The 144,179-nt window shown below is 29.6% G+C and overlaps 7 protein-coding genes across 15 annotated transcripts; 2 read left to right on the forward strand and 5 right to left on the reverse strand.

Annotated features, from left to right (window-relative positions):
• Positions 1-3,050: 3,050 nt before the first annotated feature.
• On the forward strand, positions 3,051-75,007 carry LOC111039201 (Down syndrome cell adhesion molecule-like protein Dscam2). The gene is made up of 28 exons (XM_022322572.1): positions 3,051-3,155; positions 31,678-31,737; positions 49,589-49,778; positions 55,574-55,716; positions 57,598-58,033; positions 58,103-58,319; positions 58,386-58,632; positions 58,705-58,881; positions 58,966-59,085; positions 59,150-59,422; positions 59,490-59,771; positions 59,882-60,001; positions 60,067-60,240; positions 60,314-60,580; positions 60,638-60,919; positions 61,017-61,087; positions 62,469-62,700; positions 62,780-62,926; positions 63,433-63,591; positions 63,671-63,798; positions 63,858-64,014; positions 64,114-64,246; positions 64,326-64,735; positions 66,251-66,547; positions 68,002-68,164; positions 70,549-70,883; positions 72,990-73,148; positions 74,967-75,007. Exons 2-28 carry the CDS (start codon positions 31,689-31,691, stop codon positions 74,996-74,998), a joined length of 5,400 nt encoding a protein of 1,799 aa, XP_022178264.1. The 5' UTR covers positions 3,051-3,155; positions 31,678-31,688; the 3' UTR covers positions 74,999-75,007.
• A 342-nt stretch (positions 75,008-75,349) lies between these two features.
• On the reverse strand, positions 75,350-85,764 carry LOC111039240 (SH3 domain-binding protein 5 homolog). Its single transcript, XM_022322643.1, has 9 exons — positions 85,593-85,764; positions 79,492-79,600; positions 79,368-79,430; positions 78,773-78,950; positions 76,857-76,975; positions 76,620-76,703; positions 76,335-76,556; positions 76,030-76,266; positions 75,350-75,971 (listed from the first exon to the last, which is right to left on the reverse strand). Exons 1-9 carry the CDS (start codon positions 85,598-85,600, stop codon positions 75,774-75,776), a joined length of 1,218 nt encoding a protein of 405 aa, XP_022178335.1. The 5' UTR covers positions 85,601-85,764; the 3' UTR covers positions 75,350-75,773.
• On the forward strand, positions 77,886-106,704 carry LOC111039239 (sodium/hydrogen exchanger 9B2-like). Of its 8 annotated transcripts, XM_022322638.1 has the most exons (13): positions 77,886-78,010; positions 80,420-80,470; positions 93,858-93,957; positions 97,080-97,165; positions 97,902-97,959; positions 101,589-101,885; positions 102,411-102,593; positions 102,775-102,950; positions 103,055-103,161; positions 104,776-104,934; positions 105,123-105,266; positions 106,050-106,151; positions 106,380-106,704. In XM_022322638.1, exons 5-13 carry the CDS (start codon positions 97,928-97,930, stop codon positions 106,548-106,550), a joined length of 1,371 nt encoding a protein of 456 aa, XP_022178330.1. In that variant the 5' UTR covers positions 77,886-78,010; positions 80,420-80,470; positions 93,858-93,957; positions 97,080-97,165; positions 97,902-97,927; the 3' UTR covers positions 106,551-106,704. The 8 variants fall into 8 exon arrangements, with proteins under 8 accessions (XP_022178330.1, XP_022178326.1, XP_022178329.1 ...); XM_022322634.1 differs by lacking the exon at positions 97,080-97,165; XM_022322637.1 differs by lacking the exons at positions 93,858-93,957; positions 97,080-97,165.
• LOC111039241 (proline-rich protein PRCC) lies at positions 104,822-110,456 on the reverse strand. Of its 2 annotated transcripts, none has more exons than XM_022322645.1 (6): positions 109,782-110,109; positions 109,655-109,711; positions 108,504-108,908; positions 108,197-108,403; positions 108,005-108,106; positions 104,822-104,909 (listed from the first exon to the last, which is right to left on the reverse strand). In XM_022322645.1, exons 1-5 carry the CDS (start codon positions 110,103-110,105, stop codon positions 108,020-108,022), a joined length of 1,080 nt encoding a protein of 359 aa, XP_022178337.1. In that variant the 5' UTR covers positions 110,106-110,109; the 3' UTR covers positions 104,822-104,909; positions 108,005-108,019. The 2 variants fall into 2 exon arrangements, with proteins under 2 accessions (XP_022178337.1, XP_022178336.1); XM_022322644.1 differs by lacking the exon at positions 104,822-104,909 and adding an exon at positions 110,182-110,456.
• A 1,692-nt stretch (positions 110,457-112,148) lies between these two features.
• On the reverse strand, positions 112,149-121,388 carry LOC111039212. Its single transcript, XM_022322591.1, has 3 exons — positions 121,281-121,388; positions 113,943-114,061; positions 112,149-113,077 (listed from the first exon to the last, which is right to left on the reverse strand). The coding sequence occupies exons 1-3, from the start codon at positions 121,314-121,316 to the stop codon at positions 112,816-112,818; spliced, it is 417 nt and encodes a 138-aa protein (XP_022178283.1). The 5' UTR covers positions 121,317-121,388; the 3' UTR covers positions 112,149-112,815.
• A 336-nt stretch (positions 121,389-121,724) lies between these two features.
• Positions 121,725-125,666, reverse strand: LOC111039211 (extensin-like). Its single transcript, XM_022322590.1, has 3 exons — positions 125,419-125,666; positions 123,508-123,596; positions 121,725-123,187 (listed from the first exon to the last, which is right to left on the reverse strand). Exons 1-3 carry the CDS (start codon positions 125,437-125,439, stop codon positions 121,972-121,974), a joined length of 1,326 nt encoding a protein of 441 aa, XP_022178282.1. The 5' UTR covers positions 125,440-125,666; the 3' UTR covers positions 121,725-121,971.
• Positions 125,667-127,986: 2,320 nt separating this feature from the next.
• On the reverse strand, positions 127,987-133,496 carry LOC111039220 (adhesive plaque matrix protein-like). Its single transcript, XM_022322599.1, has 5 exons — positions 133,368-133,496; positions 129,861-130,087; positions 129,225-129,499; positions 128,879-129,156; positions 127,987-128,547 (listed from the first exon to the last, which is right to left on the reverse strand). The coding sequence occupies exons 1-5, from the start codon at positions 133,374-133,376 to the stop codon at positions 128,248-128,250; spliced, it is 1,089 nt and encodes a 362-aa protein (XP_022178291.1). The 5' UTR covers positions 133,377-133,496; the 3' UTR covers positions 127,987-128,247.
• Between the last annotated feature and the right edge of the window lie 10,683 nt (positions 133,497-144,179).

The following is a 144,179-nucleotide window of genomic DNA, read 5'->3' on the forward strand; positions in this document are numbered from 1 at the left end:
TTACACTTGCAGGTGCGCGTGATTTCCTCCCCTTCAAATGTCACTCAAAATAATTTTACAATTATTTAATGAAAATTACGTAGAACGCATTTGAATTATTTATTGAAGGGATCATAGCTGTTTCAACACCTCCACTCCTTATACCCCTTTCCAAAAAAAAAAAAAGAAGAAGAAAATTCTGCAGCGTGCTCCACTGAATACGATTAAATGTCACCGTTATTTGAATATATATACATAATGCATTATTCATACATTGCCATTATATATCAAAATAATTTAAATTTGAATACATGTAGGTGTAGTATATAAATATAATTCTATGAATTATTATTTTCAAGTCTCAAGTAACAAGATGAAAGATGGAAGTATAGGAAGCGTAGGTACGATATAATGACGATGTTTTATAAACATGATTTACATTTTTCATTTAAGTCTGAAGGAAATTGATTAATTAATATTTTGTTCGTCTCGACGACAACGGCTGTCGGTAATAATATTGCAATTAATATTAATGCATAATAATTGTACGTAGAATTTGTGGTAATTATTTTATACATTATTGTAGAACGCATCGTAATATTTTCAGATTTATTTTATAGTTACCGCGAATACTATATTTGCAAATAACTTTTACCATTACAACAATGAATAGGTATACTAAATACAATTTAAAACGAGTACCTATGTATTTAATAGTTTAGTGACTATAAAATGAGCACTTAATCGTGTATTGTTATAATTTTTTACGATTTCTACGTTATTTAAAATATAACAATATGACATGTGATTATAATATTTTGTAGTCTGCAGTTAATCCATTTCATACCGTTACTGTAAACGAGGCACCGTATTTCAAATTTATTTTCATAAATCGGAATATTATTTTCCCGTTAACATCGAAATATGTTTGTTTAAAAAAATAATTGTACACATCATGTATTCTCTAAACATCTTCTGCTCCACTGGATCCATGCCTGTTCAACGAATAAAACACATTTTTTAATAAATGTACATAATACAATACACGGCTAAATCTTCAGAAGTTTTTTCGAAAACAAATCAAATAAGAGCTTACACCTCAAGTAAAGTACACTTACTTAAAGAAAACCAAATATGATAACGATACATGATACCTACAACTATGTGTTGGTTTCTCATTTTGTTTTACTCTATATATACTCGGGATGGCGTAGTTGTTGTTGTTGCAGTATTAAACTTGGAACTTGGAAGTAATGGTGGCTACATAAAAATGATTTTCACCGGAACTGACACATTTTCAGAAATACTTGAAAGACTATAGTTTTCAGTAGTTTATTCGTATGCTCGGAGAAACTATTGCTAAAGTTTCAAGTTCAATCTTATTAAAGGTGCTAACTTTTTGAGTATTTATTTTATCGGGAAAAGTGTTTATAGAAAAAAAATTTAAAAAATACCTATGTATCGTTGTAAAATCAATATGTATTATATTTCTCACTTCACTCAAATTCTGACGTTTGAAGTTTTATTATGAGCACATTTTTATTTAAATTAATTATAAACACATATTATAATCTGATAATTTGTCATGACAAATTTATTTAAATATCACTTTACTAAAGAACTCTTGCTTAAAGATAACATTTTCTCACATTAAAATCAGATAAAAACCTATTTATAGGTACTATAATATTTAGTACAGTTTAGCACTAAATTAAAATATGTGCCTTACTCATTGTATTACAAATCTATGTATGTAAAATGTCTGTCTGTCCTTTATGCCTGCCTAAACGGCTGGACCGATTTCGATGAATTTGTTGTGTGCGTTTGAGTGGTTCTATGGATGTTTTGTATTCACAATTGGACCAGGTTAGTCCAACCCGGGGAAGTGATCAAACAAGGTTGTGGCTATTTAAAAAGGACATTTTTGTTTATAAACGGTTGCTATTGGCTATAGGAGAAATTAAAATATTTTTAGTAGTAATTATTAGTATTTTTGAAATTTATTTGTTGCCATTGGTTAATCGGGAAGATCCAGTATAATGCAAGCATCAAATTGATTTTTCGTGCATTATCTACCGAGGTGATTGAGTTGCACTTATAGCCGCTCATCGGCTAATATCATCGGCATTATAAAAAATCATATTATTCATATGGAGTACCACAGTGGGATTGCCTGCCTCATAATATACTGCTCACATTATAACAAGCTACTCTCATATTAAGTTGGCCTTTTTAACGGGTAACAAAGTGCACGGGATCGGCTAGAAAATCATAAAATCAACTAACCATGAGTAGTTGCCAATGTTTTTTTTTTTTAGTTCCAATACGAACGAGAAAATAACAATAATATTAATTTTAAATATAATAATATACAATAATTTGACATAATATTTTAACAGTGTTACAATATGATACTGTTGTTGAAACTAAACAGTATTAGTTCTATTTTTTCATATAACATTCTAAATGGATCATAGTCTGCATATTTATTGCAATACATCATTTTTAAATTCTGTCAGTTGGATTGTTTCTAGAGTGGTACCTTCTACCTTCAGATTATTTTATAATACCGAGTGTACATCTTACATTTTTAATTAAGGGTAAATTATATCATATTATTATTGTCACATTTTCTTGACTATTCCTGTGCACAGATAAATATACATTCAACGACAGTGATGTTAATAATATTAGTAGCAATGCGACAGTGGTACGACAAATATATCAATAAAACGCAATTAATTAATTGTTCATAGACGGCTGTGTGTTACACAATATTAAAAATATATTTTACTATTTTGGTTTTATGCAATAAAGAATGGCCATACCCATATAATATAGCGTAAGACATAATGTAAATAAATAATTGAATCATTTATGTCGTATTACATTTTCGGCAGGAGTTTGTAATGTACGAACGTTTGGCGGGTAAGAGATTACACGCCAACAGACCATTTTGGAGGGTTGGCGGCAAGGGGTGGTTGGTCGGAAAACGGGGCAATTTTACTGCAACGGCGGCGTCGTCGTTGGTGGCGCGTACGCAGCCGTTGAAAGCACGTTCGCCGCCACGGCGGGAAGCAGTCGCGAACCGGCTCCCAAACGTGTCAGTACCCCCCCGAACTGCCCGGGGCAGGGCAGTGCGCTGTCGAAAACACGAACGCTGCCTTAATTTTCAAGTAAGTTTCATACTTAAGTATTATATAAAATATAACGATTTTCGATTCCGTTATCGAATGTAATAATATTATGGTTTCCCAAATTCGAACTCCTGTTATTTGAAACACAACACAATAGTGCAATTATATTAAATTACTATTATTAGGTATTTTGTCGTTTTTTATTACACTCTGTAGAGCATAATAATAAGTTGAAGTGATAGAATTATAATGTAACGAGTAGCCAAGTGTGCTACCTATACTCGCTGTAAGTAAAGTATAATAAAGTATACTATTATCTTCGAAAAAGTCGTTGAGGTGATGACCATTTAATCATCAAACACAGAGATGATCACAGGCAGGGTCTCTCTATTTTTTGAATTTATCTCCTGACTCAATTATTCGAATTCAACGGACTTTTAAGTATACTTAAGGACCATATTTTTAAATACAATGTACTTAAATTGTTATGACATTTTGTTCAAATAAAATCACTCTTTTTATTGTAAATTGATAAAGAGATTAGATTTAGAAATGTTTATTTATATAAAGCGAAAATTAAAAATTGATTACATTTTTGGTACAATAATTTGAAAATTGTAGTAACCAATATTCATACCTTTTAATTTATTAAATTATAATAATCTGTTAACATTCCCGGAGTAAGTACAGAAATAATAGACAAAATACTATGTATATTTTAAAAATATATTTTATGTAAAACCATTATGAAGGACTATTATTCTTAGAACATAAGGTTTTATAATTTACAAATAATTCGTTTGAATTTCAATTTGATGCTTAGACATTATCAAAAAAATCATTTTTGTTAACTAGTGTGGTTCTCATTTGAAAAAAAAAGTTTTACCTCCTTATCTTAGTATTTTAAAATGTTCATAGAGTTTAATTAAAAATAAGAATTTGAATAAATGTGTAAGTAAATATATTATGATAAAGGGGGGGGGGAGAGCATTCATAGTGTTTCACCCCGTATTATTAAAAGTATTGTATGTGCATTTGTTTGAATTATAAGTATGTAATATATATTATATAATATATATATAGGTAATAATAATTAATATGTTAAAATCAAAATACATATTGAAAAACAAATTCTATATATTTTCCCTATTAAATACGAAGATAATATAATATAATTATATTCTAATGATAAATTACCAATTTAATAAACTTACTTTGAATCAAACTGTTTGTTTATAATTAACTTTTAATTAATATTGTAATAGGTACCAAATATAATTTGAATCATCATAAATCATAATATTTGATGCATAACTTCAAACTATGGTAGTTTTATTGTAGTTATGTAATTTTTACTAATTCTGTTTAACAATAGAATTTGTTCTTAAATAATTTATTATACTTCATTGCACAGTATTTTTATTCGTAATAATTATTTTTATTTTTGTATTGACATTAAAATGCATCATTCCTATGTTTTTTTTTTGGAATGCAATATGTCATCTATGATTTAATGGTTTTTATCAAAAAGTTCCATCTATAAATATCATAACATACAAATATATTATGCAGGGTTCGACCCATATTTTATATTAATAAAGTATTATAGTGTATATACAAAATAGATTCCAAGTAACGACAAAACTATAAAATGGCAAACAAATAAGATTTTAAAGTATTATTACAGTTTATTTTGTTTGCTTTCATTTGTTGGATTATTTTTTGAACCCGAATTTTTTCGGGTTATAAATTGTTATTTTATGTATATAGATACTCATTTATTATTTAATTATTTAATATCTAAATACTATAATATTAATACAATTATATTTTGTAACTTTATGGATTTAACATAATATTTAGGAGTTTAAGTGTTTCGAGTATACGCCAATGATGAAATGTATTCCATACATTATTTGGAATTATTTGATGACTAATGAGCTGCAGATCAGCTGGTAACCAAATATTTAAATGTATTTAATCCTGGTAGTATAAAAATGTTTTTGATTTTACTCCATAACTAACTAATTTTCTACTGAATGGCAAGATATTATATTATTCAGTTTATTGCCGTGTGTGTGTAAAAAATTTCGAGCATGATATTAGCATTTTATATTTTCGATTTGAAGACATTTTAATGTTATTTTGGGTTAAAATAGTTATTCAAATTTCAATCGTACACAATCAGTAATAAGCTTCATATTATGATATATTAAATATTTTTCTTGATGAAAATAGAAATTGTTTGTTTGCACAAAATTATTACTGTCTACGAGGACATTGAGCCATCGAGCTACTACTTGATGGTTGATAATATCGTTTAAACTGTAAAGGACTTAAATGAAATTATTCCGAATCACCTATTTGCTGAGTTCGCAATACTAGATTCAAGATTGAATATTTTGTTTTATTATATTTAATGCGGAATTTGGTTATACAAGTCCAAAAATGAGAAACGCGATATTACCTATATCCAGCGAGTGCAAATTATAACATTTATTCAAGGGAACATAAAACTACATAGTGTATAATAATATGTTACTTTATGCTAAGGCGGGTGTTTAATACCAATAAATTATACAAAAGTCTTTTACGAGAAAATGTAATACATATAAATGTTTACCATGTACATAAAACCATGTGCGTCGAGCATACATTATTAAATTTTTTTCGAATGGGTCTTACTCTGGACCCATGCAATAGGCATTCAACTAACCTGTACGGAGGACATAGACATTTTCGGTGTCCAAAACCATGCTTCTGGTATTATATTTTTATACGTTTTAAGTTTAAATTTTTACGTAGGTAGTTGTGCGTTTTACTTACTAACATTGTGTACATTTTTATAAACTTAATTTATTACGATGATTTATGTTGATGCATTTTACAGAAATTATTTTGATCTGCCTAGTCGTCATCTGTGGGTAAAATTGAGATCAAATAATATCGCGTACAGCTTACCTCGCGTAAACTCACATAATTCTGTGTATTTGTTAGTGGCTTATTAAATTATATTATTGTTGAGAATATTTTACGAATATTATACAGTATAGCCGTATATTATACTTATATTATTCTATATTAGTAACTCTGAAACTTATAACCGATCAAAGTTTCCCAGTGTTCATGCTTTAACGTTGTTTTAAAAATATTAATATTAATAATAATAATAATAAACATGAATCAGTAAACAACAACATACTGCAGAAAATACTTTCGAAGTTTTGTAACGGTGGTTATTACTTTTGATGTTGATGGTATAACATTTTTGGTAAACTTTTTATATTATTATGAGGTTAAATTGCAGTTTATGTATTTATTTGATCATGATTTATGTTTGATGTAGGTACCTACCATAGTGATTTGAAAGAAAAATTGTTTATGAATCATTTATCATCGTAAAACTAATATTAAGAAAGATAAATACTTAGATGCACTAATTACAGAAATAATTAATAAATAAAACTATTTTATTTCATTTTTAAATTATTTTTTTCAGGGGACAAATACATTTAAGCTAAACTTAAGTCTAAGTCTAATTTAAATAAGAAAACATTTTACTTGTTTAAAGTAGGTCACTAGGTACCTAAAAATCGAATCATAAAATGAGAGGTGCATTTCATTTTATTATTTTAATATCCCGTAGAAAATACTAACTAGTCTTCTATTCAATGAAATAATTTATTTTGTAATTTTGTTTACCTAAATAATATACAACAATATAGTAATTATACTCGTAATAATAATATCAGTTTCTCAACTAACAAAATGTTGTATTATAATTCGCCAAAAATATTGTACGCCGCACAATTTCTGTAAGAATATGAATAAACACTAATAACATCAACATTCGCGTCGGATGAAAATTTTGCTTCCGAGATTTTACGTCACTGCGGAATATTATATGAATACAAGTCGTAAAAAAAGTTTTACGCAGATAAATGAGTTTTAAAAAAAGTACAATCAGATTTCGTGTAAAATCTAAAATAATCCCTCGAAGCCGCCTGGCTAATGGTGTAATAAAATGTTCTGTATGTCGGCTCGTGTATTTATGTGCACGCGTGTGAGTGTTTCGTTATGTGTGTGCTCACCAATCGTTTTTCAAACCATTTATTATTATGTGTATGACACGGAAAAGGTCTGAGCCCACCCCGGTCTTCCTCTCTTTCTCTTTCCCACGCACACACACACACACACACACACACACACACACACACACACACACACACACACGGCTGTAACAGCTTTCGACTCGCTAAGTTGGCCTTCCGGTGGGGATGAAAACACTATAGCTGCACAAAAGTTTGTGCAATACGTACAAATATTAATTTCGAAAATATTTATTCACCTGTATAATAAGACTAATTTTTGTTGCTCATTTCCGTGAGTAGTTTTATATACTTTTATCATAATATTCTATAGTTTTAAACAAAAACTTTTAGTTCGTATCCAAATGTGTTCGTTGATTTTAAATATTGTAAATGGGTGAATTTTTAAACATACTAATTTTAAATCACGGTTATAATGTACAACCATCGGTATGTCTGGCGTAGGTGGCTGAAACTTGAACAAAATATGTTATTATTAATATTATGAATATACCTACATATTTTGGATTCAGCGCTTTCATTATTACCGAGTCAGAAATAATGTTTAAGCGTAAATATTGTAATTGTCAAGTAATATTCTTTATTAAATTATTTAAATTATTTAAAATCATCTGGCTTAAAAATAATTACGGAAAATGATTGTTTAAAAATTAAATCTTCTGAATACTTTTTTAGTTCATCAACTATAATCCTAACCAATGTCCAATTATTTTGCATCCTCTAAAGTTTTCATAATTAAAAATACATGTACTTTATATTAATATCTCTAAGTCTGCAGTGTTTGATACATAGATATCTCCTTAGTATTGTTTCACCTAAATAAATGATTTGCTTAAGACTAAAACTGTATTGATAGTTTAAATAATAATTTTGTATTAATAACCAAGATGTTGTGAGACTTTTAAAATCATATTTTTTTTTTGTCTCTAATTATTTTCATATTACCCACTAAATTAAACTATTAATCTTACTACAACGCGAATGGAATTAAGTCTTTTTTGCCATAGGTACCTACCAAGAGTCGTATTATATATCATTACTATTATTTAAACACACATTTATATCTTAATGAAATCTGTAAATTATCTTGGTATCCAAACAACTAAATTCCTAAGCACGCTCTGCTGTAGCCAACAACAACAATAGTTATACCAGTCATCAAATGAGCGTAACGACTGCCGTGTAGTGCACTTCTTCCATATATTATCTGTATAAATTTAAAGGTACTTAACGTCTTAACCTTGTTAACTCAAGGGGGAGGGAATATGTAAATTGTTCTCCAGAGACAAATTTCGATGTTTCCGTTTTGATGGATGTTAAAAGTAGGTACTTCAGAGCAGATCATATTACATGCGTTCTTGTAACATTGAATATTATACTTCACCCCTCGGCCATCACCCCCGCTCGAACTAACTAAAAAGAAATATAAATATTACCAGTGCAATATTATACGATTTTACGGTTTGTTGTGTTGGGTAATTGGATTTCATTCTTCCTAAAAGTCTCATTTTTTTTTATACATATAATGTTGTACTTACTGCAGAAATTGAAAAAAAAAATATAGCCAATCAGTATATTAGTCACAAGATAAAATTCGATTTAAATAAGATGTACTTACGTAAGATACACGTATAATATTTATACGATTTTTTTTTGTATATATGGCGGTACAAAAAAATGTAGGAGACTTAAAATTGTTCATACTTACATTTGAAATATTTTTACCAAATATAATAAAAATACATTTCATTTTATTCAATTAATTACCATAACCTATCATTTAAATATGTGTTTTATACATTTTAAACAATATATGTGGACGAACGTAGGATATTTGTGTACATGCCTAGAATACAAGAATTCAATGTAATTGAAGAAAATGTTTAATATTTAAAATTAAATTAGAATGATATTTAACATTAAGACAATTAAAACAAGACCGAATTAAAATAATCAATATTGTCGCGTAAAAAAAATTAAACAAATGATAATATTATATTATATACATTACACACGTACATGTATCAATTGCCTATGGTATACTTAATAGGTAGTGTTTTTATTAAAAATAAAATTATATTTCGAATTCATAATTTCATCACAAATTTTATCTTTCAAACAGGATCGTTGTGAATATCCTCTCAATGATTCGATTGAGTATACTTTAGCTGTGTCGGCATATTTTTTCAGTGGAAATACTAGACTTATGATAATCTAAAAAAACAATGTTGGTGTGTATTAAACATATTATACACATAAAATGTTGTTTTAATAACAAAGGATTTAATCATAATAATTATCAAGGTTGCGAGAATTTTTTTTGTGAAGAGTACTAATGGGTTGATGAAAATAATCAATATATTATTATTAAAGTTCAATGTCCATTATTTATAACTTTTGTATACAATTTTTGATTAACATATTGATTAAAAGTTTAATTTGTCTGCATATTAATATGATATTTATCTATTAAAATATAGTAAATAATTAAATTGTTTATCATGTTAATTGTTTACCAACATACGAGTACATTTACGTAATTTCACAACTCACAATTAATAATTGTATTTTGTTGTTTCATTATTGTTTGTTACTTTTAAAAGTCGCATTGAATTTATTTTCCATCAAAATAATTAAAACCAAATAAATTGTAGGAATTGACATAAATGCAGATATACGATTTACACTTTCTTGGAACAATTACTCCCGAAATTCTACACCATGTTTACAGCTAATTAGGAACCGCCGCATCGAAATCAAAAGCTCAGAGGTTGTTGATATTCATAATAATTTATTAAAAAATATATGATAGAAAATGGCAAATGAGTAAGAAAAGTATTGTTTTATACACTGAAAATATTTTCAAATAAATAATTGAATAACTTTACACACAACATTTGTATACATATATATTGTAAAAAATAGTCAGTAATTATAATAATATTCACTTAAAATGTTGATTATTTTACTTAAATAAAACTTTTAATTTATTCAATACAAGATGCATAATATTATAATTGTAGAATGTAGGGAAGAACAATTAAAAGTTGGTGACAAAAAATTATATTTATAAATCATCATCATTGCCATTACGTTATCGTATTTTTAATTACAAAAATATTTTGTTCTAATGCAGTTGTGTTTGTATTTGTTATGAATATCGTTTTATGTTAATCGTAACAATATTAATAATAGTAATTTAAAAACGATTAAAGACACAATATAATTTTGTGAACTGCAAACTATAATTTCGATTACCGCGCATCTATAAAATATATGCATGCTCGTCTAAAACGAATAATTCGATTTCGTGATACCAAAATGTATAATATTATTATAACGACGCGTGGATGATATTCTACTATATACACGCCTGTGACCCTTTAACCCTTATGTATGGTCTGAAACGTGAAATCACTTTTTTTCGAAGAATATATCATGTTACTATACATATTGTAGACTTTCAATCCTGATAAAAAAAAAATGTCTCGATTTTTAGCCCCGCCGCGCGTGTAAGTGTACTCCGAGTTAATTCCCCACTGCAACACACACACACACCCACCGCCGCTTGTAAAAAAAAAAAAAAAACCAACTAAAAACACAAAACCACAAAAAGGTTTCAATTACAAATAGTTTATCTATATCCGAAAGGTGCAGGGTATTAAAAACGAAAAAACAACAACGCGACAACATCGACGTCATAAACGTATCTACCTACGACCTCCCAGCCGTGCACGTATATTTATTCCATACAAGTCGCAAAGGGGGTGGTGAGTCTCGTGTAAGGTTTGAAATGTGTATCAAGTGCTGTATAATAATGCGTACACTGATGGGAAGCCATGTGTCCGGCGGCGGCGGCGGGCTAGGTTATCTGATCGCAAAGCTCATTTGGTATGAATGCAAACCAAACACACACACCCACCCCCCCCCCCCCCCCACGTGCGCACGTATCAGGCTTTTGTCGCCGCGGTCCTCTGCTCCGTCACAAAAGTCGTCTAGCGGGCTCTTCACCGGCCGGCCGGCCGTCACACCCGTCGCGCTTATTCTTCAACATCCAAAAGCGGCTACCTACTATAATGTATACGCTGCGCACATTACAAGAGTGACCGTCGTGGCTGCTGAAGAGTATTATATGTCTTATCGGTTTGCGGCAATCGCCGCCGCCGCGCAGCCATCTATATAAATGGTGTACCGCACAACGTTAATTATCGAACCCGTCGATCTGTTCGCCGGACAAAAGAAAAAGCACTACACGGGTGCGGGAGCGACGGACAGAATAGTGGGTGGATGGTGGCTGGCGGCTGGCGCGGGAGGAGGAGAAGAAGAACAAGAAGAAGCGGACAAAAAAAAAAAAAACATTACAATAATGGTTTTCTCGTCCGCGGGGGGAACTTTGTAATGATTAAAAACTACTCTAGGTCGCGTCATTGAGCGCACGCATTACACACCCCTCTTTCGGCCACACGTGCCCTCTCCCTCCCCTCCCCCCCCGCCACCATATCACCACGCTCGGGGGGTTTGGTTTTCGAGTCGTATAATAGTCGTTGCGTGTGCCACCGGGAAAGGTGTGGGTGTGTGTGTGTGTGTGTACGTGTGTACGCCGCCGACCGAGTTTTAGTTTTCCCCGTCCGCCGCACCGGAGGTAATGGACTGTAAAGTAAACAGGACATTAAAAGCCCGAACTCTAAATTCCGACGGTCCATTTGGCAGAATCTATAGTAAATGGGTCCGGCGTACCTACCTATGTAATAATGACGAGGATATAGCGGCGGCGGCGGCGATGGTTTCGCGCAGATAAGTGGCCGCCGCGAGTGATAGATTCGCTAGGGTTTTCGACGATTTAATAATAATGCACAGCGGATCGCCGCGCGATAGAGGAAATTCGGGAAATGTCGTTGTAATTTATATTGTTATGTTTGTGTCCGACGTGATATTATTACGACGTTTACGATACATAATAATATATTAATCGCATGTAAACTGTAATCTCTGTAAAATAGTCACCGGGACTTAGTTTCAACTGATATGTGACCCTTGCTACTGGCCAGTTGAGGCGAGTAGGAAAAAAAAACTACTATGTGTTGTATTTCTATATGCCGAAAAACAACAAACAATTATCGATAAAATATAGCCGCTCGATTAATTTTTAAACGCCGATAATCCGACGGTGTCATATTATTATTATTATTATTAAATCGTGTCACGAACACTTCGTGGTCATTTTACGCACATTATTTTTGTTATAACTTTGACGGTTTATCGGAAAAAAAAAATATGAATACGGTAAATAAAAATCAAATAGACATTTATAAAGCGTTTTAATCTTCTAAACGAGTTGAAAAAAAAAAAATCTCGGCATATAATATTATGCGTATTATCATAATATCGAGAACAGCATTTTTTTCGCACACCAATACAGAACACACTTTAGAAAGTGCCTATTCCGTAAGAGAAAATGCGTTTTAAATCAATTATTTTACCTATATATATATATTATATATGAAGTATATAAATAATTAGTAATACACGACGCGTGTAGCTTTATGGACGCAGTTTAAGTATAATATTATCAAACAACTGTTTGAAGCCCAACTGCAAACAATATAAGGCACAATAATAGCGGTGGGAGAATATACCAACAGCTTCATAAACTATGGTATAACATACCTATATTATGTTTTCGCACTTTATTCTGGTTGGATATATTATAATAATCACGAGGACAAATAATTATGCATATTCATCTCCTATGGCGTAGGCATATATCTCAGAGCATTTAAAGGACGTTTTTTTAAATTGTACGGGATTTTAAAATGAATACCTTGGTACTTAAAGACGTTACATTTTTTTATGATTGTCGTACAATTACTAATACAATACAAGAAGGTAGGTATTATAAACTGTTGTGTAAAAATGTCCTTCTAATCTCATTTCTCTAGAAATATTTGAAAATTGTTCACTGACTTTAACAATTATTTTTTTCATAATATATTAGGTATATCAAAAATGTATAATTGAAATTGGAAACTGAGGAAAACACAAACGTATGTCTAGCAATTACTCAATAAACACTAGTTTTTGAAAAATATTTGGTCAAGAATTTTGGGGTATTTAAAACATTCTAAAAAATTTGTTGCGTGTACAATATTCATGTTGGCGCAGACTTTTCATTTCATAATTGCAACGTAGGAATTTTAAGCGTTTTAACATTTTTTTAAATTTGAATAATAAATACCGTTTGAAGAGATGTTTGAAAAATTTCACTCCAAAATTCAGTACGCTAAATAATTTGACTACAGTTTACTGAATAAAACATTTCATTTTAAACAAGTTTGTCGATTTCATGCAACTACATTTTCATGTATTCGTGTATTATGCTTAAATTAGGCACACTAATTAAATACCTAGTTAATTTTGAACGAATAGGGTCCGTAGAATAAAAAGTTTTATAATTTGATCTAAATTGTCTAATATAATATATGAAAACATTTTAGACGGAATAAGGTAATGACAGCATAATTTTAATATTTTTATCCGTCAAAATTATCCAGAACTTATATAAGAGTGTACGGAATCACTCAGATTTTTTACATATAACTTGCATACGCTTTAAATTCTTCATTTTTACGTCATTACAACTGAATCGTACGAGTATAACTACCCGGAATACCAACCGTATTATATAATATGAATCAGTAGGTATGCAGTATGTACGTTGTACAATCAACTAGATTTTAAATTAAATTTAATGATAATTAATGAACAGTTCACCGAGTTTATTAGCCGATGCGATAATACCCCCCGCAACTGTGCGAAAAACCTCTAAGTAATTATTAATAAAGATGCTTTTTGAAAGGGTTGATAATCCGGCGCGAAGACATAAGAGTCCTTTTCATCGGTTTTGTATTTATATTTTGAAATATATTCAATGTTATAGCTCTCATGTATAAATACTTAATTTTACAAACGAAAAAAAAAAATCCGGAGTATGAATATTTTATAATATATTTTTTTTTTTTTTTTGAATGCGTGCTGATGTAATCTAATAACAACGTACATTGCAGTCAAATAAAATGATCGGGTTACGCAAACGTTTGCATAAAAACATATAACGTATATTACAATATTGTAACGGTCTTATTAAAATTATTGATAAAATGGTTCCTTATTAGTTTCTTACAGTTTGCAGGAATCCAGGATTAGTGTAGCGAATCTGAACTATAAAGTATAATATGATGATATCGCTTTTGGCATATTATGTTATTTTCGTGTAAAAATTGTAAAACGTTGTGTACCCATAATTCTCGACATTTGATTTAAAATGTATATAGGCGCCTATATAGTATATATGATTTATAAAATACGAAATTAAACTAAAAAAAGGTGAAAATTGGGTAACCGCTCTTCCGTGTAGAGTAGGGTCGAATGTACCTCGTCATCGGTCACTGTAATGGATGTGCTAAATTTGAATTCAATGATAAATCATATTGCATATTCGAAAAACGATTTTGAGCGAGGACGGTCTGTCAGCCTACATCACCAAGTATATTTTATGATAATATATTAATATTGCTATTATAGTAATTTATTTTACAATTAATAACACTGTGGTGTCGTAGGTTGAATTATTTTTCGACGATATCATTGTTTTTGAAAATGGCATTTTCAGTACAAAAACTTTAAAATTATAAAAAAAAACATTTGTAAAACTAAGCACTTTTTTTTTTTTTTTTTGATTCCAATAGTAATAATATTTATTCTACCTTTTATTTAATTTTTAAATCTAGGTATAGTATATACAAATATTAAATTGCGTATAAATATTAAATTGCTCGTACATTTTGAACTGTAAAATAATCTTTAAATTTTTGCGATTTTTGCGATTTCGTCAAAAGCCCGACTCTAAAAAATTATAAAAAAAATAATGTAACTTTCATCGAAATGTTTTAATTGGTAGGTACATGAAAGTTTTATTTACAAGAGATTTTTTTGTCGATGTATTATATTATGGAAAATAATAATCTACACATTTGGTGAAAATTTTAAGTAATTATGGTAATTCGTTTAAAAAAAAGATTAGTTCGATTTTGATCAAAACTGGTTTTGCTTAAAAATTTCCGTTTTTTTCTTAATTTTTTTTCCTTTCCTGATTTAATTGAAAAATACTAGGAATTTTCAATTTTAACCTCCAAAAAGTACCAACTAGATCCTTTGCTCCCAGAAACCAAAGTTGAAAATCAAAGAATTTTCAAATTATAAACCGTATGTACATATACAAAAAAAATAACACAAATCATTGCAAAATCAATACATTCATATTTTCGCTCTAAAAATGGAATAGCCAGTTTTTAAAATCTGATACTATCTTATACTTGCACCAGTCAAGTAGGTAATACACTGGACGAGCAAAAGTAACGAAAAACTTACTAAACAATCGCTTGCACATCGCTGTATCGATGCTTGCATCGCTTACACGTTCTATAATTTTAAGGATCAATGATTGTACATAAATTGATATAATATTTTGTAAATTTTATCTTTTTTTATACAAAATATAACCTTTTCTCATATTTTTTCAGAATATAATATTATATACAAATCATAACACAATAATATAAGAAAATAAATTAGACTAAAATTAAGACTCAATTTAAACTTTCAAGTCTGTACCTATGATTTATCTTAGTACTAATTTCAATCTTTGAATTTAATTTATCTTTTGCATAATTCATAAAAATGTTAAGCTCTGAATACACTTTCTGAAACTAATTAAAGTTGGAATCACAAAATATATTTTTCTTTCATAAATGGTAATAAAAAAATGTAGTTATAGTTTATAAAAATATTAGGCTATTAAAAAGTGTTAATTGAACGATGGGATGATACCAGTATTAAATAGTTTTCACAAATATAAATTGGTTTTACTTTAAACTAATATTAGTTTATATCCCTTTGATGATATCAGAAAATATGACCTACTGTACTTTTATACGCGCGACTGTAAACTTGTGTTATATTATACTTTTGATTTTGACTGGCCAAATTCAACGATCCACATAAGACAGTTATAATAATATACAAATGGTATTTTTAATTTTAAAAATATGTTTTATTTAAGAGTACTTAGTTATTAAAAATATATTAATTAACTATACTGAAATATAGTTTTATTATATGAAAAAATTTCATTACATTTCATGTTTTTTTTTTATCATCATTAAACATTATTTTTTTTGTTAACATGTTTTGTAATACATTTCTAGACGATGGTTAATAATTATACTCAAAATCCTTAAAAGCTAATTTAAATATTAAATTTTTTTCTGAACAAAAACAATGATTTCCTATTATATTAAGTTAAGTACTTATATACGATTTTAAAATTTTTTAATTTCTAAACAATCATAAAAAAAAACAAATGAGTATTTTTTTTTCACGTCGTTTAATTCATTAATTGTAATAACATAATACTATTTATATATTATAAACTGAATATTAAATTAATTTTTTACCTCTTATAAATTTAAACACATCATAGTAAAAATTTATAGTATAGAAATTAATTATAATAATGAGTTTTAAAAAATAAATTTATTAAAATCTTATCATTAATTCATAAATATGCAAATAATTTTAAATAGCTGACATTTAATTTTTAGCATTTTAAAAGGGAGGTTTTTTAAAGAAAACAAAATAAATAATAATTTACTGCATACCTATCATATCGTGTACGATCATCTTAGGTTCTTATTATATCTATTGAATATAAATAGATACAATTCCAGTTACAAATAACGTCAATACACAATACAAGTTGACTTGATATTTAATAAACCACGAAATGTATTAAGCTGTCAATATACATTACAGCATTGACTCGTAATTAAATATATTTTGAATTGCCAGTCATTGATGTGAATGTGATTAAAACGATAAACAGTTTAAAAAGGTGAAATAAAATTCAATCAGGTAAAACTTAAATCATGATTTGTTATAAACAATATGAAATAATACAAAAGTCAAATATAATATCATATCAACAGATTTAAAATAATCTTAGCCATTATTAAGTTAAGTATACATTAAGTATACTTAACAATATCAATTTGAATAAACAAATTAACAATGGGAAAAATGGGGTGAACATGCTTGGCGAATCATTCTGTACAAAAACCTATATTTGTTCAAATAGTAAATTTGTTAAGTCTTCTACATCGATGGTTATCACACTTCACTGTTGCTTAAATATAAATACAACTAAATAATATCTTACAATATTGTATATAATAGTGCATTATGATTCACGGTATCAACAATATAATATTTAATTTTTTACGAGGACGTTAGAAATTCACATTTCAAAAATATTTATTAAACTTAATTAATTCTAACGAAATATAATGAAAAACACGTCATTAAAGCAGTTTAAAATTTAAATGTATGTAAGTAATCACAATTTTCAAGTAATTTGTAAATGGCCTCTTCTTGCATCAGAGCTCCATTATATTGTTTATTGCGTATTTTTTTAAACAACTATGCGATAAGAGTGTTTTGCGCTGGAAATAATCCTAAAAACTATATTATACCTACACAGATATTTCAGACACTAAATCTTCGAACGATCTAGATAACAATAGACGTACTTTATCTGTGTAAAAACAGAGCAATTTTTTTGCTAACGCTAAAAACTACATCATCTCTGAAAAAAAAAGGTGAAATGTATTATTACATTATACTGCGGTCTACTGGTCTTAAAACACTAACGACTTTTCACAATTGAAGATATTATAAATTTTTCTTTTAAACCACTCCAATATTTCACCGCTGATAAGGCAGTATGGGTTATTGCCGTCGTCTAGTTGAAAAATGTCGAGTACCCGCTATCAATATTATGATATTAAATGTGTATAGTGTTTTGAGTGATTTACCACGTGAAACGATTTTCTTTGGCGAAAACAACTATAGCGTATTAGTTGAACTCCGAATCCGTATAATATGGGAAGGTCGGAGGATATATCGCAGCGTCCTCCTAAAAGTTTGATTCAGTCCTTGTTCGTGGCGTTTTCAAGCGGTTTAATATGGTCAGTTATAATAATGAGGTTTTAAAAAAATTAAAAAAATTAAAATAACAATTCAAACTGTTTTATAGCCTTCTAGGTAGCTTCAAAACGCTATTAGTGGTGTAGGGTTGTTGTTTAATAATATTACGAAATTAAACTAACAATATATTCACTAAAAACATGGTATGATTGCTGTTGTTGTTTTTTAGAATTAAACACATATAATAAAACAGAAAGAGAATAATTATTGACAATGACATATACTCAGTTTTTGAACCGATATATTATTATTATTTACGTATTTTACAATATTATTTAAGATAGGTACTATACAAAGCGAGACATCGCGGTGTGCTTGGCAGATGTGATAGATCAAAATTATTTTGTATAGAAATATGTATGAAAATCGAAGGGATGGTTTGATAAAAGTATTGGTTCAAAAATAAACACGATGGCGAAGTAAATAACAAAATATTCAAATTTTTTTAAGAAAATTATTTTTTGTTTTAAAGGCGCATTAAATGTTTCGGCAGCCGATCTCACCGGCGCATAAGACTCGTTTCGCACCGAAAATTATTTTTTTAACCCGTAACTATTCTGTCACGGTATACTTTAAAAAAACGGACATGTCGTGACGACGTTATATCGTTTACCTTATGTCGTGAGACTAATCGTGTTCTTCCTCTATACAATTACATACGGTAGAACGTTTTTTGTATTATATAGGTTCTTCACATCAAACACTCGTGGCTGTACACCTATGACCGCGTCCCAGCGACAAAAGCGAGTACATCTTGAAAATTGGAAATATCTCGACGAGCCCCCTCGCAAAGCCCCACAAAAACCCCGCGACACGGGCTGTGGCCATCACGACTGTGTGTATCCGTCGATCCGACGGACTGCTCTCCACTCATATTAAAATAGGTCTTACCATTCGGGTGGGCTGCGAGTCCAGAACGATTTGGAAACTCGAAACGACGCCGCACACATTATTCGCGGTGATGACATTTACATATTGTCATGTACCGTCGGTAGGCGTTCCGTTCGAAGGCGAACGAATATAGTAACGCGTAATAATATATAATAATAGACGGCGATCAAAATATTATAATGCGCGAAAAACGTCCGATAAACAATCGAACACGACAAAATAATATAATGATAATAATTAATCAGCGAGCGATAAAGGTCGTCGGCGTCGTCGTCGTCGTCGCCGTCGCCGTCGTCATTATTGTCATTGCGTTACACGCGTATATTATTTAGTCTCGTCGAACAGCCGGGGTGCGGCGGGTGTGCTGCTAAAAGGGGTCTCCTCCCTCTTTAATTAATTTCTGTAATTATTGTGCGCGCTGTCCTCTCCGGTATATACTGCAATAATAATAGTGCGACAGCGCTAGCCGATACACACGCGAATCGTTCGTCCGCGGGCATTATTGTTTGTGCGCGCGTGCGAAATCTCTCTCCCCGGCCCACCCTCCACCCCCATCCCCTAAGCGACTGCCCGTCAACACCCCTTTCCGCGGTGTCACCTATTTTACCCTCGACGGCCACTGCTGCAGTGTCCGGCACACATACGCGGCTAAAATCAATTTGGCGGGACGCACTGCAAATGCAGTGGAAACACGCATACCGCAGACGTCGTCTCGTATCGACACCTGCAGAGTTGCTCTGGGTGCATAAATTATATACACCCGGATCTGGACTGGGTACCTGTACGTACTCTAATTAGAGGAAAACAACGAGCCCTTTACTTATACGTTTAAGTTTTTTTAATCCGGATTTTACTATCGTAATTTACAATAGTACAGCTCTGCACTACAGCAAACTAAACGCTATCCTTATATTATATACACGCATTATTCTCCGGGTACGTACATACAATATAGTATATATATATATTATATATACTGTTTATGTACATAGTATATACAATAGTGTATATATACTGTGTATGTATGTATGCGCTATTGCGCTATATGTAAGGGGCGTAGTGTAATGGGATAATTCTATTTCTTGAATTAAAACCACAGACGTGAACAACGAATTTCCCTATAAACCTTATTGTTTCCCCGTAGGTACCTATATACAGCCTGGTTTATTTGGGATCGTTAAAACCGTTCATTTTGTTGAACCGTTAAATAAAAAAATCGTCCACCGACCACAGTTTCAATGAGGAATACTATATTTAGATACTATTTTTTAAGCATAGTAAGTTTTCATTAATTTCCAAAAAAAAAAAAACCTGTAGAGAGAGTAACTATTATTTATTCAACCTAAGAAATTACAAAAATAATTCGTTTTTGCCGAATATTGTGAAAATAAATCAAATTCTCAATATTACTTTCATACACTTTAAAATGATCGGCAGGTTTATTTTATTTTTATTTTCTGATAACTCGTCGGATTTAATGAGGACAAATAATTCTTATTTATTCTGCATAATGTATTATTTTATTATATACATATAATAATGAATATCACAACTATATTATTATTTTTTATCCGAACATTTAAGACCATAAAAATAGATTTTATGTGTAGTAGTTGATTTAAAGGCGAATTAGAACTATGTGTTTTACTGACTTTGACACTGAAATGGTCAACAATATAGCAATAATATGTAAGTCCTGTGAGACATAACATCTTTTGGGGTCCATTACCTAAATTACCAACAATATTTCAAAGCAAGGGCAACATGTCAAGTTAATTGAAAAAGATTTTAAAACAGTCCAACAAAATCTTTTGAAAATAGTAACATTACATTCTGACAATTAGAATACCATATAGTTGGTATTAAGTTGTGGGTATATTAAGAAATATTAAAAATGATTTTATTTTACTAACAAAATGTAAAATAAATTTAGCTGAATCGGCCAAAAAAAAAATCAATGGATTCGTTTACGATTATTTTTTACTTACCATTACTGTGTCGTATTTACTATAGGCAGTTTAGATAATCAGATTTATAAATTAAATTGTATGCAAAAGTGCTATTTATTAAATAGATATATACATTTAATTTTGATGAAAATACGTCTATCTTTACTGTACAATTGAATATTTAGATTAATTGAGCTTACTTTTAAGTCTTAAATTATTGTTATTAAAATATTGTGGCCCACATCACGTCGATGATATCAGCCCATTGAAAATATTTGGCTATTACAATAATATCACGTCATGCTACATCAGGCCATTGATTATAAAGTACCTCTTTAACATATTTAGGGATGGGCACATATATTTTGGGGACGGGTGATTGTTGGTTGTTAACTATCACTTCCGAGTGTCCGACCGTGGACGATCAATCTGAAGACCAATCAATTAAACCACTTATAATTAATTGTTAAATAAAATAAAAATTGACTGATGTTTCACATCTAAGACGGTTAAAATAATATTGAATAGAGATGTATACTCACTAAAAAAAAAAAACAATTTGACTTACATGTGATAATTACAAAACTTACAATACGGTAAATTGTCAATTTACGGTATACATTATATAATGATTACATTTAATAGAACTTCTTTAACTAATTAATTTTATTGTGACGTATTAAAATAATATGATCACTGTAAAATAATGAACATAGAAGTGACGTAACTAGAATTTTTTTTTTTTGGTAGGAAGAGGGGTTTTAATTAATTTATTGACAAATTTGATCTTAAAATTATTTATCCATGAAAATGTTGTTATTATTTATCCCCAGTCTGAATACGCCCGCCACTAGTACCTAGTACTTACTAATTGCTAATTATTAAACTATTGTATGTTAACAAATTGTTACAGACTTGCATAATATGTAGGTTACTATACAATAATAATAAATGACTTAATTTGTATTGTGAGTGTCTTAAAATGTAATATTATTTTTCTTGATGTTTTCTCGTGTTGTAGTTTCTGCTGATTGAACGTTTTATAGATATTTCAATTTTCAATACGTTTATCAATGTTTAAATTACATGAAAAATGTATTCTACGGGGCAAAAGTAACTACAAGAAATATTTTTTTTTAGTTTTTAAAAGCAACGGCGCCACGTTTTACTCGTATCCGTCTTTCGTCTAGCCAATTCGAAACTCCAGACAAAATGTCCATTGTAGTTATTTTTCGTCCTATTTCACATACGAGTTTACGACAGTAATATTTTCATAATATGTATTTATCAGATGTCAGAGTTCCCGCACACGAAAATAGCATTTCGTATTGACCGAGAAGAGCAAAACCTAAAAAAAAATCCAACTTTTTGTGAGCAAAATAACTAATAAAATATAAATAATTTTATAATACGATCTAAACATTCTTATTATGCATTTTTAGATTCTGAGCGGAGCGATGGATGTATTGATTCTACAATGACGTGTGCCTTATTATTTTATTTTTTTATTTTTGTGTCCGTTATCACGGGTTGAGGAAGTAAAAGTGCTTCGATTCTCTCCAAGTTCCAACAGCAACTTTTCTGGTAGGCAAGTGAATCTAGTTGGTACATTCTGGAGATCTAAATTAGAAACCACCAATATTTTTCAATAGCTACAGGAAAACCGAAAAACAAACAAAATTCTTAATTCTTTTTTATTCTTTATTAAAGAAAATGAGGAAAACGTTTTTGAAAAAACCAATTTTGGTTTTTAGTGTAACCCTAAAAAATGACTCTTGATACATGAAATGTTTACTGAATATTTGTGTTAGTATTTTCTATACATTATTAAATTTTCAAAATATTTTGACTCGTGTTGAACTATTTATAGGCATATGCCATTTAAGATTATTATTTGTTTTTTTTAAATTACTGTCGATAAAAAATGTTTCGCTCCATTAAAAAAACTTGAAAATATTATTAAAGGTTGCTTGTAAGGTGTGATAGAATTTCATCAAAAAAAAAAAAAAAATGTCTACCGGAAAGTCAAATCAAATTTTTATGAGCGTTTGAAGTTGAACTTTTTACAATTAGAAAAGAACGAATGTTCAGTCGATTAGACTGAATAGATGTAGAGATTTTCTTATATTTTTGTAATTTTAGTAACTATAGACATTTGAAATTCACACCATATTTTTATTTCGTCACTTCGTATAATTGATACAATTGTCAAAATATTTTCTGTTGTTTTAAGCTGCAGTTAACAGACATTTTTAATATTCATTTTTTTTTTTTTATAAGCAGTAAAATTTTAAGGGTTAGGTAGGCTGATATATTATTATAATATGACTTGTCATGGCCTCCATCACAGTTCTTAGCAATGCTAGTGTACCTAATATGAATACATTTTACACTACAAAATAATAAATACTCAAAATAATTTAATTACATAAAAACCCGACCTTCTATAGATTTTATCCTTTGCTCCATCATAATTGTATGTTCATTTTTCTCGACGATGAGTGTATCAGTTCCACATTGAGCATCTTTCGTCTCAATAGTTTAAATGTGTGTTCCCGTCATTGAATCTTTCGTTTCGAAAAGGTGAATAAAACTTCCTGTGTATTCATCATAGAACTCGTCAGTGCCACCACTGTCATCTTATTAATAGAAACAGGTACAATTATATAATACTCAGTTTATATTACAGAGTAGCTATTTATGTTCCATAATATTAAACATAATACGACCTTCCTTTAATAAATATATTTACATATCTATGACCTAAATTACTTCAAAAGTCTGGAATTTCAGTTATCTTTGTCGATAATAATGATTAATGAATGATTAATCGTTCACAAAATGACTTTAGTCAGCCTCCAATTTTTAAAAACAATTCTCATTGAGTTATAAGCCATCATGCGTTTTTGAAACTCTTTCTTAAGGTTATACAATTCGGAAAGTACTCTTTAAGAAAAAAATAATTTTGTACCTACTTAAGAATATTATAAAACAAACGTATTCACCCTCATGTGCGTCCTGCCAGTTTTTCATTTCAAACCAGCGCTAAGTATGTAAAACACGCCAAGCTATTACATTATAGTATAATATATGTTCATTATATTTTGCTTAACTCCAAGTCATCTATCGTTAACTTCTGCTCGTAATCGTCTTCAGTTATTCGTTTGTTCTGTGATAAGAGATAGGTAACCATCCCTGTCACTCCGATAACACCAAATGTCATACCAATCAAAAACTCTTTTGACATTTTTAACAAAACTATGAAAAACAAATATTTCCAAGAACCACAATTATGTCGTTACAAGTACAATAGCTATATGCTAATGCGTAGTTTTGTATATAATATAATAACAGATGTATTCCCCGCCCGGCGTTGGCAAAGATTTTTTGTTGTTTTTTTGTAAAAATGTAGTAGCATTACACACAGCCATCACTTATTGATGTTTTTTTTTTGTATGCAAAAACCGGGTTTAGTAAAACAGACTTTCTTGCATACATTTTTGTTTATCTCAATAAATAATATGTTTAAAATAAAATAGTATGAGTGACGCGTTTTCTGCATCTATTTTCAAATTAACAGGTCATTTTAATGAAATTATGTTGTGTCTCGAAGAGTCTCAGCTCAGTTATAATAATATTATAAAACGAGATTAAACGCTTTGAGACGTATTAATGAACTAATATACGATATTAATATACCTCCTAGAAATTGCGAGGGTTAAATTCGTCGATTATCATCTTGCAGTAGATATTCTACTTGAATTTAATTACCCATATACGTGTACTATATACAATATTCGTTAAATTAAAAAAAAGAACGTGACTTGTCATAGAGTTTGGACAGGCTTTCGTCTTGTTTCTTTCATATCGGTTTTACAGGGGAGTGATGCATTATCATAGTGAATTTAAAGTAATGAGAAATCATCGTATTTGGAAAACGACTGCGAAGATCTGTTAGAGAAACCACAGTTGATTAAATGTCAATCATCTACAATTAAAAAAAAATGCTGCCTCTGAACTGAGATATGCACCTGCTATTTTTAATTATATTATAAATCAGGCTAAACGTGACATTTTTGAAATGTTTGATGGAAACACCAGAAACTTCTATCTACAGGTGTGATTATCCAAAAATCATAAATATTTTTGTGTAGCCTATAGAAAGCACGGAAATACGGAATACATTAACTACTAAAATTGTTATTATTTTTACTATTATTGTAATATAATGTAAATCTTCTAGGACTCGTATGCTCTACTTACGTATTATATATATACATACCAGCTAAGCTCTTCAAAATTGGTCGGTATTCAAATATTTTGACAAAAGTGTATAAAAGTGGGTTATTTTAGCTGGATACTTTTCCTTTCTTTCGCTGTATTATGCGCAGTGTTTAACATTATTTATATTTATTTATCGTACTATACGTAAGTACCTAATATATAAAATTGTGTCTATTCCTAAACAACTACGCCCAAACAAAGACTGGTCGGAAAACACGTTTCAAACGGGGATTATGTGCCTCTCGATGCTAAGTAACGCAGTAGATATAGCTCGAATAATACACCTATTATATAGGTATACTCGTATAACGCAGTTAAATATGTTAACGAACTTATGGTTTCGTCTACACACAATACAATATTGAATATGGTGTAAGGGGTTGAATTATACGTAATCAAGGATATCGACACCGATTATGCGGTTCACATTTAATATTATAGCAACCTATATTTACGATAAGGGCACTCTCGATGACTAAACGCGATGTACTAAATTTATTTTATTATGAAATCTCCGGATCCGTACTGCAGTTCAGAGGTGGAGATTGAACAATTGCGGTTCATTAATTAATTTTTGTATTTAATTTCATTAATTTGTGAACCGTATGTATTCACTTCGACGTATGTGTAAGTTTTTTTTATTTTCACATGTTTTCTATTAGTAGTTGTACTATAGGTACCACAGGCGTGCGCAGTGGGGATACCGGGTATACCGTTGCATTCCCTGCAGAGTTATCATAATCATAGTTTTTAATATTGTAAATGTTTTGATAAGAATCGTGAACTAAGATAGTATCATAGTTCATAATAAGAAATGAAGTATTTTGCTTATTTTTTTCTTATTTTTGCTTATACAAACATTGCGCATTGAGACGAAATCAAATATTAATTAGATTTCATAGGTATATTTTCGTAATCACATGTGAACAAAAATGTAAAGAAACTAACAGTAACGTATCACCTAAAAAATGGCTATTTAAGTAGGAAGGTAATAGTAAAAAAAAAAAGCATTGTACAAGACACAATAAGTTTCTAAACACTGAATTGACTCTAGATCGTCAATCAATTGAGTAATTACTTTTGAATAATAAATAGTGACTTTTAAATTTAAAATAGTAAAACATAACACACTGTATCAATTACCAAGTAAATAATATCTTCAGGGCAACTCACCTCCAATCGGTGTCGAAAACAACGACCGAAAAATGTACATTTGCTTCAAAATTATATTAAACGTATTTATCACTGTTTATATTAATTATGCAATTGCAACGCCTGCCCCTTATGATTGTATCGAGTAGACATTTTTAAACTCTATATTATTACACGACTTGTTCAGTATGTCACAAGTACCTAAGTCTTCAATTTAGACACTTTCAAAAGTATTTATGGTGCACTAGAAAATGGGCACAGACATTAATCCCCGCTTCTTGGTTATGAAAAAATTAAAATCTTAGTTTCACATGAAGCGTTCAATGGCTGTACAACAAAATATCTTTTTTTGATATCTCTTTAATGAAAGTACACAGTATACTCGTTTACCTCCGTTCTTCAACCCTTATCAATCAGTTCATTGATGTCTTGATGGTGGGTAATCTTTTTTCCTTGGATTATTTTTATATTATATTCCAAGCATGCCTGCTTATCTATAATGTTCACGACTTAACGAGTATAAACTGTAGTTGTGTATTAGTATTACAACACTGTGTATGAGGAAAAATATTCTCAGCGTCCATCAAAAATGAAAAAAATATTTCCATTTTCCGTCAATATCAAGTAGTATAGAAAACAATATTTATTGTTCTTATGATGTCTTCGATGTATTGTCCATTGTTAGCCTATTATGATTGACTGAAATTTAAACTGTTATACAGTTATAAAATATAATACAAATGTGCAAGTATTATACCTCTACTTCTTGCTAATGTCTTATACGTACGATAAATTGATTGGATACCTTTAACGATCTTGATCACGGTATTAAATCAATAGGTATTCAACACATATTGTGGGTGAAAATGTTCTTGATTAATATTTTAATTTAAACAAACATTAACTATATCGATTAATATTAGTACGTTCGATTACTTATGAAACTCAACAACTTAACGTATCGGATGTTGTCCAATATACACGAGTGGTTTTATACTTGTTTTTTCTAATAATTATTTTTTTTTTTTTGTTTCCCGTTTTCGCAGGGAGTATTTTTTTATTAATAAAAAAAAAATTATTATTGCATTATAGGTACCTACATCACATAAATGTATTTTGTTAATAATATATTTTATATATTTCTGTGTTGACTGTTGATTATAATCAATAAAAGTTATTATTATTTGTTATTATTTTAAAAACTGCATTCTATTGTAAAATAATATTGCTTACAGAATACAGATTGTTGTAATATATTATTTTTAAAAATAACACCGATAAAAAAAGTAAAATATCTATTAAGTAAAATATCTATTAATTTAGACGGGGCTAACAATTTAATAACTTTAATGTTTTTATAATATAATGAAAAGTGCATAAATATGATAAGGAATGTTATTTTAACGTTTGAGCCTTGAGGTATAAAATATTTCATTTTTTTTTTTTTAATTAAACAAATTTAATATTTTTAATGACATGACACCATAATTTTTTGTTATCTATTAAATAGAAGTTGGAACGTGTTAATTATGTGAGTGTCAAGTCAATCACGTAAATGTTTCTGTAATTATACAGCTCGTTATAATGTCATGATTGTTTTATGTACGAGTATCTATTAGATATTTTATAAAAAATACCTAAACAGCATAATTAAAATAGTTATTATCAATAGTGACATATTTTAATAAATGCCAGTTAAATGTATGTATAATTAATACAATATATTATATAAATTATTAGATTATCAGCAGATTGTATAGGTATTTAATATTTTTTTTGAAATTGGGTGTAGTAGTCTCTGTTTTGTTTTTATAAAATAATTTAAAGTAACCCTCAATCACCATCCAAGTATCGCTTAAAGGTGATAGATGTATTTTTTTTTCTGTACCTTAATGTTATCAATTTTTATTTTAAGAAATTAAATTTAACTTCGTTACAATCAAATAATACATTTCTAAAAAAAATAGAGTTATAGATCAGTTTTTAAAAAATGTTTAATAATTGAGTAATTGCTTATATTTCATCACCGGCATATTTTTGTTGTTAATGTATATATTATTAAAATGTTGCATGCCTGCATGAAACATATAATGTTTATTCACTGCATTAAATAGGTTTGCATGTTTCCACAGCAAAATGTAAATTAGGTAAAAGAAATAATTATTAAATGTTTTGAAGTATCTCCTCCGATCTCGGAATTTAAAACTTAAAGTGAGGTTGTAAACTAAAATAATCTATAATTGAAGTTCCATATTATTTATCTATTGCTCTATAAATACCAACCCAAAACCAGTGAAGACTAACTTATACCTAGTTTAATAAAACATAACTTTAATAGGTATTCCAATGCGCATTCCTACGATGTTCTAAGCTCACCTAACCGTTTTAACCTATCCACTGCTTAACACGTTATATCAATGACCGAAATAAAATATTATGTCATAAGATCGATTTTAAGATAACAACTTGTCATGATTGTTTTCTTTTTATTACTATAAAATAGTACCAAGTATTTTAAAACAATAACAACTCATAATTAAACTGGGTAAATATTTTAAAAAATAGGTACATTGATTGTGTCTATATTGTGTGCGTTTATTCGATATTTTTAGCTCAAATTTTACGGATATTTAAGCCCTACCACGGTAGGTCGGTAATATAATGGCATATTTAAGCTCCATAAAACCATATCTCTGATTATAGTCAATGATATCGTATAACTGAATACTAATAACTCATAATATGATATCTTATAATTACCTTTAACGATTAAATTGAGTAAAAATATGTCTAATATTTAACACAGCGCATAATATTTTTTAGGATTTATGGCGTTTGTTGTGTACATAATATTGCTATAAACTATATTGTAATAAATGCTTATTCAATTTTGTACATTTTGCTAATATCTCCTAAGTAGATAAATTATCTAGGCTCTTGGAAATACCCAATGTTATAGCGCCTGTATATTTACCATTATAATATTTTATAGACTTTGTTTTTATGATAAAGAACAATTCCAAATGTTTTGAAGTCCTTTCAGCAGTTGTGTTATATGTATGTAGATATATATATATATATATATTATTGTGGTCAATTGAAGTTGAAATCCAATTTAACCTTTTTTTTTTTTGCGTTTCGTTGAGTTATTTTGAATTTTATTTTTCAATATAATATATAGAAAGGATATCATCTAAAATAGAAATAGTTCACCAAAATCGATGATGGCAGACCCTCAAATGTTGACTATAATATTCGATATGATAAAATATTTAAGTATCATAAAATAGTAATTCGATCAAAAAATTAAGTAAACATTTGAATTACTGTGTTCTTAAGTATCATAAAACTGCCTACGAATAGATGTACTTCTACTTGTATAGTATATTATGTAGTCATTATTTATTTTAGGTAAAATAATGAACAATTATATAAGCTCGATATAATTTAAATATTGTACCATCCTATACATATTTATTCAACGCCTTATTTAATAAGATGTACATTGCCAAGTTAGAAATAAGTCAATTAAGCAACAATAATAGTGATAATTAAGAATACGATAGTATAAAATTAGTTTTTTCGCTTGTATTATCTCTCATATTAATTAAATAATCAACAAGTCCTTAAAGTATAAGGAATAATAAATTATTAAGAGGCGAAAAGGGTGGTATAGGGTTATGAAGTATTCTGCCTCAAAAATTTGAAGTTTTAGAGACATATTTTTCCGTGCACGTTTTATTTATTTAACAGTCGAAGATCGATATTAGTTATAAATGGCTTAGTAGCCGTGAACTACTCTAATTGTTTTTTTTACCACTTACTCGCGTTGTAAATATTTAATTTAAAATAAATTATGATTTTTCAAATATTTCAACTCGTTAGAAATTCAAGAGGAATATTATTATTGTAAAGAACCCTGTCACCGGCAACTGGCACGTAACGTCGGAATCGCTCTCGTCTAAAATCCATTTGTCGACAGAATAGAAACCTTTAAGCCCGTATAGAATAGGATACGTTTGCGGCAACGTCTGTATTAGACATATTTATAAAAATTCGATTATTACGCCGAGGCCACCTTAATTTAGCAGTAAAACGATTTTCATTCAAATAAAAATAATGTCACACAGAGCTGCGGGGAGGACAAACGCAGTGTTTGGATGTTTCATGATGATTGATATTAATATTTTGGTTTAATAACCAGGAAATGTGTGGGCTTTGATGTCGTTCAGTGTGCTAAGATTACACTTTGGTTATAGTATAAGTATTAAGTACACTGTTTGAGCCTGCTCCATTCGAGCCGATGTCTATCATTTCTCGCGAACAAACTAGACATCCTCATTAATAGTGTTATTATCGATAGATAAAAATTAACTTCAGTGTTAACATTTTGTCAAGGTAGGTAAACAGAAGTAAAAAAAAAATAAAAAAATATATACATACAATTATTATACGTATTTACTCACATATTTATTTATCATTAAAGTTTCTGACAAATATATTATACACAGGATGATTCATCAACTATGCTCATTTGATTTTTTTTCCACAATATAGTTATTTGAATATTTATAAATATTAATATGTACAACTTGAAGTATATCTTTATAAACAGTACTGTGTATAACTTGACTTATCTTTATATAAATGTAACTGAAATATATATGTATATTATTAAATATGACATAAATAAATATTGTGATTAATTATTGTGCCTTTAGTAAGTGCTTCATTCCACAGAGAGAATAACCACATAGTAAAAACAGTTACATGTTAATTTGGAATGACCAAATTTTCATGAAAAAGTGACCCGTTTCTCGAAATGTTTGCTTATTTCACGAAGTGTGAAAAATACGTTTCCATTTCATGAAAATAGAGATTTCACGAAATGACTAAGCGAAATTTTACTATACAAATAGACATTTTATTAGCTGTAAATATCATTTTTAGTAATGTCTTTTGAATATCGACGACTAAAATATTTTATAATATCACTAATTAGTAATAAATTATAATATGGTGGATTTTAAAAGGCATAATTTTAACTAAATATGAATTTTTAAAATTATTTTCCAGGAAAAGTTACAATGGCAATATCATGGATTTGTTTGATCATCATCAACGCATTTATTCAAGGTAATAAACATGATAATATCAACATTTTTTTTATAACATTTAATTGTTAATTTTAGCCAGCAACTGGGTACGGTGAAAACAAATTAAATATCTATCCTTCGCTGAATTCTTGTGACCCTCGGGTTTCAATGATGAATATATAATATATATCAACAAACTTGTATCTTTATTAAAATAAGCATCAAAATATGTATATATTTTATTATTAACTAAACCATTTTAATTTTCATTTTAAAACTATTATTTATTACAAAATAACATTTTATAGACTTTGGATAGGCTTTTACGCTACATTTTTAGTACTATGTTTACATTTATTTTTCATTTAAAATTCATAAATCCTAAACAAATATTATTATTATTTTATAAATTTAAAATGAGTGTTTTTTTCGTAGTATTAAATTTAGAGAGTTATAAAATATAATATATTAATGGTTTGACTCTAGCGCCAGGCAAAAGGAGACGAACAAAATTTGAGTATATTATAATTTTCTAAAAAACCTTAGTTGAAGAATTTTAATAGAGTTATCTCGAATTACAAGTAGTTACGTCAAATAATATACATATTATAGTTTTGAAATTGAAAACACTTTAACTGAATAGCCAGCAGTTTATTATTTTAATACCATAATTTTCTGATATAAATTATAATACCTACGTAAATATAATATAATTTTTTTTTATTATTAATTATAAAGTGTTCCTGACAAAGTCATCTAACTTATTGATGACATATTTTACATTTTTTTAAATACAATATAATACATGTAATGTTTAGAATGTTTAGTGTATTGTGTATGGAGTAAACCTTAGCTGTAAACCTTTCATAAATAACGTTAAAACATTCAAATTTCATACCAATGGTTTAGGTTAGGTTAGGTTTTTATACCACAACGCTTAACTTAATAAGCGCAGTACTAATTTTAATTATTTATCCATGGTAAACTGAAACTTCAAAAATATCTGAACATTTGTACTAGAATTGACTAGAATATTTTCATACGGAATTTCTAGTGAAAACTCTACTGGCGGGAGTATTAGTAAGTTGTACTGTGTTTACATTTTTTTTTCTAGTAAAAGTATAATGTTCTTTGAGCTTAGAAAACCCGTAGTGCCACAAAATACATTTCAAAATTCATAACATTTTGATAGATGAATGTTAATTATAAATTAATTGATAATTCATACCGGTTTCAAATAAATTGTACTTAAATTATTTTAGTAGTATGTTGTAAAGATATAGTACTTAAAATTTGTATACATGAAAAAATTCAAGTTAGAAAAAAGGTTATTATTTACTTAAGCTGTTGACATAATATCAAATATAAACACGAATGAACCTTTATAATAATAAGTCTGTCCAATAGTAGAAGATAAAAATAACAATTCAATTATCTAACATTATACTAAACTAGCTGAGTAAATTTAATGTAACAATGATGATCACCTATTACTTAATAATATAGATTTGTATATAGTATTATTTTATTTACACCTCAATAAAATATTAAGTAAAGTTTTAATTAAATTAACTTTTCATTAAGCATACAATATTAAACTTTATAATTTGAATAAAAGGATAAACAAGTTTGTTGAATCATATATTTTACATAATTAACTCAGACATTTTTTTATGATACTTTGAGTGAATACACTAATAAATCTAACCTATTGATATAGTGAAGTCCTTGTGTTAAATAATTCGTATTTTAGCTATAATTGTTATCCAATCTGATATATAAACATAATGTATTTAAACTCATTGTATTGATATAATAATTTGTATTTTACATTTTTGAAATTATCATCAATTATGTTTATTCTATTCTCAACAACCTCATAGGTATTGGAAAACTTTTTTTCAAACTAGTCCATTTTACACTCAATCGTTTCATTGTCATATGATTCGGTTTCATAAACTTTTGCTATCTTTTGTATAAAATTATATGTAAAATAACAAAAAAATTCAAATTTTATTTGTACAACACTACAAAATATCCGCATTATCCGATAGTCTCGATAAGAACTTTCAATTTTTACTTTTCACCATCAACAGTGCAGAGTTAGGCCTTACAGACACCATCATTTAAAAAGGCGATGACTGATGACAGTATGACAGAAGTACACATTATTTTAAAACCAATGAATCGAAAATCCATACGCTTAGAATCTGAAATTTAGTTCATAAAATATTTAAGATTTTTGACAGTTGACATTTTAAATAGTTTTTTAATCTGCAGAGGTCAAATATTTAAATATAATGAACAGTGAAGTAGAAAATTTTAATATTCTGCAATATACCAATTAGTTAGTTAGTGTCTCGCGGAAAATATTAATGAATATTACAACGGTCGCGTATTGTGTTATTCTTAATACTACCATTTATCACAATAATACGTTTTTCGTAGGACGTTTTCTTAAAAATAATGGTAGACAGCAGAGATAAGACAAAATGGCTAATCGATCAACAGCCGCAACAGACGAAAAGGTCGAAAAACAGTTACTGTAAGCGAAAAAAAACATCTCTCGGACGAATAAAATATGTACGTTTAAACTATTCTCGTCGAAATGAAATCGATCGATACGACTCGATAATATTGTCGTGTGCAAGTAAATTTATCACAAATATTACGTTCTTGCGGAAACAGAATAATTGACCACACTAACTCCACAATTATTCCTGAAATGGACTTGTATATTAATTCCCTAGATCAAAAGTAAAACAAACCACTTCCGCCACGAATCAGCCATAGTTGGTACCTACGTCATAACAATCGGCTGTATCTAATAATTGTAATTAGTTTGATGTGGGTGTACTTGAATCCTGCAGGTACTCTCCACGGCGAATCCCTTTCAGCCTTCAGCAAGACACTTCATATAATTATCATACAAAACCAATTGCATCGGTCGAATAATTATTTTATATTAAAATAAACTAATGCTTACAATGACTTGTTGAACATACTATTAACATTATTGTTAGTGGATTTAATATAATAAAATACGTGAAATGTGTACCACCTACACAATCATATTTTTGTATGGATATTTATTATTAGCTCAGTAGTTACTATTGAATTTAACAATTTCAGACGGTGGTTTGGTTTAATGTTGTGAAAAAAACAAAGTTTCAATGCAATTAATAGACAACCGTGGTCATAGGATAATCTACATGAAAGTCGATTCAAATAAATTTATATTAAAATATACATTAAATATCGTTGTAGAATATTTAATAAAAAAAATAATCTACAATAATACGAAAATGTAAATAATGTTCAAAAACTTCGAATTTCTTTAAAACGAATAATGATAAGAAGATTATATAAACTGTATAATATAGTATAACACGTAACTTATTCTTGGCGGGTATACTTATGCCTTATTTTGTAATTATTGTCCTCCAAACTTAAAAGGCGGGTACCGTCATGGCATTATTACATCCCCCAATCTTCAGCGTTTATTAAACCATGTAATAATAATATTATTATAACTCATACTACTTAAATGAACATGCCTGCACTAAATTGCTAAGTCCATTTATAGAATAATAAACTTAATTTCTCACCATTACCTACTTATATTATACTATTAACATCTCGGTATAGAATTAACACCATCCATACTCGGTGATCGTTTATTTACTGATTATTTACTATCACAATATTAATGTAATATGTTATGTCACACTAAATTATTATTTATTGTAATATTTCTTATAGTCATTATAGTGTCGTCGAACACACAAATAATGAAAATAGTTTGCCCTTAGACTCGCCTTGTATATCAATATAATATAAATTATTGTCCCTTGGCTTTGAATTCGTGTATGATTTCAACATGGCTATTATATCGATAACTTTTAACTTTTTTTAAGTTGATGTGTGTAACGGGAAAAAGTAATACCTGGTTATTACTGATAGCTACTCCTTTTTATGATGTGCAATACAAGTGTCTTGTACTAGTATTTGAGAATGAAGAACAAATTGATTTTTCAAATGACATTCGGTCATGTCATATATATAGAAAAACATACTTAGAAAGACTCGTAGAAAAATATATATATAATATTTTATATCGCAGTAATTGTTTTGTTCATTTGAGAAAACCCTAGGTAGGGTAAAAATGTTTTATTGGAAAAGTTTACAAGACTCAAATTATACAGAATTTTGTAAAAAATATGTATAAATATCTTGGTCCAACGTCTTGTATTTTCTTGAATAAAAATAAATTTAATTCTGTATAATTTTTATTTAATTTATTCATAAAACAAGCTTTGTATAACAATGCCGCGACCATCATGGTCCAAAAAATATATGTTTGTTGTGTTTTGAGACATACATAATATACAATTTTAGTTTAATTGTGTCTGAATTATAGGTAGCTATATCAAAATCGAATCTCTTTTTTTATGATCAAACGAATATTCGTAAAAATAATGTGCTTGTTTGCTTTGATTTTAATCATATACAGCTATTTAAGTATTGTAATACATAGAAACAATATTAAAACATAATATACATACTGTCATTAAATTCATACCAAAATATTATTAGTGCCAAGAATTACTATACGTACCCAGTGAAGATAGTTTAGGGAATATCCAGCTAGAAGGTTCAGATGCCCCATATGTTTTATTTATACATTTTTATTTAAATTAAAAACCCTTTCTGAAATAAAATCCTGCTTTTAAATTACTGGTATTCGGTACACAATTTTATGCATAATTATAGCTGCTCAGTTTTTCCTGGGCCCATATTATTATACAGGCTGATTTACTATGCACTCTTAACTCTATTTTTAATTTTAATGATTAATTTTTTCAAATTCCAATTTTTGGAATTTTTAAATACACTTATATACCATATTTTCAAATTATTCAGAATTTATACATACTAAATTATTTATAGGAGTACATTGTGGCTGTCGAAACTTCTGATTTTCAAGTGAGAACAGCTTTTTTTACTAGTGGATACATTTTTTGAAAATTCAATCTTGTAATTCAATGTTTGTTATCAAAATTCGAACAAAAAGTTTCACAGATATTAAAATGTTTATACAAAGGATAAAATATCAAAATATTCATTAACAATTTTTTTAAAAAATATGAAATATACATAATATTGGATCTAGAATTTATTAAACTTAAACCATTTTTACAAAATATTATAAATATCGATAGATTAGTATCAATTACTAAAATGTTTGAATACCTACAGAAAATTATACATATACTTATGTATAGTAAATAAAAACAATATCCTCATATATTCCAAACACATTATCATGAACCTTATGACTTATATCCTTAAGTACACGGAGTCACTTGTTTGAATTTTGATATTGATACGACAAAGATTCCAAAAAAACTACCCACTAAATCATTTACAGCAGTAAAAGCTAAAAGGTTCTCTTTGAAAAACAGAAGTTTGTATATTCATAAGACACTATATAATTATATTAAAAATTTCCTAAAATTAGAATTTGAAGAATTGCATTGTTGTAGAAAAAAGTAGGTGAGCGTGCTTGGTGAATCATCCTGTATAAACTTACTACTTAGTCATCATTTAAATTCAGTATGGACTATGGACGTGCATTGAACTGTTAACTTGACTTTAGTCAGCATTGTCAAAAATTTAAAGCGAATCGAATTTGTTTTTACAATTTACAAACTAAATATTTTGTTCAAAAACTGTTTGTAATTTTAGAGGAACATTGTTTTTATAGTAATATATCTATTCATACCAATATGAGGAGTGCATCATTAATTGGTAGTTCTAATAAAACTGTAAAGTCACTAGAGCATATTGTATAACAGTGAATTGTGTATATCAATAATTTAGATGTGAAGTTAAATTATATATTTCAGTTAAATAATTATTGTTATTGCTATTCGATTTAGTTCACGCACAAGAGACTACCTAATAACTGAATAATATTTTTTATCTGTATCGCAAAACTTGTTTTAAATTAAAACAAACGTCAAACAGTTAAATTAAATCAAACAAGACTTTTATATTTTTTGTAATAAAATGTTGGTGAAAATAAACTGTTGACAACTTACCTATAAAATTAAAATTTTAGCTGCCAATGATACTTGTTGATTAAAAAAGGTTGATCGATTTGATAATAATATTTTTTTCTTAAAATAAAATTGAACTAAGAACTGATGCCCCGAGGATGTATGAATTTGTCATTTGACCCCATCAATTATATCGTCAATGGGAAATCCAGAGCTCAAAGTATAGGATTTGTATTAAATGGTATATTATTTTATATCAGAAAAAGTAAATTAATCATCATCCATTGGTCCAGTCAAGACCGTTTAAAATAAATTCATTTTTCGGCGAAACGAACCAAAATCTAAAATCACTCAGATTTTATTACCATAAATATTTTGACCGAGTTTGAGGCATTAAATTCACGTTTCCTTGTGTACAATTTTACTTGGTAGTTCTACAAGTAACTCTCTAAATGCAATTCATCAGTCACATTCATATTATAATCTCACTAACTTGAAAAAAATAGTTTGGAAACAGTTTTTGTTTTTCTTAATTCAATTCTGTCCAAAAATGTAGAAACACGGATATTATTATTGTCGTACATCATCAAACGACGATTCGTTACTGTTTTAAGTATTCTTCATCTTGTCTACGGTCTTTGTGGCCAAGTTGACAAACAAATTTCACTCCTCTGTTCTTTATCCAAAACCTATAACAGCACTCTCCAAAGCATTCCTGCAGGTTTTATTCCGTTTGTTACATTTTTAATATTATAATTTACTCATCGAGCACGCGGATGTCGTAACGTTCTTTTACCTGTGTACAGGAATAGGATATCCAGCTTGAACTAACATTATAGGTGACCATTTATTTTCTTCATGAATAAATCCACTATTTTGTAGAGATATCTGGTTTTGTGGTTCTGATTGTCCTTTTCAGCTTCTGACATTTGGTTTTGTACGTAACTTCTTTTCTCACATCATATAATTTTGCAAGCTTCTTTTTGTCTAATTGAGTAGTTCAACCATTTTTTCGTCATTTTCTGAATCACTAAACCATAATCGGCATAATCCCTTTCATCGTCTCTGTATTTAATAACCACCAAGCAGTAATTATGTATGGAACCATTGTTTTTTTTGTTTTGCCGTTGTTTGCCAATCTTCTGACGCTTTTGCACCAATTTTTAATTTCGCCCACGTCGGCTCAATATCCCTGGAATTTGATTTGTATTTCGTTTTAATTAACGTATTTTTTTCGTCTAAGTGTGAACAAAAAGTTTCACATACTCTTAACCTTAAATATCAAAATATTTGTACTTCGATATACAAGCCTCTATTCATATTTTCTCCTTGCTACTTATCTCTTTTTAGTGTAACTTTTAATTTACCAACTACCAATAATAGACCTAATCCGAATTTAAACATATACAGTTTTGAATTCATATTTTCGTACCGTTGCTACTTACTGAGAGTTGTCTATAAATTTTAATTGATGACAACAAATAGCCAGATATTGTATCTTTTAATTTTTAAAATACTCGTGTTCACGCATTTTTAAATCAACCAATATTGCTGTTTTAAAAAAATCCCGGCGAATACAAAGTGTATCGCAATTTTGCGACGCTCTTAATAACAAATCCTTCCTGAGAATAGGTACACTGTAATTATATTATTATAATATAATAACAGATAGACTCATTAAAATAAAAAAGCATGGAAGACGATTAAACGGTATAAACGACAGCCAAATTATCGTGGTTTTTAATTTTTCGACGGTTAAACAAAAGTTTATTATATGAATGGAAAACAACAACAATAACAATAATAATAATATTTGTTAAAATCCCACCTTAGAAACTGAGATATGTACGTATTTTGCCTATACGTCGCGCCGTTGAACGAGTCTTGAACGTGTCCAATCGATAACCCGGAAGCTGATAATAAAATCCAAATCAATTGTAGAGAGCGTAAGAAACATACCTAACCCACCATGAACCTGTCGTGTATATAACAATAAAAATAATAATAATATCTGGTTGAATTTTTTTTTTTTAATTAAACATAATACTGTACAATCCGTGGTCGAAAACGTATAACGTTTATTACTTAGTGGTTGTTTATATTTACACGATTATACTAAACCTCGTGTATTATATTAAAATACTCGTGCCATGTACACGTACATAATATTGTCTATGTAACGGAAGTGTTCGTGGAACGTCGTTTCATCAGAATAATGAACGCAGTTTATTACTATTATACGGGGTAAAATATACAAAGTGATTCTTATATTACTATAAATGCAGTCATTTATTCAGTACGTTTAATTTCTTGTTCCGAAACAGAGTAATATCTTTCCGAGGATTTCGAACACATTTCGAACCAGATTTTAATTAGACGACACACAGGACGTATCTATCTAACGTTTAAAATTTCGAAAAATAAAAATGGATATTTAACATTTTACTACGATAAAAATAATAATATAACATCAAATCTCAAAAATAACGTGCCGTGATGACTTTGAACAAAAAGCAAAATAAAGTTTCGAATAAATTTACCAACAAAACGTCTGCATATTGTGATGAAAAAACCGTACAATATAATATATATATTATATAAAATATCGCAAAATCCACACGCCTTGTCGTGATGATGACCGCACCGGGGTCAGTAGCTGACTTTTCCTCCCCACACGACAACGATGGGCGGCGGCCGACCGGAAAACATTATTATCCCGTCGCACGTACATCCGACTTATATATATATATACACACACACACACACACACACAATACAATACAGTGAGCCGGGATTTATTAAACGCTGAGCCGCCCGCCGCCGCGCCGGACCCGTCGTAAAAAAATAATAATAATAATAATAATAATAATAACAATAATACGGGTAGAACTCGTACGTCCCTGTATATTATATAAAATGATATAAAAAAATAATCGTTGTAGTGGTGACGACAACGACGACGACGACGACGACGGCTGCCATGACGGATCAGCGCACCTAAACGAATAAATATTATATTATTGTACGTAAGGTTTGCTGTACGTAAAACGGGTAGTAAAACGGCGGTCTACGGCTATTACGAAGTCTGCCGCAGTTTTGTTTCTAAAACATTATTGCGTTGTCGAACATAGATATGTCAAATATTAAATACGTCCGATGGGAGAGCTGCAATGTTTTTGCAATCGAAAATAACTATCGGATCTAAATGTCTATACAGCTACACTAACGGCGGAACGTTTTAACAGTGTACTTGCTAGAGCAGACATGTACGATTTCGGCATGCTTATTATTTTAATTGCACCAACGTATGCAAGTCTATTAGCAAATGGCAGAATATTTTATTATTGGTGGAACTTTATCAAAAAGAGTTTGGCTACCCTTGAAGTGCACATAATATTATGTGCATATATGTCATATGTATGCCTTTGCGGGCTTTAAAAAAAAATAAAATAATCGTGTGCCCGATATAGACTTTGTGCTTGAGGTGAAAACGACGGGGAATCCTTTGGGTCATAAACTGAATGTATATGCACATACAGGGTGTATACACGCTCACTCGTCATTTCACTAGGTAGGTGTGCATTTGCGTGGATTCTGGTTTTTATAACTCTTATTATGACATGATATAATGTATAATATTAGAATTTCATAATTTAGAAACTGTCCGAGTATAATAACTTTATATTCATTATATAATGTCTCAGACTACCTTAGAGTTTATATCCATCACAATATGAACCTTATATTACATGGACTATTTTAATAACTCGGAAACTACTTTCCCTAATTCCGATTTACGAGTTATTATTTCATGGCATTTAACTATTTAGTTTATTTTAATAATATAGACGAACATGAACTATTAAAAATATATTTTACATAAAAATATAAAAATCTTAAACAACATAAAGTATAAACATTAACCGAAATTAAATAAAATAACTAAACGATATAAAAAAGGGTCGATATAATATGGCATCAATACCTAGTATCATAGTGTCTCGTTTGCTAATTTTCTGAATAATTTGAAGGGGACTTGGGAGTGGGGATCTTAAAATTAAAGATGGAAAGTAAAGTGGACAGTTCTATTTTACCAGATAACTGGGCAGTTGAATACAAAAATAATCGTTTTAAAAGATGTACAGTAAAAAAGTGTTTCTCTCTTGTTGAGGAAAATAAGTTTATATTTCCACAGATCACTCCTTAAACGTTATAAAATGTTCGAGTATCTGAAAATAAGGCCATTGGTAATTAAATATACTTAAAATTCAGATAGCCTGTATTTGAATAAATGCAGCGGCAGAGGATAAATTGATTGAGATTAGAGAGCATGACTGATCAATCACCCTGTATACATGAGTACCTATATACCATGACAGGGGTGGTGGTAGCTGTGACGGAGAATAAAACTACCTCCGAGACAAGGGTGCAAAAAAGCTGGAGTAAAAAAATACACGACGCTCTACGCACGTTCTTTTGGACTTCCGAAACGCATTTTTCGATTTAAAATCTGCCCTCTTTCCTTATTTGCACGTGCCACAGAATTGTTGATAATATATAATTCTATTTGGTATCGCGTCATTACACCTTTTTATTAACCTTGTTATTACATCTTCATAAAATTATCGTCGCGATGGCGCAGGGCTGTACGAGAAGAGGTTACTGTGAGCCATACTCCGAATATTACAAGAATGAAGCGAAAAATACAATACAGAATAGATTACCGTTTGTGCTACGACGTCAAATCTCCGTTATATCACAAGGGCTGTACACAATGCATTAAAATATTATATTATGTTTCGGTTAATCTGATGGCAAACGTATATGAATTGTGTATTATGTTTATCGGCAAGATATTAAAGTCGCCGTCCAACTGAACGTGTTTGCTGCGCTAATGTGTCTCACGTATATACATGTAGCCGGCCTTAAAAATATGTTTTCAAATTGTTGAAAAAAAAACACCTCTCTTATTATTTATTTTCGTTTGAAAAAAATGTGTTTTTTTTTTGTTGAAAAGGCAGACGGGACATGTAAAAAATAGTACTAATGAATCAATCATAAACTGTGAGTTACACTTTTTAGGAGGTATACGCGTTGTTGTGGATTCGCCCCCTATTTTGTTTTATCATATTTTGTACGTAGGTAGTTAGGCGACGAGATGGAAAATAATAATAATAACAAAAAGGCGTTGTGAGAGCCAAACAAATATCAGTCATAATGAAAACAAACTATATTTCAGCGCCAGAGCTGTGTGCTGGAGGAGGAGGATGAGGAGGAGGGGGAGGAGGAGGAGGGGGAGAAGACGCGACGGTGGTGGTGGCGAAGAATTATTAATTTTATTTAAGACGGTGGCTCGGAAAATCCGTTTGTTTTTTTTAATTTATCTTCCCGTGTTGCTGTCCCTGTCGTCGCTTGCATCGAATGCGCTAAATTCGGGTACTCGCGTTTCGTTGGTTTTTTTTAAAACATCGTTATTTTGTTTTATGGAATTATTGTTTTTACGATCGACCACAGAGACACTTGAGAACGAGACACACGGTCACACACACACACTTATACATAAATAAATATTATATAATTAGAGGGAGCGAAAGAGAGATAGAGAGAGAGAGAGAGAGAGAGTGATTGAGACAAATAATTCCAGTTGGGCGTATAGTAGGTACTACGGACGTATTATTTTTGTACATTCAATAAAAATTTCGATGTGGTCTCAAAATGAAATCACGATTTGAGAGGGATCAGTGACCGAACAAAACGATGCCCGTTCTGTTATGACGTCGAATCCGCGATGTCGTCGAGGCTCCCCACTCGGCGAGTACTTCATTATCGTTTCAAAAAGAGAGTACATCCAATATCATTTTACTTACTGCTGTTCATAAGCGAAGATTATTTCATCACTTTTTTTTTCTCTGCGCGGTTCGACGTTATAATATTTTGTCGACAAGTATTATTCGATCAAACGATCACCGCGTCATGACACTTTATAATAATTATGCGCTGTAAACATTACGCAAGAGCACTCGTCGTGGTTTGTTGTTTTTTTACTGATTAGGATAATTCATGAAATTATATTTAAATTAAAACGTGGAATTTACAACAATAACGCGCAATTTAAAGTTATTTGTTCACCGTATCATAATAAATATTATAGTCTGTGCAGTGGTCACAGTCTAGTGTTGTGTTGTTGTAATTATTATACTGCAGTCGTGTTTTAGAAATTAAAACTGTTAAAACGTCAATGGGCCAAATTAGTAAGGGAGCATTTATAGTTATAACTTTAATTTTTACGCATTTCCATTGAAACGAAACCTAAACGAATTTAATCTGTTAAAATATTTCAATTTAATTTTTACATTGTTCATTGACGGTCGTTATAATGTTTCTTGCAAAAAAATTAATCTCGACACTCATTTTGTATCTTAATTATTACGAAAACAGATGCTGTATATATTTTAATTGAATATTGATTAACTTATTAATTATTGGTGGGATTTATTGAATTTCATACAGCACGAAATCAACTGAATACGATTATTCTGAAGCTTGAATTACCTTTAGCTTATTTAATATTCAACAATAAAAACAAATAGAAATTATTCGAAGCATTTTTCGAAAGGAAATTATAATAATTATTGAGTTTCGTAGACAGCACTATACCATAAATATTAATACGATTCATAATATTGTGACCTTTTTTTAATTTGTGTGACATATTTTATTATTAACACTGATGTACCTACATTATAATTGTCCGTGAAATGAATTTTTATTATGTTTATCAAACTGTTTACAAATAGCCATACTTCCGAGTGGTACAATTATTTTCTATTAACCATTTAAAACACTTCGCAGTTGTTCAAATACCTAATATGAATGTTTTAATTATTCTTTAATGTGTTGTTAACTCATAGCTATACAATGTGAATCACTCTACATAGTGTACTTAGTATCAATTTATTTCATGACTTGGAGCGCAGCAAAGGACATATTATTTTGTCTTGTAAAAATATTATATAGTTCGGTTTTTTGTGACCACACTTTTTAGTTAAAATTAATTCAGAAAGTTTCATAACACACCTCCGTAAATTGAAATTTGAACACAGACTGTACATATAATTTTTTAGACTTTTCGAGAAAAAAATATGCAAAACTGCAAAATAATGGTGAATAAAATATACAAGCAGGAGGCAGATGGTTTGAAAACAAAATGTTGACGATGTTTGGATTGAACACCAAGATCCTCCCTCAAAATCAATTTTAAATGCTATGATTTATTTTTATCATCTCTCGAAAAAATCGATCAACCATAATTATCCGACGTGGTCTCTGTGAAACCCCAATGGGCGAACACGAATTCCTTACCAAAACTCGTAAACAAATCTTTTTGAACGAATTGCGTCTCAGATGTTACCTTTTTATCTATAGTTGAGTGGTTCCTAAAGTGATATTGAAATAATAAAGATATGTCGGGTTATATAAAAAATTGAAACTGTGAAATCATAATATCATAAGTCATAAGTCGTAATCGTATGAATTTAATTTTGTCTGCATTTATATCTGTTGGCCAATATGTTAATATAATCTTTAATCGTGGTTTCATTGTTATTTAATAATTATTATTGTTGTTGAAAAATTTAACAATATTACCAAAATTAAAAATAAATTTGAAAACCAATGAAAAATGTTAAGCAAAAAGTAAAATGAATTGCGTCCAGGACGCAATTCGTTCAAAAAGGTTGGTTTACCTGTCATGGTACGCAATTCGTGTGCGCCGAACCTAATAAACATATACGTGTATATCACTCTAGGATATGTTTTGATAAACTATAGTTTTGGTAATGTATTGCACGACGGAATAGTATCACAAAACTCGGATGAACGTAATTTGAATATTTAATAATATTGTTTTCTAAACGGTTATAAAAAATAATATGATATGTAGCCAATTATTATAGAACAATATTATTTAAATTATAATATCATGAGTGTCCCTCACCATGGCGTCCGCATGTTCCAATCATTACCAAAAAACCGTAAAATGATTCCTAGTTATTAAAGATAAGAATAGTAATATTCTCACAAATCACTTATATTGAATTTGATAAAATTTAATTTAGATACCAGCATAATATTATTATCCAAACCTGCAATATAATGAAATGAAGAGTGTAAAGCCAATCTCCCGTCCAATTACTATCAATCGCTATTTTATGCACAAAGTTAAGCAATATTCACTCAATAATTACTTGATGTATACTTCATATTATAAATAGAATATGGATAAAATAACGTTTTTTTATAATTTTCATAAGGTATAAAATATCATTATACATATAATATCATACTGTCTACAAATTGTACAATATTCTAACTATGAACGAATAATTAACAAAACTTAGACATTGTATTGAAAACTGAAAATGACATAAGTAAAAATACCGAACAGCAAATACTAATACATAGTTAGAATTGCACACATTTTCATAATTACAGTTTGGATCATTTCATGTTAATCAACATATTTTTAGATCAAAATAGTATAATGGGTTGTGTCTTTGTGTGCCTTTGAGTACAGTGAGAATCGAACAAAAAGATGCCACTTTTGTTGTCATTTTAATTATTAAAATATATACACTCCAAAGGGGGAAAACAAAAGACCTTTCGAAGAATCCCCGCCAAATACGCGTTCCAAGAGTACGTATACGCGTGAGGTAGTATTTTAAAAACAAATTTCCCCATTTTTTTTTTTCTATTATAAATAAAAGGACTAGACCAAACGACCAGACAGCTCGGGATTATTTTGTCTTTTCTCATTATGAGTAAAAAGAAAAAAAAACAACAGCGACGAAACGGCAAAACAACAGGGTCACGCCGAACGAGGCGGGAATGACAAGATTATTATTCTTCTCATTTTTCGAACCCTATTAACGACGAGAGGAGAGCTAACAATGTTGGCAAAGGAAATTCCGATTGCGCAGTGGTTCTACCCCCCCCCCCCCTCGCCAGCCCACAAACAGCATGCACTGTATACGTATACCACCGCCCTCTGCGTTTCCGCCATCCGCTCGTCCGCTATCAATCACCACTGCACGCCATACCATACCATATACCTCTTCGACGTGAATACTGATGAGATTTCACACAAATGAACGGGCGCGCACAATGCGCAAAGGGATAAGACGAAATTAACATGATGCAGCGGGCGAGCGTGTGTGAGTGATATGTCTCAAAGTCCATTCTCGTTGTTTGAGTTCCGCTTAGCGGGCCACAGATTACAATAAGTATGTACCAACCTACCTAAATTATTACATATGGGCAGATGACTATTTGGAGGATTTCCACTGATTTGTCCGCACCGTGGACTGCAGTGGTTCCCAACTACATTGAGCCACGGACCCCTAGCTAAAACTTAAATTGGACGACGAACCACCCCTTATTTGTGATTACTTGCTTTTAAATTGTGTTTAATCGGGTATAAAAATGAAAAAGAAAATTATAGAAAATCATACGATTTATTTTAATTTCACATATTATATCCTTCTTGAAACAATATAAACATTATAAGCACAGATTTTCTACGTGTTTAATAATTACACTAAAATAAAAATATCACTTCAGTACTACACAACCACACGGACCTTCTAACATTAACGAGCGGACCCCAGGGGGTCCGCGGACCATCAATTGGTAACCACTGTCATAGAGTAACATAGAGACGCCGTCATATATCTCTCCTGCATGTTACTCAACAGTCCATAATATTATATCTTGTTCCGGTGGGCACGATGTAAAAAAATCGATCGACAAAATTAATTAAATTTTAAAAGCGTTTGGATAATATTATTTTCTCGGACGATATTAATATTATGATATCTTTTTTCACAACAGTATCAATTTTCCAAAAACGTAATTACTAAAAAACATACATCTCGTTTTTATAAAAAAAAATAAAACAAAATGTACATCATATATTACTTACTTCCGCATGTACTCAACTGAAAAAAAAATATATTTATATATTTACTTATAGGTAACAATCGAATGGTTTAATGGGATATTTTATTTGTACATTGCGTATACTTATGAATATTTTGTTAATATTGTGGTATGTTTTAAAAAATGACCTTAATTTTAGACATTGACTTGGAAAAATGACTTACCCACATGTTATCATAATCTCTGTTATTGTTATGTTAATTATACTGTAAAAGTGAATTTTTATAATAATGATTATATTACGTTTAATTGCAGTGAATTTATATCATACATCCAAATGAAAATAATATTTTGATTTTACAATATACTTAATCTATGTGCCCAGTTATTCAAAATTAAATCAGATGACTAAAATTTAAATATAAATGTATAATCGCAGCATCTAGGCAAATGCATTTTAAAGTTTTAACAAGAAACCGTAAATAAAGAATTGTTTTCAATTTTCATTATAATTATTATGAACATTTGTTTGAATATTTTTGCATACTTTATTTGGCACAGCTAAATAATTATATAGCAAACATTAAGACACCAACTGTTTTCATGGTATTTTTTTGAATCTTTCAGAATACGATGATAGTAACTAAAAATAACCAATATTTTTCTATTTATGTCTCATAAAATTGAATTCTTGTTGTAAAACACTTGATATATATTAAAATAATTTAATTGATTTATTAATTAAAAATTTAAATAGAAACCTATCATGTATTTTGGGTTTAGAAAATAAAATAATTATATTAAATTAAATGTAATCTATATTTTAGCTTCACTCGTTTAAAATGTACAAACTGATCAAAAATAAATAATTAATGTATTGCCTAATAGCGAATTGATCTGAATTATATACATTTTTAAAAAAAACCTATGCATTTTATTGAAATGGACTAATTGTATATTATGATTTAATAAAAATGATTACATCATTATATTGTTAGTGATAATGTTTTTAATTTGGATTCTCAATTAATAAAATAATTTATGTATTAATATATTTGAATAACAAATCATCATAATATCTAGTATTTATTACATTTAATGTCTACACAACAATATTTTAAATTTCTTTATAACAATTATGCGCATGTTATAAGTATGAATTTATAATGTGTTTGTGTCCATGTTTGATAAAAATATTTACGTTTAATAAAAAAATGTTATCATGTGCAATATTATTTTTCACAATATTTGTTTATTAGAAAAAAAACCAATTAAATTGTTTTCGATTCCATGCAATTTAATATAGACGTTATATTACCGATATTGCTACAAATATAATAGTTAAAATATGCTGTTGTAATGAACACAAAGATGTATGTAATAATATTTTGTTTTGTATGTACTTTCTATTATATTATAGAAATATAATATTGTCAATTTTCAAAAACAAATCGAATTACATAACTTCATTAATATATTATTATTTTCAAGAAGAACTTTTTATTTTTGTCTTAGAAATAAATGTAGCATTATCAAGACTTTTAGATACTATAGTACTTTTATTCAATAAAATACATTACAAACACAAAGCATTAATGTCTTGAATTTTAACGATTTTTCTTTTTTCCGTCGACCACAACATTTAAAATTAAATACTTGATTTTGTATCGTTTGTTTAAAAAATATGTCGACTTTTATGGGCTATTAAGGCACATTCTCTGTTATTATTCAAAAAGCCAGTTCGTTTTAATACTTGCCTAGGTTTATTAATTTTTAAATTAAACCATCGCATTTTACCTGACTTACATTTAATTTCTGTTGAAAAAATCTAATAAAAATCCTCAATACTTAAAATTATATTAAATGATACAAAATATGTATTATTTGTTTCAGATATTGTATTGGGAATATGGCAAACCAGTCCGATGGAACCACCCAATTTTATAGTAGAACCGCCGAGCCTAATATATTTCTCCAACACTACTGGCACGTTGATAAACTGCCAGGGACAAGGAAATCCACAGCCTAATGTCACCTGGCTTCTTCACAACGACCGTGTGGTAACTGACATACCAAGCCTCAGGTACGTGTAGTATTATTATTAAATTAAAAAAAAAGCCACAATATTTATTGTAATGTTTTTCAACACCCAACATCAATGTTTGCGTTAGACTCGACTTTTCCTTTAATGTCGTCTCGGTGTTGGTATCACTGCAATTGCATATATATTTTTGCCTGCGCCTCGTGAGTAGGACATGGTTATTACACATGATATTATATTTTGTTCCATGGGGGGTTTCAACAGTAACATTTTGGTAACACGGCGATATAGTTATGCAAAATAGGTACATCTGCAGTGTTGCGGCCGTGGCCCGTGTGTTCGTGTTTCTGGACTTCTCAAGTACGTGATGTGTTTTTAAATTGAATTTCAATGGGTTGTCGTGATTACTGCACCGTTTTATACTGTTTATTAATTTGCTATTGGAGGGTTCTAGTCCAAGCAACTAGATAGACACCCGCCGCGGTACGCTCAACTCGGTCCAATTTCTGCATCCCTACACCTGAAACGAGTGACTCCCAAACAGAGATACCTATTATCGCAGGTATTCTGGTGCTCTGGACTCCGATGACCTGAACACGTTTAAAAAAATGTACGCCCCGATGAATATATTATACCAACAATTTGAATTTTTTTCAAAATGTTTTTTGTTTGATTGAAACATTTGAAACGTCGTGAAGTATAATGCGTTAATACTATACAGTTTAAAAAAAATGTCACATTAAATAAGTAGTAATATTGATAAGGAGTTTTGGAAAAAAATTACCAATTTTCGAGGCAGCATTTAATAATAATTACTGAAAATACGTAAAACCATAATGGAATGATATTATTGTTATTTGATTACTTCAAGATTTAATTTTAAGTAAACCGTTTACATACGTTAATACTGTTCATAGTTGTTTCTCCAATTAGTCAACATCTGATGCATCTATAAAAACTTAAATTAGTCCAATATAATATTATATAAATGCATTAACATTATATTAATAGGCAACAATATTCTTTTAAAAATATTTGTAAAGATGAATGGTGGCTTGTAGTTACATTTACATTTACATTTAATTTGTTCAGGTAATCATTTAAAAACATAATAACTGTATAATGGTATATTATGTTTTTTTTTATTATTGATAAATTTTATAGAATTCTTCTACAATTTAAAGCCGTAATGCTATATTTATAGTATTTTTCTGGTTGAAGATTAGTTATAAAATCCATTATTTTTTACGAAAAATAATATACATTTTTCTCATAGATGTTCATTTCGGTTTGATCACTGGTCCAGAGCCATGGAAATGAGGGACAATTTTTAATAGTATGCAATCATCCAAATAATAATCGTTAACACTGTAATACATCAAATAAATTAAAGCAATTAAACACTTAATAAAATAATAACATAATTTCATATTAAACCACCTAGTACTATATTTAAACGCAACTCAATAACAAGTAAAAATAAGATAATACACATAGTATATTCATTTTATAAATAATTAATATTATTTTTATAATATTTACAACGACTTTAATATCAATTTTAAATTCGCTGTTTATTTATGATTTTTGACGTGTAGGTAGTATAGTTACTGTCTTTGTTATTGATCAGTAAAATTTATTGAGTTACTCATTAATTATTATTATTATATGGTTTTAAGATTTGTTAGTTAGTTTCATCGCAAGCTTAAATTATATTATCATGTGCACATTGTCAAATATTATAATCCAATCTTATATATATACAAAATATGTGCATACATTTTATCCCAATAAAAATAATCATAGCTTCGCAGTAATCTATTTTTATATATAAATATTTAATATTGGAATTAAATGTTTATATTCCATTTATTATTTCATGTTTATAGAAAATACGAAAAAAACTTTAATATTGTTTCACAGTGCAATAACTGAACCTTTGGATTTCTTTTCTGATATGAGCGGTAAACCAAAATTCAATTATCTAAAAAAAAAAAAAAACGAAACGTAATAAATAATCCATACTCAGATATGTATTCTGCCATAAAAGAAAATTACATACCATATATATATATGGTAGCGTTTTACTTAAAATACGTTTTTTTCAGTATAATACCTATACCTCGAAAACCCATAGGGTTTTCGACGTTGAAATGTTAAGTGTACTAGAAAATAAGTAATAACCGTATCAATTTATTCCGTTGTGTTTTTTGGACGTTTCCTCGGGCTTTCGAGTTTTGACTGTATTTTACGGCTGTACACTCGCGAGAGTTTTTCATTAAAACTCTATTCACGATTTTTCCTTTATTACTTATTTCACTCCGTATTGTGTGTATCATATATATTATTACGTACCCGGACGTATAAAAATCCTTCCACTTTGAACACAATATCTTCATAGGATGCGCGTATTTCCGACATGTTATATGTTTCTATCGTATTGAATGGCAATACACATCGCAGTCGTTACACCTCCACGACTGCAGAGGGAGAAAGATGGCGTCTCGTCCTTAACCACGTTCAATATTTACACACCACCAGATAATCGTCCGTCGAACACCGCACACACTTCAAACCGATTACGACGAGCCCCCTCAGAGACGCTATAATTGAATTAAATGTCAAACCCCACGCGGCGGCGGTATAGTTGCATTCGACATGTATTTTGATGTCCTCTATTTATGCGTGTTATCAAACATATACCTATTGTTTGAATATAATAATTTCAATTAATTTTACTCACACGTCATTAAAGTGTGCACATACCTAATCTGTATGCGTGTGCGAACGGCATGGCATAATAGCTATTTGTTTTAACGTGCAGTTCAGATGCAAGTAGGTATCTAATGGATAATATTATGTGCGTGGATAACATTATGTTGTATCATTTAAAAAACGGTTGTACGAGACATGACGTGATGAAATTACATATAATTCTGCATTAGCCTGCGGCTTAAAATATATACGCCGTGCCTGATAAATTCAGCAAAAACGTAGTGACGAGCCTTTCGCAGGGGAAGGACCAAGGAAAATTCACAGGGTATAGGCACCCATACTCCACATGCGTTTTCTGAAAAGAGATGTGCGCGGGGAATAGTGGTCGAGAAACAGAAACACGCTGGTTTTTTTAATTATGACGTCCGTTATTTATAACGTTTCGTTTTTCAGGAAAAAACGTTTATTTTGGGGCAGTAAAAAATCTCAACGGTTTTCGGCTGCACTTCTGTATGTCCTTAGTCCTTACCTAACGAATTGAACGGACTGTATACCTATTTGCATATTTTAATAAAAATATATTGAGTCAGCTCCATATGCTTTTGTACAAAAAAAAAAATCATTAACAGATACATAATTAAGTGTGTCCAATCAAAAGATAAATAAGAATAAAAATATTTTTAATATCCTTTTTTGATAAGACCACGAAAAAAATTAGAGGATCATATAATAGAGAATAACTGTGGGTTTTTTTTTAAATAAACATTGTATAATATTATAATATAATAATCTTAAACTATTGTTGGAAATCTACTTGTACGATTATGTATTCATCGAACATTTTTATTTAAAAACATTTAATTCGATATCCCACCCAATATTGTATGTAAGGCTGTAGAGTGTACTATATAACATTTTTTTATAAAATTTATTTTGATAAAATATATGTAATATTTTGAGAAAGTGCAAAAATAATGTAACTATAATTAAAAAATCACGAGCGTTATTTTTTATTTACTGCTATCAAAACAAAATAATTATTTCATCAATTAATACTCGAAAATGAATATTTAATGTTTACATAGTAATTTGTAATGCGATTTTTTATGGCTAGTAGGTCAGGTTCATGCTATATTATTTATATTAAAAATGTGCAAACATTTTAGTTTTTAGTAAAACATTAAAATTTAGACATTATGAAATATAAAAAAGACCACGTTAGAACTTAATGGAAGTTCTTGAATTTATTTTATGAACCCATCATCATTGCGTTTAAGATATCAATTACCGACTGCAAAAGTATATTTTTGAAGAAATTTCGTAATTACACCTTAATTAAGAGTGACACTATATAATAGAGGACCACTTGAATTTCCTGTGAGAATGTTTTGAACAGCAAAGTAATTCAAGTTGTTTTTTTTATTTAATAAAAGTTTTCAAAGTAGCGTGTAATAATAACATCTAAAAACCGTGAGTTACTCGGACATACTCTATGGTGAGACGGTCTTACTCCAGTATAAATATTTTGATAAAAGAACAACTTCACATAATACTAGTCGGTAGTTAGGTAGGTACCTATCTAAAACTCGTACTATTAATAAACATTGTTTTATTTACAAAAATCTCTCCAAACCGTAACACTCATAATCGTTTTTAAATTTGATGATTTATAATAATATTGCTTTCGATTGCATATTATAACAGTTGCACTCGGGGAATGCGCAGAGAGCATCGAAGATAGATGCGAGTACATCCAATCATCACAACCCCTGCAGTGTGTCTGCATCCTGTCCATAAATCATTTTCCCTATTTCTATAATTTTACACCATATTCAACATAATATAGGGTCGGTACCGCGCGGGTTTATAATTGTGTTTTTTTACTCAATCGTATTGTGTTAAGTTAAATATTAAAAAAGAAAAAAAAATCCAAACACAATAATTCAATTCGTTTAACGCGCGTACAATAATATGCACAGTGTGTTTATTTATTTATTTATTTATTGTGTGCACAACAATACAATATCAATAATATCGCCGACGACATTGAATCGAACGAGTTCATTGCTCGTTTCACAGTTATTTAATGTTGAGCTGTTAAAAGTTTTAAGTGGGCGCGTATAATAAAAATCTGTTACACTGCTGAAGTTATGTATATAGGTACCTATATAAATTAAATATTATATTATATTGTCGGAAAAGAACGCTGTACACGAAATATATTAAACTGTACAGTACTCGGTAAACGTTAAACGGTAGCGTCAACGACCATGTGTCGCCTGCAATAATTATTACAGTAATGCCGGGTAGTTTTTTTTTTTATTACCGAACAGTGCATACGTGTGTGTGTCCCGAACGAGTGTAAATAACGAGAGGGGAACAGAAAAAATTCACTCTTGTACATTATAATGTTATTTTATTATTTGATTATAATATTATTAAACACGCGACACCATTACTCACGAGACCGCGACCGGACGTCGTCACCGTCGGGAAACGTTTTATGATCCGAATCCCTAATTTCGGACGTTTAGACAAAAAGCACGATTCTCGCGAATGTGCATCTCTTTCGGACAAAAAACGGACTGAACCCGTTTTTAAATAATAACAATTATTATTATTGTTGCCGCCGTGAACGAAAAAAAAACTACGATTTTTTTTTAAAAAATAAAAACCACAAACCGTGTTCGAGTTTTAATTACACGTCGCATCGCGATAAAATAATATATGAAATGATAATATTTAAAAACCAGATGTGAATAACTTGTTAAACCAAAAAGCATTCACGCGGCGGGGGTGGCGCGAAATAAAAAACACTCGAAACGACGCACAGTGTGTAGGCACCACGTATGCATAAATGTATAATTGCATAGGTACATCCGACTTGTCGTGTGCATTATAATATGCTTGACAGCTGCAGTTGGTCGTTGTGTGTGGGTATAGTGCCTGCGTGAGTCACTCACGGCCGAGGCGTAAATTAATTTTTGCGCTTCGGTTGTGCAACAATTTTGTTCTTTTTTTCCCCATGTTTTTTCTTTTAATGTTATCTTTACAATTTATTATTATTATTATTATTATTACAATTTTTCTTTTCATTGCGTGCCCGCATTTTTTATTTCCAGGGAAATGCGGCCGAACGGCAACTTGTACTTCCCGCCGTTCCCCGAACAGTCGTACATGCCAGAAATACACGCGGCGACTTACAAGTGTGCTCTGGAAAACCCAGTGGGGAGGATCGTCTCGCGGGAATCCAGGATTAAAGCCGGTACGGATCTGCGTAAATATTTAATTTTCGTTTCCGCTCCCCTCCCACTGTAATACGAAGAGGTGTACACCAGTGAGCAGTGCCGTTAATTATTTTGTTTGTTTTTTTTTCCCACCCGTGGGAAAAGTTAATCCAACGACCACCATTCACATTCACATAGTGATAGTTTAATATTATTTCGACTAGAATATTATGGTCTAGACGAAAATGCGCTCGTAAGAGCCTTAGCGATATGGGTTTGTGTTTGTTAGTTGTATTCCTTGCAAAATAAATGTACCTCATTCAAAAACAACATGTTTCTAAGCTTTATCTATATTCGAGACGCATTATTATTTTTTACTTTTTTCTTATTTTACGGGTGGTCACTGGTCACCCATCCGGGAACTAGTGGAAGTGGACTATGAGTGCTCTCAATCACGTGACTGATTGCTGCAACCGTGCCTTGTCAATCGACAAGTGTTATTTTTATCATACCCATTATTTACTGTTAGATGCAAATTAAAGAATCTAATTAGTATAATACAGGTAGCTGTTATGAAATTCATATTTAAAATTTAAATAAATCTAAGGTATTTTTTTGTTATGATTGTTATCAATTGTTGTGCTGATATCATTCATACTGAGCTATATACGAGTAAATAGTAAATAACGATAGAAAGAATCCTTTTTTTTTTAAATTCTTATTTTTAAAGACATGTTCATTGTGTAAACATTCAATATCTTTTCAACGAGGGATAGGTTATAGTTTCTTTTTTAAATTCCATTATGCCCTGCCTTTACGCAAGGAAACTTGTTTGTTCCGTGTAATTACATTTTATTTCCATATATTTAATTTATTATCATTCATATAGTTATGTTCAGGGTAATTAATTAAACGTCATAGACCGAGGTTTATGTGTTCTTATATACAACCAAAAAATTAATCCCGGGAAAGAGTGTGGCAGGGTATAATTTTATTTTTACAGTAAACATAATATATATTTTTCTGCTTATGAATACGTAACAAGTACGTTTGAAAAAAAACTCTTATTTGTTATTTATGTGGTATTTTTTATTTTTGTGTAATAATAATGCCTTTAATATTTTATAATTTTGTAGATGTTAAAAATGTGAACTATAATGTTTATTTGCTAAATTCAGATCATTCTATTTCCACATATGAAATTAAATTTTGACCAAATTTTAGAAAACTTAGATCAAGTAATAACCATTTATTCATATATAGGAATACAAGTCTGGGTATAAACGAGTTAAAATTTAATTTTCATTTGCATAATTTCCATTAAACTAATTTTTATTGATATAAACTTAATAAATAACGAGTTACTTTTAATCAAATCCTATTTAGTAAATTTCTAAATAATTAAATAATACCTAAATACAATAAATTAATTATTGGTAATACATATTGCATAAACATTTGCTTTTTATTATTTTAAACCATTAAATAAAAATAAATAAATAATTTAACTTAAGTTAAAAAGTTAACTGTAAGTTTCCATACAAGTTACCTGAGTTGAAAAAAATTAAGATAACTATTAACTTCAAACTTTTTTTAAAATGTGCTCAATCAACTTAACTTAATTCAATTTAAAAATATCTTGAACTTTCCAAGGCAGGTATACAATATATCAATATATATGTATTATATATATGTATATATTTATTTATAGTAAAATTTTAATTTGCTATTCATAATGGCAATTATTTATAAACACATTTTTTTCTTAAAAAGACATTTCATGAGAATGTACTATCAATGTAGTGTAAGAATAAACAAATTATTATGTATGTAACAATATTATTGTTGTTTAAAAAAATCTTAACTATATTTTAAGCTCTGATGTATGTTTTTATTATTATTATTATTATTATATGTAGTGATGTCAAAATCATATGAGCTATCCGTCCAAAATGCGTTTGCTCTCCAAGGAAACGTAGCTGAATTTAAATGTCAATTACCAGAGTTAACTAGTGAACACTTGGTAAAGACCTGGTTCAAAATGGAAGATTCCAGGATGGAAGTTGGCCAATCCACACCAATACATCCCGGAGGACGTTACGTAATCTCATTAGATGGTACTTTACTAATTCACGATGTAGTACCTGAAGATACGTTTGATAGATATTTCTGTCAAGTTGTCAATAAGTATACAGGCGATCAGCTGGTCAGTCAATCGGCTAAAATCGTAGTCAAACAACCTACTGAAGACATGGCACCGATTATTAAACACCATACAGAACATATTCACGTCAAAGTCAATCAAGAAGCCGATTTGATATGTTCAGCTGAAGGATTTCCTCCACCGACGTACAGGTATATATTAATCACGTTACGTAACAATGCACAATTGTTCAAACATTAATTCGACTCAATACCAACTAGATGGTTCCGCAAAAGTCAAGATAATTTACAAGAAATATCTATGGAGTCACTGACTGTACATCCCTATCAATCGTTGCTACATATCATCAGAGTTCCAATGAGCGATTCTGCAATTACTTACGAATGCGTGGTTTCTAACAAACTCGGTCAAGATAAACGTCAGATATCATTATCGGCTACCTTACCATTTGCCGTCAGTGCATATCCGTTGAAGCAGGTTAGTTTTGATTAGTTGAGTTATTTGAATTCATTACCAAAAAAAAACGTCTTATCTTTTCTATAGGTAGTCGATTCCGGGTCAACTGCAGTTTTCAACTGTACCACTCAAGGTACATCTATACAGCCATTGTTTTCGTGGCTTAAAGATGGGTCACCAATACGTGGTTTCGGTAGACACGAAATATCACAGAAAGGCAATCATTTGACAATACACAACGTGATGAAAGAAGATAAAGGAATTTATCAGTGTTTAGCTAGAGATCCAGAAACCGACGAGACAGCTCAATCCAGCGTTCTCCTTTTACTCGGTGGTACGGATTTAAAATAAAAACATGCTAAATATCAAACTTGAAACGAAATATTTACATCGTAGTTTATTTCAGCTGTTTCACCTGAGTTGATGGAGACTTTCCATGAACAAATTACCAGAATAAACGGTTTCCTATCTCTTAGATGTACAGCTTCTGGTAATCCTCCACCCAGGATATATTGGTATCTCGACGGAGGACTCATATTACCTCAAGGAGATTATGTATTTGGCAGTTATATGCACGTAGATGGTAATTATTCAAAACATTAATTTCTTATTGTTATATGAAAATTGAAGATACAACTGTACTAGCCTAATTTCTTTTTATGTATAGGAAATGTTGTTAGCTATCTAAATGTATCAGTGGCTGATGTATTACATGGAGGTTATTACACTTGTTTAGCACGAAATATTCTAGGATTGAAATCTCATTCTGCGATGGTTAAGATTTACGGTATGATTTATTGTTTATAAAACTTATGAAGATAATGAAAATGGCAATAAAAAAAATATTTTAGGTGATCCTATTGCAAGGCCACCATCGAATCTTACGGTGCGTTCAGAAGATGATGCATACCTGCAATGTCCAGTTGCTGGTTATCCAATCATCAGGACGGCTTGGCAAAAAGATATGATAACGATTCCAAATAATCCTCGACACACATTGTTTGATAACGGAACTCTTTTTATACGTTCTACACAAGACACCGTTGATTCTGGATTGTATGTGTGTACAAAAATTACCGATAGAGGACAATCAGCGACTGGACATCTATATTTAAGAATAATGAGTATGCTTTGCAATAGCCATAATGTGATTATTTTGTATTCAGAATTGTTTTTGTTTTGTTTTTATAGAACCACCAGTCGTAACACCATTTCAATTTACAAAAGATCTACAAGAAAGTGAACGAGCTCAAGTTTCGTGTACAATAAAGTCGGGAGATCTTCCGATGGAATTTGTATGGCGTAAAGATAATAGGATAGTATTAACGGATAGTGAAATCGAACTTCAAAATTTCAAATTTTCGAGTACTTTACTTTTTAGTAATTTGAAACCCAAACACGCTGGAATATACACTTGTATTGTAAGCAACTCCGTAGCTAGCAGTAACTATTCGGCTTTACTTAATATTAAAGGTAAGAATGTACTAACTTTGTTTATGGTTTCAACTTGATGCTTGCCAACCTATCTAACTAACTTATCAACAGTACTATTTATTAAAGACATTATATTTAATATGATTTAGTGCCTCCAAAATGGATTGTTGAACCTGAAGACACATCTGTGTTAGATAACCAACTCACTATAATAAATTGCCAAGCAGAAGGATATCCAGAACCAAGAATAACATGGACTAGAGTATCCGGTTTGTTACTTAGTTAATTTTTAGGAATACACAAATATCATCCACAATTTGTTTAATTTTTATAGATAATCAACTTTTACAATCACTAAATCATTTCTCCGAGTCAGCAATATCAATATTAGGAAATGGCTCTTTAGCTATCCGAGTAACAGCTAATTCAAATGAAGATAATTATACATGTACTGCCAATAACGGAATAGGAAACCAACTAACAAAAACAGTGTCCTTAAAAGTTCACAGTAAGTCTACCAATTACCCAACTTAAAACCTAAGAATAAATTAATGTTAACTATTTGCATAACATTTTTACAGTACCCGCTCATTTTAAAGAAAAATCTATTAATAAAAGTGGCGTGGTGGGAAGTAGAGTTGTGTTGACGTGCGAGGCGGAAGGTTCAAAGCCATTAAATATTGAATGGAGTCCCTCAGTGGAAAATATTAATACTAGAAATACGAACAAAGGGATAATATCAGAACTTCATTTAAGTTCTTTACATAGTAGCCAGACGGGGATATATACATGTATGGCAACTAACTCGTATGGATATGATCATATGACGATAAATTTAGTGGTTAGAGGTAAGGGAGAATTTTTCGAACACTATTTCTACGGCTAAAATCAATTTTGTTATTCAGAACCACCGGAATCTCCAAAGCAGTTGGATGTGGTGGACGCGGGTACTAGGTGGCTGGAATTTCGATGGGATTCGGTAAAAGCGCACGTGACTCATTATGTGCTTCAGATGTGCATTAATCTTTGTTCGGATTGGTCAAATTACACTATTGGTGGAAGTTTATCATACACTAAAATTTCTTATTTAAAACCCGCTACACAGTACACGACAAGAGTTATTGCCGTCAATGATTTCGGTTCAAGCAATCCAAGCCCCAATAACACAGTCACCACTCTGGAAGATGGTAAATTACTCTGATTCTCTTCCAACACACACAAATCCTTCTTTACTAATAATTAATAAATTATTTATTTTAATACTATTGAAAATTATTATTCCAGAACCGAGTGCACCTCCAAATAATGTAGAAGCCATTGATATTGATACACATCAAGTGACTATTAGATGGAAAGTAAGTTCATATTAATTGATTAGATGAACACATCTCATATTCTCATGAAAATGTTACACAGAATAAAATTATACTTACAACCAATAAAGTTTAATATATTTAAAACATTTTCGTTGACTGGAGGCGTAATTAAATTCTAATTTACTTTTAAGTAGGAACATGTTTTTAATTATGCATAAATACATAATGTATTATTATTTTATTAGATTACAATATAATAAATATAAGTGGCACTCGTAGCTACAAGTTTCACCTAGTACACGTCTCTCATGATCCTCAAGTAGACTACTGATGATGTTCCAAAGTCCATGGTACTACGCTACCCTGCTTCTTAGACATAGAGTAACATAGTATTACTCTATGGTTTTAAATCGATACCAGTGACCACAAAATGATGCTAAAATAAACTATTCCAAACAGAAAAAAAAAATGGTAGATTTTATGACTTTTATAAGTTATGAAGAAAAAAAATATTTTACATAACTATTATTGTTATAATATTAAACCTCAAAACCATTGACATAAAATATTAAGTCTTAAAATGTTAAAACTGTTTGTTGACAGTAAGTGATAATAGTTATTAATTTTTCAATTCACTTTAAAATGAAAGTTATTTTTCATCTTATAATTATAATCCTATAATCTTATAAATCCTATAATTTAATCAGCCTTAAAATATGTTTGTTCGTATTATCAGCAATAACTTAAACGTCTAGACTCTAGAGCCTAGATTTAAAATATTATAGAGAGGTTGTTTTCTAGTTGATTATCATTTATCATATAATCATATAATAAATATGCAAAGTTAACACATAATAGTACTTTTCTTAACGTTGTTGTTAAAAATATAGTGTATTTAAAAACATAGGTCCTTTCACATATTCTCATATTTTTTAAATACGCATATTTACTATTTACTATTTTATAACAAAATTAAGCATTTATTTGCAGGTCACATTTGTCGATGAATGGCGAATGACAAATGAAAAAAATCTTTTACAGATTTAAATACAAAATTTGTTATGTATTAATTATATATATTCTAATTTATTTGTAACGGCATATATGTTTCGACTTGCAATCTTTAAAATCATATGGTATGCTCCTAAAATAGTGATAGTGGTAATTATTCAAATTATCGGCACAGACTTTTTTTATACAAGATGTATCAGTATACAATTATATAGGCATACAACAATGTTTGAGTGAACATTTTGTCTTTTTCGTCCATGTATATACAATAATTATTATTTTGAAGCATTTTTAGTAAATGATTGACCATGATTTGGAAACATATAACTCATTCTTAAAAATCAATAATTTGGCAATTTTTTTCTCTAAAATATTTATTTATATTTATATAAAACAATATGTTTATTAGCCTCCAGATAAAGACACGTGGAATGGCCAAATAACTTGCTACAAAGTATCATATGCAGATGTAAACGAAATAACAGAAGTATTCACAAAGACAACCCTTGGCTATGAACGATGTGAAATTCGAATCACCAACCTTAAGCCATTTACGACTTACAGGATTGCAGTGAAAGCTTTCAACAGCGTTGGACCCGGGCCAGATTCGGATTTTATACGTATCACGACTAACGAAGGAGGTAAAACAATAATGTTTGAAATAAATTTGTCAACTATTGGTTTGAAAACCCACGCTAATCAATTAAAAATGTTGTATAGTGCCAGAAGAACCCCCACAAAACGTTCAGTGTTCGCCGTTGACGGCAGAGTCGTTGAGAATGAGCTGGGATCCACCGCCCATACAAAGCCATCACGGCACTATTTTAGGATACAAAATACACTACAAAAAAGTGAATCCCAAATCAGGTAGAAAAGCAATAATTAAATACAATCATTAGTGAAAATCGAGAAGTGGGGGACTTTCTCAGGTTTTCTATGTCTTCCTAAAAATGGTTAAACAAACGTTATAATAAAAAATAATAATTGTTATATTTCCCCATATAAATACATTTCATAGAAAAGGTACTACAAATATTTGCTTAGTGAACGTAGTAAATATTTTTTTATATTTCGACAGAATGACGAAATTCTAAATTTTCCACTAATTACTTGCGTATAGTTGCTTAAACGCCAAACGACAATCACCTGCTATTATTCTTAAGTTAAGTTATAATGTATGAAGAAGAAAAACACGACACAGCATACGACAGTAGTATAAGATATCCAATTCAATACAATATATATTATGTAATTGTAATAATGCAACAATCATTTTAATATGTTATCCCTCCTCCCCCTCCCATAAATAACTGTTCCCGATTTCTACATACATAAATAAACAGCCTTTTAACTGTTGTGTATTGAATGCACAGGGTCGTTTGTCCTAAACGAAATGAAAAAAACGACCAATTTGGAAACGAATCTGCACGCCCTAGACAAATACACGAACTACAGCGTACGGATTTTGGCGTACACCAAAGTCGGTGAAGGAGTGCAATCAAATCCTGTTTATTGTTTGACCGAACAAGACGGTAAGTCGTAGTAATCGTAAAGCTGCAAGCTGCAGGTAGCGGTCACGTAATATGCGTTTTAACACATCGTCCATTGCAGTTCCCGGACCACCGGACAACGTGAAAGCACTGACGGTGACGTCCAGTAGCATTCTTGTGTCTTGGATGCAACCGAAACATCCAAACGGCGTGATCATCAAGTACACCGTGTACGTAAAGCACAATAAGGTATACAGTCAATAATTCGTGTGTGGGCAGGGTATAGCTGATACAAAGATCATTTTTAGATCGTTGAAAAGGAAATCGTATTCGGGGACAAGAGTACGAAGATTGAGGTGAGGAGGCTCAAGGAATTTCAACGGTACGAGTTTTGGGTGACCGCTTCGACCGTGGTTGGCGAAGGGCAGCCGAGTTTTCGGGTGAACCAGAGTCCGAATTCCAGAGGTAAGGATACACCAATACGAGTGTATTATTACAATGCAGGATCAGGCATCTAAATGGATGTATAGTTTTAAAACACCCCCCCCCCCTGTCCGCCCACAGCACCAGCCAGAGTGGCGTCGTTCGGAGAACACGTGAACACCGTCGTCGGGTCCACGTGCATGATCGAGTGTTACAAGGTGGGCATGCCGACGCCCGGCATCGTGTGGAAGAAACCCGATGACATCGAGACCAAGTGAGTACCTAGCAGCCTCGGCCCAAGACATTGTTCTTCTATACCCCGTCGATCACTGTTGATTTTTGTCGGTTCAAAGGGTGCTGTCCGACGGCAGCCTGTCCGTGGGCCCCGTGGTCGACAAAACCTACTCGGGCAACTACACGTGCCACGTGGAGAACATATTCGGCAGGGATCAGATATCGTACACGGTCAACGTACTGTACCCTCCGTTGCCGCCTGAGTTCAGCGTGGACCCGGTATCAACCAGCGCCATTCGGGTCCAGTGGAAGCCTGTCAAACAACCAGACGCCGTGACCACAGCCTACGTGCTCAACTACCACACCGGCAACGATCAACAGCAAAGTGTGGACGTGGACTCCGACCGGTTCGCGTACACGGTGGAACGCTTGAAGTGCGGTACCAAATACGCGATTACCATGCAAACCGTGAACACGGTCGGCATGAGCAACGTGGGTCGCGTCGTAGAAGTGTTTACGAAGGGTGGAGGTAAATAATAATTATGACTACGTTATGATAAGTTTTTTTATTTTTTTTTTAAATTAAATGACAAACTCTGATATTTACAAAATATAATGTAAAGTGCCGAACGCAAAACTCTTCTAATTGTATGTACCTATATTGTACACCAATAATGAGGCAAAAAAGGTACAAGTCGGGGAGAACAATGACTTAGCTCCGTATTCGACACAGTTCACATTGTTTACTCAATAATAATGTTTATAACATGGTGCTCCAAAATCATGTATCAGATATCAAGCTAACAACTGTTTATGTAAAGGTTATTATTAAAATGTCGGCTAATAGGCCAACTGATGTAACCCTCACGTTTTAAGAAATCGATGTTTTGATTGAATTTGATTATACAGAGAAAAATACACATTTTGGCCAAATATTGTAACTCTCGCATACATATTTCTAATCTAAAATTCATTTTTAAATCCTTTTTTATGTAAGCTACATCGACAATCAAATGTCAATATTAAAGTAAGCCACGAGGGTTCCCTGAAATTGAGCATTCAATTAAATGTTTGCAGGCCAACTAGTGTAAGCTACAACTTTACCCTATACATAACTTATTAATTTATACCAAATATTCAGTTAAACTGACTAATTACTGTTTCCCACTTAAACTAATTTATTGAGTTAATATTTTGTTTTTATCAATTTAGTATTTTATTATTATAACATTAGTCGTATACCTTCTACAACCGAAGTATTTTTCTAATAAAGTGATATGGCGATGTGATGAAATAATTTAAACACAGTAAATGTAGTTCATAGACAAAATATTATGAAACGCCGAGTAATGTATCTAACAGGCCAGACAACTTTGGAGTAATATATAATAAATTACATTTGATTTAGCTTAGTAAGTACAATATTGATACATAAGTATACCAAACTTATATCTTTGAAAAAAAATTCAAGAATGTAGGTCATAAAGATTACAAAATAACTTTATTTTAATGCCTCCTGTAAAATATCATTTTCGAAGGTTACATCAGTTGGCATATTACCTATATATTATTATATTATACAATAGCTTGCTGACAACATTTAAACTTTTTCTGTTTGATTATGCTTTCAATCAATAAAAAAATATGTGTAAATAGAACCTTGCCTTTTACTAGTGGATAAATAAAAAAAACAAATCGTTCAAAAGGTTGATACTTGACTGTGTCCTGTAAGTCCATAGCCCATAGGTAGTCCCTATATAGGACAAACGTAACATATCGACATGTTTTTTTAAAATTGTTTATAGTGTAGTGTGCTTTTGTAGTGGAAATCTGTAGCTTTAATGTGTTATATTATTTCAAAATAAAACGACATACGAATGGAACAAAATACAATATTGGTATAAAAAAACACTAGGTACTGACCAAATGAAGTGTTACTGCGACTTCTCTATTGTAATATGATTAAATAGTACTGTTTTCTTTCGAAATTTCCTCCTGATCCATAGGTGTACTGTTGCAAAGTTAAAAAAATTAATATTTCCAGTGCCCAAAGAACCCGACAAGGACACCGTGCTGTCCGTGAACTCGACCAGCGTCACGTTGACGTTCGGTTCGTGGCCGACGCAGATGTGCAGCATACACTCGTTCACGTGCCAGTACGCTGCCAACGGTCGTGGAGGCGGGTGGGTCAAGTTTCCCAGACAGAAGCTGATCGGCGGCGATACGTTCACGATTGGACAGCTGCAACCGGCCACCGTCTACACTGTCCGCGTGGTCGTGCACACCGAAGCCGGAGACACCCAGTGGGAGCACCGGTTTGCCACCCGCACGAAGACCGGAGGTAATAGCGACTGCGGACTACCCCCAGCAGTGGCGACGGGGGTCTGTCCTCCGCCGGGGGGGGGGAGGTGATTCCCTCGTGTTTCATCCCTGTCCTAAAAACATAAAAAAGACACCGTCCCTGATTTATTTTCACCGAAGAAAACGTACGAATTCCGCAACCTTGTACACGAAATTCCTGCCCACGCCACTGAGCGGTGAGGCAATACGTCCGATTCTATAGCATAATATTACTGTGTAGAGTGTATATCGAAAAAGTATAGCCGTTGGACATCGAGACCAGTTAGTGCCGATCGTTTCTTCCAAGAGTATTTCGAACAATCAATTACGAGTGGGTGCGTGAATATATATTGTTATTAGGGGCTAGGGGCGCTAGGGCATTGACTAACGACCAATAAGTGGAAAGACGGCCATCAAAGATAAAAAAATTATAATACTATGATTTTTGACACATTGATAGCGATTATAAGGATTATAGGATAAAAGGTATAAAAGGTAGATCATTTATTATTTTTAATTTGATTTAGAATTAATCATGATATAAATTATGATCATAATATGGCTGTGAAGTGTGAATTAGATACCTATTGAATTGATTGTCTTAATAAAGCTATTATTATAATATAGTACCTATCTATCATTGTATTTTACTTCTTTTAACTTTTCAAGTGTTGATTTAAATATTAAAGTTAGTTTAGGCACTTACTAGTTACTACCTAAAGTATGACAAAATTACAATATTATTTATGTTGACTATATTATGCTATGATACTATTACACTGCAGTTATGCGCGTGGCGCCTCTTACATTTCGAACTATTAAAATAGGTAGGCAGGTTATTAGGTATTTTAACTGATATCTCGTATTCTTTATAAAATACCAGTTAAAAGTTTAAAACCTCTAGTTTTATAAAAAAAATTTAGAAATAAAAAGTCGTAATATAGTTGTATTTTAATCATAGAATGGCGATTCGAGGGCTCGTAGTTTAATATAAGGTCTTCCGGTCTTCGGTATTTAGAAACTACTCATATTAGTATATTACTATATTTTAACTTTAAAGTATATTGTAATTTTATCAGGTAATATGTAGAACCCAACTTTTTATAGAGAAGACCTCCTCCACTTTCATAACTAATTTTCAAGTCTCTCCGAATGCTCTAAATAGGTACTACTCAGAGTTCTAATATTGCTCGATATTATTACTTATTATTCGCTGTCCACGTGAATAACAATTGCATAAATATGCATAACGTGTCTTAGTGTAGGCACACCTGTACAAAACAATGACGTAATTCGATCGAATGAATAATAACATTGTTATCGTTTCCTATAGTCCGGCGGCTGATCAACTTTTCCAAATCCCTTTAATCCTGTCAATGCATTATGATTATATATCGTACAAAATTACATTCTCATCTATGCAAAATTATTTATCGTCAATTATAATATTTTCAGGAATAGTGTCGTTGGACTTGTACGGTGACGAAGGTGGCTTCGACGACGAAGACGAATTGGGCATACCGAGTTTTGCACAGATGCACAAATACGTACCGGCCGCCTCCGCGCTCGTTTGCGTCGTGTCGTTTTGTGTATGCATATGTGTCGTAGTTCAAAGAAGGTAAAAAAAAGAAAACAAATAAAACGTTGCACAATGCACACAATAAACGATTTAGAGCTCACACACACACACACACACACACACACACACACTTGGCCGCGCGAGTGTGTAAATAAAAATGTATAGGTATATAATATTATAATATTGTGTAATAGTTTACGAGAAAACCGATAACGTTATTTGTAGAACGAAATACTTGAAAGCGTATTACACACGAAAAACACAATAATATATATATATAACATTATAATATTTACGAGTTTAATATAATGCTCTCGAGAGCGCAAGACCATCCGATTCTGATATAAATACAGCCGGCGGTATTAAAATACGTACAATAATGCACCTAAAACACGTGTGTCGAAAACAAAATAAATATTAGATACAGGTACCCATATGTAAGCCCGGCATCCGATAATCAATAGGTACCCCATAAAGTAAGTACCCACATCGGGCCACATAGAATATAATAATATTATAGACACAAGATAAACCGCCATCCGCGTGCAGCGTGTCTGACAATTTTTTTCATCAATTGGTTATCCTACTCATGGAAATCGGTATATTCGTTTAATTTTTTTTCTGAGTGTTGGGCAGGTGGTGTACCTATGTATCAGTATTATATGATCATTATTGATTAACGTCGATTATGGTTATATTGACAGTTTCGGGTAAAACGACTTTGGCTTGATAATAATATTATTGTCGAGTCATTGTTATTCAAATTGATGAAATATATTGTTGATTTTACACACTCCTCCTTTAATTTTCCACCACTTCAAATTCATTATTTTAAAGGATAATCATTAACAGAAGGCAATTATTCTTAATGCAATTGAAAGATGTTAAGGGATGATAATCTCCACGACGGACGCACCTTGGAGAGTAGGTACGGGAAATATCTCTTGGTATGACACTTAATCTCGGTAGTTTTGATACTGAATAAAACTTTTTGATTTGAAGGGTTATTCTGTTTTTATTTTGGCAGCTATTTAGAGTGCAATTTAGTATGAATATGACCGTTTTTATTACAGGAGATTGTGAGTGAACAAAGAATATAATAATATAAGTAGTTTGGTGACTAAATTTATGACATTTGACAGTTGACACATTTCTAAACGAATATCCTATTTCTTCAAGCGATATCGAATATCGGATGTTTGGTGTACACTTCGGATGGCCGCGCAAAAGGATGTGTGGTTAATATAAAGTTTGATATTCGGATTTTTGTTGTTTTAAGAAATGGATAGTTTTTCGGTATCACTAAGGATTTTTCACTTGGATCGTAAAATTGGTCGAAGAAGATTTAAACATAATTTCATCGGGATTTATTATGTTGTAAGTTGCTAGTCTCTATCTTAACGAAATTTGAAACAACTCCAATGTTTTATTTAAGTTTGTTCGGTCTTTTCGAAAATTGAGTAGGAAATATAACGATTTTGTAGATCATAATTTGATGCATTTGTATTATACTCTATAGAGAATCGATTTGATGAGACAAATAAATGTTAATGTTTTTGTTTTTTCGGTAGCTGGAAGACGAATGATTATAAGTTCAAGAATGTTTTTTTGTGATGGAGTGCTATGTGTTGAGAAATTGAGGTTGAAAACGAAGCCACTTGAAGCATTCTGTACACTAGCTTATATTAGTTAATTTTTGTTGATAATGTGAAGTGGGTAATTGATTTAGTACGTTTTGACGGCAGATAAATGATGTATAGTTATAACTTATAATCCACGAAGATAGGTAATTATAATATAGAAATTGAGATGTTCGATAATCGCAATCCGTCGCGGTGGTTGCGTTATCGCAGCGGTTGGTTTGTAGTTTTGTACGAATACACATATATGAATAAATAATATAATCATATATCTAATTAGCTATGATGATCAATTAAAATTCATGAAATCTCACGATAGCTGTAGAATCCAAAACATATTCTTTGTTTTGCGAATCTGCTACCTATTGCATTATAATACTTAAAATCAATAGGAAAAGCCAACATCAGGTGGTTTTCCAAGACATACATTGGAATCTTTTCTACGTATAATAAGTATATAGATAACCCTGCTATCTCCATATTATGTCTTATAAGGCGGGTTCCCACTATACGCGTGTACACGAAAAATGTTCGGGTATGTCCAACAGCACGGTAAGGTGGTTAACCGTGTGGTAACCTAACCGACCAATCACAGCAAAGGATTTAAGCGAACGCGTGTAGTGGAAACCCGCGGCCTTATCGCCGTCTTGTACCTAACCGGCGACCAGGTACTGCGATGTGGGCGACTACACCGCGGCAAAACCGCGATAACCGGAAGCGAAAAACATAATATACCTAGGTACGATCATAACACACAGCGTTGACCGCGTTCGATTTGGACAGGAAAAAAGACGGGGCGCAGTACTCGCAGAGGAGGAGGGCGAGCAGTGCGGCCGGTAGGAAGTGCAGTTACGAGGCCGACAAGCAGGTCGAGTACGCGACGTCCACGCTGCAGAGGAGTAAAAGGGACGATTCCGCGGACAAGATGTTCATGGGCGGCGGCGGCGGCGGCGGAAAGAGCATCGACTACGACGTGTGTCCGTACGCCACGTTCAGCGTCATGCAGACGACACCGTCCGGCAGCCGGACGCCTGCGCACCACAGGGCCCTGAGCCAGACTGACTGTTACGAAACGCCCGACCACGTCGTCCACGGTCTGCCGATCGACAAGTCCTACGGTGAGTGACACCGATCTCGGGATGAACTCAGACCGCCCGTATTTTAATTTATCGACATATTATCGACTAACATATTTTTATTTCTTTTTAATAATATATACCTACTTTTTAGTGACATAGTTCATACAGCCGAATAAAAGTACCACTCAGCTCGACTTAGGGCTAGTTTATAAAAAATATTTGCATTAAAAAAATAGAATGTAGCGGGACAGTTTTATTCATGATGGGTAACACAATAATATAGCCACTCCGCCTAAAGTGGGAGAAACCCGTTTTAATGAGCATAAATTAATTAATTGTGTACATTCAAACATGAAATTTCTACATGACGTCATGACTAGGTATAGTCAATTACTCACTTGATTTTCCGCTTTACCATTTACCAATAACATATTATACCACAAGTCGACAAAATTTCTCTTAGATTAGATAAAATGTTATCTTTTTCAAAAGATTCGAAGAAGTTTAAATATTATTTTCGACAAAAAAACAGCTTTGTGAACAGGTGAACTCATTTTAACACTAAAATAATAAAAAAAATTAACATATTGAGCCTAACATTTAAGATACAAGAGAAACAATCATTTTTATAGATGTGCATTGTGCATAACACAATAGTAGATACACCTATAAAACATTCATCACTAAGAAAAATTTGTCAGAAGATTAATGAAAAATTGAAAAACGACTATCAAATTATGGCAAAAATGGTTTCGAGCTTATGACATATTATAGCGCTTTAAAAATAATTAAATTTACAGTTTTTAGTCAATGAAATAATAAGTTTGCAATATTAAGTAACAACACAATATTATCAGAAGGTATTTTAATTTTTAATATCCACACGTTTTATTTGAATAAGAATGTAATACTTTTGAAAGTAAGACTATCAAATCATTTACCTAATCAAAATACTCGAATTAATTATGCAATCATTATTGTTTTGATAACAATGGTACTTGTAATAAAGACACAATGTTTTTGAAACTAAAAAAATCTTATAATTAAATTGAAACTTTAAGGTACCAACATATTTTCAACTAATTATTCAATTCTAACTGATTTAATACCTAGCTCATTTACTTAAAAATGATAATAATAAGAATCTATAGATGTACCTGTGATTTTTAAAAGTAAGTAAATCAAATCATTAAACTAACAAATTTAGGTTAGGTAGTTTTCAATGATGGCGTTGGTTTCCTGAATGCATAATATATAAGTCAACTAAAGAAAGAATACAAGTACACAAGTACTGTATACAAAGTATACAAGAAAGTATCTGTTGTGATAAGATGAAAATACCATAAAAATGTATATTGTGAATTGATAAAAAAATTGCATAATTCTAGTTGAAATATTGAAATATCGTGGCCCAATGGATAACACGGGCTACAGACAATTCATAACAATCTTCGCCTGGTGTAAATATGTCCTTATAACGATTTTGTTAACTCTGAGAATTACTGAGATCTACCCTAAGTGGTTTTATATTACAAGTCGAGAGATGTTTTCGATAGTAATTGTCCAGGCGAGTGTAGTGAGCAAGTGACTACTCTGAGTATATAATATGTGCTTTTAAAAGTTAAAAAAAAAATTCACTTGGAAACTTGACTAAAGAATTGTTCCAAAAAATGTCGTAGGTATTCTCTTAGACCGATTTGGTTTTATAGAGTCGTTTCAAGTTTTCAACATATACGCAGTAAGTGCATTTAGGATTTTGCTGCCCTGCAGGGTATTACACATTTTTTCGAATGCCCCCTTCCCACTGCCAATTTTTCTCACCGATAAAAAAACTTATAACATATGTAAACAATTTGCTGCCCGAGGCAATAATATTACCCTCAATGGCCCCCTTTTAATACGCCACTGTGAAAATGGCAATATGTTTAATATGATATCGGCTTTTATAAGTATAATAGGATCAAAAATAAAATTCGTTTTATGCAGATGTTTGATTATTTATACCCACTTATATACAGACATATACAAACTACAGTATTGCTGTAAGTCTGTAAATAGTTTTCACCACCGAAAAATAACGACTGGACAACTGGACAAGTGTTGTGTGGTACTAAAATTAAAATAATATTGATGGTTTTTTTTCAGAAATTTCGTACATATCCAATCAACAGACTCTTCCACTGACATCCGCTAAGTCGTCAGTGTCGAGGAAAGCCATGACTCCCGTTCATTTCTTGACAGATATGGACGATGAACAGTGTCGCAAGATGATGGCATCGAACACAGTCAGAAAACAAAGCTCAGGTGATAGTTATTATTAGGTATACTTTTCGAAGACGTCATGATAAACAAACACCTGTTGAAGTATCGCAGACAATATGGTTATATATAATATTATAACACCACGGATTTAATAATAATCAATAACACTTCAAAAATAGATAAAGAAAAAAAATGTGCTGTAGCCGTAAAACGATTATTATTATAAAATTACGTAATAAAAATATATTAAATCTTTCTCAAGATTGGTTTAGTTGTGGTTTAAAAAAAAATAGCTGATAATCATTCCTCGATCACATCGTGCTTACCAAGACGTTTCCGGTAACAAATATGAAAAACATTAAATTCTAAGGAGGTAATTTTTTAGTCCTATATAAGTAAGTAGGACCTACCTACCTAATATGTAAAGAAAAAACATTCCGATTATTACCTACAGGTCTACGAAGCATTCAAGAATCTGTTTTTCATTAAATCTTTTCCGGTTTTATTTTATAATTTAAAAAGTAATTATTAAGTGCTTTAATAAGCAATTTTAATGCTCGAAAAGTTTAAAAGTTCTATAACAATTTTTTTGTTATTTTAAAGGGAATTTCGAAATATTTAAATTTTCTCGATTCCTATGCTACAATTGAATTTTCAACCATCTTGCCTAGGATAGTTTCATATCTAAATTTATTAGGTATTTAAAAAACAATAACAGACTTTTTCATTCTTCTTTTCTTTACAAAATAAACCAGTTCGTAAAGTGAGAAATGTTACTATTTAAACATAGGCATGTACCTTGAATAACTAATGGGTCATGACTCATGAGTGTTTATGCCTTATGCGTATTACTTTTTCATGCACTATCCCACTATCAAATACCCGCTATGGCGCTATTATATTATATGCCAACTACCAAGTAGGACGTAAATAATGTTATGTTTACTAGCTGACATGTCGGTGATGTCATCGAGTAGGTGTTGTTCAATGTTTATGTTTATGTTAATTTAGTTACTGAACATAATCTGCGATTTAATTTTTTTGGTAAAATACAAATATTATATGGACTATGTACCTATATAGATTGAACTATTTTTTTTTGACGATAATTACATCATCATAAAATGTATAGAAGACATAGCATTGCATATTATAACTACATATTATTTAAATATTTTATCGTTAGCGTATGAAAAAATAATATTGAAAAATCAATTTTATATGAAAATTAATAGCATAGGTTACCTATGATAGGTACCATACAACAATATGGAGAGTATAGATACTGTAGGTATTCATAGTTATGTGTATATGTATATTTGTATATTATACAGACTACTGCAGAGTGCACAGCACATGTTGCAAAATTAATATACATTTTTTGGAGATAATTTTAAATATTTAGTTGGCGAAGAGGTTTTGACTAGTAGATTATAATAAAAAAAATAATGAAACAATAAATACTAAATTTTACTAAAACTATAATATAATACATAGTATATTACAAGTCATTCTGGTACACATAATGTAGCAATGGAATTTAGGTTAGAATCAATATTATTTTTCAACACAATCACAATATTTTCCTTACAAATTTAAAATTGTATTATAATGTAATGTTAATTATAAAGACATTGGTAAAAAAGACGGTATTACACTTTGTTCATCGGATAGTCGGCACTTTTTGTCAATCGACCAAAATGTGGGTAAATATCAAATGAAACTATGAAAGCATTTGTCGATCGACAGTGTAATACCGGCTTAACATAATTGTCCATTAACCTTATAGTACGAATCACAACTGATATTTTAGTAATAGAACCAATAATATTTTAAAACAATAAATGTTTGCATTTTTAGAATCAAGAGGAGCACGAAGACACTATAATTAAGTTTATGTCGAAAAGATAAGAAAATATTGGAAGAATAAAGAATGAAAATATAAATCGACTGTTGGACCACCATAGATTACTTTTATCATTTAAAATGTTTTATACATAAGATATATATTATATTAAATTATGTTTTTTTCATAATAATTATAAACAATGTTATATTTAAAATTTATTTATAAAAATAAGTTACATATTAAGAAAAAAAATATAAATAAAATAGAATGGCATTAGGAAATTATACTATATAATGAACTAAAATAAAAACATACATATTTTAATTTTGTTGTCATTTGGGTAACATTAAATCTGAAATGGAACAAAATATTAAATAAATCATTGCTATCAAAATATGAAGTTGTTGTTTTTTATTTCCTACCTAATTATTAACGACATTAATTAGTTTGCAACATGGTAAATATTTACAATAGACTAAGATACTTAAAACATTATTGCTTTACTATAGACAAATATACATCCACATTGATTCATACAGCCAATTAACATTAAAGTTACCTACAATCTTAACTTAGTTACAATAGGATTAAATGATATTGTGCTCGATACTAGCTACCTTGATTTACGATTTCCAAATAGGAAAAATAAGTGAGAAATTAATATTAATCGATAAATCGACCTTAACAATAAGAACAAGAAAACATAACACACATTGAGACAAGGCTAACATACACAATTTGTTTTCCTATCTCAGATTAAGATTTTCTTCCTTGGCCAATAGAAAGCCTAACAAATTTTGATTTACACCAATCATGTACTAAACGGGAGATTGCTGTTGGGATTTTTCACACTCCTGTTTCAACATCATTCGATCCAATTTATCAACAGTAGCGTTTAACTCACTTTCCCAACCTTTGCGATCTTCCACGCCTTCAACCTCTTCAGTTCTTTTACTCTCCATCATTAATGGTTTAGTAGCGAGATCACGTACTTTTTGACGTAGTTGTTCCAGTTCCTGAAATAAAATTATTAACCTTAACCCCAGATATGGTTTATAGAAAATATTTATATACCATTGTCACTTGGCTATCATCATCAAAATCTAAGTCGTCTGCATCGCTCAAAATAGAACTAGTATCCATGGATAGACTACCCAGGCTTCTTGAATCACATTTATCCAAGTTCCAATCTAAATTAATATCTTCCATGCCATTGGCATCCTTTTTGTTATCTAGCTCTTGCCAGCTGTTGACCATAGGAGAAACTTCAGCACCAACACCGGGCTCTCGCGGACCTTGCAACGAACATTCCTGTTGAAGAATATATTAATATTGATTATTTTTTTTAAGAAATTTTTGTTGGAAAAAAATGTAAGTACCATAAGTTTATTGTTTTGTCGTTGAACATGAATTTCTTCAGAGATCTGTTCAAGTCTGTGCAAACAAGCGGAATATTCTTGTTTAGCTCGTTGCACAGCATATCGGATTTGAATAATAGTATCTTTTTGTGCTGCTAATTGACCTTCACATAAATATTTTTCTTCAAAATATGGACGAGACTTAATAATGCTACGTTTAAACTTTTGTTCCAACATTTGAACCTAAAATGTAATTGTTATTTTAATGTTTAATTAATGTACATAACAATCAATATTTGAATATACCTTTTGTTCAGCAGCTTGGTAGAGAGCAGCTTTTCTTTGATGCTCACGTCCACTTTCAGTCTTTTGATTTTCTGCTTCTGTTACCTATAAATAATAATTGTATTGATAATTTATATAAAAGGTCATCAAAATTTAAAGTTGAACGAGTAACAGTAAAAGGTGAAAAAAATGATAATAATAACAATACACAATATTCTATGAATAATGAATACTATGATTATCATTATGTTCAAATACCTTTAGAATAGCATTATTTAACATTTCTTGCCACGCACTATCAAATTTCCATTCATGTTGTTTACTAAGAAACCGTGCTTCAGCTAATGCCACAGTTTCTTTAGCTGCTTGATGAATTTCTAAAATGTATGAAATACAATTGTATGTATAAAACAGTTAAGACTATCATTTATTTAATAAATTATACATAGTTAATACTTAATAATATATTATTAATTTATACTTAATATACGTCTTGTACAGTAAGGAAAAAATTCTTTTTTTTCATCTTTATGTATATAATACCCATCTAAAATCAATACATAATTACCTAATAAAATGCCATAGTATTATTATAACATTGAGTAATTTAATAACTTTGTACTAGTTTACTTCAATAAAATAAAAAATGGTAAAAACAATCAAGTCAAAAGAATAAAATATTTTTATAATACCTAGATATTATTTATTCGTAAGACTTGTAACAAAAGACTAAATACAGGATGAGTAACAGTTTTAAAATTACATTTTTAGTTATTGATTACATTTTAACCTATAATTAGTAGCACATAGTTATGGTTTCGGAACATTTAATTTTTAACCATCTAGGTTTTTTCAATTCATTAGAATAACTTAAATTGATTGGGTTTAGATAATTGAATAAATTTAAAACTTCCTTTCATTAATAGTACGAATGAATAGAGATAACACATTCTTATAGGATGTAAAATTATTCACAAATATGAAATAACTAAAAGAGACATTATTAGAAGAGGAAAGTGCATTACAAGTATCTTCATGAAAACACACTTTTGATTTCCAATTTTAACTAGAAAATTGAATGTACCTAACATAGAGTGTATACAATTTTATACATTTTAGACATAAAACAGTATTTACATTCTATATAGCAAACAATTTTACCAGCCAGCAAAAAAAGGTTTACCTATGAGATTACAAATTATTAATAAATTAATTTTTTTCTACTATTTATCGACTATTCATGATAAGATAAAAATGTACTTGAAGTCTTTTATTTGAAATACCGTATTGATTGATTTTAAAAAATGTACAGTATACAAACTAATATTGTAAGGATCAATATTATTTCTCTGGTGCATATTATTATAATACAGCAGACTGCACAGTAGAGTACTACAATATTCAAGCTTTTGGTATGTATACAATTATAAACTTAAAGAAAAACTACGTATAAGTATAATATATTCATTTTGAATATGAATATTTAACAAAAAGCCTAATGTTTATAAATTTGAATAGATATATATAAAAATTTTGAATTTATATAATATAGGTACATGTTTGTAAACAATAGATAAGAAAAAATAACTAAAAGGTACAATACTTAAACACCTGAATTCATCATTTTAAATATTTACAATTAAATTCCTAAATAACTTATTAAAACAGTTAAACTTATTTAGAATAGGTATGATTATTTTTATACATTGCGTTAATGCTAACAAAAGGAAAGTAAAAACATCCCTTAAATTGTTATAGCGACATAATAATGTTTAAAAATAAAAATAGTGGGCACATTTTCATTAGAAAAGCATATTCAGAATTAGAAGTAGATACAGCTGAGATTTTAAACAAAATAAAACACCATCCCATACTTGGAAAGATAATAATTTATTCTTGATTTTCAATTAAATATTTTAATTCATAATAGTCATATTGATTTTTCTGTGAGTTCACTATTACTTCGATGGACTCTAATATTACTAATAATTTTGTTTTTGTACATTATTTGGTATAGATTATTTAATCTATACCAAATACAAAAATGTTTTGTTAACTTCCTATTGAAAATATATTTTTAGATCTTTTCTATTAAATATGTATTGGTCTATACTGCATACTCTATACTAAGGAAAATAATTAATTTTTAATAACGTTGAATTTATTGATCTTACCATTAGCTCGTTGGTATTTTACAGCTGCAATTTGACATTGTTGCTGAGAATGTTTAGACATATTAAGTGCATCATAAAATGGTCGGGCTTTATCAATACATGAACCTAGTTTGCGGGCTCGTACCTTCAATCTCCTAGAAGCTTCAGCCATCAACATTCTAAATGTTGTATTTGCTTCCTATTAAAATAATATAACAAACAATTTAAGACATATAATAATTCACATTTCTAAGAATTGTTTTAGAATAGGTAAATTAAATCATTAAATATTGTATAAAATGTATTATTTAGTACAAAATAAATCAAATATAAGGGAGACATAAATTAACTATAATTGAATGATAGAAATATAATAGGTTGATAGGTACTTATCATCAATTTAAAATATTTTTTAATGCTTGTTAACATTATTCTAATAGTAATTTACATTTAAAAAAAATAAATGAACACATTATTAACATTAAAATGTATGTATTAAACCTAGAACCTAAACTTAAAAATACAATGCAAGCATGCAATCGATGCCAGTAACATAATAAGATATAATACCTGTTTCAATTGTTAAATAATTCAGTTTAAATGCACGTATACTTACATCTAATTCAATTTCAAGTTTGTTTATATTGTCTGTCGATGAATTCAATTTTTCAAGTTCCAGCTAAAAACAAAATAACAAATTTATTTTATCCGTATAACTAACTATGTAACCCAATCATTACTTGAATTCTAGGGTCTAAACTATCCTCTTCGTTGTATAGGGATGTGTCAGACTCCTGATTACACTGTCCACTAGACGAGTCCATCGTTAAAACAACAAATGACTTTGACCTGTTTAAAGCATTGCAATTCAAAATTAATAATAATAAATTTAAATTTAAAAGATAGTAAAATAAAATAAAAATAAAAAAAAAATGTCAAACAGTAAAAACTAAATAGGCTGTGCCAATTGTATTAAAGTATCATTTATTATTATTATTTTATTGTGATAAAGGAATGCGTGATAACAAGACGATAATAAAATACAAGCATCAAACGTAACCGACGTTGCGGTTTAAACCTTGTTTCCTGTGACCTCGACCCGTAACTACAAAGTACAAAGTACAAAGACAAACCGTTAGCAGTTACCACTTTACCAGTTTTTACTTTACTTTCTTTAACTCTTCTATTTCATAATTTCATACTTTCATTTCAGTCTTCAATTTGAATAATTGAATATTAATTTTCTAAGTCGCACACCTTTGTATCTATCGTTAATTTCATTGTAATAACTAATAATATATGTATTATGTAGTATGTATTTTAATTAGTAATTAACCATCCTATCACGAATTCGCCACGACGATCGTCAATGGCATCAAATAGTTTTATTTTTTCACATTATAATATTATTATCGTTAGGAACAAACGTAATTTATAAGTACTTATTACTTATAGTACCTAACCCATCTATTGCCTATATTATCATCGAGTAGGTATGAAAACGAAACAATTAATATTATATAAAATATAAAAATGACATTGTATTAGATACCTACTCATTAAAAATTATAATTATTAATTACAGTATCAGTTGTCTTCTACCGACCGTACCTATAGTGTAATACTTGCCTACTCTGTTTAACCCCATTGTTTATACTTTGTTTGCAGGGAATAATACAGTATCGGAGTAATTTGAAATAATGGATAAACCCTTAATAGGTATGTTACATTCTCATAAATTGCAATATTGTGATCTGTGTTTGTCTGCTTATTGTTTGCGTATAAATATACATTATTACGTACATTATTTGTATAACATTATATCGTTATTATTGTACGTCAAACCATCAACTCTCTCACAAGTCGCAACACATTTTTCGCCGACTACAAATGAATTTACCAATAGTTATAGCATATTGTGTTTAACTAGTAAGAATTATTGTACCTATTTAGTAGAACGGTATTATAATTTATAGAATTAAAGGCAAACCGACAAAGTGGTACAAACGTCTTTCACAATATTATATTCATTTCAATTCATATATTATACATATAGGTAGATATCCTACTATTTATAACTTTAATCTTATATATTAAAATGTTAAATTAAAAAAGTTTACATGAGTAAACATCAATTCACAAGGGCTTATGTTATATTATGTATATTGTATATATTACGAGTGATACTCATCTTACAGAGATAAACGTATAGAGAATTAATAATGTTGAGTAAGTACCTAAACATATTATTACATATTTTACTGGTTTATCGGTTATTATGGAATGATGTATTTACGACATCATATTATAATATAGACAATTCTTTTAGATGATTGTTGTATAAATCGATATAATAATATATGTTATATTATGTAATTTAGATAATGTAAGATATCACAATTATAGCCTATAGGTACCTATTATAATATATTAGAATTAGGTATGTGTAGGACGTAGGAATAGGTACCTAAAATAATTATTAGCCAGCATATTTATAGAATCTCCATACAATATACTTATATATACCTAGTAACTTTTAGATACAGTATGTACCAAGTTATAACTTAACATTTGAAATGACAACTTATGATCAAACAGATATTTAGGGTTTCATAACCCTGGTAGCTGGTGCCATACCTATATTGTATTTCCCTCCCTCGCCATCAATGTATAAAATACTAATTAAAAAAATATTTTTTCCATATTAATAATAAATTTAAAAAAAAAAAAAAACTGAAAACTGTCACTTGGGTTATGCATAAATAATATAGTAAGTCTGGTGTGTGCTTCGTTATTGAGTGGGTGAATGTGATTTGTTAAATTTGAATTCATTGCTAAACATTATTATAATATTATTGTATACTCGAAAATATGATTTCGAGCGATGAAGACATCCCAGTGTCTAATCAACCAAGACACTCAGTGAACCCGATAAGTTTTTATTTTTAAGGATTTTTTATAATATTGTATTGTATTTATATTATCTTTGAAAAGGTCGTTTTTTGATTTTATCATTAATAACGTTTTTGAATGTAATTATAATTAATTTCACTATCAAATTTAATACCAAAATTTTATGACTCAAAAAGTCAAAAATTACAACACATACACTAATATGAGCAAATTAATGCGATAGAACAGCTTGTTCAGACTAGAAATCACATGCGCTCTCCTCATCATCGCCCGGATTCAATAGGTTATGTACCTATTTATGTATATTCTGTAAGTTACGCTATATGTAAGTACATTTGGTTTTTGAATACTGTATTCCTGTTATGTTTATTTATTATTGAATCCTACATTTCTATACTTGAACCTTTTGAAGATATTTTTCACTAGTTACTTGTATCGTTTAATCATTTTATACACTAAACAATAATATTATCTAAATATTAATAAAGAATAAAAAAAGAAGATACCTAACTTCTTTATTATAAGTACCTATATTGAAGTTTTCAATCAATTTATTATACACATAATATATTTCATCAATTGCCTATTTAAAAAAATTGATATAGATTTTAGTATTTTCTGACGTATACCTAATGCGTAGACAAGTAATGCGTGTGATTATGTGAAAATAATGTTGTAAAACTTTCGTATTGGAAAATCCTGGATTGGAAAAAACATAATAAGTGACAAATCGTACATAATGATGTAAGAAGGCCACGGTCATATACATTAAATCATATACATTAAATCATATTATATAAATTAAGAATATATTACACGAATAGCTAATCCTGAACGTGTCATATTGTTTAATTGTTACCTATGTATAGAACTTCGAGAAATTGAAAATACCTAAAAATATAAGTTGTTATGCTTACATTAATTATTCAACCAAACGTGCTGTATTATTTTTATCTTATCCGTATTTTGTTATTTGACTAAGCGGTCTACTAAAAAAATGTTATAAAGATAAGATCCCTGTGTTTTTATTCTTCAAGAGTATCGTATATCTCACAAAGTCACAACTCAGTACTTACTATAATCTACCTTACTATGGAGCGTTATACAAATATACCAATTGAGTCTTAGGAAGTAGGATTATTTTGAGTAAAGTATAAAATCAACTCTATGGGTATACAGAGGCAACCAAATAATACTAATCATATAATTAAAAAATATATATATATATTAATTTAATAACATATAGGTATAAGCCGGAAAAGTTGAATAGTATTTGTACCATTGGTATAATTAACGATATCATCTTAAACTCTAGTTTACCAGATGCAACTGAATTATGTATGATAAATTACGCTCATTAATCAAATTAATTTAAATAACATAAAAAATAAAGTGTTTTTTTAAACATTTTTAGCCATTTCTGTAGAATTTTTGTTACAGGTAGTCCCAATAGTCTTTAAATATGGGAAGGAAGATGTTTTTTTTAAAAGCCTGACGGGACTCAATTGGTATTGTATTTTAAAATTAATTGTTTTAATTTTGTTGGTGCATTCGGGAGGTCAGCATTTAAAATTCACAATAGTTTTTAAAAGCATCGGTGAAAAAAATTGATTAAATAGCGAAAACCGATAAGAAATTTCGACAAAAATCGAATTATTGTATAGATACATGACATTTGTTTGACAATGTTTACATTCACATTTCTATTAATTATCATATTTTCAAAATATTAAAATTTTCTATTTTTATTAGTTTTTTTAAAATTAATGTCGACAAAAAAATGTTCACTCAGTCAAAAAACTCGAAAAATGTAGTATAAAGTTCGCGATAAGTTGTTCGTTTAAATTTTTAAAAAAAGTTGAGCGAAAATTTAAAATATATTTTTATGAGCACTTAGTTGACATTTTGACAACATTCGTAAAAATCATGAATATTTGTAAATTATTTTGAGTTAAAAATTCATAACATTTTTATTTTTATACTATTATCTAAGATTAGAAAATTTAGTACAAGATTGCTCAAACGTTTGTCTGTCTGCCGCCTGTACCAAAAAAATAAAAAATGTGTACTGGGAAGTCAAATTAAATTTTTTGAGCATTTGAAGTTCACATTTTTACAACATAAGTTATTCACTCGATTTCTCATGGAGCGATCATCTTATTTTGTTGTTATTCAATAACAAATAATTGTAGATACTTTAAATTTATACCAAATGTTTATTTTAACATTTTAAAATATATAAGAATTAAATAAAAATTTTCAAAATATTTTGACTATTTTCGAACAACTTATAGAGATTTTAACTTTCAATTTGCTTAGTTTTTGTCTATTTATGTCAACAAAATTGTATTTGTATTCGTTTGATCAAAATTTAAAATTCCCAATAGTTTTCAAAAGAAACAGAAAAAACAAACAAAAAATTAAGGAACAACAGGACTTTTTTACCCAAAACCAGTTTGCGAAAAAATCGATTTTGGTTTTTAGTGTAAGTCTTAAATGAAAGTAGATTATGAAATTTTCACTGAATATTTGTGTTATCATTTTCTATACACTATAACATTTTCAAAACATTTTGACTTGTGTTGAACTATTTATAGGCATATGAAGGTTTCGATTATTATTTGTTTTTTTTAAGCTAATGTCGGTCAATAATTTTTCGCCTTGTCAAAAAACTTTTAAATGTAATACAAGGTTCCTCGTTAGTTGTTGTTAGTGGACATTAAAAAAAAAAATTGAGCTTAAATCCACAAACATTTTTTATGAGCATTTAAACATAGAATTTCGACAAAATTCACGAAAATTAGCAAAATGTAATATAAGATTCCTTATAAGCTTGTCTACTTTTATCAGAAAAAAAATTCATACCGGAAACTCAAATTAAATTTTTATGAGGGTTTGAAGTTGAAATTTTTACAACATATTATGTATTCACTTGATTTCTCTTGTAGCGATTTTTTTATTTTGTTGTAATTCAAAAACAAATTACTGTTCACACTTGAAGTTTGCATCATATGTTTATTTCATCAATTCATATACTTGATACATTTTTCAAAATATTTTGACTCGTTTTAAGTTGTTGACAGACATTTTCAATTTTCATTTTTTTTTCTATGAATACGTGAATAAAATTGTATTGGTTGAGTCAAAAATCATAAAAATTCAATACAAGACTCTCGATATATTGTCACAATTTTAGTTGAAAAATATTTAAAATACATAGGCATGATTTTTTTTTATAAGAATTTAAAGTTAAAATTTTGATAATATTGATCAAATTGAAAATGATTTTGTAATTAAAAATTTTCAATTTTTATAGCTGAGGTTTGAAAATTGAAAACAAGGTTCCACTTAAGTAGTTTTTTCCTTAACTAAAAAATCTAAAAAAATTATAAATAGTTATTTTGTACAAACATTTTAAGTTCAAATTTGGACAAAATTGCATATTAACACAAAGAATAACGTTTATCATTTAGTTATAATTCGGTTCCAAAACAGCCCAATTTTACATTGGTATATTTAATATTTTTCCAGCATCACTGATAATTTAGGAATAATGTTAATTCAACTTACCAGCTACCATATTAATAATAAGTTATAAAAACATAAAATATCCTAGACTGACATACCGTCCCCGCTCAGAATCGTTTTTCGCATACAATATGATATCATATCATTGAATTCAAATTTAATACCATCCATTACATATAATGTACAGCAAAGCGACCTACACTTACCCGCTTTTTTAAGTTGTGTTTATGGTATATAACTCAAAAATACATACATCGAATTTATTTTTATTCCCCTTGAGATTCAACTTGTACGTTACACAAACTGTACACCAAATTAAAAATAGACAAGGAAATACAACTTATAGCAATTTAGCTCTTTAATTGTATAATTATAAATCCAATAGTAGAAAAAAACTTACAGGTCCATCACCTTCCTTGTCTCGCTTGTATTTTATACGTAGCAAATGTTTAGGGAAAATCATTTCAATAGGTGATTGTTTGGAAACGTATTGAAATAAATCTTTACAATAAAAATAAAACATTATTGAGATTAAAAAAACTGTTGATTTATGAAGTATTTTTTAAATATTTGTATAGCCGTGTATAAGTGATATAATATGTTATTAATATGAGCAGAACTGTAAAATACATTCACTGTAAAATGAATAAGAAATATTATGAACTAAATACCTCTCCATTTTTATCGCACTAGTTGCAATGTTCTTATCTACATTTTTTTTTTTTAAATTGGTATTCAGAAGGGATTGAAGTAAGTAGTAACTATAAATTTGACAGTATGACGCATGCAATTATTCATTTTCATTAGGCATAATCTATAATGTACCTACATATGTTTATATTTTTATTATATTACGTAATTTTACTTGAACTTGGACTGTAGTGGTGCCACCTGGAAGAGCCCCTACGCTTAAAATGTATTTGAGTACCTTTTTATATTGGATGACAAATTTTTATGCGGACCAAAAAACCCATCCTCCACTCCGATTGCTTGTAATACTGGCTTTGGATAATATTTAAATTTAAATTTGTATCTTGCGCTGATTTATTTTTAAAGTACTAAATAATATATAAATAGCTAAATAAGAATATTATATTTAACAAAAATGGATGACATTTTATTTCATTTCAAAAATAATATAGATACTTTCATTATCTCAATATTATTAGTTATCACCTACGCTAAGTCCCAAAAACCACTCCACACTATCACACTATGTAGTCCGATAAAACTTATTTATGCTAAAATAAATTGTATAGTGAATACTTCATAGTTATTCAAATACCCGTTAATGGGCTTATTGATTTTAGGTGACAAACATAAAATCTCACAAAGTTAGCTGTAACTACTTAGCAAATTTGATTATTTAATTTTAAATTATTTTTAGATTTGTATTGGTACTGGTGGATTATCGTAGGTCGTCGAAACCCATACTCATAAAAACAATTATATTCAGTATATTATGCTTTATTAGGTATTTTTAAATAATAATTTCTTCTGTAGGTACATATGGCATATATAGGTATTGGAGATCGGTGTTCTATTTCAGTTGTTCATATTCATGTAGGTACAAATAAATAAAATATTATATTATACTTGAACTTACATTATATTATAATTTACTACATTAATTTAGGTACCTATGTTTTTATTTATTTATTTTTTAATAAAAAAATTAAACACATTGTTTCCATTCCGTTTTTAAATTTGAGACATACGAAATTCAATGAATATACAGTTAATGTAATCTATTATACTTTAAATCTTGTCTCAATATCTAGGTAGGTTTTCTAAATGATTTTAAAATAAGTTTTAAGATTCATGTACTAATTAATAATTTTCAACTATAGACCAAAAATGATTAGGTATTGCTTCTCAGAAAAGATTATTTAGCCTAAATGTATAATAGGTACTAAATATTTTACAAAGCTCTGCGGTTTCATTTTTATTTTTTTTTACCGGCACATAGCTTAATGAGAATGTTAGGAATTCGGCATTAGGCTTATCAAAATTTCCAATTTATCATTCTGATAAAATTATACATACAAGTTTATACATAATAGAGGGGGTTGTACCATTATAGTTATTAAATATAATTGTAATTCTTCATTTATAAATATTTTAGCTATTTCACTGGAACAAATGTATTATTCAATCTGTTTTAAAAATAAATAATTATTTTGAGTAGGAACTATTATACTCACTCGACCTAGCCAAGAAATTGAATATTAATTAATCATATTTTGTTCAATCGTCGAGAACTAATCGTAAGTACCTATTCAATATTGTTAGAAATCTCATAGATCAATTTTAATTTTTACAATAATGATTACTATCAGAGAATGATAATAATATTGAACATTTTTTGAAACAAAATTCATTTCAAAATTCTTGTTTTACCTAATTTATACAAATTGTGTTTTTTATAATTTATGAATAATAATAATAATAATTTACTTACAAAATATAATTTATTACAATTAATTATTTGACTATCGTTTCTATTTAAAATGTTGTACTTTTTTGTAGCAAAAATAATACTTCTTACTATAGTTTGAACCAATTTAACCATTACGAGGTATTTGCGGGTATAGTTCAGTGTTTTATAACTATGGTAGGTATACTGAAGTTTATGATACGGTATTTTAACAAGTATTTACTTGTCGAATGAATACAACGTACAATTTGAATTGCATATAAATACCAAACCACCATTTCAAACTCATACAAATTAAATTTATAGAGTAGTTCATTAGGTAATATATATAAATGCTTAGAAAAATATTATCCTCTGTAATATGAAATTAAAAATCTATAATGTTTTTCAAAAAAAATAATAGTCTTGTCAAAAATGTTATTTTTTATTTAGTGCTCAAGTTAAAAAAAAATACTTTCAAAAACGTACATAAATTCTATAATTAGTTTAACTGATACGACGGTCACACAGACACACAGTTGAGTTTATATATAGATACAATTTTAAGTGACTCCCTTTTTGTAAACATTTTGTATTTTTCTACATCGACAGTAATACATTTGACCTAAAATTCTGATGAAATTTTTATTTTTATTTCTTTGTATTACTTATTATTTTGTTTGGAATTTACAATATGTATCAATTATAACAAAAATCGATTGATGATTTATTATAATAGACAGGTATAAACTATAAACAAATTAATAGAAATTTAAATCACACCATATATAAATTAACATTATTTGGATAATAATGTTCCCTGCATTTCATTATGTAATATCTCCATTATATCTATAATTTCTTCTGCCTATTGCTTAAATTCATTATTTTATGCTACCTACTGTTTTAAATTTGAACGTAACGCCACGGAAATCAGGGAACGTATAATAAATAAATTTTAAACACAAAGGAATATATTATATACCTACTTAATTGTTTATAACTTAGAGTAAAATGTATTCCATACAATATATATAGCCACACAGGTAAAGAAATAATTGTTTTTATAGAATTAATTATAGTTACCAATTCATTTTTGAAAAATGAAAAGAAGTATTGTGTTTTATAATGATTTATTTTAAAATAACACGTTTGTCTGTCAAATATCTATTTTCCGTCTAAAGTTCATTGCAGCTTCCGGAGAAAAGTTGATAATTTACCGATAAGTACTTACAATTAAATAAACTATCGTGTTTTGTTTCAAAAACTTAATTGATTTTAAAATTTTAATTGTATAATTTTGTTAATAATATTGTGTATTGACAAGTATAATCTTTAATCAATTGCATGATAATAATATTACATTTAACCTTCAAAGTTCTTAATAGCTTATAACTGGAAATAATTGCTGTAACCATCAATATATTTAATTATTTTTCTTACATCTGTATTTTTTCCTTATTAGATCTTTCACACAATTATTATAAGTAAATCATATGAATTTTTATTTTGGATATTTACAACATTAGCCAATAAAGTAAAATGGAAAAAATCGAATACAAAAATAGAAATTATTAGGTAATTAATTATGTTTTCATTTGTTTTTTTAAATCATCTACATTACCCAGGGTTATCAGTAACCATAATTATTGGAATGCCAGTCTACGACTAAATTTAATTATTCCAATTTAATTTTTAAATGTTTGTTTTACTTATTCCATAGTATTGTACTATTGTATTAATTACACATTTGAGTTCTATATTCTATTATACATTTATTCGTTAAACTATGGTGTCACTTTGACATTATTAAAATTAATTTAAGTAGGTGCATTTATCGATGAAAGAGGCCAATATTTCAGTGGGCTACAAAATTATGAGTTTACTAGAAAGAATAAAATCTATTTGCATCATTGATCCTTATTATCATCCAATCGTGAACAAAGACAATTTGTAGCAATAAATTGTACCTATTTTAAGAACTATTTTAAGATTCACTAATTCATTAAGTTTGATATCGTTTTATGTGAACATTTCAAATTAAGATATGTCTACAAATTACAAAATAAAATCTTACTACATAGAATATAATTACTATAGTTTTTTAATTATAAATTATATACATAGGGTCTGTTGACCAACTGCAAATAACATAATATAAAGCACAAAAACAAATGTATTAAGTTTTATTTCAACGTTAATTGATATAACTTAAGTACCGGCTTTCTTGTTTTAATGTTAATGATTATTTTCTATAAAAACATTTTGAATCGTGTCCAATTTCTTCTAACTATTTCCAGAAAACTTTTCCTACAAATTGTTGGCTATAACTTATAAATTATAATTGTATTGTGTACTTCTATTGCTAAATCCTCTATAGTCATTTTATTATTTAATTAAAAAACACATTAGTATAATGGTGATTTATATAGTTTATGTTAAAATTCATATTATGGCAAATAATATATACATAAAAAAAATAATGTATCTATTTTTATAATTAAATAATTTTGGTGATTTGTTATGCAGGAAAATAATTTATATTGAATTATCAGGTAAAAACAAGATTTTTGGAATTTTCCTATTAAAAATTAGAGTTTAAATGTTTTTGAAACCCATCAAAACTCTTTGATATTTATTTCGTTCAAGAAAACCGAACTCAAAATGATTCTAAGAATAAATATTTAAATAAATTTTACCTAACATTTATCTCCTTTATGGTTACTCGGGTTTATTATATTTGTATGTGTGTCTATGTAAGTAACCATAGCAAGTAGCAAAAACCTGTATTTTTCTTCTTCAGAAAGCATAACCGGTTGTTGACCCCTGCAGTTAAGAATACAATGTTAGAACATTCGACATTCGTATGTAATTTTTGTAACTATTTAACTTGTAAACACAAATATATAATAATTTGACAACAAATAATAAATACTAACCAAATACAAATTACATTTCAATTGACTAGAAGTAGTTTTATTTTTCTGATTTTAAATTACTTGTTCTTTAATTTTGTTGATACATTTGTAACACAATTGTATTACGACTTATATAGGAGCATAATGAATTAATAAAATGCTCGCAAATAGAACCAATTGATCAAATGGGCTCATTGGTATAATACTACTGTTATTGTAGGTACTGTATTTATGTTGTTAAAAAAACAATTTACAAGTAAAGTGAAAAAAAAAATTATAACATTTTAAATAAAATCCATTTTCACCTAAAACTGTTGCATATTTAGGTATACGATATTACTTATAGGAAAAAATAATTAATATGATATGACGTGTGATATGCATTATACGTAGATAGTCAATGGAAAAATATTGAGTAGGTGAACCAATATTATGTGTTGGTGTTGTACGGTTATACCTACTAATATTAATGATATTAACTAGGTAATTAAACTATTACTATAATATAGTACCTTTATACTGTATTTCTCTATGGTAATTCTTGTATTGGTGTTTGCCAATGGCCACTCTACACGAATACTTTATCTTGAAAACTATTAACCCCTTTGGAAATATTTTTTTACATAGTTCAAACTGTTTAAATAAGTCATTATAAAAGAAAATAGTTTTAAAAAAAATTATATTTTCACTAATTTATTGGTGTCATTTTTTTTGAGTTGCTTAATTTTTGGATGATACATTTTAATTTTATATTCCAAAGCAGAATATTTTTTTGAGTATTTCATAGAGTACTCCGCAAAATATTTGCCCACTTCCCACTCACTCGTCAGTTCACTCTCAAACTACCTTTTTTTCCTTGTTATCGAGAACCAGGGGAGAAACTGGTGTTAACATGGCTTCTCTCACGGTCCCCATCGTTTATTGTGTGAACAAAAACAATGTAGTTATTTCACCAGACACCAATAGCATACTGGGATGCGCTTTTCCCTGCTACCAAATGAACTTTCCTTATCGCTAGGTATGTGTCCACCTGGGAGCGGAGCTCGGTGAGCTTATATTAAAAAAAAAAAACAAAAAATCGCTTAGCCGTTGGTCACTGCTGTCGGTTTCGCGGGCCGACCAGAGTCCGCCGCCCTGGAATCACGTGCTGTGGTCCTGCGGGCTGCGATGCCGTGATCGTCATACCGTGGTGTCAAGCGATGTGAGAAGAACGTGGGTCGCTGATACCTCCGACGGCTGCTGTGCAGCGTGGAATCGTCTTCCACGTTCTTCTTACTCTTAAACTACCGATGGTGATTTTTAAAATTTTTCCTCATTCATATTTTATATTTTAATTTAATTATTATATATTTATACTTTAATTATATAATAATTCCACTAAACTACTACCCAATAACTATTTAGGGGAGAGACGAGTTGATAAAGTGTACCAATTATACATCAACAAAAATGACTTCAGATTTTGAATTTTTCTTTACTTAGAAGACTTCCTACGGGCCGAATTTTTTAATTTTATTTCATATAGTGGTATAAAATAATTTGTAAAATAAGCTTAAAATTGTCTTATTTTTTAAGAGATATTATAAAGTTTGAGATTAAAATATAGAAAAACGGAGTTCAGCGATGGCTCTCTATTAATTAAAAAAAAAAATGATCAAATTTGGTTGATTCTACAAGACAGGATAAAGTAAATTCCGTAAAGTGTTTTTTTGTGGACAAAATAACATTAGAACCAAACGCCTTAACCCATTCCACGAAAATTAGTGTTTACCATTATATTATGAATCACCTTACATAATTGTATTATAGACTGTAGTTCCTATATATTGCCATGTATAAAATATTTTTTAAAAAAGAAATGTTTTATATCAAATATTTACTTTTTATTTAAAAAATAATTAATACTAATGATGCGGCTGTATAATTATAGTGATATTAAAATTATAAAATGGTCGCCATGTGTCAATGTTCATGCTTTATCATCGGAATGATTATAAATGTATATAATATTTAATTAAATACTAATGAAGATAGTCTTCAGTTGTGCGTGAAATAAAGTAGAGTGTAGTTCTTATTTCAGTGTATATATATATATATTCATAGATATATAAAGTATATATATATACACCAGTTTAAATATTTGACATTAAAAATGTAATTAAGTAATTTACTCAAAACACTTTTATTAGCATTGTTTTTAAATTCTCCAAAACAGGAGAATTTAAAAGCTTAGAAAAATTAACTATTAAGAAGAAACCGAGCTAATTTAACCCTGGATTACAACTTACTAAAAAGGTTAGTGGTTTTGTTCATCGCCTAAAAGTTTTGTACCTACTCATCATTTCTAGGTGAATAAGAAACATACTTATAAATTATAATTTACTTAACTATACTCATAAGTTATAACTTTATAAGTAATGTGAACATCATAAACATTAAAGACGTCTTTACGTATGTCTTATGAAGTTAAAGCTTGAAATTAACTTAAAATATTAACGAAAAATAATTTGTAGGTAACCCGGCAGATAATACCTTCTAATTTCTAATGAAAATAAAAAAGTTGGTTTTCGCTTAAGTACTCACCACAGGTTTTAGTATAAAATTAGAGAATTATCACCTTGATTTAAATAGATTCCCTTAATCAATGATAGTATTATTTTATTAATTTGCTATACTATATGATTATGTCTATAATTTTGAATCAAAATATCAAAATATACAATATATTTAAAAAAGAACTATTTTGGGGTAGTGGTGCACACTGCACAAGATAATCTATGTACGCCAGTATTTTATTTTAATCTCTTTTTATTATTATTAATGATAAGTGGTCTTACTCTAATTTTATCTATAATGATGCACTGTGTGTGTACGCTATAATACTGAGTCTGGTATTGTGTATTATTAAATTACTTGTTTGGTATGACAGAGTTATATCCCCAATCCTCATATTAATAAAGGAAACTATTTCCTAAAAGTTTGTAGTGATTATAGTGACACATTTAATTTAACTCATAATTATTTTGTTATTAAGAATATTTTTATAAAACATTAATTTGAATAATTTGATATTCGATGTTTCTATAATCAATAATCAATAATAAAGTACCAAATAGTGGATGTATAGGATGTATAAATAATACAATATATTATAGATGAGATATTTAAAATTTAAATAATGAAAAAAAAAAAATAGATAAATATAGTTAAATATGAATATTATTTAATTAAATAATTATCAATTCTTGGTATTGGCTATTTTTTAATTCTAAACATAATGCTAGATATAAAACATTATGAATTACATAGGTATCTATTGTGATTTTTACAGATATATATTTAATCAATAGTCGTGTACTCGTCATGTACTCAAACTACAAAGCCACCTCTGTTCATGCAATCCCTCCCAACATCGGTTTGTTCTAGACCAGGTATGACGAACCTTTTTGTATCGTATTGTCAGTAAAAAATTATATTTGATTGTTTTTTTTTGGCTGGCGTATTAACTAAAAAATTGCAATTTAAAAATATATCTTTTCTACTTCCATAATGTGGTTAAAAATAGCCGAATATGGATATTAAATTTAAATAATAATAAAATACAATAATATAAATAAAAAAACATTAGCTAACTGAAATTAAACTCATCAGACTCAGTTTACCGAATTATCTATGTGTTACTTGAAAAGTATCCAAGTGTCATTGCGTGACACGTCTGTTATAGGCTCTCTATCTGCTCTTAGAAGTATGAGCATCGACAATGGTTATTATTTTTGGTTCAATGAATATCCTCTTTAAAGAGGTTTTGCTATAATTATATTATATTTTACTATACATAAATTTTGGTAGATGCTTGTGTTATAGTAATATTAATGAATGATGTTTTTGTTGAATTGTTCTATAATGATTATAATATATACCAACAAACAGTTTTGAATATATTGTGATAGTAAAATAAATACATTGTCCTTGTTGGCTCTTTTTATTTCATTAAAATGCTACTTTTGATTTCGTCTGTTCTTCTATCACTTCAAAATAATTTCTGATACCGTTGTTTATGTGTACGTTTTGATATTAAATTATGCATATTATTATATGTACAAAATTAGTCATACAATTTGAATTAACGATGTCAAATATTAAGATAAAATAATTAATCAAGTTATTAAAGTAGGTAATTGGTTATTATGTATTCTATGTTTATTCGGTGCTTTTCAAATGTAAACTAACAATAATGTACTTAGTTCCTATACATGACTATAATAAATAAATTGTCTATGATTTGACAATAATGAGTTAAATAATATATGTGAAGAAATGCCACTGGGATACGTCTTAAAAATCGTGTTAATAATTATTGACACTATCACGTATACAACTGCAGAAAGCCTTCATATAATCTACAAACAATTATTTGTACAGTAATATTTTATGGAGAATTATTAAATAATATTTATAGTTTGATACCCTTCGACATCCCGTATAAGATATCATAATACATCTTAAGTATACAACAACGAGAATAATTGGTATGTCACTTAAAAAAAAACATAATATTCACATCTAGTTTCATTTTAATGATTATATGATATTAAGTTAGCTGTTGAGCTGCTAAGTTAAAACATTTAACTAGGTATCATTTTTGTTAGATAAAAATATCTATAGTTGAATTCCGTTGGGTGCAGTAATTTAATTTAAATTTAATTAACTACCGATTCAAAGGTGATTTACAACTGAAGACAACGTTTTTTAGATCAACAATTGTTACACGTACCTACTATTAAACAATATGAAAAAAATATTAACATACTATACTAATTTCTTTCAACTCAATATTAATATGCCAAGAATTATTTTAACCATTTGATATGCTTGATGTTAGATTTCGCAATTTGTTTATGCTGGAAAATCTAATACGTTATTTATACTCATACTCTACTTAAAAATAAAATGCCTGTTTTATAATTAATTTAAATTCAATGTAAGCTTAACAATTTTAAAAATGTATACTTATACATTTTTTTTTTAAATTTCCTGTCCTATTCTTAATTTTTTGTCGTGTGTTCTTGGGTCGAATATTGCATTTTTAAGAAAATTTACAGAGTTATTTTAGCCCGGTCAATCAACCTATCGATACAAATCTCCAGATTTCAGACAAAGAGTTGACGAAATAATCATGTACTTAATGTTAATTTATGTTACTTTATAATAACTATTAGTATGATAGTTTATTGTTCAGTGTTCATTGCATGTAATATATTTCACCAGGCTAGTGGGAATTATACATTTAATTATAAAGTTGGTAATAAAATAGTGTCACTTTATACTCCTAACTATCAATATTGATTAGGTACTTAATAGCTTCATAGTCTGTTTTGTGATGTGGTACATAGCGTAAGGATTACTTTAGTCGGACAAATTTAAATAAAAAATTTTATTTAAAGTGGTCCATACAGAATAATAAACTGTTTTCTGATACAGCCATATAAGTAAAGGTAGTTTCAGTTATAACACTTATATAGGTAACAATAACATGTTTTTTTATCAAGTAAACAATTAAAAGTAAAAAGTAAAAAATATTGTGATTCTACACAAACTTAACCTATAATGTCAAATATTATAATTTAATATTATATTAGTTCAATAGATAGTTCAATACTCGGACAAATAAGGTATGTTTAATAATGTAATATTATATGAGCATTGGGCAATCTATGATTTTTTTTTTCTGATAAAAATAAGTAAATGCGTTTCTGTAGTTTTAACTTTTTATTGGCATTTAAATTAATTATACACGGACAAACTATCCTAAACAATCGTATGGTTGTATGAATAGTATGTAATCTACTAGGCAAATGTGTGCACTATATGATTATAATTAAAATGTGTTTACAATTTAAATATGCATATAATTTTTTACAAAGTATAAAAATTAGAAAAAGTAACAAAATTCAACGAGATCAAAATTAATTAAAATAAACATAATATCTTATTCAGTATTATTTCAAACGTATTATAACAAAACATGTAATAGGTGTAATACCCTTTTGGTTAATATCCTTTCAAAGTTTCATAATATTATAATTTATTTTAATGTGATATTATGTGCTTAGGTAGGTATTCAATAATTTTATACAAATAAATTAAAAGATACTTAGGTACATACCTATCCAACTGGAATTATTTAATGGTTCGCTATTGATGGTTCTATTATTGGATTTTGTATATCATTTTAACAACGTACTTGATACGTATATAGAATATAATAACAAAAATATTGTATTGAAGAAAATAAAATATTTAGTATTAAATATTTATAATTTTAAATAAAAACAATTAATATATTTAATTTATTTTTAAATGTATAGTTATAAAATATTGAGATATAATAAATAAAACTAAAAATAAAAATAAAAAAACTAAAAGTTCCAAATTATAATCACTTATTTTATTTTTAAATTTAAGTTTTTATTTTTAGAACATAATGTACTTACTATACTATACAGGTATGCATGGTTTGTATAATTTTTTTCTCATTGTTTATTTTTTTAAGTATCTTATTGCCAATTGGAAAACATATAAAGCATACTACATGAATTCTTCTAAATGGCTTAGTAAATGGAGACACTACAACACATGGTACTTTTACAATATTATAGTAAATTATATTATCTTAAGCATTATATTATATATACTATGTACTATGTAGTTACGTCTGTAAACTGTATGACATTTTCTCGAATCATTTTTGTACAACATATTGTTTTGAATAGTTGCACCAATACGATATTTAAATAAGCCGATATATACATATAAATATATAAATGAACTAAATACAATAATACATATGATAATATTGTATAATTGTTCAAAAATCAATCACGAATAATAACTTGTATTCCGGTTCGTGTTGATATCTTTTGTAATTAGTAGGTACTTATTAGTGGAAAGAAAATATTTAAGATGAGGCCATATTTTTCATCTTTCTTATGGGTAATATGGCAAGCACACGTTATAGTTCGTATAATATTATAATTGTTTGGCAACTGGTCAGTCTAAATAATTATCGTTTGGTATAACAAAAATAAGGATGATTAATGAATAAGGATGTATTTACATCCGAAAATATCGTTCATAATATTTATTTTAATGTTTTTATGCTCTAAGTTATAATATTACTCTTCTTAGTTTTTAATTTTATGAGTTTTGGTGGATGATCAGCATGTATCTACGAATTTTTCATATGTTAAGCTAGCACTACACAAATGCACGTTACACACATGTGTATTTCAATACCTATTTGTACAATAAATTTCGTAACCTTTTAACATTCTTTATCATCACAAAACTAAATTATTTATTTATTACATTTAAGGAAGTGGCCAAATCAATTACCTAACAATGACAAGTGGAGATGATGGAATAATAAAAGGGTAAGTAATGACTAATGACTATAATAAGTACCTAGGTGCTTAGCTAGTATAATTTATCATACAACATGATAAACATATGCAATGTTACATGATCTATATAGTTTATTATAATATTAATGATAAAAAACATAATGCTTCAACCATCGACATATTTATGTATATCCACCATATACCGCTAATTGTCAGCCATGCATAAGTCAATGTTTAGGCAATCATTACAACAAAATGTTACTAGGAATATCTCGCACATTTTTTAAAATTATACATTGCTCTAATGTCGTTAAAACAATTATGTGCCTATAAAATTGACTTGTATTTTTTGTGCATAACAGTTCATATTCGATATATTATATTAAATAATATTATAAAACAAATAAAAAATATTACATATAATTTAAACTAGTAGGTAGTGTGTTTTTTATTATCTATTGCCTATTGGATTAGCATAAGTGTGAAAAACTGAAAACTTTTACTGCAATATTTTGTTGCGTTTTTAAAAATATAAGTTGCTTTCATTAGTTAACAATTGTTTGTTCTCCCATATCATAAGCAAATAAATCTACAACATGGCTTTTTTAAATTTTTTTAGACCATAATAAATGGGAGGCTTATATTATATTTAAAAACTGCACTGAAATATATTTTGAATTAGAGCTACTCACTATCCAATTAATTAACGTATTACTGTATGAAACATCTTCAGTTACCAAAAAGTGAAAAAACAAAATATAAATAATACCATCATTGTAAAACCAATACATTCATTATAGCTTCGCGCAGAGTATAAAGTAATTTCACCAAACAAAACATAATATGTTTTTTTTAAAAATAATCTCAAATACCGCAATTACTTAAACAATATGCTATCATCATAAAATATACTATTTAATATCCAAAGTTAATAATTTTTTTTTATACATTCTTCGTTAAAAAATGTGTCCACATATCTACTATTCTAACTACGTCAATGTTCACTAAATTCAAAATATATTATAATACCTATGTAAAACCACGATGTAGATTTATGTAGAAAAATTAATAAAAAATAAAGTTAATAAAGCTCACTTAGCGAGTATACTAAATTCCTGGTTTCTAAACGTATATTAATATAACACAAAAAACTATAATTCCATATACTCCCAACTATGTACACTAGAGGGTGAATCTGACCTAAAAATGTATTACAAATAAAAAATTCAAAAAATGTCATCCCCTAACATAACCCCTCACCCCCCCCCCCCGTAATTTTTTCCTGCGTTCGCCCCTAATATACCCTGTACAGTAACTACGGACAAAAAATAAATATCTTAAACCTTAATATTAACAATTGTGAGTATGTACTGGTAACTAACAAACGGATGTACACAGTGTGATTTAAAGTGGTATAAACTGTGTTTATAAATTATAAAGTAGAAACCTAAAATATTTATTTAAAAAATATATAAAATGTAATGTACTTGCAGGAAATAGAGATTTCTATGGGCTTTAGAAACTGTTAGGGTCTAGATAGATTGTCTAGAGGAAACTCATAATACAGCTATATAGTACATCACATTAATGAGTCCAGTTACCACTTACGGAGAGGAAAAGTAGCTATTATAGTATACGTATACGAAAGGAAGATGAAAGAAAGCTTATAGACTGGGAGATAAAAGTTCTAAGGAAGAATTATAAACCAATTAAGGAGATAAATAGCAATGAGTGGAGTATAACAACAAATAATGAGCTAGAAATATTTGTCCATAAGCCAAATTTATTGAAGACGATAATAAATAGAAGACTAATTTGGACATGCTGAGCGACTTTAACGTAGCCAGAATCCTTTGCTACTCATATAGTATTAGAAAAGGTTCCATTAGGGAAATGGCCTCTGGGAAGACCTTGTATGAAATGGGGATATCTGATAAAAAAAAAAGGAAGTGTCTTAGGTGGAGGATCAGATTGGAAGGATAGAGTATCCAACAAAGATGGACGGAGGGATGGGCGTTTGGAAGGATGGTTCTATAGTGGCCGTATACCCAAAAAAGAATAAAATATATTTACATCGAAATAAAAACTAAGATATCTTACTTGGATATAATAGTATATCATATATGTATCTGTGTGGCTATTTATTTATGTTCATTGTTCATATGAGAATCCTAGACAACCAAAAATATAACGATGATTCTAAAAAATATTTTTCGATATTAGTAGATACCTGGATACGATGTATCGTAATATTTTTAAAATCTAAATACTAAATGTATAGAACCGTCTGATTTTAAACATTTTTAATCGATTTCGTGCATGATAAGTGATAACATTACTTGAAGTACGTTAGTTGTTATTATGTCAGTAATTAATATAATATACTATTACTTATTAGTCCGCAATAATAAAGAATTCAATGGAATAATCTGAAAAATCGACGGTTGGTTTAAGAATATGGATACTACAATAATTGAGACGACTGAGTACACATTTTATTTATTCTATTTTGAAAATTTTTTACTAATATATCATTTATGTATTTTGTATTGTTTATCCATTGGTTAAGAATAGATAGGTACTCAGCTCTAGATTAATTTTTGGGTATGAAAAAAAAATTTCTTAGTTATAATCAATAGTAATAGTTTTAAATTAAAAATAAACTTTGTATCCCGGTAATAATGTAAACCCATATTAAAACTTTTTTGACATAATATGGTTAATCCTTTCTTAGACTCTGAGCGAAACGCGGATAGCGCAATGATTATATAATGATGTTTTTTATTTCTAGGAAGAATATTCGCTTTCAACTATAATTAAGATTTTTACTTTATCATAATTTATATTTATTAATTAAACTATCAATGGTACGCACTTACCATCGTGGTGTCGCATCTAGAGTCTAGACACAACATCGGTTTATTTTTCATATAATGTAAAGATATATATAATATTGTAGCTTAAGTCGTCTCTTATATCCATTATAAATTACAATATAGGTACCTATCTTTTATCGGTTAAATATATTGATGTATAAAAAACGGATATTTACTTATTGTTTTTTTTTCCATCCGATTGCATGATGTTAAAAATATAAGTTTTGAATGTTACATTTAAAACGAGGTAAGTCGCTATTGTTTATTTTACATTCTTACAGACCAAAGTTGGTTTGCTTCGCTTCATAGATCTCTTACACGTATATTATGAGTACCTACTGCATTTATATTTTTTCTACCTTCTTTCAGAAGTCTAAAGCTGAAAATTCTAAAAGCCACTTGAAGCATAATTTATAAGTACCTAACTTAATAATCGTTTATTAAAGAATTATTTAACCCAATAGGTATATAATGTGAGGGACATCATAGGTGGTCAAATTTTCTTTTGAAATATAACTACAATAACATTTAATCGATGAAAAATAAATATTTTAGAGATTATGAAAAAATAAATTGTATTGTTTTTTGTAAGATCAATTATTGGAAATCAGTTAATTTTTTCGCTGGTATGGGGGGATGGTAGGACAACAAAAACATTTTTTCCCGAGATGGAGAAGCAGTTTTTGAAACACTGAATTCACACGACACCGTCGACATACAAAAAAACATGGTTACAATTAAACGTTACATATATTTTATGTTATATTTTGCTCGTTATTTCAGCGCCCCGACGACTACTTCGTGGACATGTAAGATCCACCCCTTGTTCAATGCCGTCACTTCGGCTGCGTGCGTGTTGATGGCATGGGGCTTGATGTATTTTTTCTTCGACATGACACCCGGCTCGCAGCTGGCCTCAGTCGTGTTGCTGATCTCGAGCTCATGGGCGTGCGGAAAGATCGCAGAGATGCTGTACCTGCCACCGCTGCTCGGCATGCTGCTAGCCGGAGTCGTTCTCCGCAATTCCGGTCACTACGATGTGGAGCAAAACGTCTTCCAACCGCACATCATCAATTTGAGGTCCGATGTCGCTCAGCGACCTATAATATAATATTATGCTATAATTCATAATACCATGCGCACCTACTCCACATAGCAGCGGCCTAGTTAGAGAAATGCCACATTATGGGGAGGGGGATCAACATTTTACATTAAGAAAACATTATATTATATATATTTTTTTAAATGTTAGGTAAATATGACTATTGATTATACATTATTTCGAGAAAAAAATAATTATAAAGTAATATCATCAAACTAAATATTATAACCAAGTAAAAGTAAAAATGTAGATCTAAATATACTTGTCTTGGCTCTATAAAGTTGCGTATCTAGACCATGATACGCCACCGAAACTTACTCATATTGTTATGTATGATTATTTCCATGCAAAACATAGTTCTAATAAAATTATCTTTTAATTTAAATATTTTTTTGTATTTTTAAAAATCAGAAATAGATACTTAGCTAACTGGTGTCTATATTTTATAAGTTAAAATCACATACCTAACCTATACAATAAAAAATAATAAATACATATTGCAGAGAAGTGGCGCTCACTGTGTTGCTGGTGGCGTCCGGTCTCAGCCTTGACCCAGCCATGTTGAAAAAGCTCAGTCTGGTCGTCACCCAACTGGCCATACTGCCGTGCATCACCGAAACGATTGCCGCAGCCGTTGTTACGCATTACTTACTCGGACTACCGTGGATTTGGGGGCTTTTACTCGGGTAAAACCACTTGTTTATGTAATATAATTATAATTATTAATAAATATTATCATATATTATTTGTACTAATTAATATGTACACGTAAACAAACACCAGGAGCTTGTTGAACCCTGTTAATGTTCATTTTTATTTTTACCTACAAAAAATTGGCCTCCGCTCACTCAACTCTTCGGTGTACAGGTGCATTTTGAGTCCGGTCAGCTCGGCGGTAATCCTTCCAGCACTGTTGGATTTCAAACAAAAGGGTCTCGGCGAGGAGAAAGGGATTATAACACTGGTGATGGCTGCATGCAGTTTCGATGACATATTTTGCATATCCGCATTCGGAGTGTGTCTCAGTATCATATTTTCTGAGGGTATGACGTGTACACATTTATGCGTTTATATTATATTACTGCGTTGTGCAGGCTCATGTTACAATCGTTGTTGATTTGGTGTTTGTTTTTTCCTTTCCATTCAGGTAGTTGGAAGACGAATGCAATGCGAGGACCCATCGAAGTAGCTATCGGAGTCTGTGTAGGCATCGTTTGGGGTATTATCACCGGTTTTATCCCACATAAGTGCGAAGTACGTATCACAGACTTACCTTATACAATACATAATATAATAATACACAAGTCTGGATTTGAGTCATCCGGTGTCTCGGACCCTTATACGTATACGTTTACCCATATTTGCAGAAAATCGAGAAAGTCTCTTAAGGTAGTCGCATAGGTTAGACTAGGCACTAACAATTTTATTCTCCCGTTGTTGTATCGGTATTCCACTATTTAGTTTTAAAACGATGTTGTTGATCGTGTTGAGTTTTTTAACAGTTTGACACTCAAAATAGGCGTCCTATATAAGCCGCTATAAGAGCAAAAATTGTAATATTTATTTTTTGGATTCCGTGATCCATTTTGACGTATTTAACAATCCCGGACAGCATCACAGGAGAATAGAAGGATTTCATACCAAGGAGAATTTCAAATACAAATGAATATCACAAATCGTTCATGAAATCGTGACAAGCGTTTTCCTATAAAATTATGGTCCCTGAAGAAACGTATTCTACGTCAACAAAAAAAAATTCAATCATATAGGTACTCCTATGAGTGCTATTCATATCAAATGTTTGAATTGTACAATAGACTGTCATATACTCATATTGGTGTTATACTTTATATTTTTATACGTAGTTTATAGTTTATAACTACCTATAGATACCCACCAAAACTGTTAATAAGTAATAACTAATAAGTATACCGTATTATACAGTCATTAAATTAAGAAAAAATACAAAAATATAAATTTATTATGAAGTATTTAATTATTATAGTTACCCACTGATTTATTATTGACTTTATCCCCCAATTTACCTAAACTAATACCTTAATTGCCTACACTTTATTCCTATTCGATATTTTGCAAGTGTAAATTGTATCTATTGTATCTTTCAAATAATCCGAACTTTTTGAAGCTTTGTTAACTGTCACGTCAAGTCTCGTTGGGAATTGTTATCTTTTAAATTCGTAACAAACATCTGGTATACTTCCACAGTTCCACGTGTATCGAGAGTGTTGCATAGTATACCTATGGACCCCGTTGCATTTCTGGTCACCAGTGAGAATTGTACAACATACAATTGGCTTGTTAACTATGAGAACTATTAATCTAATTCCAATTACATAATTTTTATAATCCATCAGAAATACACAAATATTATTTTTTCCAAAAGCATAACAGTTAACAATGCAAACCGATTTTAGATGAAGTGTTACGGGGAGTTAACCTGAAGCTACAATGCGAGATATTCCAATTGATATTGTAAAAATAAATATTCATATTCATATTTATTTATAGATTTCGATATAAAAATAGTAGATTCATAAAACACTGAAAAATTATTTTTAATAAAATTCATAATTGTATTTTTTTTTAAATTATTATTATTTAGTCATAACAACTATATTCATTTGTACAAATTGTTGATGGTTTTTTGACTAAAAAAACATTGTGGTCTGTGGACAATAACTTTGTATAACTTTAAGTTGCCCCTCTCTTCTGAATCCGGGCTTGAATTAATAATACAGACCATTTTCCATGTGATAATAATATGCATTTATTTTTACTAAAATTATATGGATACATAAAAAATGATGAAATTCGTAAATTAAGTACTATACAATGTTTTGTTTACAGACAAGTCTGACCCTGAAACGGACGTACATAATAACGGCCGGTGGAATATTGCTCACGTTCGGGTCAAAATTGATCGATTTACCGGGTGCCGGTCCTCTGGCGATCATGACGGCGGCGTTTGTCTCTGCGATTTGCTGGAAAAAAAACGATTGTTTTAGCGTGAGTGATGAGATAATAATATTTTAACAAAAGGGGGTTCAGCATCGAGTAAAATTGAACGGGCTTGTCAAATACATTAATGATAATTTGCAATAGTTTCTAAAGTCGACGGTCGAAGGTCGACTGGAGACGCAAGATTGATTAAACGTAAATTTTGTAATGACATTAATAATGTTTTATCGTCGTAGGATAACGTGGAAATGGCGACGAACAACGTGTGGGACTTTTTGGAGCCTATGCTGTTCGCCTCGATCGGCACGGAAATCGACTTGAGCAGCATAAGACCGTCGTTAATCACTTCGGCGTCCATTCTGTTGATCATCACGTCATTGGTGAGAGTTCGGAAGGGTTTTTAGTATACATATATGCGGGTGACAGGGTACCGACAATTTCAGATAAATTTTTCTTCAAGCGCGTAAGAATGTGTTGAGTAATAAATTATAGGTGTAGAGGTTGTGTGATGAAGATGTCAACACACTGTTTTATTATTTCTCTAGCCCACGCACGACGTAGAAAAAATGCACCAGTGTGTTATATTTTATGATTTTTCAGTTACCTTAAGGTAAAATTACTTGTTTCAACATTTAGAGAAAATAGCATTTTCGAGAGTTCGACATATTATTATTAATTTTCTAAATATTGTCTCAAAACCATTTAACGTCCAAATTCAATTTACAACTGGAAAATTCATCACTCGTGACACTTCTAGAATGACATTAAATATAAATATTATGCCGCAAAAGAATTCACATTTTTTCGACTAATGGGTTTAAATGGCTTAATGTTGTATTTATTACTACGGTCGTCTACTATATGAGGTTAATGGTCATCGATGCTTACATCTGGCCACTGAATACAAATTAAGAAATAAAAAACAACGAACAATTATTTCAAAATATATGATATAAACGAGGGACAAGAAGATTCGTTTATTGGTAGCAATTTTGATGAGTAGGTACAATAAAATATTGTGTGGTTTTTACACAATGTGTCTATATTGTAATATTATGTTATAGATGACTGCACGTTTAACACATTTAATTCGAATACCTAGTTATAAGTCATAATATCGGTTGATATTGTTTGATATTTTCATAATTATTATTATCTTTCAGGTAAGAGTGGCCACGTGTTTCTTCGTCCTAAAGGATACCAATTTCAATTTACGCGAGAAAATATTTGTTAATATTGCGTGGTTACCAAAAGCAACAGTTCAAGTAAGATTTTAGAGTTTTACGACCTACCTACCTAGTTGTTTGAAATTTATCTACCGCGATCTATGGTTACGAAATAATAATAATAATAATAGGACCAACTATTCCGCTTAAATTATTAAATTTTGTTGGCACTAACCATGCACAAAATACATTTTTGAAAAATAATAATTCTCTTGCGAAGGACTACAATGACAAATAATAATTCTACAAATGATTTATTTTGAACAGGCGGCGATTGGGCCAATCGCATTGGATATGGCACGCAATCGTGATGAACGCTTAATCCCATATGCATCTGATGTATTGGCTATCAGTGTGTTAGCAATATTGATCACTGCACCGATAGGAGCAATTGCCATGACACTACGAGGAGAATACTTGTTGAAGAAACAATATTGATTAATTATTATTTATACCGAACAGAGATTCTTGTTCAAACAGTGAAATTAATAATTGATCAATATTAGTTTGTTCTATTATTAATGCTAGTCAAATTTTCATTGTTGTTACTTAAATATATAAAACTAGTTTCTTGGTTTTTTTATTTTTTCAACCGGTTCTAGCCTTTAATTTTTTGCATTTATTATAAATTATTATCTTTAAGCCTTAAGGTTAATATTTTATACATATAATGCAAAACAATTAATTCACAAAGCATTCCTTATATCCTCTTTTAAAACATTTTTTTCTTTTATATCAATCAAAATAGGTTATAGTAGCGTGGTTCAGATTTAGGATTAAAAAATGTTTTTTTCTTAAATTTGAAATATAAACTTAAACGGTTTCTATAAAAATATTATAATTGTTTTCATATTAATTAAATTATAAATTGTTAACAATAACAAAAACAATTGTTGCTTTTATTTTCAATTAAAATTGTAAATGAAAATAAAATTTGTAAATATAGCAGTAATAATATTTATATTAGTGCATTAATATACATTTAACTATAGTAGGTAGTTGCAATACTCAAAATTATAATTTTATGTTATTTACATGAGACACTTTAAATACAATATTGCTAACTTTAGTCTTCCTTATACATTTATTTTCAGTACTCAGTTCTTAAGCTTATTTATAAAACTATGATTTTGGTCTTTACTAAGACATATTCAAATATGCCTAATAAATATAGAATATTCAAATTAATATCGATTTAGGTATAACATTTTTATATTAAAAAGTATTTTATTTTTTCAAAATTACTCAAAGATCTGTTTAAGACTCATTGATCTCTTTCCGCTTAATAATCATTGTTTCCTTGTTATATCAGATACACTTTAGTTTTAATCTTAATTTTATACTTTGTTTATTTATAATATTACTAGTTTAATAAAATAATTTTTAGACAATTTGAATAATAAAAATAGCAGTTAGCATATTTATAATTGAAAAAGTTGGTTTTAAAATTATAAAACATCTCAAATAAATCCATTTTTGTACACAATAATAATAACAAAATTATATCACATCTATTTTAACAACATAATATATTATTTTGTGTTATAAAAATACTATATATCCTTGCTACATTTCAGGAAATTTAATTATAAAACAGTACACGGAGTGATACTATTGGATTTATCCTCTAACCATGTTTATTTATGTTTAAGTCTTAAATTATTTGTGCTTGTTGCTCTGAAAGAGTGTAGAATGTATAATTATGATTGTAAATTAAATAAAAATAAAAACATACAAAATATAATATGTATAAATATAAGAGAACATATTAAATTATTAATAGTAACTTTATTCAAATGTTTTATGTCAGTTGAATCATTTGTATTTATAATTATGTACACTAAGGGTTATTTCAATAACCTAATCTTATTTTTTCTTAATAAGTAACAAACCTTTTTTTTTAACAATTAAAATCCATATTTAGCTTGTGTTTGCTTCCTTGTCATTCTATTCTCAGCCCACATGTTTTTAAGTTTCAACTCATTGGCTTTAGCCTGTAAAAATGTATAAATCATATTAAATATTAATATTTAATTTATAACGGGTAGTTAATGTAATATACATCTACGTTTTTTCATCATTACCTGTTGAGCTAAATATGTTATCTGGTGTTTGCGTTTGGATTGTCCACTTATATTAATATCACTACTGACATTTTTACTTTCCGCATACTCCTCTGTCATGTTCTTTTGTAACCACTGTTGAGACTCTTCCATTACTTGACGCATATCTACATTTATTACTTCAACTTGTTTTATTTGAGTCTTGCTAGGATCACTAAGTTGTTTCAACTATTATAAAAAATAAAATAAAAGGAAATATATAATACGTTCACATATATGTTGATTTCAATATTAATTTTTATAAGAATTTAATGAACATTAAACATACAGCATTTGAGTCGAGAATTAGTTTTGTTTCATCTTCTTCATAAAGGTCAGATTCATTGGGTTCAGAACAATACACTGGTCCATAAACCCTGTCGTCTTCAACTAAAGTTGTATTAGTTTGTATTTCGGGTAAATCAAACCCAGCAACAGGCGCTACATCAAGTACTTCATTTATTTTGTTCAATCCTAAGAAATCGCCATCGTCTTGATCATCATCATCAGCTTCATCTTCAACTTCAATTGGCTTAGTATCAAAACATTTAATTTCTAATGTTTTGGGTTTAGGGTTTTCTTTAACATTCTTAATATTACGCATTGTCGCCCTGGGAACCATTGATATGGTTGACGCTTTGCTGGTTTTTTTATTTTTTGGATCAGGCAACATGGAGAATAAGCCACATCCGCTCTGTGAAACCACAAAACATATTTATTCAGAATTGTAAATGCAATAGTGTAAGACTAGTTCATGACAATATTAAAACGAACATAATGCATATATTGAAAAATACAATATTTAACTTTGATAATTTCAAATTTTGGTAATTCAATGACTTTCCAAGCCTTGCAATATTTTAACAATTTATTTTATTATTATAGAGGTGACATCATTTGAAAACAGTTGTATGAATTACATAATATTAAAATATTAATGTGTAAACTATATATATTTTAAAGATAACTAAAGTATCATATTTTCTTTATTTTAAAATAAATATTTAAACATAAGATGTTTTAATGAAAAATTAAATCAAAATTAGGATATCAAGAATATATGATTTAAAATATCAGTTATTATAATATGCAATTTAAAACCGTTATCAACAAAAATATGAAATATACGTACCTAAATAATAAAAGCACATTATATATTATTCAATAGGTGAATAATTTAGGTTTAATAAATTTGTTAGGCTAAACTACTAAATTGTACACTAATTGCAAGATATTATTTTAAACATTAATTAAAATGTATGAGCTTTCAAATCTTAGTATAACATCCTTAGAAAATGTTTCAAATTACAACTATGATTTAAATAAAGCAAAATTTAAGTATTTTAATAATTTATTAATAAAACAAATTTATCTAAAATTGTTAAAATTTAAAGGTTAAGTTATCACTTCATATATTATACATAAACAATTGAAACTTACATTTGAAGGTTTGATAATTTTACATTTTGGTTGATAGTCGTCATCTTCATCATAAAACTACAAAAATTAAAGATTAATTATAATCACATCAACTAGATAAGTGAAGTTCTAAGGCAAGAATATATACTTCATTTAATGAAGGAATTATTATTTTGATTTTTCCTCCAGTTTTAGGTTTAGGTAATGTGGGGAATAAAGGGATTTCTTTTTTTTCTTGAATGCTATTAACGATCGGTGGTTTTGTTTGATCCACCAGTTTTTCTTCTTCAACTGAATCATAATCATCTATTGTTTTTACGTTTTCAATAGATTTGGGTTCAGGCAGTGTTAAAAATGGTTTACTACCAATTGTTTTTGTCACTTCTTTTACAACATTAGATGATGAATTTATTACTTCACCATTATCGTCATCCGAATCGCAATCACTGTCTGCGTACGCCACAAGTGACATTATACTAATAAATTAAAACCAAATAAATATCTTCATGTTTATTTTAACGCAAAACTAAAATCAAATAGGTACTCACTTAATTTTATTTGAACGTCCACTGTAAAGTTTAGAAAAATTGTAGATATATTTTTATGGTGTTGAGGTATTATGACTTAGTCCCACTTGTAATCACTATGATGTAACCTAAGTTTCAACTGTTCCGGTACTATTTTGATTGATTAAATAGGTGTTGAATAATTAATATTTAACATCATATTATTGTTATTTTAATAAGTGAATATATTAATGTTTTACTGTTTGAGTCTTGTGTTTTACTGTTTTCCACTATTTATTTTTCAACTAAAAACTAAAAAGTGATTGTAAAAAATAACATTGATAAATGATAATTGTATTAGTTAATTCAGTGTCACCAATCTAACTTATAGATAATACTATATTTTTACTCTTATCTTTAATACTGTTATCATTTATCATGTTACTAAAAAAATTGATAGCTCTTGAACACAGATTTAGCTGGTAGGCACGTCATATTGTAGCACGATTATAGATATCTAAATTATATTATATCTATAATCGTGTATTGTAGTATAGAAGTCTGAGCTCTTGAACCACAAAAATACTACGAAATACAGATTTATAGATAAAATCGTGGAAGGTATGTGGAAAAAAGATCCCTAAAAAGATTATCTTCAATTTTATAAATTTGATTAGAATCTTAAGTGTTAATCTCTAATGGTTATTGGTAAATGGTAAGGCCGTAAGGGTATTTTTTTTCCTAGATTCCTTTGAAACGACTTTTAGAATATCTTCTGAGACCGCGGTTTCTCGGTTCTCCAATAACTCCTATAATGCTTGTACCTAGTTGATAAACGCTAAATAATTTAATAATCCATTCTGAAAAATAACAATGATTATAATATAATATGTATCATTGTAGAATGCAGCTTTTTTTCTAACAACAGGATCAGTAGGTAAGTAACAATAATTGAATAATTTAATATAATTTCACATAGGTGCAAATGGGCATACGTCTGTCTTTATCCTCATATAATAAGGACCCAGATTTTAAATTATTTCGATTTATAATTTTCTATGCAATTTAAGAAGTGTCTGTAAATTGTTAGACTCATGATTTTTTTTTTAAAAGTTTGTGCATCTAAAATAACATTTTAATAAGTACCTAGTTTCGTATAGTTATTCAAAGCCATAAAAGGTTTATACCAAGGATTTAAGTAATTAAAAATTGTTTTACAAATATATAGTTAAAGTATGTATAGTTAATAGTTCATCTCGGATCTTGTATTTATTAAACTCGGCTAATTTTTACAAATTATTAAATGTTGATACACAACTGTTTATAAATAACTAAAATTCTCAAATCATCATAGCCCCCATAAATACATCCCTATTATCCTTATGGCACGGAAAGTAATAAATTAATGATAACTCAAAAACTAGTAGTTTATAATATTCTAATTTTCCACATTTTTTAATGAACAAACAATAATAAATAAGTAAAGTAATCTTAATATTTATGTTGAATAAATAAATAAATACATATTGCCATACTTATACATCAAAACATTAAAACTTAAATCTTCATAACACGTTGTAATTATTAACTGTTATACCTAATAAACATTTAAAATAATCTTATACAATATTTAGATTCATTAGTTTACCCAATAAATGACATATATTTGAGACTATATACAAAAAAACATACCACCCTAAATTATATAGACAATAGTTACCATAGACATATTAATATTTATAGACATAATATTATTTTATTAATATGTCTATGATAGTTACCTACTTCTATTCGATACCTACTTAATAGTTAATACTTATATATATATAGTTGTATTTATACATTCAGTAATATTAACATCTTATTTCTCTTACAGGTTTGTCTTACATTTCAATTGGCGCCAAATCCTTTATAAATGAGGTCGCATAGAGTCGCAGTTTACTAGTGTCGAGACGTAACGTATTAAATAGTAGATAATAGATAACACAATAATATCTATCTCCCAAGTTAAATTATGTTGTTTTAAATATAGTTTATCTTTATTATCGTTCATGTCGACTAGTATGACAGTCGGTAGACGTCGGTACTCGTATACTCAGTGTAGAAACACCTACCGTTAATAATAATAAATAATTAAAAAATGGATCTAAAAATATAAATCTTAACAACGAGAAAGTACCTACGATAAAAATATCAAACGGGATAATACTATAGGCTAATCAGAATTGAAATATAATATGATATGCTAACAACGTAGTTATAAGAAATCTAGTTTTAAATGTAAGTACTAAGTAGTAAGTAGGCAAGTTTCGCACCTACTCGATTTCATGGTGAGAGTAAAATGTTAATACTAAATTTATCTCTAAATATATATAGGTACATAACACGGTGGGCAGTATTATACCCAAAATATATTATGTTGGTGTACAATGTGTCTAAAGTTGTTCGAAGATGTGTCGAATTAATCAACAGAATAAATTTCACTTAATTTAAATATTAATGCGCGTTTTGTAAGACAATATTGTAATACTATGACGCGCTTAAAAGAAAAAAGAAAACGAAAAAATGACGGCGGCGGCGACGATGACGACGACGACGACGACTTTAACTCTCCTCCTGCTCTTCTCGATATTAATTCATGTTGGGCAAGTATATTGTCTTTATTATGCTAGTGTTTTACGTCATGAACTCAAAATCGTGAATGTCTTCTTGTACGGCGATGTGCCTATAGATGTTGAGCATGGCTCCGAAGACGTCTTTGGGTTGTGACCCTCCTTCGCTGTCATTCCCGGTAATGTAATTGTACATGCCCGACAGCAATCCACCGAAAGCGGTCACAATGTCGGGTACGTTGAACGTGATCGGGAAAATGGGAACGGCTTCGACAAAGTTGCCCACTGCCGAGTAGAAAATTCTAGCCAGTTGTGGTCCGTCTGTCCTGTTTCAAAACATTAAAAAACAAAATAATAATAATGATGATGATAATAAACTCGTGTCATTTTTTTTTTACCTCTCCATTAAACATAAATAATTTCAGGAAAAATATTTTTTTTTTACAAAAACGTTGACGAGTAGGTAGGTACCTATAAAAATAACTAGTTTTGAACTAATGGTTGTTATATTTATTTTAATGTTTAACGGTTAGATGATGAGCGGAGTCGCAGTGGTGCACAGTAGTTTTGACCCCCCCCCCCCAATATTAACCAATTAATATTCCCACCAAAATTGAAATTACGGTTGAAAATCCACCGTTTTTACAACTTCAAAAGGTGATAAGTGATAATAGACACAAAAAGAAAACACACACCCACGCATCACCCATCATCATTCTAAAATAAATCATACATCCATCGCTCCGCTCTCAATCTAAAAGCTTCGAGTATTTGATGTACTTACGTCAATATTTTCATGAAAATAATATTCCATTTCAGAAGATAAAAAATACAGCATACGAAGTAGGTATTTAAAAAAGTAATTAAAAAAGTTTAAAAACCATCTAAATATAAAAACAATTGATTATTTGAAAAAAAGTATATTGTATATGCACATTGACATTGCATCTACTTTAAAGGTTTTTTTTCAAAAAAAGACACGAAAATCGATTGGGACTTGCTACCCTTATGTTTAAAGTTTTATGTTATGATTGTATTTTAAGAATAATAATACTTTTTCATAGTCATTTTTTATTTGGTACTTTTATTATTTAACAATCAGTTTTACTACATTATGTACAGTGTACCTATACATACATAATAATTTGTACATTTTATATACATATAATTATTTTAGATATTTTTACTTACGCTGTCTCTTTCAAATCTGCAATCGGTACTGCCGGAATCACTCCCGTGTCTCTCAATAGAGCCGAAATTCCAGCGTTAGTTTGCAATATGTTCAGGCAAAAGAACGTGAAAATCACCAACTGAAAATAAAAGTTGTATTTTAAATTATTTTAAATACCACTTTAAGAAAAAAATATTTATGATCATATGGGAACATGCGTACATGAACCAAATTTTATTTTCAAAAGTTAAAATGTGATAAGCTTTTGGGTATATAGTAATCTCTTTCATAAGCACAGTGAGCCAGTCTAAAATATTTATTTGATTGTTCAACAAGATTCTGTCTTCTCTCTTCCATTTGTAGGACCGGATCTATTTCTTTCTAATAATAATTTAAAATAAGCTGAACAGATAATTATGTTTTTAATGATGTCCAGTAGGATAGTATGGAGGATGATGTTCCTATAATAATAATTATTGATAAACATAATAGAGTAATGGGTGTGATACTGTGATGAGTTACACGCTATATAACTACCGTAATAATAGAAATAAATAATAACACCTAAACACTAACAAGCAAAAAAACTAATAATACAACATATTTGTCCTTATTATAATAGGTATATTAATATATCATACTATTATATTATTAGTGGCTTTTTATTAGCATTCTAACGTTCTGTTAAAATTATCCACCGACTATAATTATTATATGTCATTACACGATATAGTAGTTCGTATTTATGTATGTGTTTTCTTTTATTATTAGGTATAGTAATGGTAAGTAAATATATTTGTAACTACATATACACATATTGTGTTATTTATTAAATCATTTTCTAACCAGTTTCCAGTTATATAAGTATATCCGGTGAAAAATTGTGCTTAAAACATTAAGTATAACAACACATAGTTATAAAAATACCCTACCTTGTTCCATTTATAAGTTGGAATTTAAAAAATGAAATCAAGTGTTCAGTTGAAATACATCCAGGTATATCATTATTCATTATATTTGATAAAACTAAATTAGTTAGTTACCTATATTTCAACGAAGACATTTTTTGTTAAAACAATTTATACAGTTCCATCCAAATGCATTGAAATAACATATTATCCAATATCAAATATTTAAATAAATTGATAGGTACTTATTTATATTGATTAATGTTAAATGTACATAGTTGTTTGAAACATAAACATTAGGTACAATAGAAACCCATTATCCGAGTGTAAAGAAGATTCATTTTACAGTGATTTTTAAATAACTCCTTAGGCCATGATGATTATTTCTTTAATGCTATTTCGTATGGCTGAACATATACTATATTATATCGTTGAACATAAAAGTAATTTATTATTATAGATAAAAGAGATGTTCAAATATTATTCATTTCTCCAAACGCATCTACAACTTACAAGCACGGGAAATAGAACCGGTTTTCGTGCATCGTTTGATTCGGTTTAAGTGGAAAATCCTAGAAAGTGGAAATGTCACGACGACTACCGATGAGACTAGTAAGTAGCAACACTTTATGTGTTACCTATGCACAGGCGATTGTCCGCGAGGCTGCAGTGATCACGATTTAATAATTTAAGTAGAATATAACATCCTTAAAGGAGTTTTTTTCCATACGAGAAAAACAGTCGTATTGCACTTTGAACTACCTATTGAGTTTATGGCCAAGTATTTTTCTCATTAAAATCAATTAAATTCTAAAACTGGTTTGTTAGTATTGTTCACCGGGCTTTGATTACATTATTCAAGCCGTTTGCTTTATTAATCTTAAATTGCCAAAACTCTCTGGTGTTATCACAACTGTTATTATTTATATTCTCTTACTGAAGTCACGACTGTAGATAGCATCAACAGCCTTGATTGAAAGTATACATTTCATGATAAATCCCCACTCGATTTAACACGATAATATTAAAATATTTAAGCTCTTACTTTTAAATAATAATTATCGTTATAATGCGAGTAGATGGGGGTAATACAATTAATTATTATTGATATATTTAATTAATATACCAATTCGGGTACGGCTTTCGTAAGTAGGTAAACCTTGTACCTCTACTCAGGAGTTTTATTATTCTAATAAAATGTTATCGTATTCTTTTATATCCTGTATTCGACAACGATTTATTATAATAAATACCATTCAGGGTTATTAGGCCAATGCCACGAGCGTAAAATTGTTTATGTTCACCAAATTTGTTTACGATCTTTGTATTTACAATCGTTCTACTCTACAACTGATCTGATATATAACTTTATAAGATGTTATTTTTATTCACACATACGATGTGCTTTCATCGCATTCATCATACCTATGTATAACAAAGATACCGGATCTATTTTGTATTTAAATTTCTATTACAATCAGAAACCAGTTTAAATTAAATAAAACGTAATAAGCTATAATAAAATATACCTAATATATTAGGTATATTGCTATTTAATGGTAAAGTATAAAACCCACGAAACACTATTTTAGTAGGAACTCATAATTTCGACAAATAATTTTTTAATCTGACTTTAGATTTTAAAATTAAATCGTTGTTTAATAAATGTAACATTTCGAATGGTTATAAGTACACGTTTTATTGCAAAATTATTGCTTTACACTAATAATTGTACAATCGTTATTTCGTATCCTAAGCGCGGCGTCGTGTAATGAGAAAATATCTACCTACATAATTTAATTTTCTTTTTAACTACATATTTTTTTTTCGGTCAAGTCATTTTTTTTCATTATAAGGTATTTAAATATTTATATAGGTAACATATAACTGTGTACAACGTTAAGTATCTTTAAAATACAACTTATATTGAAAAATTGTGTAAAAAATCTTGTGTGATATATTAAAATGAAAACCTAGTTATGACAAGAGATAGATTTCATGGTTCTGACACATTTATATAATACATAGTTTATGAGTTATAACTTATAAGTATTTTAAGTTTAGACGAACGGAGTAGAATTGCACAGAGGTAATTCTTAAAATACTGGTCCACAACTCCGCTTATCCGAACTTTAGATCCAATATTATAACTAAACCAGCAGATCCCGTGCACTTTGTTGCCCGTTAAAAATTCCAACTCTATATGAGACTCGGTGGTGATAATTCGAGCAGTATATTATGCCTACCTGCTGTGTATAATAGACAATTATTATTTAATAATATGTTTTATATTTATTTTGATTGCGGATACGCTGTTGAGCGGCTATAAGTGCAACTCAGCTACCTTGGTAGGCAATGTGCGAAAATTTAATTGTATGCATGCTTTTACCTGATCTGCCCGATGAACAACTACAGGCAACCACTAAACAAAAAAAAATAACCATTTCTACTAAATATATTTATATTTCTCCTATAACCAATAGGAACCGTATATAAACAAATATTTTCTTCGTAAATCTTAAAATCTCTTTTTGAGCAACTCCCCGGGTCGGACCTATCGGGTACAATTGTGAATCTAAACCATCCAGGACACTGTCCTGTTAAATTAGTAAAATAAAATAAAATTGTACTCACGCAATTTTTCTGGTAACGCCAAAAACGAAAAATGGAAAATGAAGTAATAATCGAATAATCATATTTCATACCTATAGATAAAACCTAAATTTTATCTCTACTATCTATGTAAAGAGAATATTGCGACTATAAATAAAATCGAACGGAATAAAAACGATACGAAAATTATCACTTTACAAAGTTTAAACTTTACTTTATATAGTGAAACATAATATTAATACCTAATATTCAATACACGATATATTTCTCCATGTTGATCCATTTTTTTGGTGTTGGCCAGGGGCCCCATTTTAACAATTAATTATGTCATATGAACAATTGTATAAGCTAAAGCTTGCTGTAGCTTTTACAATTCGAAAAAACATTCAGGAACTCAAAACATAAATCATCAAAAACATTTAAAAAAAAAAAATTTAAAAAAAGGGTTTTTCAAAATTTTTTTCGTAAAAATCTTTTCCTAGTGATTACGAATAGTTAAAAAAAAAATTGAGCCAAATCGGCCCAGCCGTTCTCAATTGATGAATTGTTATACATTTTTGGCTCCATTTTTATGTATAATATGATAACTATAACTTCCGAATTTTGATTTTATATTTCGATATACTCTGCTATAATATACTGCTTTGGAATATCAAATTTAAAAAAACACGTTGTCGCTCAAAAAAGTAAAAACTTTAAAAATATAACGATAAAAATAAGTGGTAGAAAATATAACTTTTGTTTGGTACACTATATAACAGAAAATTGTTTTTATGAGACATATTAACATATTTATAGCCCTCCCTCCACTGGAAATTTCTGTTTCGTGAGTGCGTAGGTAGAGCATCACGTAAATATTTAGTTTTATTAATTGTCTTCTACGTCCTTACGGTAAATGAGAATTTTATCAGACAGAAAAATCAAGGTTTATGTTGAATCTTCTTTACTGTTTAATCTCATGTAAATATCTCTAAGTATTTTATTAAATATAAGAAAAATGTTAACAATAATTTTATTCAATTAATCATACAGTGCTGTGTTTTATTTTATCTTGAAACTGTTGAGGAACGCCCCCGTATTCCACTTTCCATAATTGAAAGTTGTTGGAATATTTTTGTATCGGCCATAATATTAAGGCTTTACATTTACAACTTACAATTCAAATCAGCTCATTTTATTTATAAATAAAAATAATCCTGTTTTCAATTTATTTAAGTGTATAAAAATGCGGAGAAACCAGATTCAAAAAAACTTGATATTTTTTTGGTTGCAGGGAAAAACAATGAATCATAGAAATGTTTTACGGATCCTCATAATAAAAATATGTTTTTTTTTTAAAAAACGAGATTGCTATCATGTCAAAGTACTTAATCATAATAGTATGCCAGGGGCAAACCTAGGTCCTCTAACTTGATATCGGTCAGAAAAAAAGTTGTTACCAGCCCAAAAATATGTCCGTGTTAAGATGACACCAATATAATGTGGTAGCTACGACATACTAATATTAAAAAGATCCTAAATATTATTTTTAATTATATCATGTCTAGAAAAAGCAAATAGATATATTTCCTGAAAATGTAAAGTATCTACAGTTATTTCTTTTTGAATCAATTCAAAACAAAATTGATTTTGTCAACCGGCATTGAGTAAATATTCTCGTTTTTAGAATTTTTTTTTAGTTTTTTCCTAATTATTTTGTAAACAACCATCAATTTTTCTACTTTTGATCAAACCTCCTTCCTTCTCCCTACCAATGTAGTAACGACATCAAACAAAAATAATGAAAATTATTAAAGAAGTTTTTTCCAGCCTAAAGTCAAATGTGATAACAGACACAAAAAACTCTTTTATATTAGAAGTAGCATGCTGCAACATATTTTTCCTCTGCAAGTTAATTTGATAAATCTAAGATATTAAGTTTTTGGATACATATAGTGCAGTAGAAAAATTTCTTATGACATGCTGAATTAATTTTGTTATGAACTTAATTTAATTTTTTTTTTATTATTTCTATCGATTTCCATTTCTGTGGCAATAAACAAAGTGTTGCAAAAATCAGCCTCTTAAAAATCGACAAAAAAAAAGTTGTGTCCAGCCCAAAAACATAACTATGTTAAAAATATAACCAACAATCAGGCTAAATAAATTTAGAACCTCATCATAAGATTGTTATGTTTTTATCTCTCCTACTAGTTATGGATATTTTCTTTTACAGTTAATCAGTATAATATTTCATAATATTATGTTGTACCACCATTTAATTGATTAAAACGTATAATAATAATTTATGTGGCTCAAGGCTTTATCGTGTTTTCCCAGGGGAATTTTATCTCATCTCTCGAGACACTCGGAGATTTATGATGGATTAATACTTCCTGAGTCACAGCTTATGTTTACCTTATGGTCTAGGAGAAAGTTTTAAATTGTTGTAATTGGAATTCAAAACGAAAAAATAACGAATGACAATGTTTATTGTGTTTTAGACCCTCGTCGTGTTTCCTCCTTTTATTTACATATAGCTAAATGCATATTTTATTTGCAGAAGTGATCATACTGAATGGAATGTAATGTACACAATAAAATAGCATTGTAGGACTCCTCGAAGTATTGACATCACGATATTTACTAAGTGTATGAAATACTAAGATACATCCAGTATTGTATAATTAAAAATTTCTTGATAAATAATTATTTCAGACTCCCGTTAGATATATTTATTGGTAACACATTAATCTCTCACCAACCGGAAAGGGAAGGACAAGGTTGCCGGGTCAGCTGGTTAGCTATACATTTATAATATATAACCAACATTTAATGGATCATCCTGGTATAATAAACAATTATATGGATTAGGTACAATCCAAACTACTAGTATCTGTCTAACTATCTAACTGTCTGACTTACAAGCCAAATAAAATTATAGTAGGCACAACCAAAGAATCCAGAATACAAACTAGGTATGGATTTTAATAGTTACAGACATTAATTATTCACGAACAATGGTTTTTATTTGATGTTTAGCTGAATTATATTTTCAACCTATTTCCTAAAAAATGTTACCTTTTCTAAGGTGCGTTTGACATTTTTTAAAATTAAGATAATATATTATATATGTTTTTTTAAACTTATTAGCTTATATAATTTTACGTCTTGTGTTTTAGAATTTCGGTTTTAAAAATGCATAATAAGTATAAATAAAATCTGAAACATTCATAACTAAAAAAAAAAATATGTTTGAAATGTTTTGATTAATAAATTAATATTTACTGTATTAATTACAAGGAATGCACATTATTATCAATATTAGTAAAATTACCTTTTCTATATTGTATCAATAAAATTTCAAACACACCTATAAACTTAAATTCAATTTTATTGTATCGATAATACAAAAATACGGTAGATGTAGCATAATATAATTTATAGGTTAGGTATTTTTGAAAATATTCTTGTTTCGAATTTGATAATTTAAATTTTAAATATCTAAGGTGGAAAATTACTTTTTAAAATAAAATAAATGTTGTACTTTTTAATTAGATTCATTGCTTTTTGTATAATATGAATAAATTTAGCTCATTTGTGTATATTAAATCATTTCTATTTAGTATTGATTAATTAATATAAGTTATCATATTCCAAAAAATAATATTGAGCGTAAGGTATTACCTAAAAAAGAAATCATAGGTAAATTATTTTAAATCTGTATTAAATAAATATTATATTTTTTTATAATATAAGTACATAGATATCTCTTAAAATTAAATAGTCTACATAATAAAAAATGCATTAAATCTCGATGAGTTAAGAATATATTAAAAATAAATAAATATTACTCACACAATAGTAAAGATTGTTTATCCCGTGTCCGTTCATTATGTGTTTTTATGAGGTTAATTAATTTTTTATGATTTGTGTTTAATTTTAATAATTATTTTTAAATATTTCCTGGACGACGTAAACAATAACTTAAACATGCATTTAGACTTGTTTCAATTAAAGTAATTCATAGACGTGGTATCACGATCGCACGAGAGTCGCGTGTAGACTGAAAGGACTTTCTTTTTCAAATATATTCAGTGTGGAGATTATAGCTATCGCCGGAGCAGGTTTCAGAAAAGGGAAGTCGTATGTGAAAAGTACGTCCAACATAAAATATAAAAAAAATACTAAAGACTTCAAAATACAAATAACTATTCAGTATTTTCATTCTTACAGGGAACAAACAGTACGATATGAGTTTAGAAAATTCCAATGCAAATTTGAAATCACATTTGACACATATAAACGCATGACGTTAATTTATTATATATTAAAGTGTTATTGGTACTTACATGGCGTTAGTGAAATCGTCACGTTTTTACCGTTATTGACATAATATATATTTATATAGTATAAATAAATAATAATTTAAAATACATTTAACTCGATATTAAATAAGAAATTATTAATATTCACGTGTGTTATTAACACGTTCGTAATTCGTATAAATATTTTTTTTTGTCTTACATTATAATATAATTTCAGTTATTCAATATTCGTCAGGATGAAAAGCTGCATACAAACGTGGGAATAACAACTGTTTTAGACGTAAGATAGGTGACTTGGGTCCTCTTGTAGTTTCTTCGTAAGGTAACTGAGTATTCGGTATGTAATATGCGGGAACTGGCGGATTATAAACAGGTGGGTTATACGGTGGTAAGGTTGTAGGTTTCTTGTAAAAATAAAGAACGGTAGAACCAAGAGCTGGCTGAGCTACTAAGTTCAACGGAGGAGCTTCAGTAGGTCCGTATCCCGATATAGGCTTTGGATCACTTGCTGTTGAACTTTGTTTGGGGGGACAAGGTGTTGTTTGAGTTGTTGCTTCGGGACACTTAGGTTTAGGAGTGGTCACTTCTGGACATTTAGGTTTTGGAGTGGTTACTTCTGGACAGTTCGGTTTTGGAGTAGTCACTTCCGGACAATTAGGTTTTGGAGTGGTAACTTCCGGACATTTAGGTTTTGGAGTGGTTACTTCTGGACAGTTCGGTTTTGGAGTTGTCACTTCCGGGCAGTTGGGTTTCGGAGTTGTGGTTTCTGGACACTTTGGTCTAGGAGTGGTCACTTCCGGACAATTAGGTTTCGGAGTTGTTACTTCCGGACAATTCGGTTTCGGAGTAGTAACTTCTGGACATTTTGGTCTCGGCGTGGTGACTTCCTCACAGTTAGGTTTTGGGGTGGTGACTTCAACACAGTTAGGTTTTGGGGTAGTAACTTCCGGACAGTTAGGTTTCGGTGTAGTTACTTCAGGACATTTCGGACTTGTTGTAGTTATATCTTCCGGGCAATTGGGTTTCGATGTTGTTGGCGCTATTATATAATTGTCAGGTTTGTCTGGATATGAATTTTGATCGGAAGAAACGTTTTCATTTTCCAACGGTACTGGAATGATCACTATCGTGCTCGTGCCGTTACATGGAAGTATTATCTGTGTATTATTCGACGATTCTAGAGGGTACGCGCCATCGTCTTCCGGATTATTGATACCGGGTCTCAAGTCATTTAAGTACTCTGGTGGATTGTATACGGAAAAATAGTTTTGTATGCGCTGAATAAAACGTTCGATTGGCGTCGGAAACTTGCCCTTGAACTTGTTTGGAGAATTTGGATCCAACCGTATCAACGTCGGAGGGGTGTCTTGTTTGCCAGTCTTAATGTTATCCGGCGGAAGTGCTACATATATTTCCGTTTCAACTGATTTTTTTGGTCTGAAAATTAATACACCGTTGAATTAATTATCAATGCTATTAAATTAATCACTGTTAGCTTAAAGTGATACAATTATCCCGATTCCTATACATAAAATTCAGAGCTGTGGTACAAACTTATAAAACCCGATTTACTCTTTTTTATAACATGATAATCCGCGTGTATATACATGTACATACATGTATACATCTGAGATTTATAATTGATTGTGTTCGAAATTCCTAATCTAAAAGCCGAAAAAAATAGATGTTCTTTCTCTAGAAATATTTATAGTTACAGTCAGTCAATTATATACACGTGTAATAATGAAGAGGTTCACCTTGATCTGCCAGGATCGTTCTTGCTGAGTACATTGACGTGGTTTGCGATGCTGGATTGTTCGTAACACACTACAAAAACCACAAGAACCTAAATGTGTATGTATAAAAAAGTATGCAATTAGTAAACATGATCACCGTTTTATTTAATTGTATTTTACATTCAACATTAACCAGATCTGAGAGTTACATTGTATTGTAATAATAACATTTTGATTTACATTTTATAATTTACTGGGTGTTTCACGAATATTCAACTAATTAAACATGGCGTGAAAACTGCAGTGCTTACATTGTTATGTTACTTAATTTTGTAAATCTTTATGGGATATTATACTGAGTGTGCCTCTGTATTACGGTTTAGAGTCAACGTACGTTGAAATAAAAAAATACTTACAGCTATAAGAATCTGTTATACAACACGTATGCAATTTTATATCGGTCTGCGTAATATATAGGAATTGGAGTTAAACGGCAAAAATAAAAATAAAGTATTAATTTTTTATATTATTTACATACTTATTATACGATTTTAGAAAAATATCTAGTATATTAATCTATAGGAATATTTTAAGTGGCCAATAATTAATACCAATGTGTAAATGCATAGGTACCTAATAAATTAATATTGGCAATAATTGCAATGCTTTCAATAACACTATAATTTTAGGCTGGTACCTAATTAAGTACCTACGAATATAAATTGATATCTGATAAGCACCATTATTCATTATTGAGAAAAGCAAATATTATACCTGAAAATAAATTTATATTTTATATTAACTATTTCTACATCATTACTATATATTATGCACCAAAATCTATGTCTAGAAATAGAAGGTGTTCATAAATCAAACATGATTTAAGCATAATAAATTATATTTTGAGAAGTACAACACTATAAATTATGATACATTATATTTTAAAGTCCGTAAATAAGAAAAATTTTAGTAGATATTATTATATTATTATGAGTTATTAAATTGTTAACATCGAAATACAAAACAATTATTTATAATATGCAGTTTAAATTCAAATTAATTAAAAATATTTTATACTCTTATAAGAAACTTTTTCTGCCGGTTTCCTAATTGATACACCTTTTGTTTACTCATTACCTACCTAGTTTCAATAATTATCATCTGTGTTACACTCCACACACAACTAGAAAAACTATGATATCGTAAATTACATTTAGAGTACTAATTTATGAGCATGTAATCTGTTTAGGCTTTTATTTATGTGGATTTAGGGGTACGCACTAGAAAAAATTAAACTATTTATATTAAACTAATGATAATTTATTTCATTGATATTTTGATTTTGATTTAAGTACCACTATGTATTTAACACCAGTATATTACACGAATTAAAACAACGTGTACAAATTGCAATTCAAATAAATATAATGACTAATTATAATGTAAATTTATGAAATAAGTGACTTAGCGATTATCATTTTCAATAACCAGTAATGCTAAGGTTTCATACATGTTGAAGTACATACGAGAAGGTACTTAGGTAAGTACACAAATACAATATTGCAACATATATTAAATGATAAATTATTTATAAATAAATAATAGTCAATAATTAATAATTTATTTTACAATTAAGTTGATAAAAATTAAAAGTGATAAAGCAAAAATGATAAGACATTTTATTATTTAAAAAACGGTTCAGATATTATAATAAGAATTTATTATTTATTTATGAAAATATTATTGTATACCTATTTTAAATAATGGGCTAACAAATTCTGTTGTTTTACTTACATAATAAAATTACTGAATTGATACTTTATGACAATATTTTTAAAAGATGTATTAAGTTGTTTTAATCGATATTATATAATGTAAATTAATTAAATATATGTATTCAAATTCGTTAAATTTGTTTCCACGTTTACTCACCCAAAATGTAGTCAAGTCCATGATTCCTTATTTTAAAAACACAGTAGTGTCTACTGCGATTATATAACGAAGACTGATATTATTGTGAATCCATCCGGACTATAAAGTTCCCTTCCATCCTCATAATAGCAAAGGTCATCGATCTTTAAAATAAAATTTACGATTACCTCGTGTGCAGTTTAGGCCTATGCCATAATCTGGTCTAACGTGTTATGCCACACGAAACTGCATGCCTATTAATGACATGCGCTCAAGTTCAAGATGATAATCATCCAAAGCGTACTTCGCCAGCTGGAGGTCAGAGTGTCAATTTATAATAATAAACATGTTTGTCCGAAAATCGAATTCAATGCGACAGTTGACGACAATATACTAAAAAACTTGAATTCTGGTTAATTGTGTAGATCAGTGTGGTCTAACCTTTTGTTGTGGTCTGGCCAATGTACACATTTATAAACGCTAGAGGCTAATAAATAATTAAAAAAACTATTCGTATTTCGTTTTATAACAAATATTAATATTACACTCAAGTTGTCACGTTATAGAATACGTATAGATTTCCACTGCCGCCGCACGATCTCCCACCGCCTAGTTTTATTTTTTTTAATATATCACACTTATAAACACTGAAATTATTAAATGTATATACTTACTACATATTATGTCTTCTAAGGAGGGCCGAGGATTTGACGGTCTCGGATTTGTGAATCATAATTTAATTATTTGTGGTTAACATATTCAATAATGTACTTAGTTAATTTTTGGGAGTAGGTACGATTACAAGCTCCGTCAAATTGTTTATACTTCTAAAATATAGCTCGGCTGTATGTTATAATGTCTATACACCAGCAAGATTAGGCATCTTTTGACCTGATATTTACTAATATTTCTTAGTAAACAGATGCGAAAAAAACGTATTAAACAAAACAACAGCTTTTTTCGCAAAATATACGAAACAGCTAAATAAATAAATAAAATAAAAATAAAAAAACAATCACTTATATAAGATGAATAAAAACCAAAATACATTAATTAATACAAACAATTAAACAAAAATTAAATTGGTCTAGAATTTGGCATACAATGCCCTTCCTTTATATGTCACAGACGTCTTGGATTTACCGATGGAAAAAAGCTAAACTGCCAGTGAAGAGAATATTTAAAAAACACAGATGTGAACTTCACATATTATGTCATCCTGCAAATGTCCAACAGCTGACAGTTCAGGCCCTGATCCCACCAATGAATAAAATACAATTTAGTTTTTTCTTTTAATATCCAAGTAACTACCTTTCTGATATAATACTATAATGATCACAAATTATACATTCTAAACACCAACGTGTCTACAATAATATTACAATAGATATTAAGATTGTCATACTACTTGTTCACATAATATATAAATGTTTTGTGAATAAACAGCCCATTTCCTACTACAATTACTTAATTTTGCATGATTTAAAATTCAATCTTGTTATAATAAATTATATTTATTTTTGTCATTTAAATTTTAAGTACAATTTGGCAATAATACACTAACAATGTATTATACCTAATGACAATATTCACGTAACGCTAATGGCATAGTCTCGATGCAAAATAATTATAAAACAAAAAAAAAACAAAAAATATTTAAAAATATTTAGACAGGTACCCATTACTTAAATTATTATATCATTACAAAAACCAGGCAAGATTTGGCGTTTTATTTCACCGGCCTCGAGTATAAATTAAATAATATAATATTACAATCGGTGTTCCAATTTGAACATATAACTATTATCACAAATGTGCCCAAGTCGTAGGTAGTAAATTCGGTGTTTACAATAATTTCACTAGTGTCGCATTGTTTTGATTTCGGCCACTCTGTAAACTCCCAGTTCGGGCGCATACTTTGCCACATAGGCTTTTGTGAGCTTGTGAACAGGTGTCAGGTTTATCGTCGGCGTCACGTCCAGTGATATAGCAGTGGCGCTGGGTTCCGCAATCGCTGTAGCATTTTCGCCTACAACCGCTGTGCCTATAGGTCCAGCTCCGGCTCGGCCACCGATTCCGGCGAACGCGATACCCTGTGGCTGAGCCGCTGCTACCGTCGGACCTATATTGTACACACACGAAACACATTTTAATTTCGCAAATCAAAGAGATTGTAAGTTATGGCCATTTTTAGCTTAATGTAGGTACACGAAATAGATACGATGTATTGCGCCGCATGATGTATTGTACATTGTACTCAATACGATAATATTGTGTATTATGTAGAAAATAATAAAAATCAAACTATTAAGTCCTCGAGTTACCCCCCCCCCCTCCCACTCCCCGCCCATTTTGTTAGAATGTCAGCAACACTTGAATCTATACTTCAAATTTTAAACTTTATCTTAAACTGTGTACGATCTTACAGAGCAACAACATGTGCTGTTCAGCAAGTTTTAAAAAACAATGTTTGATGCCAGTGTATAATGCCATAAAAAAACTGACATCAGATTGTTGCATGAAAAGTAGAAATTGGTTAAATGGTTCAAATACTGTTTAAGCAAAATAAATACATTTTTTTTTTATTAACCAATAATTTTGTATTTCACATTGAAAAAAGTAGTTTTAAAATACAAGGATATTTTCGAAATATGTATTATTTGACAATAAATTCGTATTTTAACTCAGCTTCTATATAATAATAGTATTATGTGCATCAAATCGGCTCATTATGTTACTATTATATTCATATTGATTTCAAACAACATTGATTATATAAAATAAAATTATAAAATTGTATTTGAATTGGAAAATTGTATAAAATAAATTCAGTCGGGTCATAGCTCCAAATTAGTTCGAACCTGTGGCTACTTTAGATTGTTGTTGCTGTTGGCCTTCGGCATTGACTTGGAGTCCGGTCACATTCGAATCTACGACCACAGATGATTCGTCTTTCTGGGGTTGTTGGTCATATTGTTGGAATGGTTCCGGTTGTTGTTGGAATGGTTGATCTTGTTGTTGCTGTTGGAATTGTCCTTGTTGGTATTGTCCCTGTAAGTGTTGCTTCTGGAACTGCAAATATCTCTGGTAAGCTTGTGCTGCGGTACCTTGGTTGGCCTGTGGGGCCTGGTAGTATTTTTGATCAGCAAACTATTAAAATAAAAGCAATTTGTCAATAATAGTCACACAATAGGTATATAGGTAATGCATAATAATTAGTAATAAAATAGTTTTTTTGGCAATAATAGAGAAATGTAAATGTAAATTTTTGAGACACCGTAAAAACCGTGTAATTGTGTTGGTGTGAACTTTATGTTTAAATTCATTATAATATAACTATATGTCTATAGCACTCTGCATAGACTGTATTATTTACAATTAATTAATTTTTTTTTCTGGAAATTATCTAAAAGCTTAGTTGAAGAGACATCTATGGGCGGGGTGAGCTGTGCATGACTTAACAATATTTATGTTCCATTACCGGTTGTGGTTGATGTTGGAACACAGCTTGAATATTTTTGGGGAAAAGGAAACTGGAAACTGCGCCATTGTTAGCTGCATTCAACTTTGCTGGGTCATACACTGCTTGTTGATAAGGTGCTTGTCCGTAGAATTGTGGTTGACCGAAGTACGGAAGAGGATAAGCAGCGAACTGTTTGGTCGGTGATTGAGAGGGTTGTTCGTCGCTAGCGACTTCTCCTGATTTGGGTCCTTCTGCTGCAGCTGGCTTTTCACCTTTTGTCGGACTTTCGGCTCCGGCTACGAATAAAAAACATGCATATATTGAATTTTGTGTTTCGTTTATTTTTTGTATTTTATTGCCTTACGTGATTGATTTTCAGCACCGGCAGTCGCTCCTTCAGCTGCTGGAGACGGTTGAACTCCGGTTGTGCCGTAAGGGAAATTCGGAACGTAGCTCCAGATGCTTGCTAAGTATTCTCCCCAACCGCCTGGACTTCCAGATCCTTCAGATCCAGAGGCTCCAGTGGCTCCAGAGGCTCCATCATTTTGAACGTAAGAATATGGGTACTGCTGAGCTTGAGCATAGGGAGCTGGGTAAGGAGCATATCCGTAATAATAAGGGTTGTAGGCAGGACTAGCTCTGGAAAAAAAAGACACGAAAAACATTTAGTTCACCATATGAAATGTTTTAATTTATTTTATCTGACGTTTTTTTTGAACTTCTGTATTCATTATATACATTTGAGAATATGATTTATATTTATTTGATGTTTGAAAATTGCTATTTTGTTTACATGTGAAATTACTTGACAGTTTATTTGCAAATGTACATAATATAAAAATTAAATTCTAATAATGAGTACCTATTTATAAGACACAACAATTCTACACTATATCGTTATTAAAATGTCCCTACAAAAAACTAGGTACAGTTTTTACATTTTTTTACAATATGTACATTATGGTTGCCGTTGTCTAGTGTTTGAAAATATTACACTTACGGTACGAAGACTTGTCGGTAGCTTGCAGGGGCTGGATACGCCGCTGCCGGGTATGAGGCGGCTGCTACATAGGCGGGATGCACACTGTATTTCGGTTGTGCAGAGTAAAATTGGGGGTAAACATTTGGATATGCTGCCGGGTACGGTTGAGGGTAGTATGGCACAGCCGTATTTGGTGAGACCTTGCACTGAACACTGACTGCCAGCAGGCAAGATAGAGTAATAAACTGCAAAACATTAATACAACATTACACATTAATCATAATAATAGACGTTACGAGCTATTTGTTTAGGTGTGCCTATTAGTTTTAAACTATATTTTGATTTTATCACGTTTGACCGTGTGTTAAAAATAATAAAATCGACCGCAGTTTCTAGAAATTTACATATCACTGTAATATAGCAAGAGATATTATAATTCGGTTCAGTTGACGAAAAAATTATTAGCCTCATAATATTTCAAGAGTGCCTATCTGCCATCCTTCGTATTTATAGAGCATTAAATCCATGTCAAGCTGATTTCAGTCATTGCGTATCGAGAGACTTATAATTGATGTATGTAACAATATTATTAGCTTCTATACGCTATACCTGTTGATACCTGGTATCATTACAACAAGAACTGAAGTTATGCAAGACTTTAATTACACGTGGAATACTCTGCACGGCATCCTAGATTTCATTCACTTCTTTCGTCCCGGACACGGTGACAAACAATGTAGGTATCGAATGGAAAATTATTTTTTTTTAACAATAGATACCTACATCGGACTATAATTTTGATTTTGTCAGAACAAGATTGGATATGTATAAAGTATATCGGATCATGTAAGTACTATACGTTAATTATTGGCTATAACTATTTTGAACCATATCCCATTCGTAGGCAGTGTTAGGACTTATCTAGATGAAAATTCCATTATCTATTATCTTATCTAGATTAAAATCTACTGGTCATCTATTTTTTTATCTTAGATGAAAACTTCAGTTATCTATATCAATTTATCTAGATAATTTTTATACATAGGTATTTTTTATTATTTTCGTATACAAGTATACATTTTTACATTTTTGTTCAAAATAAAATAGCAATATAATGTAACAGCATAGGTATGTAGTACAAATTTAAAGCAGTCACAAAGTATAAAATATATCTTGAATCTAATAGTTAATGGTCGTTGGCTGTTGTGTTATTTCCGTATATTAATTTAATGTTTCTGCAGGTTATTACTTATTACTTATTAGTTATTTCTGATCGACCGTGGCGATGTCCCATACTCCCGGGATTACCCGTAAAAACATACGGGTCTGTTTCGTACAAGACCCGCTTGCGTCAAGCACTACTGCAGTTATAAATAGAGTCTAATCTAATATATATGATTATATATATATAAATATATTATACATTATATATAATATATATTATGATAAACAAATAATATCCATCTATACATTTTATTGTTCTGTAATAATAATATACACAAATACACTACAGTTAACATAATAATATGATTATACCTACTTCAGAGTTTTGATTATCAGAACATTTAGAACGACAAAACACTGTCACAGTTTATTATTATAAAAGTATACAATGCGGACAGTAATAATTGTCGTCAATTGTGATTGTCTAGTGTTCTAGTTGTTTATACCTATTATTTTTATTTCGGTTTTTGACTAGCTATATTTAAGTATGAAGCGATTTTTAACTACAACATATTATATGGATGATTCTAAAAAATCCAGAAGTGTATCAACAGCAATTGATTTAGCTCAAGTAACTATAGACGACCCAGGTCAGTTCGATGACGCTCGTCCCCGGTCCCCCACATTAAAATATTTCTGGATATGCCACTGAATAGTTATTGCCGAGTATGAAAAAAAACAGCAAAAAAATATTTATCTATTTTTTTTTATCTAGATAAATCACATTTATCTATTATCTTTATCTAGATACTTTAATTTTTTTTATCTATTATCTTTATCTAGATAAATTCCTACCAATAATCTATTATCTTTATCATAATATTTTAGTTATCTATTCCCAACACTGTTCGTAGGCCATTATATACGCGTTTATTGGCAAATGTTCACTTGATTCAATATTTATTATTACTTGATTTTTAGGTATTAAAACGTTGTTATGTCAAACAGAATGAATTTTTACATGAAAAATTGATTTAACGATGATTTTAGAAGATATATTTTATTATATGGCTACAAGTTTCTAAGTGATCGTTTCGAATAAAATATGCACTAACACATAAATAAAACACTTTTTATAACTATCGACGACTACAACGACTTAAAATGTCTAAATATTTTTATCTGTTCATATAGACGTATATGATTCTAAAAGTACAATTTATTATAATATATTAACAGTCAGGTAAGTGTCTTAACTTTAAGTATAAAATATACATTGCATTATGCATTTTATTTTAAAAATTATTATTTTCGATAAGAACAAATAAATAACAATTTAACATTATTTTGCATTTAAAGTAAAAATACTTATAACATTAAAATATTTTTTATTATAATATAAGAGTAATTCAACTATAGGTTATGATTGAAATCCGAACATTATTTACAAATGAATAAATAACGAATGACACGAAGCACTTCTATATTTGCATGTAAAAAAATGTTTGGATTTTGGTTCGTTGATCTGACAAAATGAAACGGGTTTTTTTTTCTAACACAACTAAATGGTAAATTAATGAGGGTCATGATTATTATACATGTTGGGCGTAAATTATATTATACTAATACCTATTACATGCATTAATCTTGAACTAATTAAAAATTCGAGGTTAAGAAAGGTTATTGCCACTATGCTCCCAATTAAAGCTTCCTAAAATATCGTCTTCAATTAGACAAGATTTTACATTTCAAATTTTAAGACTTGAATTAATTAATTAATCTAATGGAAATTTGACATAGGTACCTATATTATACTTGAACGCTTATTCATAAAATGTATTAGGGTATAAAATAATATTCTGGAAAATTCTTGTATTCTTTTTTAATGTATACCTACTTTAAATACATTATTATGCTACGCCTGTATACAAAAAATGTAACTCGACATTATAAAATGTTATTATACTTGCTTAACAAGTACCTATGGTTAGATTAATTTTATGTTTAAAACTTTAAACTATAAGCGAGTTCCTACACAATATAGGTAAAACACTGGTTAAAAGGCAGTCAATTACTAAACCTATCAGAACAAAGTGATTTGTATTTAAACGTCTTAATTTATTAACATGAACCGTTGAGCTTCAAATAAATGGTTTAACTTTTGAAACTACGAATATTATTAATGAAATGTACGAATGAATATCTTATTGTTGCAAGTAAAAACACTTAATACCTACGATAATTGAATTATTATAACACCGTCGACAATATAAAAAACTTCAATTACGTTGAAAATAGTTATAATATTTTTTCGAATGTTTGTAAAATAGTAAATATCAAAATGACTACAATAATGCTTACCTTGAACATGATTGCAGACTTGAGAAGACCAGTTCAGTGAAGTGTACGAGGAACGTCTACATGCAAGGCTTATAAAGGAGTTCGACTCCCTACCATCGGGCTGAGGTAATTGCCCAACGATTCGCTCCGGTAAAACTAAGCTAAGGACTTACGGTAGGTATGGATAGAAATGAAAAAATTATAGATTCTTGACATGAACTCCGTCAAAGTGTAAAATCGATAACTGTTTGAATTATATATTATACATATATATATATTAAGAACCGTAACAATATACGACATTGTTTTAATACAATAAAAAAATTATGTATAGCTTCAACTAATTCGCAGAATACAACCTATTGATTCGTTTTTTTTTCTGGCAATCAATCATATTCGGTACACTCTCATACAAATTAATTAACCAATAATTAATAATCGTTAAATCACGATAACCAAATATTTTATATTTTAACATACCATAATATTGAATCATTTTAATGCATCATTTATGTACTAATACTTTAAGCACTTAACAAATTATATTCCTGTACCGTTGACTACTGGATGGGTCGAACTCAAAGCATTATAGTTCAAATTATTCGAAATGTGTTGTAATGAAATATTCACATACTTAATACTTAATCAACACAGGGGAGTTTTTATACAAAATTACAATGATTCGAGTACACTGTACTTATGTTATATTTACCATTGTTTTATATGAAAACATATTATTACATTATATCGAATAGTAATGCAATATTATTGCTGAGTATAACAACAAATGGTAATCAATTGTGAAATAAATGATAATAACAAATACTTTATTGTGTTTTGACTATTGATATGATTGGTGTAAAGGACTTTGATTTTATTAATGGTTACCTAGCCAAGAATCATCCACCTATCACACAAGATAAATAATTATTATGTGATCCACAATGGTGTATATTGTGCTATAAGACTTTCTACATTATAATTGAAATAAATTATTAATTGTTGTCAAATACTTTGCAATTAATTACATACTAGCTGTATATACTTACATAAAATATAGAACGAAATGTATAGGCAGTAAATAAGCTATATTTTATACGAACGGTACATGAATGTGTCGTATAAACAATTGCTATGTTCCTATCTCTATTAGTAAGTACAATTATTTTTAATAAGCACCTGTAGGCCAAAAGTATAGGCATACCCTTATGCAAATGTGAATAAAAAGTGTTTTGTATTACAATATACAGTGATTAGAGTACTTGTCAAACGTCATTTGTCAATGAAATTAAAATATATATTAGCAAAACGATATTTGACCTAATATTATATAAATTGTACACTCATTCCCATTGTTTGATTTGAGGATTACATATTTACAAATCAATTGTTGTACTCCAATCGGAGTGTAAAAAGAATCTCAATAATACAAAATATAAAATGATATAATATGTGGGTTTTTATTTACTTAACAGCTTTAAAATAATTTTCAATGTAAGCAAATGTTAACGTTCATTTACAATTAAAATTATATGCCATAATGTACTGTTATAGTATAGGTAGTACCTAATGGTAGTAAAATATTTATTTACGGTTAAGAAAATACTTTTATTTACAGTTTAACTATTTATATAGCTGTATACCATACACAGTATTTACTATTTATGTTTGTGTTTATCGACATTATTATTCTTATTCTACTAATTCATATCATTATAGTTTAAGCCACGCTATCTTAAAAACGTAACAATTAACCGCAAAGTACGAAGATTCAACACTTTTTTCGATGTATAAATTAATGATGATGAGCAAGTATTTTACTTCATTAAAATATCGTGGATAGGTTATGCTATATTACTATATAACTATTACTATATTGGTATAAGTGCCTATAGTATATTAAATATTAATAGTGATAAATAAGGTTTTGAATTCGCGTCAAATCGTTTAGTTAAGTTCGCGAGAAGAAGATTTTTCGTTTTTGTCCTTTGTGAGCTCTAATAAATATTTTTAATTTTAACTGTTTTCCTTTGAAACCTGGCATTCGTGTTCATTTATAATTAGTACGTTGTCAACATAATGACGAAAGTTGCTAGCTAGACATGTATTTATTATACACTGTTTTCATAGTCTATAATTTACAATTATTATTATTTTTTATTTCTATTTTACTTTTATCCAATCGAAATTCTAATGCTGAATTTTGAGGAACCATACGAATAATATAATATGGCTAGTATAATGAACATTATTACCAATAATATGTTCTATAATAATTATACGTTTATTTATTATATAATTTATGGGCACAACTTTATTTATATTTTACAGCACAAATATCAGGTAGAGCAACATTTGACAAAATTAATAATAGTTTTTAACAGGAGAAACAATCGAAACCAAAAAAATTAATGAAAACAAAGTAACTAGGTACCGACGACGTTGTATTAAAAAAAAAAAAAAAACAACCACTGTTTGTTGACATGATTATTGGTTCACAAAGGTACAGATATTCTCACGGTGTTATATTATGATGTTGACATTTATTTTATCCGGTGTGCATACATATACAATACGATTATCGGATTTATATTTAATGGGTTTAAGGGGGACATGTACCCGTTGAACGTTGCATGAGTTTATAACATCGTGGCGGTCAAGAACACATAATATTGAATTATAATATTACTCGTACCGCAAAGTTATTTACTCGATATTCGCGCGTAGGCTCGCTTTACATGCACTTCCAGAGAACCGGTCTAATAAACGATAAATTAACCTAACCGAACGAGTATTCATATCTATACGAAAAAAAAATATATAATAATATTAATAAATTATATATATAAAAAAAAAACGTTAACTTTGGGCCGTTGACCCTGGCCGAGAACTTCAAATGATATCGTATTCCAAAATCACTCGGCCCTCCTGTCCGATGGACATACTCATTCTGGATAAATATCGCATTGTAATTTATTATACGGTTTAAATTTCTTTCTCCCACACACACACACACACACACACACACACATTTGGAAATTCAGATTTCATAACGCATTATTCGAAGTTATGATATTGCCTACGAGAGAGATAAGTAATAGACTTATTATAGTCATCTTTTCGAATATTTTTTACTCTCGCCCGCCAAGGCCAAGGTTGTCTATTATAATGTTATTATTTTTTCATCCTTTATACGATTTTTAATGCATAATAATATAAATATTGATGAAAAAAATAAGGCACGTAAGAATTTTCTCTTGCGGTGATAATATTTTGTCACCGAATGGACTGAGATTTAATCACTTATTATTATTATTATCCTGTGGATTCCAGTATAAATTATCATACTACAATACAGATTTTGTGTAGGCATTCAATGATTTATCATGTGGAGATATTTAAGCAGTTCATCTACCCTGCAAATGTTTTAATACTAAAAATAGGTAAGTACTCAGAATGTTAACAATTTAGTGAATCTAATATCTTTATTTCTACGTTAAATTCTTGTCTACTCATAATATTTTTGATATTTGAAGAAATTGTTACGCACAACAATGCTCGGTTCATTAAGAATGATGAATTAAATGGGAGCGGCTCTGGCGTGAACGGTCTTTTTATTTTTAAATGTAATACTTTTTAAGTTTGTAAGTTTTGTACAAAACAAAAATACAATTTTTAATTCGATACCTAAATTCGAAATATCTCATATTAAAATCTATAATGCTATGAATATATATGTTTGTTGAATACGGAGATAACAAACTTTATTCATCATTTATTCCAGTATGAAAATATTGAAATTTATCAGAGTAGGTTATGTGAAGTAGTATAAAAATCTTAATTTCCTTATTAAAAATAACTAGTACCTGTTACTTAATTTACTTGCACATTGTAAGTATAATTTAAATGAAATAAAAAAAATTACTTACTTTTAGGTATCTAATGTATAATGTATAATATACTATAATATTATACAAATTGAAATTTATTAGTTCTTCAACACAAATACCCTGAAAATGTAATATGCACGGAACATGTTATCTAAACGTAAAAATATGCACCTGATTTAGTTTTTATTATTTTTAAATTTGCATGTTTTTACATAAACAATTATAATAAGTTAATTTTAAATATATGGGTACACTTTAAATATACAATATCAATATGATTTGAATTGTTCAACTGCTACGATAAAGGGGTGGGACAAGTCATAACATATATTGCCAATGGCCAACGATAAGTCAGGTCTGTATGGATTGTTCAAAAGTATATATTATATATCTAGACATTTTATCGTTTGTGTTCCGTTCGAACTATTTAGTATAATATTATATATCACAATAGGCGTCCATCGTGGCCACGATAAAAATCTCGGAAACACAGACATTTTACGGTCAGACGAGACTAGATTTCATTAATTTAATGGCCTGACGACTGCAGCAGGATTATAAATTGTTCTGGTGAATGCGGTTTCCTCGTTAACGCATCTGCCATATGGTAGGCCACAAACTGCACAATGACATCGGAAAACTACACTCGACGTATAGATTATCGGCTGGAACGACGTGGTTTACCCCAAGACGAGAGTTCCTCGAGTCGTAGAAACTTTTTTACGGATTACAGGGCTACTCGAGGGCATTCAGAACAATAGGGGGAAATATTGCGGTGCGCTTTACCTACATTAATTTTTTTTTTTTTTTTCATATCTCTTCAATAATGCTCGCGCAAATATTATTCCCTCCGACGTTGCACACGAGCATAATACCCACGATGCCGATGGTGGTATACATGGTTTGCATAATGCAGTTAGCATAAATTCGAAAGGTCTTCGACCTGAATCCCACCACCGCGGTAGGGCGTACCGAACAATCTGGTTTATTCGACGTAGGTACACCGTGTCTGTTCCAACTTTTTTTTAAATTTTTTTTTTTTTTTACATACGGCTTTACATTTCATTCTGGCCACTTATGGATGCGACATATATTTGTTGAATGGGTGAGCCAAGCCAATAAGCTTTATCGATGCCAGACGACCTACACGAACCTTTTTAAATTGACACACGTCGATTGTTTCCCATCCATACAACGAAAAAAAAAAAACAACTTCAAGACGCATTTTGATTAAATAAACGCGAAGATTTGAGAAAATATTATTTACGCACTGCCGCAGTCTGCAGTCTGCAGTCTATATATATATTATATTAATAATATCGAATTAAAAAAAATAATTCATTCAGACATAGGTAATTATTTGCATTATTATTTATTTATTTCAGCCAAATCAATTACAATTAAATAATTTCAATAAATTACATTAGTTTAATAGCTGATACACATACCAACCAAGCTATAAGCTGGTATCTGGTATAATTATATAGCTGGTATAGAGGTATAAAAATGATACCCAATCATTGTGTGCTCGGTGGATACTTTGGATTTAAAAAAACGTTCATCTACCTACTGAAGAACATAGTAGTAAATCCAACGATTTGAATATCGTATGAATATTGAATAATAGGTATTCACTCACATGTCGTAGACGCGGTCTATATAACAACTACAGCAGAGTCGATCTCCGTAATGAGTTAGGAATAATTAAAATGTTTAAGATTAAAAAAAAACATCCAGTTCTACCTAGGTATATGCTAAAATATTATGAAAAATTAAAAACATAACACCGTTATTTCAGGTATTTTAGTCTTGAAGTGTAGTGTTGTGTATACTTTGTACACATTTCGCCACATGTACCCAAGTATTCTAAATTCGTGTGTTTCCGTTAAAATACGTATGTTTGAGGTGAGTAAAATAAATCAAAAAAAGTTAAACTGGTTACACGTGTAAAAAAAAAACCGTCTACTCGGATATTCTATTTGTGTTAATTCAAAACACATTAGGCGATAATAATTACCTTTTAGGAAACGTCATTAGAAGACAAAATTCACCATGAATAATTATCCGATATAAGGTGTTTTTTCTTTTTTTTCTTTGAAGTTTGGGGTTGTTAAAATATATGATGTACTATTAAAATGGTTTTTTTGTCCTATCTATTACGAGCAACGGTTATTAGTTATTACAGGTGTATATATTATGCGTCCATTATAGACATCTTAAACCAGTTTGTTTGAGTGCAAATTTGAATATTATTATTTCTTAGTACATTACGTTGTTTACAGTAATAACCGCTGGCGGTCAAACATAATAACTATTATTATTCATTATTATTATTATAGATCTTATAAATATTATATAATATTAAAACGATTCAAATAAATTAAATGTACGCAAATAATTTACGCATATAATTAGTCCAACCCTTGAAATTCCTTTTTGATGATCTAATTCATTTTTTTCGGAGTACAACGTATTGTATGTTAATTTTGAAATTCTGAACATTTTCAATTCAAAAATATTATTATTTATTTAGCTAGAGATTCCCGTCAAGATTTTTGTTTAAATCAAAAATAATTTTTCAAATATTTTTGAGTCCTCAAACATTTAAAATGTATCGGTGAAGTACTAATTATCTTGTACTCTAATCCCGTATAAGCATTCATCGATGTGATACCTGTCGAATCCATCATACGATGTTTAATACATTATACTCAGCATACAATGAACTAATATATTGTTTTAGTTAAAATATCGATTTATTAAATATTTTTATTTAACTTAATTATTTGTTTTTTTTTTATATTTCAATAATCTAGACTAACTGTTCGTCTTAAATAACCTAAAAAAAATGTATTTATTTCTTATACGTGGAAGAATGCGTTCAATATGCAGTTGGCTCTTGCTTGTGCCACAAGACGTATAATGTGTAACATAATACTATAAAATTAAATATCTGACTCTCGCCCACGTACAATTACTGCGTATTCAGATCATATTTATTAATATTTTATTTATAAGCACATTTCATACTTCGCTACCTTTGTCCGTTGCATGAATTTTACATACATATTAGGGTATATTATTTATATTCATGAACTGCAGTCACAATTTCGTATGAGTTTCTTTTTTAATATTACCTACCAAAAAGGATCCGTGACGTTATAACTTTAGATTTATAGATAAAAAGGTATGTATGTTTATCTTTTGCCGTTCACGTTAGGTTAGGGTAGGGTTAACGTTTTTCCGTTTCCAATGGATATACACGAGTGTATCTACTCAAAAATATTCGAGTAGCTTTGATCACTCTGGTATAATCACTTACCAATTTTTTCAGTACCTATAAAGGTTATAGATTTATAGATTCTGTCAAATGATGTTTGAAAAAAGTAACAGGTGCATGGCAACAACAACGATATCATGATGGCATGCGTGCAGTCTCAACTATAAAATATGCTCGTTTGGATTTTGATGACTGTTATTCAGTATTCTGACTCTTTCAAATGTAAAATTATCAGTGGTGTTTTTGATGGTATAAGATGATAAACGGTGTATATACCCATTTACCATTTGGTGAATTAGCGGTTATCCTGTGAAAATAGGGAAAATACTGAAATACTATTATGGGTACCCACCATAGAATTCTTAAAAATTAAGCAATCCCGCACGATGTATTTCTGTACCAATAATTATTTTATGTCGTGTGACATTTCATCGACCATACATAAACTAGAATCATGTAACAAACAGTTAAGATTTATTAGACGTATATAAGTGTATAACTTATTTGTATAGTTGATCATCGTTCGTGACCGTGGTTATTACAGGTTTTTTTTGATAAAAACATGTTCGAACGACTTGTAAATAATAGTTGATAATGCTCGAATAAATAAATACAACTTATAAAATTGGGGAAAAAAACATTTTTGTAAGGAATGCGTATTTGTAAATGTATTCAGTAAAAGTTTTGCAAAATAATTATTGTTCATGAGAGAGGATACCGACTTTTTGAAGCTTTGCATCTTATCAGTTTTGCGTTTATAAAATCACAATATTCATTGCATATTTTCATCAATGATTTAAATTCATAAACAAGCGTATACCCTACGGTTTTTGTTGACGAAAATACCATTGAATATATCATAACAATCGAAGACTGCAGTATAGGCACAATAATAGGTACCTTCTAAATCCTGTGACAAAAGGTGTGAATCGAGAGAGCAGTCCCGTCCGGCTTATTTTTTTTTAAACCTGTCCAAAATAATATTAATATTATGTTATAGTTGGCACCGACATTTCCAGGTTTCTGCAGTTCGCCGTGCGAGGGATTGAAAACAACACAATAATTGAGTTTAAAATAGTACCTTGAAGTTGCGATCGTTTACAAACCAACAGTTTAGTAAGTATCGGTCGAATATTTCAGATTAAAATCGAAAAAAAGTTACGACTGCGACGTGCACTTATAACCTAACGTAACCTGTGTGACCTCACCTGTTAGCGCCAACAATTGAAATAATAATCGACGTGATTTTCTGTCCAAAATCCCTATTCACGATGGTGACACAACACATATTATAGCAAACACCAGTATTATATCACTTAGATACATATAAATTACACAAGTTTCACTATTGTTTTCCTATAATTTGCAAGTGTTGTATATATTTTTATATTAATACAATGAATAATATGGTATTTTATGAAGTAAGGCCAACACGTCAGTATTTTATAATAATGTGTTTAAACCATTCAAATTATATTATGACGTGAGTGGTCCCATACAGAAATTATATAGTTATGTTGGTTTTACCCTAATTCAAAATAGGTAATCATTTCGTTTTGCAACGTCTTGAGTAAAGATTTTTTTGTTGAACATGTGTGAGTACATTTAGTCACATATTTTTTAGGTACACATGAATGTAAATTATGTAAATTATTATACATCACCGTGTTTGACTCGTTTGATAAATTATTTTTTGATCATTACGTTTAACATATAATTCAATACGACTAGAAAATTTTAGTAATATAATTGTACTAAAGATATACAATTATTATTAGTACAATTTAATGTAGATATTGTTTAAGTTAAATTCTTAAAATAATTAAAAAATAAAAAATTTTAATCAAATTTTAAAGTTAATTTATGTAAATATTTGAAAATTTAATTACTCATTTCTTCGATGAATAATTCTGGCATTTTTAAAAGTTTCAAATTGTGTGCAGGAAAGTGGTAGAGGTAGGTTATACCATATAATATGCCACACTTACCTGTAGGCAAGTAATAATTTATGAAAATATACACTTGTACCTATTTATTTTATTAATAATAAGAAAATAAAAGTGAAGTTTATAAAAATTGGGTATTCATATTTAGATTTTAAGTAATCGTGTTTACCTCGTGTCGTATAATCTGTCTAAAAACATAATATTATACACCGTGTTGCTGCAGTACATCTGTGCGTTTCAAAAACACAAAATAAATAATATTTTCAAAGAAGTAGGACCATTACGTTGGTCAACTTACTTCAGAACACCTGTAGCCGTACACGATCTAGATAATAATGAATAATGTTTGGACTCATTTCATTTTCATTTCAATTTCGATTCTCGTCGAAAACGGAGGAAATAAAAAACAATACAGGAAACATTTTTTAACCGTACTCGTTGTATATTGTATAATTATATTAATATTATCGTAATGCACACACTTAATTGTATAATAAACGTAAAAGTAATATGTTTTAAAATGGTTTACACATAATATTATTATAATGTTGATCGTAATATTGTCGTGCCCACCTGTGGCGCAACCGTAACGGCGGGAGGTGGATGAAGGGGGGGGGGGAACTATGATGATGTACGTCGCTCTCGATGACCGTCGATCGTATTATGATTATTGATGAGTACATTTTTTTTTTCACGTCAAATTTTTGAATATTACAATATGGTTTGCCTAAAAAAAATATAAATACGTCGCTCCAGTGGTCACAATATTATAGTGCGTATATTACGTAACGACTGACCACTCTCGCTGCAGGTGCTGCTGCTGCCAAACGCGCATAGGTATATATAATATTAGGTAGCTATATTATATGCGTCGGAGGGTCATCCACCCATGTCGAAACGAAACGGGAATGAAAAAAAAAAATTTAAAAATAAGAAATCAGTTTGTTTAACTGTATAAATATTATGCGAAAATAAATAAAAAGTTTACTCTTTAAATATAAAAATAATGATTATCGAATGGCAAGGACTGCGATATCATAATATAATATTTATAATCGTCGTCGTATAAAAAATATTAAAACAATATCCGTCGCGCGCGCACTGACGAGTCGGTCAGTTGACGCGCAGGTCTTCTCCGTAAACGGGTCTGAGTATGAATCCCCAAGCGTGCGACTCGGGTATCTTGTACAGCGGGTACGTTGGCCACACCTGCGCGGCGGCGTCGACGGCTGTACCGCTGACCGCAGGTCCTCGTGGCCCGGCGGACCTCCTGGTCTTGACGCCCGTCTTGGTCGGTTGCGGTGCGCTAGTGGCGGCGGTGGCGGCCGCGGCCGCGGCCTTCTGCCTGTGCTTGCCGCCGTTGCTGGCCACGCCGACCAGCGCTTCGGCGCCGGGTATGCCGGCTATGGCTGTGGCCACCGGTTTGGCCAGCGCCAGGCCACCGGGCCCGACCACGGCCGTGGCCACGGGCTTCGAGGACGCCACGCCACCGGTGCCGGCGATCGCCAGACCCACGGGCTTGGCCTCGGCCACCGAGGCGTTGTCCTGCGGCAGGCCGATGCTCACGGCCTCGTTGGGTGGTTCGTTGGAAGACGTTTCGGTCTCGTCCTCCTGGCCCACGTCCTCTTCCTCTTCCTTGTGCGCGTCCACCGCCTGCGGTGGCCTGTGGTCCTCCACCGTGGTCTTGCCGGACGGGTGGATCACCAGAAACTTGCCC

This window comes from Myzus persicae, unplaced genomic scaffold (genome assembly GCF_001856785.1).
Source record: "Myzus persicae strain clone G006 unplaced genomic scaffold, MPER_G0061.0, whole genome shotgun sequence".
In the NCBI taxonomy this organism is placed as follows: Eukaryota; Metazoa; Arthropoda; class Insecta; order Hemiptera; family Aphididae; genus Myzus; species Myzus persicae.

Coding starts and splice junctions, on each gene's coding strand:
- LOC111039241 (XM_022322645.1), bottom strand. CDS start 110,105: ATGTCACTTGTGGCGTACGCAGACAGTGATTGCGATTCGGATGACGAT. Junction 109,712..109,781: donor TAATTCCTTCATTAAATGAA/GTATATATTCTT, acceptor TAATTTTTGTAG/TTTTATGATGAAGATGACGA. Junction 108,404..108,503: donor TAATTCTCGACTCAAATGCT/GTATGTTTAATG, acceptor TTTTTATAATAG/TTGAAACAACTTAGTGATCC.
- LOC111039212 (XM_022322591.1), bottom strand. CDS start 121,316: ATGAACGGACACGGGATAAACAATCTTTACTATTGT. Junction 114,062..121,280: donor TAAACAATCTTTACTATTGT/GTGAGTAATATT, acceptor TTTTATTTTCAG/TTGGTGATTTTCACGTTCTT. Junction 113,078..113,942: donor GCAGATTTGAAAGAGACAGC/GTAAGTAAAAAT, acceptor GTTTTGAAACAG/GACAGACGGACCACAACTGG.
- LOC111039201 (XM_022322572.1), top strand. CDS start 31,689: ATGGCAATATCATGGATTTGTTTGATCATCATCAACGCATTTATTCAA. Junction 60,920..61,016: donor AGTCACCACTCTGGAAGATG/GTAAATTACTCT, acceptor TTATTATTCCAG/AACCGAGTGCACCTCCAAAT. Junction 61,088..62,468: donor AAGTGACTATTAGATGGAAA/GTAAGTTCATAT, acceptor TATGTTTATTAG/CCTCCAGATAAAGACACGTG.
- LOC111039240 (XM_022322643.1), bottom strand. Junction 79,431..79,491: donor GTTTAGACCCTAGAATTCAA/GTAATGATTGGG, acceptor TTTTGTTTTTAG/CTGGAACTTGAAAAATTGAA. Junction 75,972..76,029: donor ATGATAGCCAAGTGACAATG/GTATATAAATAT, acceptor ATTTTATTTCAG/GAACTGGAACAACTACGTCA.
- LOC111039211 (XM_022322590.1), bottom strand. CDS start 125,439: ATGGACTTGACTACATTTTGG. Junction 123,597..125,418: donor TGGACTTGACTACATTTTGG/GTGAGTAAACGT, acceptor ATACACATTTAG/GTTCTTGTGGTTTTTGTAGT. Junction 123,188..123,507: donor AACGATCCTGGCAGATCAAG/GTGAACCTCTTC, acceptor ATTAATTTTCAG/ACCAAAAAAATCAGTTGAAA.
- LOC111039220 (XM_022322599.1), bottom strand. Junction 129,500..129,860: donor TACCGACAAGTCTTCGTACC/GTAAGTGTAATA, acceptor TTTTTTTTCCAG/AGCTAGTCCTGCCTACAACC. Junction 128,548..128,878: donor TCCAACATCAACCACAACCG/GTAATGGAACAT, acceptor TTATTTTAATAG/TTTGCTGATCAAAAATACTA.
- LOC111039239 (XM_022322634.1), top strand. CDS start 93,921: ATGCAATCCCTCCCAACATCGGTTTGTTCTAGACCAG. Junction 93,958..97,901: donor ATCGGTTTGTTCTAGACCAG/GTATGACGAACC, acceptor ATTACATTTAAG/GAAGTGGCCAAATCAATTAC. Junction 103,162..104,775: donor TTATCCCACATAAGTGCGAA/GTACGTATCACA, acceptor TTTTGTTTACAG/ACAAGTCTGACCCTGAAACG.